General features: G+C 33.8%; 2 protein-coding genes across 4 annotated transcripts; one reads left to right on the top strand and one right to left on the bottom strand.

Moving 5' to 3' along the window:
• The first annotated feature begins 6735 nt into the window (after positions 1 to 6735).
• Positions 6736 to 37679, top strand: LOC124371458 (peroxisomal acyl-coenzyme A oxidase 3-like). 2 transcript variants are annotated; one of them, XM_046829788.1, is made up of 13 exons: positions 6736 to 6872; positions 14408 to 14554; positions 15539 to 15688; positions 16633 to 16807; positions 18020 to 18135; positions 26810 to 26973; positions 28194 to 28316; positions 31514 to 31634; positions 32344 to 32565; positions 33999 to 34153; positions 34910 to 35042; positions 35793 to 35947; positions 37364 to 37679. In XM_046829788.1, the coding sequence occupies exons 3-13, from the start codon at positions 15547 to 15549 to the stop codon at positions 37463 to 37465; spliced, it is 1608 nt and encodes a 535-aa protein (XP_046685744.1). In that variant the 5' UTR covers positions 6736 to 6872; positions 14408 to 14554; positions 15539 to 15546; the 3' UTR covers positions 37466 to 37679. The 2 variants fall into 2 exon arrangements, with proteins under 2 accessions (XP_046685744.1, XP_046685745.1); XM_046829789.1 differs by lacking the exons at positions 6736 to 6872; positions 14408 to 14554; positions 15539 to 15688; positions 16633 to 16807 and having other exon boundaries at positions 18024 to 18162.
• Positions 37680 to 37763: 84 nt separating this feature from the next.
• On the bottom strand, positions 37764 to 89308 carry LOC124371459 (G-protein coupled receptor 143-like). 2 transcript variants are annotated; one of them, XM_046829790.1, is made up of 8 exons: positions 89094 to 89308; positions 76743 to 76914; positions 72470 to 72581; positions 69967 to 70052; positions 66632 to 66810; positions 57820 to 57946; positions 56082 to 56282; positions 37764 to 40429 (listed from the first exon to the last, which is right to left on the bottom strand). In XM_046829790.1, exons 2-8 carry the CDS (start codon positions 76896 to 76898, stop codon positions 40271 to 40273), a joined length of 1020 nt encoding a protein of 339 aa, XP_046685746.1. In that variant the 5' UTR covers positions 76899 to 76914; positions 89094 to 89308; the 3' UTR covers positions 37764 to 40270. The 2 variants fall into 2 exon arrangements, with proteins under 2 accessions (XP_046685746.1, XP_046685747.1); XM_046829791.1 differs by lacking the exon at positions 89094 to 89308 and adding an exon at positions 88851 to 88955.
• Positions 89309 to 102417: the final 13109 nt, after the last annotated feature.

Genomic DNA, 102417 nt, shown 5'->3' with positions numbered 1-102417 from the left:
CAAAAAAGGGGTTATCAATTTAGCCATGTTACCTGTGGGAATTGATAAAAAAATAAATATTTTGTTATAAATTGTAATTGATGTTTTAAAAAAAAAATTTGTTAAGTCGATTAACCACAAAGTAAAAAAAGTGAAATATGTTACATACTTTTTACAAATGTGGGTATGTATATATATAAGAAAAAGAAATAAGAATAAGAATAAGAATCATTTATTCCATTGATTCTGTTTTATCAAGAAATAGGAACAAGTCATTTTAAAAATTACATTACATTGTTAAAGCTAAAAATTACATTAACACAAAAGTGTTTGTAAAAATGTTCATTCACATGAAATTATAAGTAAAGTAGCAATAAATAAAAGTAAATTAGAGTTTAGTTGTATAAAACTAAAACCTAACATTAATATGGAGCAAATTCATGAATTCCTCAATGCTGTAAAAAGGATTTTTCACTACGTACCTAGCCAATCATATAACTTCTTTTTTTAAATATTTTAAAAGGAAACAAGTCCTCTCTCGCATCATCATCAGGACAGCTTATTAAAAAAAATTTATAAAATTATAATTTAAACAGAGCTTTTAGTTTTAGCTAGTCCCTGTGAGGCAATAAAAATCAATCTTATTCCTTCCCCTAGTGTTGTATTGATGGATCTCCCTGTCTTGTATGAAAAAGATTCAAATTAGATTTTGTATACAAATAAAACTTGAAAAATATAAAGATTTACTATTGTGGGAATTTATGAAATTGTACAAAAAGAGGTTTGGCAGGTGTTCAAGTGGGTTGGCTCCTCCCAATAATGTACGGAACAGAGACAGTGCCGTTGTTGTTTTTGTCCTGTAGCAACAAGAATGGTCAATGACATTGTGAAGTAGAAGTGACCCTTCCCATCATCAAGTAGACCATATAGGATTACAATATGGGTTGCGAACTTGAAAAAGCCCACACATAATGGCCAATCTTAAATACTCTGTGACTAACAACAACTTATTGAGTTATCTCCAAAGTACACGTAATTTATCCCTCAATAGAGATTTATTGTATATTTTATTACATTGATCTAGTAAATCTATATACAGCAGTGAGTTGAACCAGTTTAATTACGAAAAAGAGTCTTAACATTAATTCCTAGGAGCTTGACCCGATACCAAATTGATTTCCTGTTTGAGGCTTATAAATGTTAAAATACAACATGTGCTTTTCTTTATTAACCATCCAAATTGCATGCTTAGCCTTATTTGCTGCATAACCATTACATAAGCCCTTTTCTTTCTCAGATTGTTGGGTAATTTGTGCCAAACAGTCTAAAATTATGATTTGACTAGAGTAGAAGTAAGGTTGGTTGTATCATCCAGGCTAGCGTATAATCACGTTGAGATGAGTATTGAGGTATTGTTAGGAAGATCATTAACATATAAACAATAAAGAAGAAAAGGGGCCCGAAGAATAGAAGCCCTGTGGAACACCAGTTTTCCACGGTTTTCATTTTGAGAGCATTTATTCCTGACACATACATATTGCAATCTATTGGAAAAGATATGACCTTAATAAGTCTTAAAGCACAATCACACTAACCAGCACCGTAAAATGCAGAGCTTATCAAGATAGAACATCAACAAGGACACTGGTCAAATTGCTTTACTGAGGTCACATAAAACTAATGAATGAGGAATCCTTTTATTTCAAAAGTCGCTCTAGGTATGATCAAATTATGTTTAATACAGCCGAAGTTGTTAGATCTTCCCTGGCGGAAGCCATATTGACTATTTGAGAAATTAAATTATGAGAACTTCAAAATAGCCATTCAGCTGGTTGTTACATAATTGATTCATATATCTCATCTAAAAATTTTTAGAAAAATATAGGGACAATTGAGATTGGACGATAGTTTTATGTACACAAATTTTTGTCCACCTTTCCTTAAACACTGGAGATAACTTTTGACAACCTTTAGTAAGAGGTGAAAAAAAAACCCTCATTCATGCAGTTATTTAAAATTATCCGCTAGGGGTTCACTTATAAATTCAATAGTACTTTTAATAATGAAAATTCGACAACCCAATAATGAAGTCCCATAGTTTTTTTTTGAATTTTGATGAGAATTTTGACGACAGCACTTTATAACAATCCTCCGGGCCTGTAACATGTTTAGCCAAACAAATGATATTTTATGATCAATCATAATCGTATCCTCAGCCAAGAAAGTAGATCAGGCCTATGGTACTGGGGGGAAAATTACCTTCACTAAGCTCTTTAATTGAGTTTATGAAACATACTGGTTTGAAATTCCTCAGGATCCAAATTTACATCTTGGACTGTGGTGTAGGTGGAGTGTTTCACATACTAAGTTCACCTTCCAAGCAGTCCCTGCAATATGGTTAGCGAGCTTTTACTAATATATCTGCTCAACTTGCAACTTTTTTTGCTAGTGTTAATTTCATCTCCTATACCTTTTTTTTATGTTTGAATATATACATTATAAGCTGGCCTGAGTTTGTCCTCTGACCCCCCTTAAATTCAAACTTTTGTAAATTGCGTGAATAATGCAAGGCATTTCATTTCTTTGGTTTTGGGCTATTTTTTGGTTTCCCCGGTGGTTATAACCACTTGACCAAGTTTAGTGGTTTATTAGACCGTGGATTTATTTGAAGGTTTTTACTAAGGGTGAGCAATAGTGCCATAAGTCAAACAACATCTTTTTTAAAAAAACTATTAAAAAGGTGTTTTTAAAATGTCCAATTTTATTTTGTTTAAATAATCATCTATCATGTTCCCCAATTTTCTTTCTTTAAATAATAAAATCAAACTGATCCAGACTTTCATCTACTGTGGCCTTCTAAGTAAAACCATTTACTAGCTTGCAACATGTGATTTTGAATTAGTTCTTGTAAGTGCTTTGTGGAACACATTTTAAAAAAAAGGGGTACATGGTCTGTCAAGGACAATGTTCACCAAGTGTAGTAGGTAAATAAGCTTTTTTATTAAAGAATTAACAATACAATATTGTCAATAGGCAGGAATTAAAACGTGGTAGGTTGATTATTTTGTAAATAAAAAGAGTTAAATGAATTCTGAGAATTGTTACTAAACTTTTAGAAAAATCCAAATTACCATTATCACTATTAATACCCGTTTATGTGTTTTCAATATTAAAATTCCCCAGCTTATGAGTACCCTACTGGTTATTAATTAGTAAACCTATTATGACAGCATGCTCAAAACAGTTAAAAAATTTGTTAATATCTCTTACTCCATTGTTGTTTGGAGATCTATAAATTGCTCCACAATCCAAAATATTTTCTTGTTAATTAAATTTTATACAACATATTTCAAAATCTAACTCAAAATTAAATTTAGATACATCAACAACAGAAAATTGTATTGTATTTTTAACATAAATACCAACTCCCACCATTTTTCCTAGTTTTTCTACAGACTACCGCTGGCTGGAGTAAAATTCTCTGGTACAAATAGATCTACTTGAATTTGTTTCAGCCAGTGTTCTGATATACAAATTAAGTTTATATTTTTTTCTTTACATATACTTTTCTAACTGCAATATTTTGTTTCTTAAACAACATACATTTACTTGCATTAGTCCTAAAAAAATTTGTTGAAACCTTTGTTACAATTTTCTGAGACACTCGTAACTTTTTCACTAGCTACATCAAACTGGGAGGAGCATATAGTAATTGTGGATTTTGTTTGCAGAGGGGAACAAACATTATGATTAATCAAAGCTGGTGGTGGAAGAGGGGGAAAATCTTCAAGAGATGTCAAAGAGGCCGACAGTGTTTGATTATGAATTAAAATATCAGCTGAGAGATCATCCGTTGCCGCAAACAGAACTTTTGGCTCACCCACAATGTCTGTTGTTTGGTCTAGACTTTGATGAGTAGTACTGCTGGCATTCTGACTTGCACTAATAGGATCTATAAATGTCTGTTCATCTGACGTTTTTTTAATATCAGTCTTTTTCAGATGTTCGGTTATTATATGTGCGAGATGGTGTTTTCCTGATAAATTAAAATGGAGTCCATGTTTTCGTATGATGATGGTCTCTGCATTGATCTCAAATCAATAAAAGAACCTGCATTTAAACCGTCCTGAAATAAGTTTAAGGTTATTGTTTAATTTCCTGATTGCATCGTTCAGAAATGGTTTATCAAACCTAAAAGGGATGCTTATTAAACTTAAATTTGTAATCTGTGTAACTTTACTGAAGATTTCATAATCCAAAACTATTGGGTTTGTTGGATGAATTACCAATGTCATCAATGTTGTTAGTTCCAGCCAAAAATATAGCCTGGTCATTGAAAGTGAAATCTTCTGTCAGTTCTAGGAGATTTTTTGCAACATAATTAAATGGTGCTCCAGAACTACTCACTACTGTTACCTTGTATTCACAACCAAGTTTTATTTTGTAAAATATGTCCCAAAAAATCTTCCATGACTGTCCGCCACCAACATTACTCTTTTCTCCATTTTATTTTGATTAACTTTTTGTGTCTTCATCACCTTGTTATTTTTAAGAATTTTACTTTTAGTTCTGTGTCGAGTTTTAGAAGGTCCAGTAAGTGATATTGAAATGGGGGCTTTTAAATTGTCGATAGAGTGGATATTTTCAACACACTCCAGAGGTTGGAAGCTATTATTAAGGGGAATTGAAAAAACTAGGTGGCAGAATTTTTTTTTTAGTTGTCTTTTTTCTGTGTTTTGGAAGATTCTTTAACTGATTGGGGAAGATGTCTTAAAATATTCCATAGATTTATGTTCACTTTTTTGCAATTTTATTATCTCTTCTTCTCTTTGGAGTATTAGTGATTGAAGATATGAATTTTCATTTAATAACCTTTTTATTTCAACATTAGCGTCAACTAAATCCTTATTTATTGTATTTATTACTAAATTAAGACTTTCTACTGATATCTGTTAGAGTTTTATTAATTTCATTATTTATTTTAAGGTCATCTTCTTCTAGGGATGCAATAGTACTAAAACCGTGTTGTCCATTTTGAATATTTGAGTTAGACGAGCAAAACTTCACAAATCCATTCTGATTTGTGTTCACTTATTTTATTGAGTTCATAATTATTCACACCAATACATTTTATGTGATGCCACAATGAACAGCTACCACGACAAAAGAATAGATGGAGACGTTTTTTGTAATGTTTTTCATACATATTCCACAGGGATGTTTTACTATTTTCCTTTTCATTGTATTGATAAAAAATAAAAACTCTCTAGTTGTGTATAAGTGGCAAATGACAAGTCTATAGGAATAATGTATTTAGTTAAACAAATATTAGTATGAATAAAGTCACAATAAATATAAAAATAATAACAATAATAAAAATTTTAAACAATAATAACAGTTTTAAAAATTTTAATATTATTTACTCATGAAACACACTTATTATTAGTCTGCTTATTTACAATTCAGGCAACAGAGAGCTTTGACAGTTGAGAGATAAGGATGATCTAGTTGTCCATAACTCACAGCAGTACAAAGGTCAAGATTCCTGCCAGCCAGGCCCTCCTTATCAATATCGCTGATAAAGATCCCCCTTATCTCTAAGCAATAATCTTGTTCTTATTGGAAAATTAAAATAGTTTTCTATGATAACTTCTCCACTGTTATTATTTTTGTTAAAAATGTCACCTGATACCAAACCAAGCCGACTTTCCTTCACAGATTGGTGTAAAAAACTTATATACTTTTCTTAAAAAAACCACATAAATTTTAACTAAAACACAGGAGCAAACTTTAAAGTGTAATCACTGTGGGTCTATCCCCCACTACTCTATACATACACTAATATACATACACTATATGTGTGTGTGTGTGTGTGTGTATGATATAGGTTGTCCTGAGTCAGAGATAGCGCAGGTTTCATATCCTGTCTGTGACCGTCCTTTTTAATCAGTACCATCGACCTTGTACTGTTATTCAACTCTTCCCTTTAATCTGTGTGATAAGATCCTCGCAACAGATGAGTGGCCTGTGAGGATGGGCAAAATAAAGGTTAAAAGGAGATCAGCTTCTTCTTTTTACAAGAAAAGTAAATATAATGTAATGTGTCATGTTATTTTACAATGTATATAACTGCTTTTATAGAAATGGTAAAGTGGATATTAACAGTATGATTTGCTTTTCAAGGTGAATAAATTCCAACATGGCACTGAATCTAACCAACAACTCGAACATGTTGAACTTCTACAGGGTCAAATCTTCTTTCTGCAGCGAGAAACTGAAAGAATTCATTGAAACTAAAGAAAGTTATAACATTTAAGGTAAATATACTATATTTATGCATTCTGGTAGTGATGGGATTGTTGACTAATTTTTACAATCGAATAGTGACTTGTTGACTACCTAAATATGCAATTAGACTAATCAACTAGTTTCTCATGTCTTGAACGTAAAATAATTTTCTAAGAAGTCTGCTGTCCACTAATACAATAAAACAACCAGTCATCAGTCGGTTATATACACCATAAACACTTCAGTCTCTTGTCCTTTATTGGAACTGTAAAAATATTAACTATTTGTGTATTTAATCGCATACGCACAAAGACACACTTGTGTGTTCTTGGTACACCATTGTATACATTTTTTAGAATAGGGGGTTTTTAGTTTCATGTCACTTTCGTCTCTTGGAAATATAAAATAAGAAAGAACGGTTAATAATATGTGTGTATTTTTTCAGGATAAACTATTTAAGATACTGGAAGAAGATCCTTTGTTTCCACAGAACCACAGAAACCGCCAGTCTGGACGAAGTGAGAAGATTAGCTCTTCTACGAGGAATGAGGATAATTGACTCTGGAATTCTCCAGGATCCTACATTAAAGAGTCATCCTCTCGTGGTAAACCCTTCTTATTTAATCCGTTATAAATCTAGTATTTTAAACTGGCAAATCTAGGATTTTTTCAAAGGGTTCTAACCGGGAAGTATGCTATACCTCCCAGGAGGCTGGAAGTATGCCCGTACCTCCCAGGAGACTGGAAGTGTGCCATATCTCCCGACAGGCTGAAAGTATGCCATACCTACCGGCAGGTTGGAAGTGTGCCATGCCTCCTGAGAGGCTTTAAGTATGCCGTACCATCCCAGCAGACTGGAAGTGTGCCATGCCTCCTGAGAGGCTTTAAGTATGCTGTACCTCCCAGCAGGCTGGAAGTATCCCATACCTCCCAGCAGGCTGGAAGTATCCCATACCTCCCAGCAGGCTGGAAGTATCCCATACCTCCCAGCAGGCTGGAAGTATCCCCATACCTCCCAGCAGGCTGGAAGTGTGCCATGCCTCCTGAGAGGCTTTAAGTATGCCGTACCTCCCAGCAGGCTGGAAGTATGATGTATGTCAGATTTGATGAGATGTTCAATTTTGATGAGGACCCCTCGTTGCTGCGCCTATTGATGTAGGTCAAATTTGATGCGAGTGTAAATTTGATGAGAGTCCCAGGTTATAACACCCAATTTGCTATGTGTCACTCCCACGTTGGTTACGATAATTTGCTGAAAGTCAGTTCTTTAGAATTATTCACTCACCATGTAGTTGTACGCGCCTTGTGTCACCAGTGGCACGTTGTTATACCATGTTGTTCATCATAGTATCGGTCGCCATCTTGCCCAATGCTAGCTGTATTTATCTCTCGTATTACTCAAAAATTATTAGATTTGAATGTCTCTGGTGTTATCACCAGAGACAATGTCTGTGTGTATGTCAGGGTTCCAAAATTATATTAAGTAATAATTACAAAATTTAACATCACTCCACACTTTTTGTAAACGGGATATTTAAAAAGAAAGTCAAAGCAAGTGACCACGAGATTAGTTTTATTAAATGTCACACTCTCAAACAATATTATAAACTCACTCACCTTGCAGTGCTTTGATAATTTTAAAAGTCTAAACAATATCCCCCATCCTTGATTAAATTTCAATATACTATACAACAAATCATTACTTTCCCAGGAGAACTAACACAACCTCCTTGCTTCGAGTCTGATGGTAGAAGAACGAATCTCCGTATAATACGACGGATACTGATTCAAAACAACACTCATCACTTCTCTCGTTCAAATCAGCGTCTTCACGAATAAATTTAAACTTAATTCTTTCTTATAAATTGTCGAAATTTATCACGTTTACTATAATAAATCAATTTAAGCATTTCTATTTTCTTTTTATTAATTTTTCAAAGCTTTTTTATTTAAATTTTTAGGCAACGTGTGCTTTATGACGTCATAAATTTACAAGTCATTCATACCACAATTGGCTCTTCTGCGTAATTCTATTTAATGTTTTTGTAAAAACACGAATTTTGGTTATGTTTACTTCATTTTAATTAATCAAATCTTTTCCCGTATAAAGTTCAATAAATGTCTTCGTTATTAAATAAATCTCAATTTCCGACAACATGTGATTCACTGATGTCACAGTCTGCCGATTCATTGACGTCACAGTCTGCCAATTCCCCGCGAATATTCAAATGTCGTAATTTGACCTGTTTACAAAGTATGCCCAGTACCTCCCAGCAGGCTGGAAGTGTGCCATGCCTCCTGAGAGGCTTTAACCCTTTTAGTGCCAACGTCCCTATATATGGATGTTTGAAAAACTACCGAGAAATGCCAACGTCCGTATATACGGACATTTGAATAACTACCGAAGAATGCAGACGTTCGTATATACGGACGTTCGGAGTAAAAGTCATATCGCAATCATTTTTTAACTTGTTATAAATTTGTTGGTATACAAACAATCAGAATGAACAAATCTACATAAAAAAAAATAATAATAGTAATATCGTAAGGTTAGTCAGGTATTTAGCTATGATAGAAATGGCCATCAGACAAAGTTGTGTCAGCTGATAGTTTCACGTCTAACCTCCGTGTTTGGTTGTTTGTGTTACTGCTTCCACAGTGTTTGTTTGTTGATAAATAGTTTTACTAACAATGTTTTACTAACATAAAAAGTAAACTTCAATAAAATGAAACGCCAATAAAATGAAACCACAATTTGTGTGCAAACGCTGTAAAAAAAGGATTGCATCCCTTATGTTTGCCCTCACCATATTTGTGTTACCGCCTAACTATAATACCTATGTACAAAAATGTATAAATTTTTTTTTATATTTTACAAAGTGTACATTATTATTTAAGTAGAAAGTAGTTTCAGACAGTTTTTTAATGGTTTCATAGTGGAAAATATTATAAGCTTTATAAAGAAGCTAAATAGTGTAAATAACACAAAAAAGTGAAAATGTAACTTTCTAAAAAAATTAACATGATTTTTTTTGTTTTTAAAATATATTAATCAAAACTTTTTATGTGTGTATTCAGTTTTAATTCCTCTTTCAAGTGATAGTATGTGTTATAGTGAAATAATTTTTTTAAAGTACTCTTTTTCATGTGAAACTGCAAAATATAAAAAACTGTAAGTAAAATGTCTACTTTTCTTAATTTTTTAAAGTTAATTACATTTAGAAATATAATTTGCTTTATAGTTTTTTATAAGGGAATTTATTTTACTGCAAAACAATGAAAAATTAGGAAAATATCTCAATATTTGTAATTTTTTAAAATTTTTTTAGTAAAACACTGCAAAACTGCTGAAATAGGCCTGGCATCCTTCAGTAGTATTATGTGAAAAATCACTGGCATTTCTCAGACCAACTTTTGATTTTTTGTCTGCCACTAAAAGGGTTAAGTATGCCGTACCTCCCAGCAGGCTGGAAGTACGCCATAACTCCTGAGAAGCTTTAATTATGCCATACCTCCCAGCAGGCTGGAAATGTGCCGTGCCTCCTGAGAGGCTTTAAGTATGCCATACCTCCCGGGCAGGCTGGAAGTATGCCCCAGAATTACCTCCCGGGCAGGCTGGAAGTATGCCATACCTCCCGGGCAGGCTGGAAGTATGCCATACCTCCTGAGAGGCTTTAAGTATGCCATACATCCCGGGCAGGCTGGAAGTATGCCATACCTCCTGAGAGGCTTTAAGTATGCCATACCTCCCGGCAGGCTGGAAGTATGCCATACCTCCCGGGCAGGTTGATAGTATGCCATACCTCCTGAGAGGCTTTAAGTATGCCATACATCCCGGGCAGGCTGGAAGTATGCCGTGCCTCCTGAGAGGCTTTAAGTATGCCATACCTCCCGGGCAGGCTGGAGGTATGCCATACCTCCTGAGAGGCTTTAAGTATGCCATACCTCCCGGCAGGCTGGAAGTATGCCATACCTCCTGAGTGGCTTTAAGTATGCCATACCTTCGGGGCAAGCTGGAAATATGCCATACCTCCTGAGAGGCTTTAAGTATGCCATACCTCCCATGAGGGCTTGAGCATAAATGTTTAAAAGATATAATTTTGGAACGTTGTTATGTCATTACAGGGAGAATTTTTAATTATTAGTTGTTTATGATAGTAAGACCAAATTAATACGTCACAGCTTAATTTATAAAACTTGATCCAATTGAGTGAATGTTTATTTTGGCAATGTAATAATCACAAATAAATACAGACATAAATGTTGTTCACTTGAATAACACATTTAGAACACACACATTAAGAAAAATAAAATTATAAAGACAATATTTAACTGAGCTAAACTTAGAAAAAGGATTTTGGACATGTAATGTACCATAAAATAAGGATATAGCCTGCACATGAATTCAGCCTATGCGCACCACCATCGATTGACCACCATGACTGAGTTAAAATTAAAACATTTGAATTTTCATCGTAAAAAAATATAAAATAAAAGACTATTTGGTATGAATTTAAATTAAAAATGCAAGTAAAATTACATAAAATTTAATAGAAAATTAATGAATAAAGTTAGAAAAAAGTCATCAAGCATACGATTACAAATTAAAATTAACATTTTACTAATATATATTCCACGTGCAATATGTAACCAAGACATCTTCTTTAATTTCAGGAATATTTCCTGATATTTTAAAAGTTGCCAAAGCGATTCCTCTCTTTAAAAAAGGTAATGTGACTGATCCAGCATGCTATAGGCCCAGTGTCATTGCTCCCAATTTTTTCTAAAATATTCGAAAAAATGGTTTATGATCAGCTTTTAAAACACCTAGAGTCTAATGAACTGTTGGACAAACAACAACATAGCTTTCGTCGTGGAAAATCAACAATAACGGCCGGTATAGAATTTATCCAGTCCATTATTGACTCAGTTGATAAAAGAGAAAAAGTAATTGGGATATTTTTAGATCTTACCAGAGCATTTGATAGTGTCAGTCATGTAAAGTTAATAAGGAAATTAAACACCTTCGGTATATGGAAAGGAGCAAACGTGGTTTGATTCCTATTTAACAAATAGAAAACAATATGTAGAAATAGAAGAAACCATTTTTCACAATAAAAATCATTATGTGAGTGGCTCATAGATCACAGCTGCAGACACTATGGCATGGTGTGCCCCAGGGTCTATCCTGGGTCCTCTATTGTTTTTATGTTATATAGGAGGTTTGCCAGGGGTGATGGAGGGGTTGGATGGTGGCATGTGTCTGTATGCTGATGATTCAAATGTTTTGTTTTCTGGTCAGAAGCTTGAGAATATTGAAATTTCATCATATATTGGTCTAACTAGGATTAAGGATTTTTTTGACAAAAATAATCTTTTATTTAAATTCAGATAAATCTAAATTATATTTCTTTTTCTACTACAAAGCAATCCAGATCAAAATTTAATCTGTGACATTTTTCTAGACAATGACAGACTTAAACAAGTAGACCACACAAAGTTTTTAGGACTTATAATAGATAAAAATTTAGCTTGGGATAAACATGTAGATCATGTTACTAAGATGTCTACTGGTCTATATGCATTGCGACAAATGGCAAAAATTAGTAATTTACATACACTTAAATTAATATATTTCTCTTTGATCCATTCACATTTAGCTTACGGAATAAGCATTTATGGAGCAACAACAATAAGTAATTTAGATAGGCTTTTGGTCCTACAAAAAAAATCTTTGAGAATAATGAAAAATTTAAGATATACAGATTCTGTTAAACATATTTTTCTGAACTTGGAATTCTGACAGTATATGGTTTATTACATATTTGAATCAATAATTTATGTAAAACAATTTTTTGATCCGATACTACAAACCAATAAACATACATATAATACCCGTTTTAATAGACATGTCGATCAACACAATCTTGAATTTTACAAAAAGAAAACATATTACAGAGGTGTTACATATCTACATAATTTACCAACAAAATTTATAATGGAAACAAATCTGTTAAAATTTAAAAAAGAAGTCAAAGATTATTTAACTAATTTGTCTCTATATTCTTTTGAGGAATATTTCAATACAAAAACCAATTAATTCATTTAAAGAAGAATTGAAGATAAATTGTTGAGATGTTACGATTGTATTTTTTTTACTTATATTTTAAAATTAATATTAGTATTTAGTTTCATTGTAGTGACGCTATTCTTTGTACCTTGTACATATTACAGAATAAAGTAGTTTGACTATGACTATTGACTATGACTATGACTATAGTATTCACTATAAACAATTGCATCACATGTACGTACTGGTTCACTTGAGTTTCACCTAATGTACAGAAAACGTAATTTTTTATTACCTGTTGTTTGTTGTTATGGTCCAATCTGGGATTGCATGTACACAATATGTATGATGCTGATAGTTAATTTTTTAAACTAATAATACACCTACAATTAAAATCTGAATATCTCTGACTGTGCTGGAAGGGATATTTGTATTTGACTGGGTTTTTGCAAATTGTAGAAAAATAATAACCAGTCAGAGCCAACTGTACAATGTCATCATCGTTGTTATTCTATTGATTTCTTGATTTGTGGACTCTATTTCTGAAATATATTATAATCATTAATCTAGTATTGGAAACACAGTAGAAAAAAGACGCTTCATGGATCTACGGATGAGCAGGGGTGTTCTGCAATCAACTTCTCCCAGCGTAACGTTCTCTCATATTGTGAGTCTGATGGGCACCTTAGGAAGGATCTTCACAGAGTCAGGAAGATCAGCTCTGCAGAGTTTGTAAGCAGGAGGAAACTGCTGCACACCTGCTCGTAGTCTGCCCTGTAATATCAATGAGGCGTTATTACACCTTTGGTACTTTGGACAAGGGTGAATATCCCCAGGAGGACCTGATCAGTTGTTTTTTAGAGCTGCTGAAACTGTAAACTGTAGGCCTCACAGTGTACTTCTAGGGTGCACAAAAGACCCTTGAGTGTTCCGTTACATGGCATTAAGCTACCTCTTAGAAGAAAACGTCTTACATGAAAACAAGTGTGTGTTAACACATTCGCTGCTGAAAAAAATTTGACCGGTCATGGTAAATGAAGGGAAATTTTTTTTAACTTACCCAAAATGAAGTCACAGCAGCCAAAAAGGTTGTACAAGGTTGTCCAGGTAACCCCACTGCCAGATTTTATGACGTCATAACTGTGACAACAATTGTTGTCAGCCGCACCTGGCACCGGTCCCTGCTGTCAGTACCGCAGGACTATGGGTCTATTACTCCCGATTGGCGCTGTCACTCGTGGGAGACATTGTCAATTGTTCAAATAGTGAAAAAAATTTGTTTTGTGAAAAAAATTGAAAACGATCCATAAACATGTGGAAAATAGTAAAAAATAGAACTTGAATCGAATTGTTCTGTTCACTCATAAAGTCTTCCACTAGTTAATTGTCATCGTCCATATTGCCTTAATACAATAATAAACACACATATAAAGTCACCTTACAACACACCATACACAACACACAATAAACAATACAGCACAGCCAGCAAACGAAAATTGCAAACCACGAACGGATTGCAAATAAACAACTTATGAAACAGGCACAACGTTCCACTGCAACTGCTAGGCTCACACTGAGGCAATGGTGGCCAAGTGAGTAGATGTCTGCTATCGTTGTCATCCGCATGGTGCACCAGTATTGCATGACAACAATTATCGTCACCCGTAGCTAATGTGTTAATGTGAGATTGGTCATATGATCCAATCCAGAATTATTCAAAAGTAATTAATTGCTAATGAATATACGTAACCGGGCCAAGCATAAAATACTGCGTTACAATCTATAATTTCAACAGTATCATTTTTTTATACTTTACTTTTTTATGTTGCTTTTTCATTGTTTTAATGGTACAACGGACTCTTCCTCCATTAAAATGGATTAATGAATGCATCACTATATGAAGAATTTTAATATAATTTTCATGTCAACTTTACCAGATTGGAATATCAAAGATGATCACATGGTTTTACCATATCATCGCTCTGCTATTGTCTTACAATATAGGTTATATTTGTTACTTGTAATTAGAAACTACTCGTTATTGAACTCAGTTTTATTTGTAATTTCCAGGTTTCAGGTCTGATTGTTGCATTAGTCCAGTACGATCCATCCGTCATGTTCAAGAGCACTTTTTCAGTTGGATTCTTCGGCCGCAGCATTAAAGGGTTGGGGACGTCAGACCACAGCAGCATGTTGGCTGATGCGCTGACTGGTAAAGTAAGTTGAATATATTACAACTTTTCCAATCATTCTTGAAGTGCAAGATCATTCCAAATCTAACACATAACTATAATCTAGGTAAACAAAGCGTTGACATCCATGAGTCAGGAAACTTTATAGTGATCTCTGACTTAGGCAGGTCGTCACAACCCTTTGGCAAAATTTTTTGTTTCAATTTTAACCTATATCACAGGTTTTTTGATATGTTGGTTATCTATTTGGGGAGGGATCAGATTGCAGATCTTGAACTTCAGTATTGGAGATGTATTCGTATCACAACAGTGATGGCAAGTATGCGGAAAAAATCTGTAACCTTTGGTTTTTTTATCAATGATCATGTTTACCATTTTGCCTTTAATATTTTACTAAAACAAATATTTGTCTTGTTTTTGTATTTATGTTTTGAAAAAAATTAAAATTATTGAATAATTTAAGTAAAAGTAAAAGACTGTCTTATAAAGCTTTTCTCTGGAGTATTACACTTGTGAATTTAAAATGAAATACTAACATCTCTGTATTGTATCGGTCTTTTTCTTGGATTGATTTAAAACCAATCTTAGACAGCTAAGTTCGTTTTTGTCTAGGCACAAAAACCCATAATCCATATTGCAGGTTCTTTGTTTGATATGTCTATTGGTTAATATATGAATTTATTAAATTAACATTATGTTTGAGTTAATTTCTGCTACACAATCACTAGTAAATTTAATTATGAACTAAACTCTTCTATTCCAACCATTTCAATTATTTTATGTTGTTTATTTTCAAATATGTATGACACAAAATCATCTCATGTCAGAGAATCTTACACATTATTCATTTTCAAGGTACGTGGTTGTAAGTATTCTAAATTTTAATAATAATCTTATGATAAGATATGAATTTACAGTTTGTAAATATTCATTAAAGTTGTTTATATGGTAGTTGATGTAAATTATCAAATTAATTAAATATAAAATAACGTTGGTGATTTTCTAACAGATCACCGGATGTTTTTGCACTCACGGAAATATCACATGGGAGTGACGCCAAAAATATGCGGACTACAGCAACTTTTGACAAAAACTCGCAGGAGTTTGTGCTGCACACGGAAGATTTTGAAGCTGCCAAATGCTGGGTGGGAAAATATGGGTAAGAGAAAGAGTTGATATCTTTTAATTACACAGTGTTTTTATTTAACCCAATAGCATGATATGACGAGTGTTAACCATTGTAAACAGTGGTACCATAACCATGCCCTTGGTAAAGATTTCACACCATAAAACTGTCATCGTACTGTTGTCTACTAGATAGCAGCACTGAACAGATTTATTAATAGCTAATAAAATTATTTATTTTGTCTCTTGGGTGTCCAAGGAGACTGTTTCACCCCTAAAAAAATTGTGTGATGAAAATAATGAATAGATGTGCTTTACTGTTATGTTGGTTGTGGCAGCAATATTATTTTGGTCTTTGACAGTGTAGATACAGGGGAGTACCATCAGCTTACGTAAGGATTGTGATTTAAGATTTGCATGTATGCTTGTTGAGAATTCATTGTAAATTGATTAATTAGAAGTCATTGTAACATAACTGGCTCCAGATGGATCCTTGTGGCATACCTTTTATTGTAGTTTGTAGTTCGGATTTTACAAATTTCCTTATACATGTGTTTAATTACTATTTTGTTTTTTTATGAACTGGAAGGCCAGATCAGTCCGGAGCTGAATATTAAAATCCCACAATATCATTATTTGTGAAATTTATCCTAAGGTCAGCGGTGTACTTAGTAACTATTCTGGGGGGACTGAGAGGAGTGAGATATTCTTTGTAACAAAGAAATTAATTATTAAAATTTTTATCTTACCACACAAAGTCAGGACTACATAGCCCTTTTTTACACTACCATGGGAAATAGGTGTGGAGGATATAACAGGCTAAGGAAAATATTGAAACATCTCAAAAATGATGTATCATAATACTCCCAGGCTATGCCTCTGGATCTGGTACTGTAACCTGTGACTCTGTGCCTTATGGTGATGGTTATGTTGCTTGTGTATTAATTACAACACGCTCCGTTGGACACTGTTGTGTAGGTCAGATGGCAACACATGCAACAGTGTTTGCGCAGTTGGTGACTCCTGACGGGCAGTGTCATGGGCTCCATCCATTCATCGCCCCACTCCGAGACCCCACCACCCACAAACCCTACCCTGGCGTTGTCATCGGAGATATGGGTGAGAAGATTGGACTCAATGGCATCGACAATGGGTTAGCATAATGCAGTTATTATATTAAGCTGCAGAAACATTGTTCTAACAAAACAGTCTCGTGGAACTTACGACCAGATTCTGGCAACGAATAAAGCTTCGGTAACCAAATAGAACCTGTCGACCAGTCTCATTGTTTCTTAAACTCTTGTTAATCACCTGGAATTGATTCAAACGAGTATTATTACTATTATATTGTATTTTTAACTAGAATAATTTGTTTCAAAAGCTGTTGTTGCTTGTTCCAACACTTCTGTGATATTAATAAGGAAAACAAAATATAACCTACCACAGAGAGAAGTGATTTTTGTTACACAGTATGTTAGAACAGTACATAATGAGTTTTGTTATAACAGAATGAAAGTGAGAGTATTATTTTCATGCAAAAACAATGCTTTTAAAGTGTGGTCCAATGGTTTTCCTGATACAAAAAGTTCGTTCCATCTACATAGTTCCTGGGAGTTCCTTAAGGATTTCAACTTGGCTTAAGACAAAAGCTTTTTACTCTGTTGACAAGTACACGAAGTGCAACATGTTTGATCTGTTACAAAATACATCTAGTCAATGTAACTAAATTAGCAGTATAAATTAGTTTTTATTTCAAATGTTTTTTCATGGCGAAGCCTATTGTAACTGAAAATGTTATTTAAATAGCCAATAAAGACCCTTGAATGTTGAATCTTCCATGTAAACATTCAGCAAGCTCAAAAGGTCTTAGAATTAATTTTATTCTCAGCATAAAACAAATTTTCCTGATGGGGCATGGGCCATTGTATCAATTAAAGTTCAGAACTAACTCTGATAATACAAAGCACTGTTTGCGTGAGGGTATAATAGTCTTTATCAAGTAAAGAATTAAACAATTTAACACGACAAACAAATGTATAAAACATAACATGAAAACAAAACTTATTTTCAGGAAAGTTTGTCTAAGCATTGGTTACAATTAATTATTGAAGGAACAATTATAGTTTTGTATTTTAATTAAGCAACAGTCTGTGGGTTTCTAAGTGTCAATCTCAGATATCAATAAATGCAGTATAAAATAATTTATGTACCAATTTTGCAATATTTTTGTTTATAATACATTTTCTGGTAGACTTATTAGTTTGCAGAGAGGAAGTCACCAAGCCAATTCACAACATTATAAATATAATTTTTGGATAAAATGTGGGTAGAAATATCAATCTTAGAGGCCATTGTACGTTTCTAGGTACTGCATGTTCAACCAGTATCGGATCCCAAAGACCTACCTCCTCAGTCGTATCGGCACAGTGACGGAAGATGGAGAATACATATCTCCAATTCAAAATCCTCGCAGGCGATTCGGTCTGTGACTTTGATTGATGATGCATGGTAATTTGGTCATGGTTCGTTATGATATTCCTAAAATGATTTATTATTTCCAAAGCATTATAAATTTTATTTGATTGTGAATCTAATCAATTTTAGGAGGCGATTGTTTTTTTTTTAAATCTTGTGTCAATAATAATATTCTACCTAAACATACGTAATAAATAAAAATAACCACCAAAACCTTGCCTTATTTTAAAATTATTCTAATTTTAAATAAATAGAATTATTTTTTGTTATTAACCCTTTAAGGACCAACCGTCTGATTTATCGCCGGCGGCGTACTATGCGAAAAGGACCAGCCGTCTGATTTATCGCCGGCGGACTTTTCATATTTTTTAAGAGATATTTTAATCTTCTATATGGAATAAATATACTATTTTTCTATTCCCTGTTTCTTACTATGATATCAAATTTTAAACGTCTTTGGAATCATCAGCTTGGTGAAAAAAAATATTTTACGGCCATGTTGCATCGTAATGTTGTCAGGCTACTTTGGGATGATACCGACCACACCCAGGCATGAATCGTTATTTGACATTTTGCTTCTACTGATTACTAGATTAGCGTAGAACAATATTTTGTCAATATAAAACAGGAATTGTCTTATTGCAAACCCCTCCCCATCCTCATACAGAGGTCAAAGTCGAGCGGGTCCTAGTAGATAACGTGATTGCAGAGTCTCGCCGCCCGTTCAGCTGGTGCGTCGCTTTGTTCTACTTCCGTGTTTTAATACCCCTACATTTCTACAAACACAAAAATTCAACAAAAACAAACATTACCAAACAAAAACTAAACTCTTTATTGAAAAAAACACACAAAACTTGTTTTTATGTACCGTGCAAAAAACTTAAATAATCATGTGATGCCGCGCGCGGCCTGCCGTAATCGGGATTCTCGAGAAAGATAAGATAACAGCGACAACAATACTGATCACAATACCTGGTAATGCTTGTTGATTGATGGAATGTTAGTTCTGTTACTCAACTACAAGAATAAGAATAAGAATATGTTTATTATTGTCGTTCAGGCTTACAAAAGCATTGACAAAGTTATTTATATTGAGCAGTATTGCCACGTCACTAACCTACTTAAATAAATAATATAAGGATATTTAAAGTTACAACAAATAAGTCAATAAATAAAAAACAGTTAAAAATGTATTACTTAATAAAATCTTAACAACTTAATCTCTATGAAAACTAGAGATCAAAATAACAATAGAAACAATATAAGTTATACATACATAAACAAAACATAAATTTTATTTATTAATAAAATTAGACAAACACTTATTATAAAACGTTAATAAATAATTAAGTACAGTTGCACAGTATAAAAAATAAATTCTTAGTTTAAAAAATTGATCACAGACAGTAAAAAAAATTCATTTAAATTTAAAGAATAAAAGGATTGTTTGAGTAACCACTTACAAAATTTGTGTTTAAATATCTTCACTGAATTTTCATTTATAAGGTGAATAACCTTATTGTACCACTATTAATAAGACAATACAAAATGACTAGATAAAGATTTGCTTAGTCTGTGATACTCAATTACTGCCTTATTCTTGTTACGAGTATTGTGATCATGAATTTCATTTGTAAATTTTGTAAATTTTAACAAGTCATATGATTCTTCAAAATGAAAGTAATCAAATCAAATATATATAAGTTTATGATTGTTTGCACTTCTAATTTAGTGAACAAAGGTCTACAGTGAGCTTTTGTATCTGATTTTGTTATTACTCTAATTGCTTTTTTTGAAGAATTAAAATTTCATCGATCCTAGAACAGTTGCCAAATAAAATTAAACCATATCGAAAAACTGATTGAAAATAGCATAATAAGCTGTTTTCAGATAGTGACTTGGTACACAACTTGTTAATTGTTTTAAAAGATATATAACTCTTGATAATTTTGAGGATATATAATCTATATGAGCCTGCCAACTTAACTTATTATCAATGTAGATTCCTAAAAATATTAGTTCTGGAAACCCTATCCTTGTCAATATATTGCTGTCCATATAGTTCTTAACGTAAATAACATCTTTTGAGTTTTATTTTCATTGAGCAAAACTTCCATTTGTTTTCTGAACCAAGAAGCAGCATCTGTTATAGTGGGCTTGAGATAGTAAATTAAGTTCATTCACATAATTGGCAGTATTTAGGAATGTAGTATCATCAGCATAATAAAAATGATTTTTGTGTTTAATGAGTTTGGCAAATCATTAATGCAAATTAAAAAATAAGAGTGGTCCCCAAACACAGATCCTTGAGGTACTCCCCCATTCAACAAAAACATCTTTGGATGTTTCACCATTAACTGAAACTGACTGCAAACGTTTCTTAAGATAAGTATTCAAAAAATTTTAGAGTGTAACCAGAAATACCATAATATTTCAACTTCAATAAAAGGTCATCATGATTTTACACAATCAAAAGCCTTACTCAAGTCACAAAAAGTAACCTGAGCAAAGGCTTTATTTTCAAATGTCAAAAGAATTTCTCTGGGGGGGGGGGTTTTTTTCTCTTACCAGCCTGTCTACAGCATCAATTGTCGATCTTCCCTTTCTAAATCCAAACTGAGAAAAATTGTAGGTAGTTATTATTTTTCAAAAAAGAAGCTAACCTGATCATATACTATCAGTTCAAACAGCTTGGCTAATATAGTGGATTAATGATACTGGACGATAACTCTCGGGTTCATCCCGCTCCCCTTTTTTAAAAATCGACATATTTTATGATTTTTTAAATTTGTTTGGAAAGACACCTTCCATTAAACACTGGTTGAAACTAAACGACAGAGGTTCAGCAATAGTGTGTATTATATTTTTTAATAAATTATTAGAGATGTTGTATATATCTTTACTATCTGTATTGTTAAGCCTTTTTGTTGCATGTATAACATCATCCGCTGAAATTAAATTTCCATTCAAAATATGTCTATGATCAATATTAACCTTATTTACTAATTCATTAACACTTATGCTTGATTTCCTTATGCTTTGTTTAACTTCCTTAACACAATTGATAAAATAATCATTAAAAGTATCTGGTGGTAATTTAATTTTGTGCAGTCTGGAGCTATTACTATTATTATTTATTATTTTCCATGCGGCCTTGCATTTATTATTACTTTTTTTCAATTGTATTTGCATTGTACTTAAAGCTTGGCTTCACAATTGCATATTTATATTGCTATTTTCAACACTGTCCAACTTGTGCTACAGAGTTATGTGTTCTCAGTTTACCTAAAAACAATAACTTTTCCTTCATTTTTGCAAGGTCAGTGGTATACCACTTGTTACTTACTTGTCTGGAAGAACTGGTTCCAGCTCGTTTTACAAGGACTATAAAAAATTGTAAGAACCTCAATATTACTTCTAATATCAATTTCAAAAATCTGGTTTGCATCTTTATATGTAAACTTGAGATAAAGACTATTCCAGATTCAAATGAGACAAGGCTGTCTATTAAATCTAACACAGCAGAGTATTAGGTAATACAAACTTAAGATAATCTGTTTGCATACAAGTTAAATTATTAAAACTTAAATCTATACAATTAATACAAAGTAACAAACCAACATGATCCGAGTATGGAAAATCAAAAAAGTTACAAAACTCTGATGTCTAGCACAGTTAATAAAAATATTATCCAGGCAATTCTTACCCCGTGTTGCAGCTGAATTTAGGCAATAAAAATTGTTTTGGTCTCAGTACATTAAGAAATTGTTTCACTGTTTTTGTACAGTTTTATTTTATATTAAATTTATTGTTTACGTCTCCACCGGCTACCACTGTATAATTGGGATATTGAGTTAAAAGTGACAGCATTTTTATCCAGGTTTATCAAGAAAAATATCTGCATCTCCTGATGGGGAATGGTATAAACAAACCACTATTCAATTTTAAATTGTACAATAAATTACTGCAGAAGCTTCAAAATGTACCTCCACACCAATGTTTCCTCAGATCAAGGGACCTTGCCTGAACATAATCTTTAACAAAAAATTACTGTCCCTCCTCTTAATTTCTCTTTCCTGCAGAAGGCACTAACACAGCGATAAACCTACTGGAAATGTTAAACTAATTTCTAATTGTTTTAGCCAATGCTACCCGATATACAAATAAAATCCTAATTTTTTTAAGTTAACCAGGAAACTTTCTAAAAGTGTTATCTTACCATCCAGACCCTGAATATTTAAAAATAAAAAACCTGTTTGGTGCAAACTGTAACTTTTTGTGATAACATCGTTTTATAACGTTCTAAGTTCATTAAAAATGTTAGTTCTGTTACTCAACTACATCGTTTTATAACGTTCTAAGTTCATTAAAAAAAGTTTAAGCGTTGGGGGCATATAACGGAATCTGACCCCATTAACAATATTGATAATCGTAAGTTTGTAATTTTGTAATTAAAGAGTTGTTTTTTTCGTTCTATCATGTTTGTTTCTATAAATGTATATTTTTGTGTTCTTCATACTGGTGTGTGGTCGGTATAATCCCAAAGTATTGAATAATATCCTTAGTAGCCTATAAGGTTTTGTATGTTAGGCTAATGCTGAAAAGTGTGTTTTTAACCAGTGTTACAGAAAAAATTTAATTAATTTACAAACTTTTTATTTTTTATTCCAGGGCTTTCAAATTTTGTACAGTTATAGAGAATTATATGTAGAAACTAATAAATACCATTTCCCACAGATAATTTATTCTTATTTTTGGTAGTTATTGAAGATCAAACTAAATTTTTTTAATTTTTTTTATTTGATAAACAGATAAATCAAATTGTTTTTTGCTATATAATGACTTATATTTATTTTTTCACAATGAACAATTTAATTATAGACATTTTTAAGCTACAAACAAATCTGTACAGTAATTAGTTCTGAAGATATGATTTTTCTCTCAAACGCTTGAAAAATCGCACATTTTTAATATGCACAGTTCTTGGAGCATGGCCAGAAAACGCAAAAATTTTCTTTGCACATGTCAAATTTTGGTCTGGTCCTAAAAGGGTTAAAGTTAATATGTTATTTAATTTTTTTATGATCTTAAGTGGTAGAGAGGACTTTAAGTTCGCCTTTAATGAAGTAATTTTAATTTCACTAAAGCCTTGCTTGCTCTTTCTACATACTCAACTTCTGATTTAGAGCAAATAGAAACTGTTACTTAAGTAAACATTTATAATAATGATAACTAAAATGATACTTCTCAGTGAGTTTGACAGATTTGCAACCCTTCTCAAAACAGAGGCATTGTGAGTGGTAATTCAAAATGTTAAAAAACGAGGTTTGAGTAACAGTTCACCATATCTACGTTATGTAGAAAACTCGGTTGCTCCGCCATGCTTAGAGATTGTGTCTATCACATTGTAATGCACTCAATTGTGCACCTGATGAGACAATGAGAATGCCTCTTCACCTAGATTGCACTAAATTATGTGTAAATTAAACATTCACATGAAATCAACCCTCTCCACCATAGCTACTTCACGTATAGTCTTAATAAAAGATGAAGATTAGTACAGATTATTGGACTCCATGTTGACCCTGTCCTATGTAGTGACATCATTAAAGATCTGTAATGAAATCTTATCTGATGGTAAGGGACTGTTTTATTGGTAACAGAAAGCGAATATTTATTTAAAAAAGCAATTTATTCCCAAATGATTGTTATTTTTAAAACTATTTTTCAACACAAGATCACTTAGTAAGCACTTATCATAATGTTGCTCAATCTTTAGTAATCCTTCATTATCACAAAATGGCAACATGGTTTTTATCTTGTTACTGTCATTGAACATCTTTGGTAGCAAGATCAGATTATGACTGCAAAAATGAAAGTTGACTAGTGCAAGGTCTGGACGTGAGGGTGAGCATTGTCATGAATCAAAACAATGCTAATTAGTGTTCTTAGGCATTCACTCTGTACAGTAGAGTCACGCTATTCCAAACCCCGCTATTCCGAACCCCGCTATTCCGGTCCCGCGACCCCGATATTCCAGAACCCCGATATTCCGAAAATCCGGCTGTTGTGAACAGAGTTCGGAAAAAGTACCGATAAAAAAAAATTTTTTTTAATAACAAAAATTATTAAATCTTATTTTTAACTTTAAAACTAAAAGAAAAGTAAAATTAGTAGAAGTAAGTAGAAATTTAAAAGACGCTAGTGAAAAAAACACATTTATTAATAAATATATATTAATAAATATTATTGATTAATATATTGCACAAGGACGTTTAATAAATAAAGACATAACGATGCTTAGAGACTAATCTTGATTTAAACACTAAATAAATTTACACACACTTAGAAAGTAAAGTCAGTTATTTTTTTTAAGAAGTGCAGTGAATCAACTTGAACATGCAATGTTTCGCCATCGCCGCATAATACATAACATCGTTTGGTGTTGATGAAGCGTGTTCGACGTAGCATAAAGCGAGGTCAAGGGCATTTGCCGCATCTGAGTGTGATTAAACTGCCCTTCCCCTCCGACTTTCACTTGTTCACAAGCCGATCAACACCGATATTTCAATATTATTCATGAAATTTGCCTATTCCGAATTCCCGCGAATCTGTACAGTGTTTCGTTCCCAATTAGTTCGGATTAGCGAGACTCTACTTACTTGATACAGTTTTGTAAACATCTCATAGTAGGCACTCGCCTTTACTGTCGTGGTTCACAGCAAAATATCCACTGGGAAAGCACCATATATGTTGCTAATCTCTGCTCACATAGTTTTACGATTTGTCAAAAATACTTACCTTTTTTCTTTGCTGGTGACATACATTGATGATGATAGAGCGATGTTTTGCTACTGGTCATAAACTACCTAAGTTTTTTGCACAGTCACTTACTGCCAAGGAAGTTATCATCGTCGTTATTAGAATTTGTCAGAAACTCAAGTTTACTCAATGTTTACTACGCTGGAGGTATTTTTGTGTTCTTTGGTAAAATTGTTGGTATCTAGTGAACACAAACTTTACAAAATCCCAATTGTTGATGAACAATTTAATGAAGAAGTCATATAAAGATCAGAAAATGAACAGTTTTTTTTAACGTTTTTCACCAACCTCACCGTTCTTCATTAGAAGCTTCTAGGAAAAAAGGTAATAAATGCTACCTCCTTAGAAGGCCACATGAAAATATTGGAAAAATTTCCTGAGGCTGAAATGCTAACCAAAGTATCAGATGCTATGGTTAAGAAATACTCCTTTGAAAAACCATATACGGTCTATCGGAAGTAGGGAGAAATGGATTAAAAGGGAGGCCTACCCTACAAAAGGAGTCCTGAAGTTTTTTCACTGATGGTTCACTCCTAGACTCTAGGGGCAGGATACGGAATACATGGACCTGGAGTTGACATGGCTGTGCCCGTAGGAAGACATGCCACGGTTTTTCAGGCGGAGGTCATGGCAATAGACTCATGTTCGAGAAGACTCACACAATTGAGGACAAAAGGATTATCATACCTAATACTTTCTGATAGTCAGGCTGCACTGAAGGCACTGGATACCTGTTCGATTGATTCGAAAGTGGTCTGGGAATGCAGGAATGCTCTAGCAGTGCTGGCAACAAATAACAGAGTAACACTCGGTTTTGGTATCGGGTCATGAAGGAATTCATGGGAATGCAAAAGCGGACATCCTCGCCAAAAAGGGAGCAGAATCCACATTGGTGGGGCCTGAGCCAGGTTGTGGGATAGCCTTCTCCAAACATTAAAGCTCTGGTCAAAGATTGGGAAAAGAGGACAAGACACAAGAATTGGAGTAGAGCCTCAGGTTTAAGACTATCCAAATTGTTTATCTCTCCTTACGCTAAAGGGTGGACAGCTCTCCTAGACCAGAATAAGGAGGATATAAGACTGATATTAGAAATTTTGACAGGACATGGCCCTCTGAGGAAGCACCTTATGAAGGTAGGCCTTAGTCAGAGCAGCGAATGTAGACTCTGTGGAGAAAAGGAGGAGTCAGCGGAGCACATTTGGTTGGATTGTCCTGCCATCGTAGAGACTTGGAAAAGATACTTGGGAGCATATCTCCTCAGCCCCAAGGACATTAGAGAACAGGAGCCCTTAAATCTGATTGGTTTTTGCAAAAGCCTCGGTCTTTGAGGGCACAAATTAAAGTAAGGGAGGCGCAAAGGTCCTTTATAGGACTAAGTGCGGGGACAAACTGTCCTCTTCCCTCAGGAAGGGAAAAAAAAAAGTTCTTCATTAATCAAAGAAGGACTCTCATTTGGACGCCAATTTTGTTAATCGTGATGAACATTTTAACATCCATCATTGAATTGCCACTCCAATCTTCTACCACTAAATAATCCATCACATTTTTCTGTATACCTCACAGACCTGTCGACGAATGTTTAATAAATTTACATTCATCAAACAAATCACAAATTGAAACAGGATTTTCAATGAACTTTCAAAATGGCACCAACTTCATAATAGTCAGATTTTTGTGATAGAACTCACTGTTTTTGATATACGTTCTCTACACGACATTCCGACATGGGCCAAAAATTTGAAATGTATCTTTCTTTTAGTACTTAAATTTACTATCCAAATTAACAAACTATTTATCATCATTATTATTTAATGTGTACAAAATGTTTGATAATGAGAGTGAATGTTGGATGACGCAGGAGCTGCGCTGGGTACGCTCATCGGTGGACGGATCGGGGTGTGTAACCTGGCAGTGGCATATCTCACCAACGCCATCAGCATCGCAGTCAGGTACTCGGCAGCTCGGAGACAGTTCGGGCCGGGTGAGGGCCCTGAGCTCTCCATCATCGAATATCAACTTCAGGTAGTGCTGCTTCTAGTTGTGATTCGGTGATTCAGTTTGAGTGTACTAAGGTTATGTTCCAAATATATTCTTTTATTGTTGGTATATTGTTTAATTTTGAGGTACTGAGTCAATTGTGTTATCCGGAAGAAGAACATTTCTGTGGATGCAATTTGTACTTCAGTACTCATATATAGTAAGGGAAGTAAAATATTATTTCACCAGGTTCCACTTTTTTACTTTCTCTCATTTACTTGTAATTGAATACAAAATAATTAGATGTTAATAAATCAAATTATGGCTCTCAGTATAATATCTGTTTTGAGACCCCTGACTCCAAAATGTGGGTTTTACAAAAAATGTCCATACTTATACGTATATATAATAATTATGTTTGTGTATTGTGTAAGCATCAGCTCTAATCAAATCATTGAACCGATTAAAACAAATAGTTAGTTAATATCCAGACATTTTAAAAAATTAAAATTATTTTCTAAAAATATATTTTTTGGTTAAAAATAAACATACAATGAAACTGTTTTATTATTTCATTAGAACATGTACTATTTATATTGCCCATTCCTATTTATTCTTCACAGAAAAGCTTAAACTGTATCTCTAAAAATATCAGTTAAAAGATTGAATTTTAATTTTGGGGAAAATGGAATAAAAAATGTGATACCGATCATAATAATAATATGATTTTGAAACACATTGCCACATAATATGGGCTATATTGAGAGAACCACTTTATTGTTAGCAGTTAAAAAATTAAGGTATTTAAAAACACCCCAAAATTATAAATTTTACCTAAAACATTATGTTCATGTAATCAAGATCAAAGTTATCTTTAAAAGATTCCAGTTGTTTTTATTAAATGTTCACCAATTATTTTATTTATTAAATATTAAATCACATCTTCAACAAAACGAACTTAGAAAAAGTTGTTATATTTTGGAAAAGATTTTGCCCAAAAAAGAAAATGAAACAATAGATAACATCCAAATCTAGAATTAACAGAAAACGTGTGTTTAAAAGATAGAATAAATGTTTGAACTAAAGAAGAAAAAGTTAGTGGAAACATTTTACACTTTTTGTCATTTAAGCAATGTGTTCAAAAACATATTCAAATTTTTAGTTTAACAACTTACCATGATAATATGGTTTCATAAAGAATATTACCACTAATGTTTCTTCATTTAACACTAAAAAGGAGTTTTACAATTTCACCGTGTTGGCAGCAATGGAGACTGTTTCCGCACCTCGCAGCCCTGTTTGCCTTCAAGGCTTTTACTCGAGCGGTCAACACGAGACAGTTTCACATCTCCCAAGCATTGGAAGATCCAGCAGAAATGCTCAGTAAGGTTAGAATAACCTATTTTTAGTTATAATATCATTTAATGTAAATCTAAAAATGATCTGGTTTCTAATTAGTACAAATCAAATTGTAATGGTAAAATTCATTTCTGAAACAGTGAAAGAAATGGATATAAATTCTGTAAACGATACTTATTCAAGATGTTTTATTGACATGTTTTTTATACATTAGACATGATCAATATATTCCTTCACTTGATAACAATAATGTAATTGATAAAAAAGAGAACCTAAATTTTGTAAATTACTTTTTTATGAAATTAAAAACATTTTAAATTTTTATCTAAATTAAATAAAATTAAAATACTACACATAAAAAAAAATGATAAAATCGAAACAAATATAATAAACAATTAAAGTTATTTACATTCAATATTTAACTGTGCTAATATCACAGGCTAAGTAGTCATGTATGGAATAAAGCCATTACGTTTTAACCATGTACATTTAACTAACTTAAATCTATTCAGATTGACATTTCAAGCTTCTTGAGGATGTTTATTAAATAGCCTTTTTTCATAAAAACATGGCTTCTTTTTCTTTTTTCCAATCTAAAAGTACTTGTTCCAATAAATTATTATTTCTTGTATGTAAAGTACGGATATGTAATCCACGTTTGAAATTATTTAAGTTTTCCCTAACACTGACTAAGCAACGAAAAATATACAAGCCGGGAAACGTCATAATTTGTGTAGCTCCTTAAAACTTGGTGAACAAGAAGCTCTGTCTGAACTGGCCTTTATTTCTCCATAGTGTAATTACATAAATCGGGTGAGAATTAAAAAAATTATAGTAGGCTGGGATTAGAATAGATTTATTAACAAAATATCTTAATTTTTCATTAAATAGGTAACTCTAGAGAGCTTATTACACAAACTAATGATTGGTATGTGAGACGCAACTTAATGTACAATCTGATGCTATCTACTCTGTTGTGGTCAAGTTGGTCGCCATGCGCTCTGCTGGGATGTTAAAAATGATGGACTGAAGTAGAATTTCAAATCACTTAAAGTCAAAGTGAGTTGTTGAGGAATTCTTGAAATTGTATTTAATTCAATTCTGAATTGTTTAAAAGTCAATTGAAATACTAATTTAGGACTCGAGTTCACTCAGGACAAATAAAAAAAATTGTCATTTGTTCAGTTAAAAATTTTAATCAGGTTTGTTTCAAAACTTTAAACAGTAAAAGAAAATTTCCTGTTATTCAAAATTTAGAATCATAATTAGAGTTTATGATAAGATACTAATTTGGTAATTCATGACTGACGAAATCCTGGATCCATCGCCACATGGTGATCAAGCTGGCCGTGACTGGCTGTAGGTCCCTTACTGCTCAAGTGCCTGCTGGTTATTCCATTATTTGCCCCACTCTCACACGATTCCGCTAACCAATCAGAAGCCAGCTCGGTAAACATTTTATTTAGTACGGTGTTATTAACCTAAAAAAAGGCCTAACCTTGACATCCAAAGTAAAAGTTTTATTCCAACTCCAAATTGTTCTATATAACCCTCTTATTGTTTGGTAAAAAGTTACACCATTTTGAGCGTCGGGTTTGGGGGGGGAGGGGGAGAAAAAGTAGGAAATTTAGTAGTTTTTTTAGTTTTTTGGAAATTGGTTGAAAACTAAGCTGTTTAGCACAAAGAGTGTTATATACAAAAATATTCTACATGAAATTTTAAACAAAAAAATGTCCTATTTCTGACATTCAGCAAGGCATTGGGGATGGGGAAAGATGTACTTCTGGTTACATACGCCTTCACAGGATGTGACAATGTGTCTGCTGTCTATAAGAAGGGAAAAATTGCACCTTATAGGAAAGTTCAAGCCAACAACGTTCTTCGTGAAAAAACTTCTGGTCTTCAACAACCCCAAAGCCGACCCCAGTGCAGTGTTCTGATGCAGGAAATTACTTCCTACTTGCAATGTTTAGAGCCAAGAACCACTGAAGATCTAGATTGTCTCCGCTACCCGTCCTACTTGAAAGCGATTGCAAAGCAGCCTATACATGCATTACTGAAGTTGGATGCACTACCCCCCACTTCAGGAGCGTCCAGACAGCATTCATTTAGGACCTACCACCAGGTACAACAGTGGCTGGATGAAGATAAGGATCCACTCGAGTGGGGTTGGAAGAAGATTGGCGACCACCTGACATCAATTACAACAGCACGTCCTGCAGCCCCCCAGGAATTACTGTCCCTTATAATGTGTACTTGCAAAGATGAATGCGTTCGTAATTGTGAATGCAGAAGGAGTGGTCTAAACTGCACTAGCATATGCAGCAATTGCTCAGGCCAAGCATGTGATAACATGGACAATAATAACATCTTAGACGACGAGCTAGAGGAGGAGGATAATGTGCTCCAAATTTTGAAATTTGAACATTCCAAATTTGAAAGATATTTATGCTTAAGAAGTGAATTTATGTTGCAATGTTCGTAGAAAGTTCAGGGTGGGTTTCTCCGTACCACAGGTTTGTATGGCCTAGGCCTGTGGAAGCCTCTTTTCCCTTAAAAAAGAGTGCCCCTTGATAAGGTGGTGAGGTTGTCGTCCCTTCAAGGGCTTATCACTAACATACCACCGGCCACTGAAATAGCATCATTCTTTTACGAAGCTTATTTTTTTTTAAAAAAAAATTATCAAAATTACAAAAAAGTTAACATTTACACTGTCTGTAACTCTGAACCGTACAATTTAGAGTGATTATGAAAAGGACCATTCTTATTTAAAATTTAACGTAGAACATTTTTGTATATAACAATGTTTAGGATAAAACCGCTTAGTTTTTGAAATATTTACGAAAAACTAAAAAAACTAGTGATTTTTCAAATTCCACCCCCTCACCCCCAAACCCGACGCTCAAAATGGTGTAACTTTTTACCATAGAATAAGGGGACTATGTAGAGCAATTTGGTGTTGGAGGAAAACTTTTACTTTGGATGTTAGGTTTAGGTCTAATTACACCGTACTAATTACCTTATTTGGCGACCTCTCTTTCTTGTCATTTACAATTTTCTAAAATACTGTTTACCCTTACGTTTCAAAATACCGAGTTTATTTCATTTCCACCAGTTCAGAAATTGATTATTATTCCTGATTTATCAAAATAAAACCTATATTCATATTACAATCTGTTACAAATCTAAATGTATAGGTACCTAGTAATTAGTGTTGTTGTGACAGGCAGACGAGCTGCTGGAGATGCATGCTGTGACGTCGGCAGCCAAGGCAGTCTGCAGCTGGACTGCAGCCCAGGCGATACAGGAGTGCAGGGAAGCCTGTGGAGGTCACGGATACCTTAAATGTGAGACAGCTCTAAATTCTCAATTTATCTTTGTTGTAGTTTAAAATGCTTTACGTTGAAGCTTTACATGCATTCAACACGTGTCATGGTCACCTGAGGAAGCATCTTCACAGAGTCTGCATCCTTTGGGAGGATCCGCTCTGTAGAATGTGTGATGAGCAGGAGGAAACTGCTGAACATCTGCTCTTTGATTGTCCTGCAATAGCAAGGGAGCGGTATGCCATCTTTGGTAGTTTGGACAAGGGTGGTGAATTTCTCCAGGAGGACCTGATAGGTTGTTTTCTGCGGTTTGTAGAACTGCTGAAATCATAGACTGGTAGGCCTTATGGTGTGCGCAAAAGGCCATTGGCTTAAGTGTATGGCAATAGGCCGCCCCATAGAAGAAGAGAAGAAGAACATTGACTGATGTGACTTATTAGAGGTATGAATGAGATATTCTCTGTGCATCCAGGAGGATACAGAGATAATGCTTGCTGAATCTGATAACATTAGCTGCCATAGATAAGGAGTAATCAGCAGATACTTTCCAGGCAGCCTTCATGTGTCAACTGTTTTTAGTCTGCGTCAGCCATTTTCAACATAATAATGGTTTCCACCTGGCTATGAGCCAATTCTTTTTGGGAGCCTATGTCCAATAATACTTTGCTATAATTTGCCATTAGACTAGTGGACAAATGTTTGGGTTTGAGCTAATAATGGTGTGTCTCAGGTGCCGGTTTGGGGGAGTTGAGGAACAATAACGACAGTAACTGCACGTACGAAGGGGAGAACAATGTGTTGCAGCAACAGGCCAGCAACTGGCTGCTGCAGTTGTGGCGGCGGAGGGACAACTCACGCTTTCCCTCTCCCCTCGGCTCTGTCTCCTTCCTCTACCAGACACAACCTGACAAGATGGCGGCTCGTACAGAGGCAGATCTATGTCACCCACCAGGTTGGTTGTTCTTTGTCATCTTTATCTATTATGTTTCCATGTTGATTCTCTATTTTCTTCTTTATTATTGTATATTTATTTTATATTGTCTACTGAAGTTCATTTTTGTGTTTTCTAGAGATTATTGTCGATCTTTTTTTTTGTTTTTTACTTCCAATTGCAGATGCAATCCTGCTCTTTTTCCATCGTCCTCTTTTCCTTTCCTTCTTTGGTTATTATCTCTATATGTAGGATACAGTGATTATCACTGAAGTGAAACAATATGAATGATAGTCCCCTGTTTGGTGGTGGCTACTTTAATCACAAATAGCTTGTTACATCTCTGGTATATTTTTATAGTCTGTTACCACTATTATAAATTGACACAGTCTGTATGTAGCACCAATCTTTTTTTCTCTAGACTCAGAAGACAATGTTCTGTTTGATTTCAACAGTACAAAAACAGTCGTCGGTAAAGTGAGGGGGTTTTGTGTATGGCTGTGCAAACATCTTCTGATTCAATAATAGTTTCATAAATAAATATAGTTAAATAGATTAAATACTCATCTCAATAAACATTTAAGAAGCAGCCAATCCTGGTTTGAAACTCATTGATACAAGAGGCTTAAGTAAGTTCAGTGGATTTGGCTTACTCATTGTTATCGTAGGGAGTACGCAATCAGTTGTATTTTTTTGAATCACTCGAATTTCAAAGATTCACAAGCAATATTATCCCAGGATTGATCATCAACGACGAATAATTTCAAAGAAAAACTAATTGCACTAGTTTCTCAAGTTCTTTATGTGACCTATATCCAGTTGGATGAAATTATTGGTTCTCTTTATGTATGAACGTTTAATTTAATAAATTGGACCCAAGAAAAATAGCAGGACTTATTACACAAAATTAATTTCATTAGTAAGAACATTTTCAATGGTTCAACATATGTAGGTTATCACTTTAAATTTTAAAGCAAGAAATACCGTTTATTTTATTATTATAAGACTAATTTTGTTTTAGTTACCTTTAATCGTGGACATTGCCAGTTGAGCATTGTCATTAAATAATTAAATTTTTGTCTATTAATTTGTTTAATTTAATTAAATTGTCATCTACCTCTCCTCTCTCCATATGCTGTCTTGATAACTACAGCACAATATTGTAAACTTAAACATTATTAATTAAAATAATACACTTTTTATTAATGATTTACATAACATTATATATTAAGACAATCAATTATTTCTTGGCATAATTCTAACTCCTTTCAACTCTGAATTTAAAGACAAGGCAAATGTTTATTATTTTGTAAAATTAATTAGTTTTAGAATCATGTTACCCTTTTTGGTCGTTCAAAACTCTCTTGAAGTTAACAATTGCTCATTTGTTTTGTCCAGCTGAAATGGTAAAAAATCTTCATGTAACCAATTTATGGATGATTTGAACTGTTCAGTGATTCTGCAAGCGTACCAGTGGCTGGTGTGCTGGCTAGTCCAGAAAACATCAGAAACTTACAACGCTCACGTAAAACTCGGCAAAGACTCCTTCACCGCACGCAACCATTCCCAGGTGTTCAACGCTCGGACCCTCTCCATCGTTTATATTGAGGTTGGTCAAACTCTGTAACATCCTGATCATACTGTGAATAATTAGAATGGTTAGGATTTTGCAAGTACAGTAAAACACTGGTTATCGGAGCATCGATCATCGGAAACGAATTGAGACGTAGTGAAAACAGTTCCAAAAAAAACATTCATTACAAAAAATAGGCAAACATAGTTCACAAACACATTTACACAAATAAGTACATGTATTGCCAAATCGGCTGAATGCAAAAACATCTAGAATTTCTCTGCATCACTCACAGGTTTGACGTACTTTGACAAAAGGTAAGAACCTATTTATAGTTGATTTGTTCAGTCGAGGGGCCAACATGTCCATGATCAAGTTTCATGAAAAAATGAAATTGTATCAAGTTTAAATTTGTGGTTATTATTTTGAAATTATCTTTAAAAACAAAAACTTGTATTTTCAACAGTCATTAAAGAATCAACATTTTGATTACGCAAATTAGGTTAGAAAATCAAATTAGAGCAATTTTAAATTTACTTGTCTCTTAAGATAAATCTGTGTAATTTCCAGACTTTACTGATTTAATAGACAATAAGCTAATTTAATACACAGTTTTGATTTAAAACAGTATAAACAGTATTTAAGATAAATATTTAATTTTCGATTCTCCTATGTTCACTTAGTTCTGAAAGTTAGGTGAATTACCATTTTAATAAATCACCTTTATGTGATTATTGTATCTGATAATATTACTTTACAACGGACTTTTCAATGCAACCTGTTTGCTTATAGCATTATATAATTCAGTGCTTCTGGGATCTTTGTTGTCAAGCCACCGACGGTAACATCAGAGCCGTTCTAACCAAACTGTGCGCTCTGTACGCACTCACCAGCATAGAGAAACATCTGGTCTACTTGTACCAAGGTAACGTTATTGTTTGCATTTTAATATTAAACTTATACTAACTTAGGTAACTTAGTCCTTCTAATGGGTCTGGTTCGATTAATCCACCGATTGTTGGCCCAACGACCCAAACATTAGTTTAGTTTTAAATAAGAGGGTCGTTGGCCCAACGATCAGTGGTGTAATCGGACTGATTTGTTTCATAAAGTAATACATAACTAAAAGGGGTCATTGGCCCAACGACCCCGTTTAAATATTATTGCTTAATATTATTAATTCATGGTCCAATTACACCACTGACCGTTGGCCCAATGAACCTATACCAGTAAATAAAAACTATAAGGTTCGTTGGACCAACAACCCTATATTTACAATTTACAGAAACTGAACAAAATAGGGTCGTTGGGCCCAACAACCCTCTGCAAAAATTAAATTTCTTCCAGGAGGGTCGTTGGGCCAACGATCAGTGGAGTAATCGAACCGTCCCCCTTCTAATACTCTAATAGTAGGCGTAAAAAGTCAATCTTATTTTTTCAAGGTTAAAACATGCTAACTTCACATTAGCGCACCATCACAGAATTCATTAAAATTGATGTCAATTGTTAGTTTTCGTTAGTTTACAAAGATTTGACAATGGTTATAAGTTGTTGTGGGTGCCTAAAAATGTTTGTATTAAATTTTAAATCTGATATATTTTTTGTTACAAGTTGTTATTTTATGGATGGCCAGACGGTTTGACAGTCGAAACCTTTAAACGACCTGTTTGAACAGGTGGCTACATTCAAGGTCCTGCCGAGAGTCAGCTGATACAGTCGGCCATCCTCAGCCTCTGTGATCAGCTCAGACTGGAGGCGGTGGCTCTCGTAGATTCTGTCGCTCCCCCAGACTTTGTGCTCAACTCTGCCCTTGGCCACTCTAACGGAGAGGTGAGTCATATTAATTGTCTGATGGATATTTTGGGTGTTTTATAATTTTAACCCTAATACTGGCAAACATTCATTTTCAACGAGTTCCATCACGTTGCTGTAACGGCTAACATTGAAAATCAACTTGTATGCAGACATGTTAACCATTAATGTTTTACACAAAATTCAAAAGCATATTTAATAAATAATCAATTGTTTAAATTATATAAATGATAACACAATATCCAGTATTGTCTGGGTGTATCCCGGTCTGCGCAAAGTGAATACACTTCCCTCATTGATCACAGCGAGTCCTGTTCTTGCAACCATCTCAAGAATGTATCTTCCTCTGGCATTTGTATGGGTCAAACCCCACTCCAAAACTTTGGCATTAAAGTCATCGGTGGTGACCACGATATTACCATCAAACGCTCTCCAAATTGTCAATCTTTGTCCAGAAGTCTACGATACTCTCGTTGGGAGTGAAGTCCACACACCTAACCCAAACAAATGCCTTCCAGTGCCAAGCCCTTCAGCAACATCCAACTTACCTCAGTCTATGCTCGGGTCTCTCCAAGAACCTGAGCGAATGTCTTCCCTTCTATAGGCTTGATCAGAAGTCCGTTAGCCACCCTTCTTCCTTTCTTATTGATGGTTGGCTGTGGAATTGGTGTCAATCCTGCTACTGCTACATCAGCCACAAAGAGCTTTTTGGCCTTCTGCCGATTTTTCCTGCTTTGTTGGATAGCCCAGATGTTTGGTAAATGCACGTGAGAGTCGGAGGGAGGTCGCCGTGGGAATATTTCAGGAGACGCTACTGCCTCCGCTTGGTCTCATCTGGCCTTTCCTTCTTCAAACCTTTGCTGTTCTTAACTGGGCCAATTGCTCCTCGGTTTGCAGCAGGTGTGGGTGTTCCCACCATCAAGGCCATTTGCAAAGGTGTCTGACTGAACGTGACTTGCATTTTAGGTGTGATCTGGCTGCTACATCAGCTGTTCTTTTTTCTTTCAAAAGTACTCTCTGTGATCCGCTCTTCAGTCATAGATCGCGAGCAATCAATGGCGTCATGCAGCATCAGAACACCATTCATCACTTCAGAAGGCGCATTATTTTTTTGTTTTGTAGGTAACCTGGCGCATCCACTCTATGATCTCCTGAACATACCTCGTACTAGGTGCTACTCTTCTTCCATTTATCACTGCTTTCTTTTTCTCCAATAATGTAAATAGCAACCTTTTTAAATTTTAGATCTTGTATGTGCAAGAAATTTAGGTTCAATTGAAAACCAATTTTTTTTGCTTGATGTCTTGTGTTAATAGCAATGTATCTAATCTATAAAACGATTGCTCAAAAATAGAGCTAGATTATAGGCTAGTTGTATGTATGTTATAAAAGTACGGTACACACTTTTATAATACTTTAATAAAACATTTCCAGGTGTACAAGAACTTGCAGCAAGCCTTTTTGCAGTCCCCGGGCAGCATGCAGAGGCCAGCCTGGTGGACTGAGTTGTCTGGGAGGTACAGATCTCGGTTATAAAATGAGGGAGGTTAACATATAAAATGAGGGAGATTAACGGGTACTAGATGAGGGAAATTGATAAACCAAAATATACAATACCAAAGCAAATATTGTAATCGTGTTATGTAAGTATTTTACAGACTTTAAATACATTTTTGTAAACATAATTTGTTTATTTGGGTAAAATGATGATTATTTTTTAATGTAATAAAGTATATGTTTTTTATAGTTACTTGTGCTATTTTCCTTATTAGTTTCATAGATTATACTGAAAACTGGAGTTGTGGGAGACCTTTCTGGAAATAAACGAAGCTTGTTTGTTGTAAAATACAATTTTATTGAGCTTTGAAAAATTCTAATATATAAAAATATGGGTGTAAAAGTTATTGGCTACCATGATTATATTAGATTAAACTACGTTTTTTGTAAACTACGCAAAAAATAAATGTACGTAACATGGTAAAGGTATTGTAGTAACAGATAAACATGTACTAAGTACTTGGCCAATTATTGTTTTATTTGATTTTTGGAATGAAAGAGAATATCTTTCCAACGCCTTTTAATTGCAAAAGAAGTAATTTTACTTTATACAATTGAACGACTAATGTTCTACATTTCATCTTTTAAGCTGGATAAATCAAAATACTACAAAAACCACACACATACAGTACGTAAAATAAATTTAAATATTGAAGTGCAATATTGTTTTCATAATTTTATTTTTAATTTTTAATCCCAGTCACCCTAAATTTCTCACTCATGTATCAATATTATTAAATAAAACAATATTTTTAAAATGCATTCTTGCACATTGTATTATACAGGAATAAAATGTATTAACATTTATTACAATTTACAGTTTGGTGAATAATCTGCACTTAAGTAAAATAGTTAGTAGAAAAGAACTGAAGCATTTTACAAGTACAGTGTAGAAAAATTAATTAAAAATCAAACCAAAAAGACGGAAACGATGAAACTGTTGAAAAATATACAGCCAGAGCTAAACCTGACCTGGAATGCATAGCCTTACAAACGACATGTATAACATATTTTTTTGGAAAGAATAATCCATTTTTAATATATTTGTCTTACAATCATATTCCTTTTTAATAAAAAATGGTATTCGTTTGGATACAAGGATGACATCGAAAGGATTAAATGGTTTTTGAACACCTGTTTAGCCATTAAATTGACAATTTTGATGTTGCAACATTTATTCATCAGCATGAATTTTATTCAATAAAGTGAATTTTATAACATTGTCTAAAAATATCTAGGCATTTACAAACTATTAAATTTTACTGTCTATAACATAATTAGAATAATTTTTATAAAGATAAATATTCTGTTCTATATTCCAAAAAAGTAATAAAAGTTTTTTAACTATGCGAATTTATTTATTTTTTAAATAACCAAAATAACTTAAAAATTATATGTTAGAATTAGAAAGGTTATTATATTGCAAAGTTAAATATAAATCTACATTTTAAATCATACTTTATATAATAACTTTGTATTATACTCAACAGAGGTTACATTAGAGCAACCTCAAATATTAAATCCACAAAAACACGATGCTCACAAAGTTATACACAACCATTACAGTAAAGTTTATATGTATTATAAAAAACATTATTTTAGTAATAAGTTTTAACAAGTTTATAAAATAAGAAAGGTACACATTTCTTTTACAACTAAAATAGACTAGTGTATAAACTAAAAGCTAACAATAAATTATTGTTCATTTTACTTTGAGTATAAAACAACCATTTAACATAAATAAAAATCTCATAGTACAATAACCAATGCATAAAAAATTATAAAAAAATATTCCAATCACAGTGATGGACCCCTTTTTATTAAGGCAAAAAAAAACTAAAAATATACAACAGAGTTGGATAAAATATATTTAGAAAGTGACGTGGAGGAAGAGATCTTTTAAAAACAATATAAATTTAGGTATTACATACTATATTTAATATTAAATATTACATTAAATACTAGCAATATTAATGTAGAAGATGTTTTCTGTAGTTCTGAATTAATAGTAATTTTTCATTGTCTGTGACTGACAAAATGTACTGCTACCGATTAATAGATAGATTTCCTTTTTTACCCCGATCTAATTGACTAAGATCATACCTGATTTGAGCTTCTCTGCTCTATATTCTTATCTATCCAACACTCTTGGAAATTTGCACCACTTTCAAATGAACATGATTGAATAAAATGTATCTGATTACCTAAAAATGATTTCACAAGTAGTATTAAAATCTGAATTGTTCTCAATAAACAAACAGACCTAATCCATTTTAACAGGATAAAAGATAATTCACGTTTTTCACCTCTTTTACAAAAGTGTTAGATAAGATAATAAAAACATTTTACCTTATAAAGCAACAAACAATTGGCGGAAATCACATCTTGGTTATAATTGATATTGACAAAATTGCAATTTTATACTGTTGGGTATTATGAACTGTTGTTTTGCTCTCTTCGGCTGGGCAACCCCTAGCAAAATACTAAATATAAAACTTTTACAAAGTATGGACAATTTAAAACTGACGCTACCTTGCAATTTTTATAAAGTAAGCCACTGTATTTCTCTGAAAGTAAATAAACTATTTTATGTTTAAGGAGAAAATCTCTCATTTTCGTATTGTATATGACCTCTGTGAGATACAATGGAATGTGTTTTTACAAATTAATAAAACAGTTTATGTAAAACTGCCGTTATATGGAACCAATTAGTGTCTCTGCACTCAATCAAGTTGGTAAGTTAAAAGCGAGAATACCACTACAGCGAATTAAAAGTGAGGAGTCTCACGAGACCAGAGAAGTGCCGTTGATGTCGCTTGCCACGAGCGGTGTCGTCTCGCTCGCCTCCTGGTTCGCCTTGCGGTGGAATGGAGAAACCAGCCGTTCACTGGACCGTCGGTAAACCAGACTGTTGAAAAAGGCTTGCAGGGGATTCACAACGGCCTGCAACAGTACCGTTACATTCTCAAGGACTTGTAAACAAAAATTTAATTCCTGTAAACATTTTTAAGAATAAGAATATCTTTATTCATAAAAGTGTTACATACATATTTAAAAAAAGTTAAAGTTAAACATACTTTTATGAATGTACTGTACAGGGCCTCTAAAGGCAAAGCCTGTGCAGAGATTCCTTCATGCTAAATTAAAATCGTGATAGCTCAGATAAAATGTTACCAATTAATTTTGATTGAAAAAGTCTCATTTATCAAAAGTCTGCATTACATATAAATCTATACTTATGTGCAACTCTGATGTGAATAAAACATTTTAACTAATAGAATGCAGAAGAACATTTATGTTTAGTTTACTTAATGGCCATAATTTCAATAGTTTTGAAAAAAGTGTATATTTTTTTAATCACACATTTCTTTTGGTATTGTATTAAACATTTTCGGTCCAAAAAAACTAAAGCCTTTTCTAAAAATGGTTAAATTGGGTTTTGGAACTGCTATTTTGTCTTTGTGCCTTAATTTATTTTTGAAGATTTTAATATTACAGGTAAATTACCACTAGTGACATAAACCATTTTTTTAAACAAATATGTTACTGGAAAAATTTTTACACTTATAAATAATGGGTGAGATGGCTTGTATTTACATTTTCCAACTCTTGTGGCACGAGTCTTTTTTTAAGTTGCCTAACTCGAATACATGCATTCAGTGAGAATGTTTATATTTTGGGAATGCTGATAGTTGAGCAGTCTAAGAAGTCAGACTTTGGATTTGAGTTAGAGATAGCGCAGGTTCAAATCCTAGCTGTGACTATTGCATTTTTATCAGTACCATCCATCTGGTATTGTATTGACTCTCCCCCTTATTCTCTGATAAGATTCTTAGACAGGCCAGTGGCCCATTAGGACGGACAGAATAAATAGCTAAGTACTGTGTGTAGGGCAGGGGATCCTATGACAATCCATAGGTTGAATTCTGTGGATTTCTGTAAAATTTCATGTGATGTTAGATGAAATTATTATACACAGGCTTTTAATAATCCAATTTTTCTTGCTGTAATAAACTATATGTTAAACTAGATGACCAACAGATGATGGAACCTTTCTATTGCATCCAGCTTGGAATCTATGCGAACAAGATCATGCACAACATACTTTCTCTTAATCCAACTGCCCTTAGTAACCATAAAGCACAGTTTTAGTTTTACGATTAAAAATAACTACTTAGATTTTGCTGAGGTTCAGGGAGACGTGGTTGATTTCAGCAAATCCTTCAGCAGAATCAATGGCTGAATGTTGAGCAAATATAGTTTGTCACTCTTCACCGATCGGTAGTGATCATATCGTCAGCAGAAAACTGGACATCACAGCGCAGTATAGATGTTATGGGACTGATAAAAAAGAAAAAACAAAGAGCCCAAACTGAAGCCTTGAAGCACTCCTGAGTTGGCAATGATATGCATGTTTACTAGATCGTAATCTTAATGTGTTTTTAAAAGGTAGCATTTGTGCTGCAAATAAGATAGGAGAAAAACAGGAAGGTTTCTCAAAAAGAGTTGACAGAGGAGTGTGTGAAACTATTTTGGAAATTAAGGTAGATAGTATTAATCTTACTCCGTCACAGAACCTGCTACTGTTAAAAAAATATTATCAATTGAAGCAACAAAACAGTGTCTATGGGACCAAAACAAACTGTAAGTAACAATTTTCTAGCCTCAAGTTGTTATTGGCTGAGCGGTTGGCCTCTTCTTTTTTTTCTAGGAACCAAATATGAGTTCTCCGTTAGTACGCATGATAACACTCAAACGAGTTGATCTATAGAGGGTTGAAATTCGGTGTGGAACTCCACTACCTTCATGTCATCATTGTAAATGGTGAACAGCTGTCCATTGTGAGTTTCAATTGCTGTCTGCCAAAGAAGTGACCCTTGGTGACGTTGGTTTTATGAGTCAACATTTCAACTACAGAGCGGCTGTAAAGGTTTTTTCCGCACACGGATTCCCGCGATTTCTACTGTCAACAGCAATTGGCGCTAACAACTTCTACAGTCGCATTCTGTTGCTACGCTGTAAACATTCACTTTGTGCAGTTTCTTCTTCTACAATGAAGAAATAGTGTAGTTTATTGTTCTCAAGTCAGTTTCCTTTTGTGTTGTGAAATAAATCCAGAACGTAACTTACGTAGTGACGACATAAGAAGGGGGTTGTACGAGAGGAGTGAAGGATTGTAATCAAACAAAACAAGAAAAGTTGGTTTTGTGATTTTTAGACTAAACCTCATCCGACAAATATTGGAAAACACATTACACTCCAAGAAAAGGTGTAACAGGTCAAATTACGACATTTGAATATTCGCGGGGAATTGGCAGACTATGACGTCAGTGAATCGGCAGACTGTGACGTCAGTGAATCGGCAGACTGTGACGTCAGTGAATCACATGTTGTCGGAATTGAGATTCATTTAATTAATAACGAAGAAATATATTAAACTTTATATACGGGAAAAAGATTTAATTAATTAAAATGAAGTAAACATAACCAAAATTCGTGTTTTACAAAAAAGTACTAAATAGAATTACGCAGAAAAGCCAATTGTGGGATAAATGACTTGTATATTGATGACGTCATAAAGCACATGTTGCTAAAAATTTAAATAAAAAGCTTTGAAAAAATAATAAAAAAGAAAATAGAAAGACTTAAATTGATTAATTATAGTGAACGTGATAAATTTCGACAATTATAAGAAAAAGAATCAAATTATATTTAATCGTAAAGAACGCTGATTTGAACGGGAGAGGGGATGAGTATTGTTTTGAATCGGTATGTGTAGTTTTATACGGAGATTCCTTCTTCTCTTTCCAGACTTGAAGCAAGGAGGTTGTGTGCATTCTCCTGGGATAGTAGTGATGAAATTAATAGGAAACTGTATTATGGTGTATTGAAATTTTTATGAAGGATGGGATATTATGTTAGATTCTTAAGTTATCAAAGCAAGGTGAGTGGAATTATATATGTATGGGACAGTGTAAAATGGAATAAATTAACGTCAAGGTCACTTGGTTTGACTTTTCTTTGAGTATCCCATTTATAAAGAAGTGTGATAGGAACTTTAATGGAGTGATATTAAATTTTTTAACCACTTACTCAAACCTATTTAAAAACCTGAGATAGATATAGACTTGTTGTTGGTGACAACACCACAGACATTCAAAATTTGATAGTAATTTGGTATTAACTTGGAATAGTATGAGTTAGCCAACACAAAGTAATTTACATAACCAATGAGAGGGAGCACATTTTGAATAGTGATTGGGAAAGGATTGGGACAGTAAACTGTTTATCTGGAAGGTGGCAGAGTTTCAAGCAGTACCAAGGGGACGCAGCTAGCTTTGGGCAGATTTTGAGCAAGATGGAGACCAACACCATCCGGAGCAAAATGGCACTGCAACGTGGGACTCGTAACAAAATGGTGCAACAACTACATGGGGCGTCAACAACACTAAAAAACCAATACGCAGCAAATTGACGCAGCCAACGTGGGGAAGATACGCAGCAAATTGGAGCACCAACTGGAGGGCTCCAACTTCCACAACTAATTTAAGTAGGTTAAGTGGTAGCCTATTTTAGACTAAGTAAAAATCACTGTTTTTTTTATATCATTGTATTTTCAGGTGTGTGTCTAGAAGAAGTATGATAAATTATTGTTAGTCTATAAGTTTGATAACTTTGAACACAGCCTAGTTATAATTTAAATTGGTAAAATTTTCCTGGTAGGCTAGTAAAACAAATATTAGGCCTAAATTAATAATAGAAATTTTTCAAATTAAACATAGGCTACAAAATGGAAGGCGAACAAAATAATGTAGGGCCCGCACCAATATTTAGACCAGTAGAAATAGATCTTTCATAGCTCAGGAGATACAGGGTTTTTAGGTTGGTCACCCCCTAATACAGTAGAACATGAGGTGTCGACAACAGATGACAGAAATTCATTAGAAAATGAGGTTAGCAGAGTCAGTAGTCCAGTAGGAGTTGATAGGGATGAAGGTCTTATTGCATTCATGAGGACTATGAAGAATAGTCTGAATGAAAAGATGGATACAAATAATGAGGAGTTAAAGAAAAATAATGAGGAATTAAGGAAGGGCTTGAATGAAAAGGTGGATAAAATAAAATAATGAGGAGTTTAAAGAAAAATAATGAGGAATTAAGGGATCTGAATTATAAAATAGATCAGAATAATGAGGAACTAAAAACGGAAATTCAAAGAAGTAATGAGCAGTTAAAAACGAGACATGGAACAGATGGAGAGGTGAGTTAAACAATAAAATAGTAGAGATTACGGAGGCTATGAGAGTAGAGATAAATAAAGACTTAAAGAACTTGGAGGAGAGGGTCAGACTTGAAATAAGCAAACAAGCTGAGAAAAACAAAGGTGAGAGGAGTAAAACTTAAAAGTCAGGTTAGAGGAGAGATTACTACGGAGATAAAGAAATTAAAAGATAAAAGAGAAGAAGATATGAGGGAAATTGAGAAAGGTTTGTACACATTGAGGATGATAAAAAAGAAAATAGATCAAAGATTAGAAAAGATAAATATAAGAGATTTAAAACAAGATTAGATGAATTAAATGGTAGGGTAGATAGGGACAGAGCTAACTTAGAACTTGACCAGGATACAGAAAATGGTAAGGCGAGTAAGGATGTAGAGAACAAGTCAATAACGGGCAGTAGTTTACAGGAAATAGAGGACATGGGAAATAGAGTAGAAAAAATCCCTGAATAAGAGATTGGATGAAACTTTAGGGAAATTTAGAAAACAAACAAACACAACTAGAGAATATGATGAGAAATCAAAGCATGGTAGGTATGAGAATAAGCCAACCAGCAAACACAGAAATATTCTTATTGGAATTTGATCCAATAAAAAATAATGTACATCCTATGGAATTTTTGGAAGCTTGTAAAAAAATATATAGAGAAGGATGGGACTTCCAGGTATTGATAGTTTTAAAATATATGAAAAATGAAGCAGGAAAGTGGGGACGACAGCACATAAATAATTGGAAAAACTTTGAACAGTTTTATAGGAGTTTTAAAGGGAAATATTGGTCCATAGGGGAACAGAAAAAATTTGAAAAAGAACTAATGGGTAACGGTACATATAGGGTTGGATTTGATAATCTAGTAACCTATGTATTGGAATTTTATATAATAAAAGCCAGTATTTAGAAACTAGAATTGACACCATGGAACATTCCTAGCATATATAAGCAAACATGTTCCTAGAACCATAAGTAGTGCAATTGCTGCAGCCCAAAATGTTGAAAGATCAGAAGATCTAGAAAACCTGTTGAATCAACTTAAATATACTGAATAGTGACACATATAGAAGTTATGACAGATCATTTGATATGAGAAATGAGACAACACTCAATAAAAAAATGTAAATCAATACAAGAATTTAGGACCTAGAGATACACCATATGGAGGGACGCAAGTTAGAGGGAATATTAGAGGAAATAATTTGACTAGAGTAGGCTCATACTACAATAGGGACACATATAATAGGGAGAGAGTAGAGTTTGAAAATGATAGGAGAAGACAAAGTAATAATAGGGGTAGAGATACAAATGATTATGGAAAGGAGAAAGAAAGTATGAAAACAACGAAACGAGGCATCAGAGAGATCAATATGAATATACAAGGGGAAGAGGAAGTATGAGAGGTAATAGATGACTAGAGGAAAACAGGATGGAAAACAAATGGGTAGGACAGGCTAGAATGAAGGAAACGATTGAGAAAAAGGAACCTAATTTTGAGGGATACCAATGATAGGAGATTCTCAACTTAGGAGATTTGGGAGAAAATAATGAATTTAAGAGGTGAATATAGAGAGAAAGGAGGAAAGAGAATTAACTTATGCATAGGAGGTCAGACAATTGAACAGTTGACCAGAGAGCTAAAACATGCAAATAATTTAGAAAATTTACAAATGATTTATTTAAGGGATAAAGAAGTAAAAAGCATTTGTAATGATTATGATAAACTAGTAGTGGTTTTACTGGAGAAAGCTGATAAAATAATCTTGGTAACAATTTTAGGTGACAATGACAGGTATCATTTAAATAAACTTGAGAGAATAAATGAACACATAAAAAGTAAAGAAAATAGTGAAAAAATTACAGTGTTAGATGTGGCAGATAAGTATTATAGATAACTATGATAGTACAGACTGTAATGTGAAATTATATGAAAAAGAAATATTTATAAAGGAAAATGGTGTGAAGATTTAATACATCTGAATAAAGAGGGTCTAACAATTCTAGCAAATGAGCTTAGAAATCTGATAAGATCAGATAAGAAAAAATCCGGACTAAGACTAGGGGTGAATACAGCTTTTATACCAGAGAATGACATGTTTGATGAATTGACCAATGAAGATAATTATAATAAAAATTCCATAAACCAGTAGCAGAAGCACTACCTGAGATACTTGGAAAAAATAAATAAAGAGGAGTATCACATGATAATAGATTCAGGAAGCCAGGCGACATAATGTCAGAAAAGTATTATAATGAGATAAAAGAAAGAAGTGTACTTGAGATTTTTAGAGCTGCCGGTAACAAATTTGAGTATAATAGGAGTAACAGGTATTAAAAGTAAAAAGATTTGATAAACAGGTCATGATAGAGGTGGAAATAGAGAATAAATTATTTCAAATAAATTTTCTAGTAGTTACAGCAGTGAACTTGGGAATAATACTAGGATGTGACTTCTTAAGAGAACACAATGCAAAAATTGACTTTGAACATGGTAGGATAAAGTTGGAGGTAGATGAAGAAGTATTAAATGTTGAATTTACTGAATCAAACTGTGAATCAGAGGATATAGTCAATGGTATAAAGTTAATTAGGTGCAATTACAATAAATACATTAGTAAGTGAAGATGAGCTGAAAAATTCTTGGAACAACATAGAATTTTTATGTAAAACACATACAGAAAATATGAAGGATAAAGTTAATGATGAGAAGGATAAACAGGTTTTAGAAATATTAGAACATTGTGAAGTAAAGGAAAATAAAGATTTAAATAAATTAAAAAAGTATACTGATAAAAAATCAAGATATTTTTTCAGATGAACCAGGTTGTATAAAGAAATTATGAGGCCAAATTAAATATAACAAATGAAAAGCCATTTGTAGGAAGATCCTATCCAATACCTTATTCAAAGAAGGAAGGTGTAAGAAAGGAAATAGAAAAATATGTTGAAAGGAGACATAATAGAGGAGTCTGATAGTTCATATTCTAACCCATTGGTGTGTGTAGTTAAAAAGGATCTGTCATTGAGAATATGTCTAGATTAGTAGGAATTTGAATCAACACATAATACCAGATAGGGAATCACCAATAAACATAGATGATGTATTAAAAAAGTTTATAGGAGTTAAATACATGACATCATTAGATTTTATCACAGGGATTTCTACAAACACAATTAAGTAAAGAGTCCAGAAAATATGTAGCGTTTGTCTTCGAAGGAAGGAATTTACAATATAAAAGACTACCGTATGGTTTGAATGTTAGTACTGCGTTGTTCATTAAAGGGTTAAACAAAGTATTAGGTCATGACTTGACAGAGTTTGTAACTACATATGTGGATGATATATTAATCACTTCAAAACACATATGAAGAACATTTAAAACATGTAGACCAGGTCTTAAGTAGATTAAAAGAAGGAGGAATAACAGTCAAATTAAAGAAATCACAATTTTTTAAGAAAAGAGATAAATTATTTAGGATACATTATTTCAGCTGAAGGAATTAAAATGGATAAAAATAAAATTGAACAGATAGTGAATTTCAAACGACCTACAAACATAAAAGAACTACAAATGTTTAATGGATTATGTTTGTATTATGCAAAGTATTCAAAGACATTATGGTTATTTAATAGGACAGTTAAATCATTTATTGAGTAATAAAATAGAATGGAAGTGGACAGAAAAAGAGGAAAAGGCATTTGGAACAAATTAAAACAGAATTTTTAAATGCAGTCATTTTAAAAACATCCAGATTTTAACAACCATTTTATTTAAATACAGATGCAAGTGGCCTTAACATTAGTGGAATATTATATCAGTTAGATGAAATCAATGAGGAACAGGTGATATCATTTTATAGCAAGGCAAATACACAAGCGCAAAAATTTTACACGATCACAGAAAAGGAAACTGTTAGCTGTAGTATTAACTTGCAAAAAATTTAGATCATATTTAATAGGACATCCCAGAGTGATAATGAGAACAGATCATAAAGCATTGACATTCTTAAAAAGTTGTAAATTAACAAATGGTAGATTGTTGAGATGGGCTTTAGCATTACAAGAGTTTAATCTTGAAATAGAATTTGTTAAAGGGAAAGAGAACATTCCAGCAGACATACTGTCAAGGACTACACAAAAGGATAGTCAGAATTCAGTAGAAAAATACAGTATCAAGGTTTTGTACAACAAAATTGATTTAGGTTTTAAAGATAGTGAGATAAAGGAAATATAAAGAATCTAGATAAAAAACAAGAACAGGATGAGTATTTGAGAGATATAAAAAATATCTTAAATAACAGCGAAGGAGTTCATTATGGAAAAATAAATAAAATATTTATGGAGTATAGAGGAATAATTTTTAAGAGAAAGGATGAAAATAGTGATGTATGGAAAGTATGTATTCCAGAAGGTATTAAAAAGGATTTAGTTAATTTTACACATTTAAAATATGGACATTTAGGAGGTCATAAAATATTCAATATACTTTGTATTGTATTGTATTTTCAAGAATATGGAAAGAAGTGTAAAAGAACAGTTTAAAAAAGTGTATATTGTGCCAAAAGAGTAAACATGGGAATGTAAGACAAGAAGGTAGACAAATGAATATAATATCTCAGAATGTACTAGACTTGGTGTCAATAGATTTGATAGGCCCATTACCAAAGGGAAGAGGAAATGTACAATACATATTAACAATAGTAGATGTTTTTTCAAAATTTGTGAAATTATATGCCATAAAGAAACCAAACAGTAGAAGTGTATTAACACGTTAGATGCCAAGCCTAAATATTCTGTTTTAGCGTTAGAGTGCCAAAATTATCCGTGGCTAAAACTAGGAACTATTCATGTTTTTTCTGTTAGTTGGTCACTTACCATTGTGATTTGATAATTTTTTTGTATATATAACGTTTTTACATCGTCGGTCATTCCTGGCCGACACGATCATTTACAGTTACATAGTACACTATAAAAATATGCCGTCGGTCGTACATGACACAATATTAGGTGTGGGATATTACGTTTTTTGTGGTTGGTAGTGCAGAATAGCTCACTGGATTGTACTGCAGCTGTAGTCAGCTGTGTATTACATCACTCTCGGACGACACCTCACTGTACTTTCGCGCCTTTTCCTCATCAACCTGCTATTGTTTTGAAGCTTTTAGCCTAGAAAGTGGAAGTGCGTTCGTAAAATGGGCGATCCTTTGCGACAATCGGAAATTGACAGAATAATTGACCTTCCCTCATCTCAAGGTGATTTATTTGCGGGATTAAGTGAAGATGAAAGTGTTGAGGACATGGACTATAGTGTGGTTGACGACACGGATTCAGACCCTGGACTTTCAACCAAGTGATGGCTCGGACGAAGCTGCTGAAAATGAGTTTATGGTTGCAAACGAAGACACAGACGCCGATGTTGATAATACCATAACGACAGTTAACAGTACTCCTGACGAAGGTGACAATTGGCATAGTTTTGAAGGTAAACAGCAGATCTTTGAGTTTAACTCTAGGCCTACATTCAAATTTATTACCACTAATTGATTCAAAACCGATCGACTTCTTTGAACAGTGTCTTAATGCCGATGTCATTGATCTGATGGTCACAGAAACAAATCGGAATGCTCACGATGTAATTTTCTAAATTACGATTGAGCCGTAAGAGTAGGCTTAAAGATTGGCGAGACACCAATCCAGAAGAAATGAAAAAAGTTTTATAGGCCTACTTTTGTACATGGGCCTAGTAACACTTCCCCGAATAAGTGATTATTGGTCCACAAATGCTTTGTACAGCTTCTCAGGTGCCTCAAAAGTAATGAGCCGAAATAGATTCCAATTAATTTTACGCTTTTGGCACTTCAATGATAACAACAATCTGCAAAGAGATGGGCGTATCGGCAAAATAAAACCCTTGCTTTCTATTATAAATGGTATGTTTTTTAACCTAAAAGAAGCCGAACAAGACCTTGTCATCGATGAGACAATGATACATGCCGTGGTAGGTTACTTTTCCGCCAGTACATACCTGGTAAAGCTCATAAGTACGGTATTAAAATATTTAAACTTTGTGACAAAACTGGCTATACTTATGGTATAAAAGTTTATATGGGGAAAGGTACCGTTGCTGCAACAGACAACTCAGTAGCTACCTCTGTAGTAATGGAGCTCATGGCAAACCATTTGAACAGTGGCCACAACCTATATGTTGACAATTATTATACCTCTGTTCAACTAGCAAACTCTTTGTTATCGAGACAAACTCATCTTTGTGGAACCTTAAGACGAAACCGAAAGGGCATTCCAAAAGACTTGACAAAAGAAAAAATCCAGAAAGGAGAAATGATTTGTTTAGAAAATGATGAAGGGGTCCTTATAACTAAGTGGCAGGATAAACGAGAAGGTTTTAATGTTGTCAACTGTTGCACAAACCGGAATATGTAGAAATTCCATCCAAAAACCCAGACAAGCCGTCTGTACTAAAGCCACTTGTTGTCACAGCCTACAATAAGGCTAAAGTAGGCATAGATCTTTCTGATCAGATGTCTTCATTACAGCACCGCTGTGAGAAAGACTATGAGATGGTACCAACAAAGTAGGTGAAGAACTCGTTCTTGGTACTTCTGTGGTTAACAGCTGGTTGGCATACAATACATTTTTGAAAAACAAAAAAACCTCCCAATGCTAAAAAGAAGCACTTAATTTCGATTACAAAATTCAAAGAACAGCTAGCTTGCTCCTTAATGTGTTTGCAGGAAACGCCACGCATTCCTGAAGTATCAAGGACTGGGCATCACTATCTAACATCATCTTGCTATGGTTGGAGAAGGTGCAAAAAAACACAGAGTTAGGAAAGTTTGCAAAATGTGTTATCAAAAACTGTCCGAACAGAGAGGCCGCAGTGTAGCCAAGAAATATGACAAAAGTCACTACATTTTGTAGCGTGTGTCCTGACAAACCATTTTTATGTGAAACATGTTTCAAGGACATTCACAAATGAAAAATTTACTATGTAGAAATGACATTAAAATTAGATCATTCATTTGTGGTAAGTTAACAAAAACCTTATGTCACAAAGTGTTAATTATATTTTGTAATTTAGGTATAAGGAAGCCAACTTTACAAGAAGCTATAAGAAAGCTTGTAGTAATGTTCTGAATTATGTATGAATATTTATTCCTGACAGTATAATTCTAAATAATACTGTACATTATGATATTCATGTAAGTAACCTTCTCGGTTACAGATTAATAATTAATTAACACTTTTTTTGTGTGGGTAATAATAAAACGTATATTTTATTACAGCATAAATACGTATATTATTTTACAAACAACATCTTTAAATCTTAAAAAACAAGAAAAGCACCATACAAATTGCTGATTTCCTTTAAATTTTATAATGCAACACAGGGTAATAGTATTTGCTATAATCACTACTATTTTTACAATAAAATAACAAAAATTATGTTACACCAAAATTACAAAAACATCTGTCGGTCATCTTTGGCCGACGAGATGCTAAAGAAATACTCCTATCTTTCGAGCCATATAACAGCACTTTATTGTAGCGTATCTGAACTGAAACAGTGTTCCTGTAAATAGCCAATGTCATTCTAAGGTCCACGTAATTTTGATAATTTCCGCTAGAGTGTAGTGCATTATACAGGACGGGCATAATGGTTGTCTGTTGCGTAGCAACGCTGTCGGTCAGGTATGGCGGCCGACAGTTATCTGTACAAACATCATAGGCGTCGGTCAACTCTGACCGACTTGGCATTTAAAGTGTTAAGTAAAGTAACTAAAGAGTTTATACCTCAAGTAGGAAAAAATGAAAAGCAATAGTCAGCGACAATGGTCCATGTTTTAATTCAAATTTGTGGAACACAATCTCTTAATAACTTAAATATCAAAGTTTATCACAGTACACCTTATCACCCACAAAGTTCAATAGTGGAAAGGACAAATAAAGAAGTAAATAAAATTTGTAGGATATATTGTCATAAAAAGACATACTCAATGGCCTGACATTCTGTTATTTGCTGAACATGTGTTAAACAATTCAGTACAGGACACCATTGAAGCGATACCATATGAAGTAATGTTTGGAAGAAGATCTGATAATTTTCTAAGTAAAATAATTAAGTTTCCAATTGAATGTAAATTTGATCATTTGAACAAAATTAGAATGGTAAGGGAAAACTTAATAAGTAAGGCAGAAAAAAGGAATAAAAGACATGATGAGAAATTAAATCCAATTAAGTATAGAATAGGTGACAAAGTATTAGTAAAAAACCATATTTTATCAAATGCATTAGATAAGAAGATTAAAAAATATTTCTTACTTTATGAAGGACCATATGTAATCGCAGGCATTAAAAGAGAAAATGCATATGCATTAACCAGACTAGACAATAATGAATTCTTTGGGATCCGTAATGTAAGGGAACTAAAGAGGTTCATAGAATAAAGAGTATGAAAACTCTTCAAGTGTGAATGAACATACTGATGCTGAATGAAAGCATTTTATTTTATAACTGACAATAATAGTCAGATTAGTATAAGGTTGTATAAATATTTAGCATAAGATGTGACAAGGATAATGTAATATAGTATATAGCGTGTGTAATATGTTTCCAGTAGGAGATGACAATATAAGGATATTACAATATTGTTTATCAGTAAGAATATGTTTAGGATTTTTTACAAGGTATTTGTGTATCATCATAACTTGTGAGTGTATAATCTAATAGTGTTAACTTGTATTGAACATTATGTTATGTGAAATGGACATTCATTTGAAATTTGTAGTTGATTTAAATATACATTGTAATTTGTGTAATAATTGCAAGCATTTTGCTTTGCTTTGATATTTTACTTTGTTTTAAATGAATGCTCTTACAAGTGTTAACAAAATTATGAAGAAATTTAAATAACAGTTTAATTGAACAAAAATTAAAAAATTTAATTACTTGGAGGAGAAATATAAATTGACAACAAATATGAGATGAATTTATATTTGGGGGTTGTGTAACAGGTCAAATTACGACATTTGAATATTCGCGGGGAATTGGGCAGACTGTGACGTCAGTGAATCGGCAGACTTTGACGTCAGTGAATCACATGTTGTCGGAATTGAGATTCATTTAATTAATAACGAAGAAATATATTAAACTTTATACGGGAAAAGAGATTTAATTAATTAAAATGAAGTAAACATAACCAAAATTCGTGTTTTACAAAAGTACTAAATAGAATTACGCAGAAAAGCCAATTGTGGGATAAATGACTTGTATATTGATGACGTCATAAAGCACATGTTGCTAAAAATTTTAAATAAAAAAGCTTTGAAAAAATAATAAAAAGAAAATAGAAAGACTGATAGTAATTTGGTATTAACTTGGAATAGTATGAGTTAGCCAACACGAAGCAATTTACATAACCAATGAGAGGGAGCACATTTGAATAGTGATTGGGAAAGGATTGGGACAGCAAACTGTTTATCTGGAAGGTGGCAGAGTTTCCAAGCAGTACCAAGGGGACGCAGCTAGCTTTGGGCAGATTTTGAGCAAGATGGAGACCAACACCATCCGGAGCAAAATGGCACTGCAACGTGGGACTCGTAACAAAATGGTGCACAACTACATGGGGCGTCAAACAACACTAAAAAACCAATACGCAGCAAATTGACGCAGCCAACGTGGGGAAGATACGCAGCAAAGGAAAGGCTGGTAGCCGCGGCGCCGAGGGTCGTGCCGCTGCCAGCCGCTACCAGAGACCAACATCCGCTCCGCCTGACCGTCAGACACTTCCCCCGCCCACTGCCGACGCCAGAAGGTCAGACATGGAAGACACAAAAGAGATGCTACGTCTGTTCTCATTCCTCAAGCAGAGAAAAGAAGAGGAAGGATACGACGTTTTAAATGTAAAGAGTGTGGTGTGCCACTGTGTATACATCCATGTTTCGAGCACTTTCACACAAAAAACAAATTTTAGCCTTTGTGTTTTCTCAACAAAAGTAAATGTAAGCTTTTTATAGTAATAATATCTGATTTTCATTAAAAAATAAAACAAAATTTTTCTTACTATTTTTGGAGTGTATTATGTTTCACATCCCTTACTCCTATGAACAAATGATGTAGTGACGTTCCAGAACGTCATTACTCATTAAAGGGTTAAAGGATGCTAGTGCAAAAGATGCATTTATGTTTCTTATTTTTTATGAAACTCTTCCGAATATGGGTGACGGTTAAAAAAAAGACGTACTAATTCATTTGAAAATTTTGGTTGCTCCATTAAAATTTGTCCATGCACACAACAGTCATCAAAAGAATTTCTATTCATGCGATTAGAATTCTGTTCCTCAGGTAAATGCAATGCACCGCAATGGATACACAGCATTTAAAATGGTCCTACGGTGTAATATTGCACAGTTGCAGTAACGGCACATTTATATATCGGCAAATAATTATTAAGTTCTAAAGCTCTACGACGGCTTCCGTATCAACATCTTTGTTCTTCTAATCGGTATTCTCATTGCTCATCATTTTCGGTAGCTACATGTTGTGCTGCACACTGCCGAAAATCCTGTAGACATTGAAACATCTAAATCATGACAACTTTCTGCCCCTATAATGTTAGTTAAGGTTTGCAGGCATTTGACTTTAGCAGTACATGTGGGATGAAGTATATGAAATATATAAATAGATTTAATTTTAAAAGGAGTAAAATTCATCAACTTATATTACAATCAAAATTTCCTTTCGGTTTGAATCTTCGTTAATTTACACAAACATTTTTATTTTTACTCTTTGGCATTTCTGATGAAACATCAGATGTGATGTTTAGTTTACTACTCTTGTTATGATACGTCAGATGTCATTTACTATAGAATGTAAACAAAGAAATAATAAAAAAATAAATAAATATAGACTTTGTAGCAGTTTTTCATTGGTTGAAAACACGGATAAAACAATGTTTTCTAAAAATAAAACCTAGCTAGATTGATTTATCGCTCCCAAAACTCCCCGCAAACTAAATTTCATGAAAATCGTTGCAGCCGTTTCCTAGATTTAGATTATATATATATATATTGTTTAAAAAGATATTAGATGTAAGGAGCTAGTATCTCATATATGGTTTCTATAAAAAATATTTTATTGAAATATCAGTCCATTGGAAGCTGCTGCTCTTCAGGCCACGATGTTCGCTTGGGTCGAAAGCGAAACCTCCCACGCTGACCTGGAGTCTGGTATGCGTTTGTTTCAGATTACTTACATTCAGTGTTAGATCATTTTTAATAGATAAGGTAAGATGGTACGTTACCATAATGTAGAGCAGGACATAGACAGTCTGTGCTGGTAGGTTGAACCACTCGAACCACAGGAACAGACTGTTGATGAGGTTGGGCAGCCAACAGATGTAGAATGCCAGCAATATCAGTCCAAACTTGACCTTGACTGCATCAATGATAGCCCTCTCCTTACGAGTGTACTGGGCCAAACTCTGGGTTATTAAGTCTGTCACCTACGTCAGAAAAACTCACTTTACTAACCATCTAGTGAACGGTAACATTTCAGAATAATAAGCCAGTTTTCGGGGTCCACCTAACAAATTTAAAAAATACATATGCTACATGATAAATAAAATAGGTTCTATAATTTTATTGGCTGTATTGTAACGTGTTTGAATCCTTCTGCTACAAAAAAGCTCTAGTAAATAATTGGGAAAAGGGAATTAGATCCAAAACCTGGAGAAAAGTTTCAGGACTTACGCAATTGAAAACGTTTATCTCTCCTTACGCAAAAGTATCATCAGTACTCCTAGATCAAAGAAAGGAGGATATACGACTAGTATTAGGGATCTTGAAGGACACGGCCCTCTCAGGAAACATCTGATGAAGGTGAGTCTAAGCTAGACTGATGAATGCAGACTCTGTGAGAATCAGAAGAATCAGCGGAACACATATGACTGCCATATGCAAAATTAGAAAAAAATCCTAGGAGCTTATTTCCTCAGCTCCAAGGATATCAGGGGCCAAAATCATAAGTGAGGAAGGTGGAAAGGTCCTATAAGGACTAAGAGACACCTGTGACGAAAAATAAGTGTTTGTGTCAAATGCACTGTCATGATACTTCAAATGTATAGAATGTGTACAAGTTTGTAATAATTAATTGAAAGTTTAATATTATATGTACTTTTATAAAAAATAGTGTTTTTGAAGTAATTAAAACTACTCACAATGATGAGTCAGTCAGCACACATGCAACCTTTAGATTACTGTAAAAGCTGATAAAATAACCCAACATATATATATATACTATTGAACATGAATTCTTACTCATAAAAAAATTCTTGCATCAGGGGGTTACACTGATGCAAATTAAATCTCTATAACTTAACCGTTGTCGTACAATGACAGCAGAAAGTTAACCCATGGCTATATCGTCTATCAGTTCACAATGGGTCATAAGCATAACCCAAAACACACTTGAACCGGACAACTCAGAAGATTGAAAAGTGTAAAGTGGAAGTGAGTGAGGTGAAATTTATGAACAGCATAACAGGTGGTAATAAAGAAAGATATAATACTCAATGTAATAAAAAATAAAACTACCAAGAAAACGATACATTAAAATGATCCTGCTTACAAATAAGGAGGATACAACAACAGGTCTGGTGAGAAAGTGTGTTGTGATGAGGGACAATTTGTAGAGGAAAGAGAACTAATAGAAAGAAACAAACCCCGTCCGAGAAGGCAAGAAATACCAATCAGAATTTGTACCATATAATAACGATAGTGACAAAAGTTATAATGCAATTTTTTTATTTAATATTTTCTATTTAAAAAAAAGCAAAGTAAAAAACAGTAACATGAAAAAAATAAAACAAATTCGACGTATTAAAAATATGTGTTACTTTTTTCGCAAAACTTTACAAAAAACTTTTTTTTTCAACTGTAAAGTTATATATTCATACAAAAATGTCAGGTGGATCCAACAAGTATTACACTTTTCAAGAAAGGTAACACACGAGTTATTGCATATTGAAGTAAAGTACTCACCGATCGTAGAGAACACAGGTACAGTATGGGGTTGGCCACCATGACCGTCACCATGGGCAAGTATGTGAGTAGATAGTTAGGCAGGATCCTCAGGAAAGCACTCTCGTCAGGGCCTAGGTTGTGGCAGCTACAAGCAAATTAAAAATGTTAATTAGATTAACACAATCACTACCTACCTAACTTTAAAGCAGTAGTGTAAAGTGTCACCAAACATCCTGGCGTTTCCAAACAACACTGATAAGTCAGGTTCAGCTTAACATTTATTTCATCTTGGGATCACAATTCTGAAAATGATTTCTTGGCAACTTACAGCAGTAATAAGCATAATTTACATCAACCTGTGCATAATGTTGGAACTATTTCATGAAGTTTACTGTGAACAGAACAAACAACACTGACCCAGGTTTAGAAATAGGTTTAGAAAACCAAGCAAAACCGAGGATATCAAGCAACTCCTAAGGAGGGATGTAATATGAGAGTCAAGCTTACAATTTTGTTTTTAAATGAACAAAAACGCATATTCAGTAATTTTGCCTACATTTTATTATAAGAATAATAAGTTAAAATTTTACTTTGTAATCAATTATTGTTTGTTTTCTGCATTTTATGAATGTATAACATTTGCAATATATCGAGTAGATTAGGGTTTTGTTTTTAATGTTTAATAGACTCTTTGATAACTGTCCAAATAGTTTAGGGCATTCCTATGCCAAAATCAACATTCGTGAGCTTATCCAAATGACTGTTAGACCTATTTTCAGACTGTCCTTTCATTAGTGGAGATATCGCATGATCTTGTCTGTCTGTCTGCTGTCCAGGAGCGTCCCTTGGACACCCGAATAGTTAGTGTCAATTACCCAGACAGCTGGTATAGTCGGAGGTGATATGGTACGGTAACGGTCATTCCAAAGTCTCCCACTTTGTTTTCTCTCGGTAAAGTAGTGCCGTCTTGTGTTTAGTTGCCCTCTTTCTTGTACTCGTTAGAAGTGTTTGTATCGTGTACCATCAGAGATAACAAGTCAAAACCCATTGTTCTCGTGACGGCTCCTCTCCAAACTTGTTCTTACCCCGATGCCAGGGATGATTCTCAGTGAAAATAAGTGACCTGTTCTTCCATGAATCCACTGCAGCCCTGAAAGCCCTGGAGGAGTCGAAAGTTCTTCCCCCTTGGATGAAGCGAGGCAAGAACCAAGATCAACATCGGTGAGTTGGCATCTATCCTCAAATGCACACTTTATACCTTATACCTCACCCGTCCTTCCAACTCCAGATGTTCTTAATTTTTAATTTTATTTAACTCCAGATGTTCTTAATTTTTATTTTTTTATTAATTTTTTTTTAGTTATCTCTCCATGTAACATTTTGGCCTCTGAACCGTATTCTCTGTGCATCTCTGTGTGAACTTAATATTTTGGTCCTCCGAGTCAGGATCTCTAGTCTTTTAATTTTATTTGTAGCTCTTTCCATCACTTAACAATGAGGTTGAGTGGTAGAGAGGGCTTGTCAGGCCTAACTCTACCTCTTCTTTTGAGTGCCGCAGCATTGGTATTTCAGACACGGTACAAACCTTGTGAATTGCTATGAATAACCAGTGATGAGAATTAAGAAAGAATGACTGCATTGATAGTTTCATATGTAAAAAGTATGGTGGAATACTCCCAAGAGAAACAGTAATTGAAGGGGATAAAGAGGAATAGGAAAAAGAGTGGAGAGCTGGCGGAGAGTGCAGGAATAGTGAAGATTAGAGGCCGATTTTGGTGCCTTGCAGACTGAGTGATGGTGAAAACAATGAAGTCGATGATGATAAAAATACAATATTTTTGAAGTGACTACTTCTTTTGGTGGGCTATGGATGTATGTTTTGCACGGGGAAAAAACTTTCGTTTCGCGTCACAGAACATCACGCATGCTTTATGCTTTCCAATTGATTTACTGAAACGTAAACAAACCGTTATATAAACATCTGATCTGTACTAACAAAAGTTGATGTTAAAGAAAAATCCGTTAGGAGAGATTAAAAGGAAATATAATCCACAATAACATACAACATTATGTATGATAAGGAAAAACGCTTCTCTAATCTAATAGTGTTTTACAATGATTTGTTTTCTAGTAGTTCAATCAGTTTATTCATATTATTATTGACGTAAATGTTGTCTGAAATATCGTATCGTCTGGATCCATCCCTACTTCTGCAGACTTTCCTTGGTTATGTAATTTTTCAGGTTAGGTTACTTAAGCTTCAATTTAAAAACCAAAACTTTATGAAATCAATTCATACTCTGCTATTAGTAGCTATGTTGACTTTAACACGCTAAAAAACTTCCAACGCCAAACAATGGTTGCAAAGAGACTAAAATATATGGTAAAATACTGGTTTGAATAAATCTACCAAGTCATCTACAAGGAATCTGTCAAACAATACTGTATGCAGATGACACTGTCATTACAACCGCAGGAAAAAATAAAGAGCAAACGTTAATCAACACAGACGTGATCAACACCATTACCGCTACTAAAGAATACTGTGTTCCTAATCACTTGGTTCTTAACAAAGAAAAAACTGTCCAAGTAGTCTTTAAAACAAAATGCAAGGATGTAGATATAGGAATAATTGGTATTGACCTTAAAACTAACACAAAGTACCTTGGCATTGTAATTGACTCCAATTTATCTTGGAAGCAACATGTAGACCAGCTGTGCAGGAAACTCTGTTCGGGAACCTATCTTCTGTGTAGACTCAATCAAATATGTACTCCAGAGGTAACAAGAACTGCCTACTTCGCCTTTTTTGATTCGCACATAAGATATGACGTAGCATCATGGGGTGGAACAACTTCTGCAAATTTAGAAAGAGTCCTCATACAACAAAAATGTGCTGTTAGATGTCTTGCAAGTCTTGGATGAAGAGAAAGCTGCTGAACAGCATTTACTGAACTTAAAATTCTAACGGTGGTGGCACTGTATATGCAAGAAGTTATCCTGCACACAGTCTTTACTCGTCTACAACCAAGACATCAAGATATACACCACCATAACACGAGACATGCCTCCAACTTTGTCCTACAACCTCATCACTTAAGTCTGTTCAGCAAAAAACCAACATATGCTGGAGTGAAGTTGTTCAACCTGCTGCCAGGAGAACGGAAGAACACACCTGACACACAAGACTATTCAAAATGGCTGACTGACTACAGTCTCTAGTGAAGTGTCTCCCAAGAAAGTAGTGTTTTTAAAGTGGTAATACCCCAACAAATTATTATTACTTGCACATAAATCTTTACCTTGGAACACTTGTAAGTAATCAACATTATATTATCATCAAGAAACAACTTTAAAAAAAAAATTACAGAAGCAACTGACACTGCCAATCTTGTAGTCAGTAATTCACTTTCAATAACAAAATAACTTCTTCTTATAGCAACTTCATTGTAATAAACTACATTTAATTTTATCCTTAACAAGATCGCAGTAGTAATAATAAAACAAAAGGTTGACTGTGAACGTCGCAGAAATTGCCAACACATAAGCGACTAAACACGTCACTGTTATCTTAATACCATCAAGACAACCTCACAGGCCGCTACACCATATGTGACAAGGCTGCTGACCCAGATTACCGTGTCAGCAGTGCTACACCATATGTAACAAGGCCGCTGACCCCAGATACCGGCATCAGCAGTGCTTATGCTACGACAACACCTTTTAGCTGACTGCAGTACAACTAACACTGTACTGCTTCTATCTGGCTGACAAGGAGTTGATTACCCATAAATCAAAACACATTTATTTTCAACCTCTGACTAATTCTGACCACTAGAAGTCTGCCAAATCTAGTATAAAAAACAGCTTCCTTTATTGATTTGACATATTTTTACCCTGACCACTAGAAGTCTGCCAAATCTAGAATAAAAAAACAGTAGAACTCATGTACTGCAGTATTATAAACAACAATAATTATCAAGAGCTTGCAATCCTATAATTAAAATTCACAGTGAAATCTTGGCTATAATTTACCATTTATTAATTTATAGTAGTAATAACTTCTTTTCCCCCTAATATAAACTGGACTATCCTTTTTATATAATGGCACCAACAAACTTTCCCTGCGGTGAGTGTGGTAATTGGAGTCAAATACGCTGGTATAAAGTGCACAGGCCACTGCCTACTGTGGTACCATGCTGCATGTGTCAATATACCTGAGAGAAAACTTACAAAAATGACCAAGTCAGATGTTAAATTATGGACTTGTACTAAATGCACAACAGTTAAGACTCTTGATAACCCCTCTGTAGAGGAAGATGCTCCTTCACCAAAGAAAACCAGTCAGATACCAGAGCTTGAGGAGGTGAAATCAAAATTAAAAGAACAACGAAACGCAAGAACGTGACCTGGAAACGTCATTGACTTTAGCTGCAGAGGCTGGAAATGCTCTGTTGCTGGAAAATTACCAACTTAAGCAAGACTACCAGAACATACAATCCCATAACTCTATCCTAAAAGCAAACCTGGCTAGTATGGAAGCTAAAGTGGAAGATCTGCTAGCTAATGATAAAATCGAGGCTCTCCAGGTAAAACTGCAGGACACTCTTCTACAACTGGAAAAAAGTAAACTGTAACAAGTAGAACTACAAAACATCTTTGAAGAACACGATCAAACTCAAGCCACCTATTTTACCAGTACTCAGAAAAGATAAGCATTTGGAGAAATCCCTTTTAAAACTGAACGATGAAAAACATCATCTACAAGAAATAGCTAATGAGACCCCAACACCAAAATGCTATGACACTTCGGAAACTCAAACATTCGATGGATATCTTACTACTACTTTGACCACACCACTCCTCTTGGAAGTAGCACAGCTAAGAAAGAGGCAAGAAGAAATGGAGCACACAGTAAGGGAACTAGCTGATAAGCTCAAAAACAATCCCAACCCGGAACAGCATAAGAATTAAAATGGTCCCTTGCCCTGTCTGCAGTAAAACAAATAAAGACAAGCAAAAACCAAAGAGCCAATCTCATACTAGCATTAAAAAACCTAAAAATTTGTTTTAATGTTTCCCAACAGGTAGCAAAAAGTAAACCAAGACCATTGACAGAGGGATCTCTACCACTTGACAACTGGATTGACTGGGGGAATCAGTGAAACCCCGAAAGAAAAACTGTCTACAACAACGCTGACAGAGGAATCCAGCCATCCGACACTGACAGAGGAATCCAGCCATCCGACACTGACAGAGGATTCCAGCCATCCGACAACTTCTCAGGCAATTGGATTAACTGGGGAATCAGCCAAACCCCCGACAGAAAAACTGATTGAAACACCGCCAGAGAAAACTAGCCCCATTACTGGTTCTTATTTAAAAGTGAAGAGGTGCCCACCAGTGACATCCCAAAAGCTAGGAGAAAATGAAACTTATGAACAGTTTTTCGTTAGAAAATATCTACAGCCATCAAACCAAACATCCCTCTCTTTTTTTAGACAACACTCACACCAAGAAGAAAATAAACCAGACCAGGCACAATCCCCGAATTTTTCTGAACTCCAACCTACTAAAAAAACAGTACAAAACGATTTCATAATTTACCATCAAAATGTAAGAGGACTATCTAAGAAAGTAGATAGGCTTAACCACATTTTAAATACTGATACCCCAACCATTTTTAATAATAACTGAACATGGATTAAATACTAACAACATGTTACTAACAAAATTTGATGGTTATTCATTGGTTACAAAAGTTTTGTCAGGAAGATCACAAATTAGGTGGAGTGGCCATTTACATCAAAGATAACAGCAAACATTGAGGCAGAAGAGATTAACATATCAGAACACTGTCTAGAACTTGTATGTGAAGCTGCATTAGCAAAATTTATTATTAAATCACACACAATATATGTGCTTGGAATCTACCGACCACCAGGAGGGCAAGCAAGATTGGCAATGAACACCATCTCTTCTGTTCTCTCATCCATTCAAGCTGAAAATAAATCCCTAGTCTTAATGGGTGATGTTAACTTTGACAGACTTACTGAAAATACTGACAACACACTGTTTGAAGAGGATTTACTGACTGACTTACGGAATCCGACGTCTTCCACTGCCGGCAACTCGAATAACTCACAACTCAAGATCATCCATTGACTGTATATGTACAAACCTATCAGAGGATAAAGTAAGCTTTTCAATTACTGAAACAGGAATATCTGACCATTTAGGACAATCATGTAGCTTCCATCTAGGATTAAAACGTACTCATGAAAATAGAAGCTCATTCAAAAGAATCTACAGTAGGAGAAACCTTGAAAACTTGAAAGCTACACTTGCATTAGAAAAACTGGGATTCCGTTCACAATGCCCTTGATGCAGAAGAAGCCTTCAAATCATTTCAAACCATAATGGCTAGAACACTGGATCATGCTTGCCCAAAGAAAAGAACTAGAACAAAACGTAAATCTAAGCTTAAGATCTACTATGATGAAGAAGTTATGATGATGAAAGATGACTTCCTTAGAGCACACTATAAGTATGAAATGACGAGGAATGAAAGCGACAGGATAACATGATTTCAAAAAAGAAAGCGTATGACATTAAACTTAGAACCCTTAAACGCAACAGTGCCGCTGAACATATAGCTCAATCAAACAACAAGTCCAAAGCTCTTTGGGAGATTATCAATTCAGAAAAACAAAACAAACTATCATGCAGTTCTTTATCGAGTTTAGAAATAGATGGCAAGATAGAAAAACAATCCATATCTTATAGCCGAACATCTAAACCTCTACTTCTCACAGATTGCAGACACAACACACTTGAAAAATCCTGTAACGAGATTCAAAACAATAACATACTCCCCCTAACTGGAAATGCCTTCACCCTTATATCAAGGTGAACCACTAAATCTAACTCCTACTGAAATCCAGTGAAGTACTAAGAGTTATTCAGTCACTGAAATTCAAACTCTCTTGTGGTGTTGATGAAATTCCATCGAAAGTAGTAAAACACTGTGCAACACATTTAGCAGCCCCACTTGTAAGCATAATAAATAAATCATTTAATCTTGGCCAATTTCCATCTGGTTTGAAACTCTCCAAAATTTTACCCTAAACACAAAAAAGGCTCCACAACCAAAGCAGAAAACTATCGCCCAATTTCACTGATCTCCACCTTTTCAAAGATCATAGAGAAGATTGCACTTTCAAGAATGCTGGTCCACCTTGAACACTATGACCTAATAACAAAAAGTCAGCAACGGCTTCCTCAGAGGAAAATCTACAATCAGTGCCATCACAAGCCTTACTGAATACGTCATCGACCAACTTGAAGACAATAATTATGTATCAGCAGTCCTATTAGACTACAGTAAGGCTTTTGACTGCTTGGGGCATGAGCTGATTCTTAAGAAACTGTCCGCACTAGGAATTCAAGGCAGAGCAAATGACTGGGTGGCTAGCTATCTTGAGGGACGCAAGCATATTGTTGAAGTAAAGAAAACTGCAAATGGACAAAGCTGTACTTACAGATCCAAAACAGCTCCAGTGAATAGAGGAGTCCCACAGGCTCAGTATTGGGTCCATTTTTTGTTTGTAACTTTTTACTAATGATTTTTCACATTATATCAACACTGACAATGTAAAAACTATTATGTATGCAGATGATACAACCCTTCTTATAAAAAATGACTCCCACACTGGGCCTGCATGCAGACATTGTCACATCAACAAACAAAACTCTGCAGTACTGCCTGAAAAATGACCTGGCAATTAACCCCAACAAAGACCACCCAAATTAAATTTTAGCAGAAGACAAGATCAAGTGCCTAACGTCCAAAACATCGCAATAGAAAAACAATCAAAACTATTAGGCATAGTGATTGATGGTGATCTTACCTGGACTGATCATATTAACAGTTTGACCAAAAAGCTGGATCTGGAATCTACGCAGTAAGAAGAAGAATTAAGTGGATAGGAGGACTGCAAGCGGCAAAGACAACTTACCATGCTGTTTTTTGAATCCCATATAAGGTATTGTATATCAGTATGGGGAGGAACATCTGCCCATAATCTTAGCAAGATCTTATTCCTCCAAAAAAAGGCAATAAGGACACTGCAGATCTGGGACCACTTGAAAGCTGCAGAGAAGCTTTTAAGACTTTAAAAACTCATGACTGTCATAGCACTGTACATCTACTCTGTAGTTGTCCAGACAGTTGAAATGGAGTTACCAAGAGCTAAGGATACTCACTCCCACAACACCCGGGAGAGCAACTGACTACCTTCCTTCCTGGACACCATACTACACGGTACAGCAGGAAACCATCCTACATGGGAAGAAAAATCTTCAACACCCTACCCTCCTCAACCTGAAAAAATCTTGGAGGGAATGAGATGAAGAAAAGCCTTCAAGACTTGGCTCATGGAAAGACCCTTTTACACCATGACAGAATTTTTTTGACCTCTGTAAACAGTACATTGTAAAGCAAGAGACCTGGATTTTAATTCATTGTAAATTTTTGACGCCATTACAACTTCTTTATGCTGATGTAAATAAAGAATTTTTTGACTATTGACTATTGACTATTGACCTGCACAACAACTAAAGAAGCGACTGACTGACTGGCTGATAAAGAGACCCTTTTACTCAATGGATGAGTACACGAAAAAGACAATATTTTTAATAATTAACCATTATTGTAACCATATGACAAATTACTACTGTCCAAGATTATATAAATAAAGAACTTGTCTATTGTCTATGAACCACTAAGTTATTTATTTGAAACACAAAACAAATGGCTATAAATACTTACTCAGCATTGGGCAGGTACAGGATGGCCAACCCGACAGCTGTAAGGACTGAAGGTATCAGCCAGCAGAACATGTGGTACAGCAGAGGGTGTCCTGGCCTCTCACGCAATGCCAGGAACATGTCCACCGCGTAGCACAGAGTCCACATCCATGTCACACAGTAGAAATACTGGATCCAGGCCTGGGTAACACCACTGTACGCATTAGTTGTCTTTCGCTACTAAACACTAATTGGAGACAGTTTGTACAATTTAAATAACCCTAGTACAGTGATTATGTACCCATGTCTACATATACACTTAACCCTTCACACGCCACTAATAAATCCATTAACTTTCTTATAACGCTAAGACAAGTAAAAAACTTTTTTTTCTTTAAGTTCAAAGCTAATTTATACCATAGCTAAATTATAAAAGTTAAAAGCAAAAAAGTATAAAACAGCACTATTTACAAAACTTTTTATTTCAAATAAATTTGAATTAAATTAAACACACCTCGTCGCACTATAAAACAAGATAAATATTTCAAACTAATCACAACACTACCACACGATGAAGAATAATAACGAGATACGTAGTAGACCCGCACTCATGACAACTGAGAAAGCAGTAATACACGCTATGGATGTTTGGTTATGGCTCTGAAGGAAACGCAGAACTGACGAGCAGGTGGTTGGAGTTCGACAAAGGGCGCTCCCCTCCCCCTGCCGCAGAGTGAAGGTCATTTATAAATTCTTCCTTGGCAACCTTTGGCACGTAGCGTGTACCGGGCATTTTGAAGGTCTTTTGAACTAAAAAACTCTCCAAGAGACATAATCTATAATATCGGATATATCTGTATTTGGCGTTTTGTTCAAAGTCTACCATTCTAATTACCCCCGTGGGAAGGGTTAAAGGACATTGAGCTGGCCACTATATCTGGCTGCTAGAATTTCCCCATGTATATCACCACAGTAACCCAAGGATTTATTTTCAACATAAAGTACTATATACTTTTCATGTTATAATTTAACACATTCACTACAGCTTTCAACTGAGTACGCAGTATGGCGTCTGCCAAAGTCAACATGATAATCGTGACTTATAGTTTACATGATGGATTACAACTACAACTTTAAACTCGTGATTCTTGACCTGATATCTTCCAGGCTTTGCTTTATCCAATAACTTTATTATACTTTAAATCTGATTTCTTACATTCTTTACCTTCTTGGATCATAGAGGGTATTGTAATTTTGTGTTTACATATTTTTAATACTTAACCCTTTGCACGCCAAGTAATTACGTATATGTTTTGCCCTAGCGCCAAATTACTAAATATTTTAATTTTTTTTAAACTGTAAAGCCATTTTTTTTTTATTTGTTTAAGTAATTGATTTAAAGAATAAAAAACCATGAAATGCTTTTATGGGCATTTTTTAAAACGAAATATAGATATTTTTCTATTTTAAGTACCAGTAGATATGAAATGAATGAAAACGTTATTTTGATAAAACTGTATAATTTTTACAAACGTATGCCGGTACATGAACTAGATATGATGTGTGATAAGTAAATAAATACACATTTTGGAAAACAGTAAAAAGATATCTTACAAACTGTTTTCTGTATTTTTTTTACGAATAATCGTCCAAAGTATGAAACGCCTCAAAACAAACTTCTGGGTGTAACGCTGGATTGTCTGTACATGTCTTGCACGAGTATACAGTTTCTTTTCTCAAGCCCTTTTAACTAACCTTTTAATATAAACTAATAAAACTGTAAAAACATAAACTGTCAGTGAGCAGGAACACTAGAGATAGAACTTCACGAAATGGCGGCGCTTCATGAAATGGCGGCGAGTATAATCGCTTTGGGCGTTTCGAGAAGTACGGGAAACAAACATGAATAGAAAGAAACAGCTGTTACCGATTGATACTCCTCAAACGTTCAGTTGGCACGTTGGCTAATGGGAATAGGCAGCAAAAGTGACTTTCTCTGCCATCTAGCGGCAAATTCGACAACTATTAAACTATCTAATGTTGTAAAATGTAGTTCGCGGTATAACTCGCTATGGGCGCTGTACGGACTTTTATGCATGCGAAGTAACTCGCTTATGGCATGCAAAGAGTTAAAATCCAGTGGTTATACCCCCTCTTGGATTTAATTGAAAAATTAATCAGGTACTCTTATCTCCAAAAACAAACAATGATGTGATATCGCTGGTTACATGTTTTAGACACAACACTCCATCATCAGACAACAGTATAAAATTGAATTTGCCAAATAGTTTTGTTATTGTGATTTAAATCGCACAACACACTATACATAAAACACAAAACAAACAACACAGTTACCTATTTCACAGAGGCACATTAAATTTATTTAGACATTTCATTACCAAGTAAAAACCTTTTGAGTACATTTTTCAGAACCCATTAAAATTGTTTTAATATGTACTTGTTGACTGTTATGAATTTCCTTTCATGAGATATATTAATTCAAATAATATAAAATGTTTTTGGAAATGAAATATTTCCGCAAGACAGATATCTCATGTTTTAACTGTTTTATTTTCCCAAAAAACATTTTCATTTGTGTTTTTTTTTTCTCTTTAAGACAAGAAGCTTATAAATTGCACTTGGTCCTTTAAGGACCTTAGCGCTGCTTCCGGAGTGACAGGATATTCACGATGGGTAAATTTAGGGGGTAGGGGCCGCCTCCTATCAAGATCCATGAGGAAGAATTAAAGAATTAAAGTCATGTCTCCCCGGAAGAAGGGGAGGCTAGCTCTGAACCAGCCTCTCCAGTCAAAGCAGTCAGGGGGTGGTACACCCTTATGTCTAGGCTGGCAAGAACCTTTGACTCTTAAGGAACCCCACCAACTCCAACAGTCATCTCCTGCAGTAGACTTGACCTATCGAATGACCCTTGAACCCCAGAATCTTGACATTTGACGTTAGTGATGTGCCGCTCCTGGATATCTATAACGTTGCCCAGATTTAAATAACACATTGGTTTTTGCTGTACCCAGCTGTAGATTCAACTGGAAGGTTAAACCAGCCAGAAGTGATCCCTGCTGGGTGAAACTTTTTCACTCTTGTACGGATTATATTACAACTATCATTACCTTGAAATAGTCATATCTGATTTCACCCGATTTAAGAAAGGAAACGTAAAATATATAGTTGCATTACTGCACGTAATTACGTTTCTTGCTACAGATGGCCATGATTCCAAAAACGTATGCTAAGTTATAAACTACAAATATTTTTCACATTATTTTCCACCACGCTGATAGTTTGCTAATTGACAGCTAGAATAATGGTTGTTACTGGGGTATGGCTTATGGTACTTACAGCGAAAATTGCACAGTACGTGATGGAGGTGTCTTCTAATGGGTAGAGGAAGTTATTCAATTTTAAAAGAGACCGCAGAAACACACCTGCAATCAAGAAACAGGTATCATAATAACTGGTACAATATTTTTGTATGAAGGCTAACCTGTGGCTAACTGATCTAACAGCTTTTCGTTGTAGGAAAAAAACAAACTAATAGACCACCAAATTGTGCATCATTTTCTAGTATCTGTTATCAGTTTCACAGAGTGGGCGAAGCAAATGAAGTACCAATTCCATAAAGTTATCATTTCCTCGGCCCCAGTTATCACAACAGAGAACTGGAACGATAAAATCATAAATGAAGACAGTTTAACAGGCCTAAGGCTGAAAGAACTACCAATATTTAATAGTGGATCTTGGTTCAATACTAATGCACTTGTACCATGTTAGAACTTTAAAATAGATACACTGTTTTTAGCAAAGCAAACCTTTTTTTAACCTAAAAAATACAAGATCTGTCCAATAAATATGCAAACTTTAGCCGTAAATACTTTATTTTATGAATTTTTGTCTTATCAATTTTGTTCTCTTCATTTGTTGCTATGAATCTCTCCCATATTCAATTCCATTCCTCAAAGGGATCTCTGAAAAACCTTTAGAGTTAGGCTTTTTAGTTTTCTCATTATCTTTTGTTTTAACACTTTTTCTTGGGGGCTCAATGTTCCTTTTCACTCCTTAGTTTGTGATTTTAGATCAAGGTTATGTTTGTAAAAATCATTATTCATTTTCAGTGATTACTATATTTAGTAATCCACCATCATTTTCAAATGAAGTTTTCCATCACCAATACACTCAACCGTCCTCAATATTTGATCCGACATCAAGGACATGGCCACTACTTTTCCACATAGTTTTTTTTTTACCCAAATATGATTGTGTGTAACAATGATTAACCTACATTAAGTTCACCAGTGATCCTTCAAAAAATTTTTCAGCACATTTTCGACTACACACGATCACTGTTTTCATTGACGTAGCGGTTTATTGGTTGTCCAGCCTTGCATTATTCTTGGCATCTTACTGGCATTTAAAAAATGCTCAATCAACATAGAAATTGATGTTTTCTTTAGAGCATTATCATTTTAAACAGCTCTCAGTATATTGGTAATTTCTTGACAGATTTATCCAAGGTTCAGTGTAACAAGTTTTGAGCTCATTGATTTAGTCAATCTATTTCAACAGATGGTAAAAACTAAACTGTCACAATCTATGCAGGTCGACATTCAGATGAGTCCGGAACTGGTGTAGGCAACATGCGCTCTAGTGGGTGAGGATATAACATCACCGAATTGGATCAGTTTGTAAAGGACAGTTCTTATATTTATTGGACAGACTTTGTATTGTTATTGTTGATTTTCTTTTAAACGAAAAACTGGAAAATCGATATATGTAGCTACAATAATACTACAAAGAAAATGTTGAAAACAGATTTTTCATTCGTAAAATAATAAATTGTTCCTAAATGCTCTACCTCAATCCTCTTATAGATAGTATTTATATAAAAAAAAACTAAAAGTACACAATATGATTGTAAATACTCAACCTCAATCCTTTAATTGATGGTATTTATATAAAAATCTAAAAGTATACAATATAACGATATAATGAGGCAAAAGGATAATTTTAGAATGTTTATAAAACTATGAGTGAATGTAAAAATTGTGCATAAAAGTTACAGACTTTTACCACAACAAATAAATTAAAAATAAAATTTAATGTAAAATAAAATTAATGTTACACAACCCAAAAAGTATTACTTTTGAAAAATAACTAAAACAGTTGTAGTGACCATTTGATTATACATCCTAGATTGGCAAAGAAATCGATCAATAATTATATTTGTAAACATCTATACTATTAAATTAAATTTTAACAAAGAAACATTCAGTATTGTACATAGTTACCATACTGAACAACTGTCATACTTAATCAACATTGTGAAGGAAACAGGATTTTTCAGGACATTTGCCATCGTTCAGTGATACAAAAATTCAGTAACACTTTAGTTTTCTGTAGTTCAGTTTTTATAGTTAGTGAAATTGACACCCAACATGGTGGTTGTGATTCCTGACTTACGCGTCTCACAACACTGGTACGATTTGTTTATTTCAACCTAGTTTGTAATTTTGTGTTAGGTTAGTTATCTACCTGAAGAAGAGATCAGATTTCAGATATCGAAACGTATTTTTTGTGTTACTAATTTTTTGTATCACTGAACGATGGCAAATGTCCGGAAAAATCCTGTTTCCTTCACAATCCTTCCATCGTCAAAAACAAACTTCAAATAAAGAGTAATCATTATAATGTTGTGAGTGGAAATAAAAAGATATATGAATAGATGAAAAGATTAAGCAAGATAAAAAATATAAGTCTATGTAGACTTGAATCAGTGGTATTTCATTTATTTATGTGACTACATTTTTGTAAGTAAGCTATGATAATTTTATAGCCTAGAACTGACCTAACGTGGCGAGAAGATCAGCGAAAGCAAGCCATTGGATGATGTGACGGCCTCTAGAGGAAGTCATGGTGTACCAACGGTGGGCGAGGGGTGTCTCTGTTCGGGGTAGCATCTACAGTAAACACCAAAGCCAAACTGTAGTACTGTATACTAAGCACTTCCGGTAGACAACAGCCTAATCATCCTCACCTAACCTACTTTCCAAATAGGTTACTTTCATCACTTGTGTAATTTAAATGTATAAATAATAAATTATTTAATGATTTAGTTCATAGCTTACAGAATACTAAAATGATTTTTTTAAATTAATTTCCAGGCTACACAGGACAGTAATAGATACTTAACAAATTGGTTGTTGAATGAAATATTTTAATTATGAGAAAATTTATTTCAAATCTCTAAAAAAAAACTCAGTTTTTACAAAAAGAAAGCCACTTATATGGGTGCTAAAGTTTTATATAATTATATCAAAATATACAGAGCAAAATCAATGAAAAGAACTTCCAGTATTTTCAAAAGAAATATTTGTTGCAGCATTCCTGGTGTAACTGGAAGAGTTTTTTTTTCCCAAAATCTTAATAAAATATTTATATTTGAGATGCTCAGCAGACAAAAAAACAGACTTAAGCAATAACTCAGAAATAGTACTAAATGTTAATAAAACATTTGCTCCAAGAGTCTTCAATAACTCAGAAATGTTATTTTTTTTAGAAATTAGACTCAGTAATCTGTAATTTTGGTTAAATACATAATTTATATACTTTTAAATGTGTTGACATGTTTATATAACACTATTCCTGTATTTATGTAAAAATTGAATAAAGAAATTTGATTTTGATTCTGATGATAGTATCTCTATTCTTCCCCTACATCACTTTTCAACTGACTCAATTCTCTAAACCAATCGGAGTTGATATTACTATGTTTAGAATTGTTTTTCACTTTGGCAATGACAGTCAATTCTCCACGGTCACATATTGTACAAAACTGTAATGGATAATATTATCTGAAATATTTAACTTTGATCTGTTTCATGTGCTTAAACTGAATATTAAATTGAATGTTTTTTTAAAATTGAATATTAGTTTAAAACGTTTAGTAAATCTTTATTATTTATTATTACTTGTCTAGAGAATCTGTTATTACAATTTTATTAAAAAGACAAATTGTTAGAGCTCAAAATGTTCCTTTATTCATTTAGTAATTGTGGATGGATGTCCTTTTCCTTATTATTTTGCTATCTTTTGACCCCAAAATCAATATAGCTCTTACTTGGATTAAGATGAACTTATATATTAAATTTCAAATCTCTCGGATATTTCTACCAAAAGTTATTGCACAAACAGACAATAACACGATTTTAATTACAAATAAGTCAGTTTTATGATTATCAAAGCCACCCCTTTTTATTTCCATACTTCCTCCCAATTTATTTTTTCCCTGTTAGACTGCATTAATCGCCAAAAAAATTGAACTTTGATTCTATGTAATTTATATGTGAAGTCATTCAATTAAATAACTTATTAATAATATTACTGAACATAGGAATAATCATAAAGATGTTAGGTAAATTTTAGAAGGAAACTACATTCAAAACACAAATTATCAATTGATGTTAAACATCTCGAAATCAGTAAATTAAGTAACGGACTTAATAGCCCAGTTACTGATACGGTATCGTTATTTAACCGCCAGTAATTAATGTTCTAATATAGTAGCAGCTTTATTAATAAGTGTGATAACTTATCAGTAAATGGTGTTTACCTAGACCCTGGCCACTAAGTTCTTGAAGAAGCATTACGAGGACAAATTGGCAATAATGTTCTATCAATTTCAGTATGTTTATTTTCACTGTCATCACATATATTTTTGAAGGCACATATACACAAATGATTAATCACATTGTGGTAACACTTTTTTTTATAATTACATTCAGACTTTGTACAAATACAGTTCAACATGTAATTTTTATCTGGTGAATTTGTTACATGATTGTTTTCATATTATCAAACAGTTCAAGTCCCTTTGAAACATTTTTGAAACAATAAAAAAGAAGAAAAATAGAGAATATATTATACTGTCAAAGGAAGCTACTTATTGGGACAAATATTTTAGGATGTCCCTTAAAGAGGAGACATACCTAACTAAAAATGTTAAAGTAAAGTAGGAACAACCTTTTTGTAATACAGTTTGCTCGGTTGGTACAAACTGTAACTCTTTATCGTTATCTTTGTTGTCTATACATCAAAACATTTTAGTTTTAGACAATTTTATTCATTCAATAATATTTTAATAATTTGATCTACTTCTATTTAATTTTTTCTGTACAACGCATCACTAACACAAAGGACCATACTTTAATTAAAGCTTTACTTATAATATCAGTCAAAGCCATGCATACATAAACCCACTACCACCACTCCACTCCCAGGGCCATTTATATCGGAGGTGATATTTAGCCGCACCAACAAAGCTCCTCCATCTTGAACGGTCCTCTGCATCTTCCTCTGAAGCGCCCATCTTCTCCATATCAGCCTTCACCTGGTTCCACCATCTCACTTTTGGTCTCCCCCGGGGGAGACATACATAAACCCAAAGTCTTAAAATTATTTTATTTAACACCAATTTCTTCTTCACCAATATAAGAAAGAAAATATGTCAGCCTTTCAGGACTGAAAGAAATACTTTTTATCTGGGCAAACAATTAAAACATACAATATTACTTCAAAATTAAATTGAACTGATAAAAAAAACACAAAATCCTAATACTTTGGAGTGAAAAAGGTGCCTAATGATTTAGGAAGTGAAGAAGAGAACAATACCAGTTAAAATATCTTTCAGTACCTTTATACATTACATTTTTATTTATTCTTTTAAATAACAAAAAATACAAATAATTTTATTTATGAATGCAAAAACCCTATTTGGGTTCGTCTGTATTTTTCACTTGATACTAATTACTAATTATATTCTTAACATTTAAAATTCCTATTACAATTGCCCTCATTTAACAATGGAAATGTCTGTAATATTCCATTAAATTTTAATTTATATTGATTGTACAAATGGATACCCTAAGAATGTATACATAACCTTTAACATGTCAAACAATAGCATGACAAATATTATCAACAATAATTTAAACCATGTACAATTATATTTTCTTGAACAAAATTTAATGACTTTTGTAGGTGCTGATTGATTAATAGTTAACACTTTAAAAAGCTATGTCCTGTCACCTAATACCTCTAAGATAAGTACCAGGTATTAGCAAATAGTGACTACAGCTGGCCCAGGTAGTTTTACACCCACACACTCGCAAACCCCAAACACAAGTACAGGGGATTAGGACCAACCGCATTCCCACCCTATTAGTACACCTCCCCAATAAACTCCAGATTTCTTAAATTTGTTATTTTATTCTAAAGTGATAAGTGTATAGGGATTATCAACATTATATTGACAAAAATGAAACCAAACAATGTATAATATACGTTGTCACAGAATGTTGCTTAGTCTTGACTCTTAGATGTTCACATTACGTAGCTGTGGTAGGAAGGGTTGATTCAATCTGAATGTTGAATTTAGCTCCAGTTCACCTTCCTTTCATTGTAGCGTCTGGTATCTGACACTGTCTCAGATTTGACTCCTCGAATCTGGAGTCATGTTCGTCCTGAAGAGATCCAAAAAAAGTCGACGACGAAGAAGCTCAAAACGAACTTTTACATTTTACATCGTTTCGATATCAGAGATAAATAGGTGAAGTGGCAGTCTCACTGCCTTATCAAACCTGTGCATCTGATGAGACAATGAGAATGGAGTCTTAAATTAACCATAGTTAACTGCAGTCTCATTGTCTCATCAGATGCACAGGTTTGATGAGACAACGCGACTGCCACTTCACCTATTTATAGGTGTCTTTGATGTGGAAACGATGTAAAGGTTCGTTTAGAGCTTCGCCGCCGCCAACTTTCTTTGGATCTCTTCAGATGAACATGAGTCCAGATTCCAGGAGTCAAGTCTGAAACAGTGTCAGATACCAGACGTTGCAATAAAAGAAAAGTGAACTGGAGCTAAATTCAACATTCAAATCTAAGATGTTGCTGAATAACTTGGGTAGGGAAACGGCAGGTGCTGGACTGACCTTAACCGTCTGTGCTCGTGAGAGTGAGACAACTACTTTGCCTTTTAGCCACGGTACCTATTTGCTAATACTATAGGGTACTCTAGGAATCTCTGAGTAACTGTTAAAGTGCAAATGTGGATTGCTCACCTGATATCCTGCACCCAAAATACCGATGAAAGATGACACAAGACAGACATAGTTGTAGGTCTTGGAGTTGATCTCTGTCAGCACCCATACTGCCGGTGGAACACTCCCCTCACCAGGCGGGTAGCAACAAAACGTTTGAAGAGCTGGGTCTGACATTTTCACTTTTTAGATTCTGCAAACACCATCATTAAATTATTTCAACAATATGTTTAAATCTTCTGCTGATTAAAGTTTAAAACTATCTATTTAAATACCGTAATCTACTATATTATTAAAAGAATTTCTTACGTCAGTATATTTTAACTGTTTGTTGACTTTTTCACAGAAGTACATGCCCTGGTATAACATGAAAGTTATAATTAAAGTGTTTTTTAAAAGTCATACCTTGCTATTTTAATAGTTTAGGTTTTACGAGTTTTAAATATACTAAATTTGAACTATTAAAAAAAAATGGAAAAGTGCTGAAAACTGACAAATGTGACATATTTTTAGAAAGAGTACTCTCTTGTATACTCAGATAAAAATTTAGACAATTTTAACGAGGTAAGAGTAAAAAAACCTGTGAAACTAATAAAACGTTGACATTTTGGACCACACTGTATCGAGAAGCGAAATAAATTAATTAACTTTTTTTTTTCTAAGCAATCAGTGAACCTTTAAAATAAGGTACGGGTCAACCTACCTTTAAATTTAAACATTATCCCCTCAAATTTTTCAAAAAGTGCCATTTTGGGATATTTTTGGGCATTAAAAATTATTTTTACAAATTTTTTGGGATCAAAATATAGGGGTTGACTGTGTTAGCCATGCAAGAATGAACCTCGCTATATCACTGACAATACCTGACCTTGGCCTTGGTAATAGGTCATTTCCCACTGATAACGTGGATCTCAATGAAATTGTTTGTACAATTAAGACCATAGGAGAGCTAATCAATTGAAACTACAAACCTTCATTGACGGACACTTATTATCTCTGTTTTTTGTGCTATATGTATGAAAATGAACTGGTGTATATTTTTGTGGTGGTCCGCCCTATTTAACTCTTTTAGGAAATTATATTTGGTTAACCAATTCTAACAAAAACAGTATTAAAAAATGGTAGGATTGATCTTTAAAAAGTCTAAAGTTCTAAGTCACAAGTCCTAAAAAATTATATTAGGGTAGCATAGATGATCTGACTCAAGATGGAAGCTAATTTTTAGTTAAATCAATTAACCATAGACCAGAGTACAATCAATATGATATTAGTGTAATAGAGTTTAAAGATAACCATAATAACTAATTTAAAATAATTCTTCCAGCTCAGTTAGAAGAAGTAGGTAGATTTTGTGACAACTGAAATATTATTAATTTATTTTCATACAATTTACATGTACTCAATGTCTTAAAAATAATTTGAGCATTGCAGACCAGTTTTAGTTTTTTTCTCTACATTCATAAATAAAGGAGGTGTGAATGTTTCAAAAATTTAAACCACCTCTGCCAGTGCCTTCTCAATTGTGCATATTAATTGATGCAGGGCTGAGTCGCATGATCTTCCTGGAGTATAAGCATGCTGATATAGAAGTAGAGGGTGTTCCGAGAGAGATACCCCCCAAACAAACCTAGCAATATAAATGATGTAGGGAGCGCACTCACACGTGCACCCCAAAATAATCTGTGTCTTTATGCAGACGACTCAAATCTTAAAGTAGCAGCCAATACTGTTGAACAGGTTGAGATAATAAGTTTCATTAAATTAGAAAATATTGGAACTTTCTTTAAGCAGCACAACTTAATGTTAAATGCTCAAAAAACTAACTTTGTAAGATTTAAAACACACAACAACAATATATGGCCAATATATTTTTGACACGATTCTAATTGCAAAAAATAATCAAATAAGTAATGAATTAAATCTTGAACCTCATCCATACAACACCAGAAATAAAAAATACATTGTAACAACTCATCACAATTTAAAGTATTATGAGAAAAAGCCATCATATATGGGGCAAATTTTTTTAAACATCTACCCACTAGTATAAAAAATGTAACTAATCTGAGAATATTCAAAAACACAGTTAAATGTTTTTTGATAAACAAGGCATTGTATTCTCTGGAGGAGTACTTTTCCACCTCCTCGTAGATTTAGATGTACTTGTATTAGTAGTTTTAAGATGTACAGACTGTGTGTCTTTGGACACTATTCAATTGTATACTTAGTGTATATATCTGATGAATAAAGATTTTTTTGATTTGATTTGAATCATCTTCTCTATAGTTTTGAGAAGAAAGGGGAACAAACATATCAGCCTAAAAGACTTAGGTCGATCCAAGCTAGACTTCCCCTGCTTTGATGTAAACACTACCCTGGATACCCTCCAGGACAGAGGAATGTACCTGAGGACCACAGAGGCCCTGAACAGTCTGCACAGCAGGGGAAGAACATCTAACCCCTGCTGCAAGCAAACCGTTAACACTCCATCTCCCCCAGGAGCTTTATAGGGACTAAACTAGTTAATCGCCCACTCAATCCTTCTGAAATGTATTACACTACACGCCAAACTCTACTGTGAGTGAGTGGCACGCCCTGCAGGTTTCCCTCAATAGCTGAGTGGTCATCATAACTTTCTGCGGTTCAGTTATATATGTACCTTGATTGTCAAATTGCGACTTGTAAAGTTAGTCTTCCCAACTGTATGGGGTTTTAGCTTTAGTTTTCCTAAGACGCATCTGGAATGAAGACTCAACAGCTCTGGTGTTCAATGCGGTAAAGGAAGTAGTAACTACTTTATTTGCTTTAAGTTCAGATGCCTTCCTTTGAAAAGTTCAAGAGATTTTTCTTTTAAATGTTCATGTTTGGTGTTGAAATGTCGCAGTAAGAGAGATGGTTTCAATTAGTGGTTAGATAACGTTTCAAGACAAATTACACATTGTGGTAAAGGTTCAGTACCGGTACCTAACATTTCCAGTGAAAGTAAAACCAAACTTTTTAAAGTTTTCATCATATTTTCGTTTTGCATATATGTTGTTTTTTTTTTTTTTCACTGAAACAATTACGTAGAGATGGAGGAAGAGCTTGTTTTCTTCTCATCAGAGACTATGATAGGGTTAGGCTTCCTTTATCAGGTGACAATGTTCTTTGCTTTATAAACTACTACTTTCTTTACTTAAGGAGTGTTTTAACTATTTATTTATTTCTGTCCAATAACTAATAATATACATTTTATAATTAACAAAAAATCACTGTTCAGCCATTCTTTTGTTGCGGACGTGACAGTTACACACCTTCTCATTAGAATAAAAATTAAAGTTTTTTTTTTTTTCTATAAATATTTAATACCAAGCAGATAGACAAATGTGTATACAATTTTCATCCTGAATATAAAAATACATAACATTATTTGTTTTAATGCCATATCTAATAGAGTTGGTGTTACGGACGTGACGTGAAAAGCACCTAGGTTCTGACATAGTATGACAACTGTTTAAAAGTCTGTTAATTATTTGAGAAATATGCAATTTAAAATTATCTGTGATAGTCTTAAGAAAATTTCCTACTGGGAAACATTAATGTCTAATCAGAAAAACATTGGAAATAAAAAATAAAAAAATGTAAACATTGTTACGGACGTGACTGGGGTTTGTTACGGACGTGACAATAAAGTAAAATTTCTCATTAAAAACCATTTATTTGAAACAATGCACACTTTAACATATATTATATGTAATAATATAAATTAATAATAATATAATCATGTAATATATGTGTGTGAGGGCTAAAATCGCCATGGGCGAGAGAAAAATCACCGTGAGTGGTGGAAAAACTTTACCTGATCTAAAACCTGAATAATGTAAAAAAAATTACAAGAAGAATATTACTGACTAGTCAGTAACAATAAAATAATAATAATAAATAAAATAATGACTAAATTGTCTTAGTGACAGAGCTTGACAAAAGTCCAAGTCCTAACTTTTACAGAGCAACATCATTTTTAAACTGGTAAAGAATTCTACCTCCTTGGTAATTATATCAGGTTTAGGCAAAATGCCAACGATCTGGTCAAAGATATAAAGCTTATGTCATTTTCATTAGGCTTAAACGTAGAATTTGGCCTCCATAAGGTTCATAAACATAACTTCAATTTCACGATCAGGCTGTACTTCTCCTTGAGTTACTGCCACAAAATTCAAAGTCTTTTTTACCGTGGTAAATGAGACGACAAGGTACACATCCAGCTTCAATTCATCAAATGTGTTATGGAGCAGGTTTTCGTTGTATTTTCTTCTTCTTCTTTAGAGCTGTCCTCAGAGTCAGTATACACATCCTTAAACCTATAGAAGCGGTCATGATCTTTTGTTAGAGTCATTGAACTAGAAGGGTTGTCTTCTTCTTCACTTGAAGGTTCATCACTTAAAGATTCTTCTACAATTGGAACTTTTAACATCAAATCAACCGATGTCTTACCAATGAGCATGTAGTTATCGTCATTACCCCTGAAAGTGATGCATAGATTGTATTTTAGGTATCTCAATCAGGTTGTCCCATCTTTTAGTGAGGAGTGTTGCAACTGAATCTACTTCAGCCTGTGGGACAAATAAAATGACAGTCTCTTTGCACTTTACTTTGGCTGTCTCATAAAAATCATAAGGCGTGCTCACAAACATTGCCTCCCTTGAACTTCCCTCCAGACAGTTCTCTTGACAGAACCTCCCACTCCATCAACTGCCCCTTTGCCGTGCCCCGAAGCAAAAAAATTCCACTCCAACGTAACTCCAAAATCTTTCTCAGCGTAGCAGACAATTGCGACATTATACCGGCTCTTAAATTGGCCTGCACAGTTGTCTGAAAAAACAATCCAAACTTATTTACTTGTGGAACTACTTCCTTATAAATTTAACTATAATTGCCTTCATAAAAGCAAACACTGAGTTTTTGCTGTGTTTCAAGTCATCACTTATGACAGCAAAACTGTATACTTTGTCATTGTGCCAAATACAACAGGTAAATATTGTAGTTTGGTTATGAGCCCAGTGAGCGCTTTGAATTTCATCCTGTTGGATGATCGAATAATTTTCTGCAAAGTCTACTTGCATTACAGCACTTTTGGGGTTCTTGGTCAAAGATTTTTTACACTTCTCAAAGTATTGTGCCTGTACTCTTTTAATATATGTGTGCGTCTTAAATGCAGCTAGTTGACTGTTTAATGTTAAAACCATCCTCTTCAACGTTGTAGTGTTTTCTACCAACTTAGGTCTATTATTTACTGTTTTCCACTCCTTCCACTTGAGCCTTTTATTCATATCAACATCAGAACTCAGCAGAGTCTCTAATTTTTGAATACAGTTCTCGCATTCATTTGTCATACAGGTCACTGATTCTGTATCACAACAAACTGACCCTAAAGCTCATTATGAGTTTTTGGGAATGCAGGATGAAATTTAGATATTGGTTCAATCAAGAACGAGAAGTTGGCGTGTTTAATGCAAACACATACTGTATGGGGCATCTCACTTAAGGGCAGGATGTGTTTAGGCCGCAAGCTATAAAACTTAGATTTTGAAATCTTCTCGTCTGGATGCGAACTTTTTTAAAAACTGTTCATAAGCCTCTCTAATTCCCATAACCATATGGCGAATTTGGATCAGGCCCCGTTTCCCAGTAAGAGGGTCCTTTACAGATTTGACATCCCTTTTTCCTGGAGCCTGACGGCTAATCTCATCATTGTTAAAAAATTCAATCACGCTCTGTTTGCACTCTTCTGATAGTTGTCTTGATCCAGATTTTCTTGTTTTAAAAATATTTTTAACTATCTCAGGACCAAGGTTTTCATACATTAAACGCTTAAAAAACTGCACGTTTTTTTTGACGGACTCTTAGGCAACAAAGCTTTTACCTTCTTCACAGCCTTTCCTAGGGTTCTTGGACTTTTGTAAGAGCCAAGATCAGACCCAGAGACTTCAACATTAACATTTTTCTTTCTCAACCTGCAACGACGCTGTCTTTCCCTATCTTTTTCCCTTTTTAGAGTAAAAGTTTATTATCACCATGTAAATCTTCTTTTTCCTTAGCTCTGACGGCTCTCTTACGCAACTTATCTTTCTCAAGATGCTCTTGCCACTTAGTTGGATTTTCCTTCTTCTTCGCTCTGCATTTGGCAACACGATCTCTACTCGACATTTTCTGGAAAAAATAAAACAGGTTATATTAGTTTTAAATAACCACTCCAAAAACTATAAGTTTAAGACTATAACATAAACTAGAAATGTAACCTCTTTGTAATCAGTAGGCCTAAGCGGTGATCACATCTGCCCACTTCATCCAGTTGCGGTGTGGGTATTTCCAGTAACTCAGTAACTGGCGAATAGGAATGCCCAATGAAGACCAAGTGAAGGTTTAACCTTTACTGTTGTTTAGAATCCATTAAAATTACAAATACTGTAGGCTATCTAAGGGTTTGATATCACCCACTCACCCACAACCTTAATTATATTGGCATATTTTACTCAAACGAAGGGATCTTTTCCGTTATGTGTCAGCAATTTCTAAAAATTATTTCTATGTCTTTGTAATAAAACAAATACCACATACCTTTATTCTGGAGGCCAGTAGGCGACAATATCACTAATAATTTGTTCAAATAAGTCTTTATCACGATTTCGGCGACGCCACAAAAATTCACACAAATATGAGTCAATCATAGAGCGCTGCGTACCGCACTGAACTTTATTCCGATGTTTTGCAAGCCGCCAGTTACTTTCAACCGTTTGTGTGTGAGCACCTGTCTCCGGATCAACAAAATTGTATTTATGAGTAACAGTAAAAATGTTCATAACCGTGTTTGTACAATTGTTTATATGATTTCCATTCGTCTGAAATGATTGTCGTTCCACTTCGAATGTAGTTTTTAATTATTGGAATTAATTGTGTGCTGATCTATTTTCGACGGCAACCAAGAAACATTCTTTAGTTTCTCTACAGATTCCACCGAAAACCCACTGTTCTGGAATAACACGACCGACGTTATTTTTCCGGCGAGCAAATAAACTTTCGTCAATTTCAACCGTCAGGCCAGGTCCGCCAATTACAATAGGGTTTTGTACCAAGTGACTCGCGGTCCACTTCACGCATGTAATTGTTCCAGTCCACCGCAGTTCCATGAGTTATACCAAGTTCTTTTTCGCAGAATTTTGTCGACGTCAATTCTTGTGACCAACAATATATGAAAAACAGAACTGTTCGAAAAGGTAACTTTGAGCCGGTGGAAAATATGTGTCTTGACGCAATTGTTTGTACTCGCGGCACGTTGTTTTATTACAAACCCAACGGAATCGATTTTGTAAATATAATTTCATTTCATGTCCGTTCGCACATTTACGTGGATTGTGTAACAATCCTTTTTTTCTGGAAAAAACGACACAGCGTCTTCTTCAATTTTTACAACTTTCAAACCAACTGGATAAAATTCATTACACAGCATTAAACACACTAAGACGACTAAACAGGACAACAATACACGCACAGGCAAGAGCAGGAACTGACTGCACCGCTACCGTGGCTCCGTTATCGCGCCGCCTCGTTATCTTGTCCAGACCGGGCAAAGTCCAACCGGTTATAACTACTGTCGGCAGTTTGTATTATCTAAAAATACCTATTCTTCCATTACAAAGTGAATTCCACTCAGTTTTGCCTCATAGACAATAAATAGAAATTGCTGACACATAACGGAAAAGATCCAAACGAAGTTTAATGTTTAGCACACATTTTTTTAAGGTTGGAAACACAAGGCACCATGTAAGCCTAGGCTACTGAAATCACTGCAAGGTACAAAAACAAACTTCAAGTAGGCCTATAGGTTTTAAAAGCACACACAAGCTGTTAAACACTGCCTTTTCCATATTCAGACAAAGATAGTATCGTGTTTAACAGTACGAGATGTCACGTCTGTAACACTTATTTTTTGTCGAAAATATTTTTATTCATTCACATAAAGACTACCAATTAATTAAAAAAGGTACACTCCTAACTTTTATAAATTTCATGTTGATTAACCAACTATTACAATTGGTATTTAAACTTTTAGTAGTTTTTTGTTACGGACGTGACATCAAGAATTGATTTTTGTATTAGTTAAAAAAACCAGCAAAAACTTACCAAATCAAAATGAAAATTTCCCCAGTTGAAGAGAAAACTTCAATCTTCTTGAACATAACCTCAATTTGTTTGGAGGGAAACTATTAACAATGTATCAGCTGTCCAAAAAAAACATATGTTTGGTTACATCTAGCCAGTAAGAAAGCTACAACTTCAAAGCTAAAGAAAATGACAAAATAATTTTTTTTTAATGCAAAAATATTATCAGTTCTACTTTTATTAGATGTTTTGAAAGGCTTTTATTAACGGTTATATTAGGAAATTCAGTAATTAATTTTTATACCCTTAGGTGTATGTTTGAAAAGAATGGCTGCGTTTGTACTTAAAAGCTAAACACACTACCAACAACAGGGTGCCAGTGATGTTATTATTTGTAGGTTAAGGTTAACAAAATAGTGGTGACAGTGACAGACTGAGCGCAACTGCGCGATCCGTGCGCAGTGTTGTCACTTAAGTTTTTAATGTTTCTTTTAACAATAAAATTTCCCTTTTTCACCACACTCAAAAATAGTGTGTCAGAGCTTGTACAACCAGCCATGACTTAGTGTACCTAACCTTAAAAATGGTACGCGTACCACAGTTTGGGAACCACTATTAGGCAGTTTGAGGTATTGACACTAACAGAAATATATGTTTAAAGTCATAAAGTTAGTACCTATGTGATATGCCTGCCTTATATACTGAGTTTATCTCCATACACGATTTTCATACAAGAAACAATACAAAGTTTCAGTATCCCCACCATAATCTCTTCTTATTTGAAAAAGCCCATCATATATGCCTTTAAAATGTTTTAAACAAAATACCTCCCATGTCACTTGTCTTAAAAAAACAAATGTTATAGGCTGTAAAGGATAAGTTGTTGAATGTGTGACCCTCACACTGCAGAATCACCACTCATGCGTCAGGAGAGCTTACTCAAGAGCAGGTTAGATACAGCTGGGTGTGGGAGAAACACAAACTCCTTAAATCCACTCTAACCATTTATACAGATTGGCCTTGAACTTTATTCACTGTTACAGAGAAACAGAGTTTGACTGATAACTATAGTTTTCTAAATTAAAACTGATAATCTGAAGGCATCACAGGAATATAGGGTACTGCTTCACCAGTTCTACAGCAAGTAAATAAAGTAAAGTATAAATAAAGTAAATATGGTAGCCCTTATGTTATTTCAGTGCAAACTTTTAACTAGCAGTCTTGTGCCGAGGGCGCTTGCATTCCGGCTCATCACAGTCCTGTACCTTACTGCCACTGCCATCCGCTCTAAACACTGCTTGCCTATATCAGAAGGCAGTGGCGTGAAGTCAGTAGTCGTCCGTGTGTACCATCTTACAGCTGTAAAGCATCGTGTAGCGAAGTAGCTGTTTAACACGGGTGTGGCAATCTAGTTAACGTCTTTAGATCTTAAACGAGCTAGCAAAGATTTTCCGGGTTTTCGCATCCTCCAACTTCTGTAAAACTATATTACAGAACTCATCAGTTACTAGGATACTGTTACTTGGTGTACTCTCAACTAGCCTATAACATTGGGTCACAGATAGCATGACTTTGAAACATTAACTTAATCAGTGCAAGTTCCTCAGAGCAATACAGGCAGTGTTTGTCTAAAATTACAAACCAGCAACGGTCATATTTCAATGGCTGAATTGAATTATTTTATTATAATACAACAAAATTCGTTACATACTACTATTGAATCACCTTCTTTGTCTGTATTCAAGAAATGTTGATTTTTTTATCACAGCTTGGATCGGGCAGGTCTGATGGCTACCAATAATGGTGGCAGTATAACAAGCGGCCGTCCCCACAATTGAAACATCAGTATTCATGTTTATCTAAACTGTCAAAACCAAAATATCAGCCTGAATTATGTTATAGGTATTTGAAATAACAGTATTTGTTTTATTTTGTACTTTTTCCACTAGAAGTGCAGTCTGCACCGTGGTTGTCCGAATGGATCTTTGGCCTATTCTTTAGTTAAAAATTCTTCTACAGAATAATAAGGCCTCGTTGTAAGGTGTTCTCTTAGCACTGACTTAAAATTTTCGATGTTTTACATATTCATTACTTCTTAAGGAACCTTGTTATAGATTTTTGTACAGGTATGTCTTGGTCCATTTTGAGCCTGACTAAACTTTCCTATAGGTAAATAGATTTTCTCCTTTTGTCTAGTAGGATACCTATGTACTTCTTCATTTTTTATAAATGTCTCAGGATTTCCTTTTACCAACAACACATATTCCAAAATAAATAAAGCTGGCAGTATAATTCAGCTGATTTTATATCTAAAGGAGGGTCATTTCATTTCAAATCAACCTATAAAAAATAATTTTGATCCTTAACTTCTCAGATTTTGATGATTTTTTTTGTATGGAAGTTGTAGGCTACTAAGACTAAGTTATAGTTAAAATGCAAACATTTTACATTTTTCTTCCTTCGGGTTTTTTAGTTACAGGCTTTTAAAAGCCCACAGAAAGACAGAATTGGTCATGTCTCAGTATGTTCTAAACAACGTAATTAAAAAAACTAAAAGCTAAAGCGCTCAAATTTGTGCCATTTTTTCCATGCTGTTGGCATTCATTTGAAATGCTCTTTAATTTGATATATCACATGACTCAGGAGTAATATTTTAATGACAAATAAAAACTAACTTATTTAGGCTATGTGTATTTGTAAAATGTAACAAACAAAACAGTGTAACATTTAATTACTTTTTACTATTTTTAAGAATAAATGTGTCGGACAGGATCTAACACAAATCACTTTAACATTTTACTTGCAACAATCACTCAAAATAACATACAAATGATTTTACTGTTTGAATTAATTTGAATCAATATTGTTATTCAATACATTAAGAAGAGTCGGTAATAATTAATTGTAAATAATTATAATGTTTTTGCATTCGATAGCTTCCTAATCGATAATTTAGTAGGTATGCTGTGTTTCGATTGTGTTGGTGGCCGCTTACTATACTGCAGCCCTGGCTAATAATGCTTCCCCTTATCATCACTGTAATAGATGTCTAATAGTCAAATAACTATTTTAAGTTATGCCCAGTTTAATTATTATGTTTTATATCACAATCCACAATTCACATTGATTTTTTTACATAACACAGTAAAAGTATAATGCCCTTTATTATTATGTTGGGTAGGGTACGATAAGCGGACCCGGTTTATGTTATTGAAACGATATTATTATTGGCAAACGATATTACTTAATCATAACCACCGATATAACCAATTTACTTTTATATCAATTGATAGTCTAGGATTCGAGATGCGAATATTAGGTATCGATGATTATATCCTTCGATATAAAAAACCGGGTCCGCTTATCGTACCCTACCCATTATGTTTTGAACTATATTACTTAACTAAAAAATAAAATTAATCAATTACATAACATTGGTAATACTTATAGTAGGGTAACTTAACTTAAATCTACTTACAGTCTGCTTGCCAATGTACACTCATTTCTAAATTATGTTTACTATTAAGAAAACTATTAATAGTCAAAATTGTTCTTTGCTTAAGTTAATACTTATTATTTTAATGTATTTTTATTAGTTTACCAAAAATTAAAATATATTCATGTTTTAGAAATATAAATATATTTAAACTGATTAATTAAATATTAAACTGAATAGTAACTTTGTAGTCTAGCTGTTATAAATTTCAATGGGCCCTAGCTTATTTCTGTGTGGTCTCTTAAATCTATTTAAATGTTGAAAAAACAAAACCTTTTTATGTAACAAGTGAGAACTGCTTAGTTGGATTAGTACTGATCCCTTCCAATTTTCTCCTTTGAGTTAGGTAGGTCAAGAATGGCATAACTATTTAAATACAAAACTATAATTGCCAATGTTGAATTTAATTACATAATCAAGTTTGTACTGTCACATACATTTTGTTATAGCCTAAAATTATTGCATGTTGAACTTTATATTACATTCTGACTTACCTTACAATTTGTAAAATATCATATAATCATCTCAAATACTGAAAGTCAATTAAACTGAAAAAAGATCGAGTTAAAACTTGAATTTAATTACAGTATGTAAATAACTTGGCAAACTTTAGGAATACTTATCATGCATGAATTAACATGGTGTGGAAACCTGAATATCCAGTATCTAAACCTACTACATACAATGATTTATAAATTAAACTAATATAGAGGAAATATATTCGTCAAAATACTTACATTTTAGGTTAACTTTTATCACTAATGCTCTACAACTTTTTATTACAGAACAACATTGCACTGGGAAACAAAAACTATAATAACTATTTAAGTTTACATTTTTTAAATTTAAATAGATAAAGGCCAAGTTTCTTTATTGCTCATTTTGACGACGTCCGGAGGTTTTGTTATATAACACTTCACAGACAATCAGACAAACAAAATCTTGCAATTTGAATTTGCTTTATTGTTCTGTTCTGGTAGATTGGTGGGGATTGAATGTGTTTACATTGATCAGCTGTTAATTATAATCAATGAACTGAGCCAGTAGATTAACCAAAATTTCAGATTTAGGACACTTAAGTAAAAACCTTGTATTCTTAATTTTTAGGATTATTTTTTACATTAATCTTAAAAATATTTGTTATCAGATTTATTTCAAATTTGATATTTTTATACACATTATTGTTTTCCTAGGGTATGGTACGCTAAGCGGACCCGGTTTTTTATATCGAATAATGTAATCATCGATACCTAATATTCGCATCTCAAATCCTAGACTATCAATCGATATAAAAGTATATAGTCCTCAATAACAATCATGTTTTAAATTAAAATATGAATTTAATATTTATAGTGATCAAACAAATTATTATAACCAAAATTATGAAAACTGAAGACGACCATATTTGTTCCTCTCACAGTAACAGTTGTTTCTTTCCCACAAATTTCACGTAATGGGGTTTTTTTGGTACGAGTCCAACATGTTGAAGTCACAAAAACATGTCTTATTATCTTTCAAAGCAATGTCGTTCAGTTTTCTAAAATTGACTGTCATTTTTAATAATCAAATGTTACGGTATATATATAAACCGGGTCCGCTTATCGCACCCTATCCTTTTCCTATGTCGGAATAAAACCATAAATGTATTTCCAGCCTAATACAATTTGGTAAATTTAGGCCATCTAGGCTCAATATTATCAATTACAAATCTAATGAACTCAAGTCGAGGACAGTGATGTACGGAAGTCATTACCGTGTTTGTTCTGCAAAGGGTCATCTTTAGGATAAAATGTATGCAAATAATCATGCTCAGTTATTTTCAAAAACATCAACTAATTCGTAATGAAGGATGTCCTGCGGAACATGTTGTCGTCAGGGTTGAATAATGTGGAGTGTAGTCCACTTAAAACGTGTCAAGTAATCTATTGATATACACATTATTCATAGAACATGGAACATTAAAATAATAATTTGAAGTTCACTCCATTAGACTTTCAGTAACTCAAGACGAATCAGAATTCTCTTGCCAGTGTTAAAATGAACTGCTCCAGTATCAGTTTTAAGTACTGCAAGAACATTATGTCAGATTTTACTACACAATATGTTTCAATGTAATATTTACCAGATCCTTCATTTTTATATGTGTTTCTTGTTACATAGAGGTTTTACAGATGCTCTTAATACTTAATTTCTAAATATTTGCGGTTCATTTGTATGTTTTGTGTTACATTATTTTGAAAACGTGTAGGAAGAAATGTCTTGTTTGTAATTTTTTATTGTTAGTTTCACGTTTGGGTTTGGCCTTTTCTGTCGGTGATTTCGTTAATATGTTGCTATATATTTTTTAAAATGTATATTCCAGTCATAGTAGTATAATATTTCAGTATGTACGTACTCTCATCAAATTTCCAAAGCAGCATTCACAAAATTATTTGGTCCTTCTTGATGGATTTGAGTTATTCTATGAACTTACGTATAAAGCATATGCACGTTGTTTTATAATATATACTAGACAGTACATATTAACTGTTGTGTCAAGTTTGAAAGGACGATATCATAAGTTTTCCAGTAATCTGTCTTACTGTAAGTGAGTCGAAGGTTTTGAACAACGTTGGTGGCTGTTGTACATTTTTTTGCGTAGTTTTGAAATCAATCCTAGATGATTGGCCACGTTCAATGTTGTTTCCAAAACTCAATAATAACATTAAAACACAATAAAGAAACATGAAGTTATTGCCAATGGCATAAACTGTGCCACTTACGTGTTAACGTGTGGCCTGGATGAGAAAGGGTGGTTCGTGCGCATGTGCCGACCATGCTTCTTGTTACATGCTCAGAATAGACCAACGATAGGAAACGAACCTTATCAAAAGCCCTATTGGCCATCAGTACAGCCGGCTCTCATGATAAGTCTAAATATTTCTTGCAAACGCCAATGCATTTTTATTTCTATATTATGGAGAAAACAGGGCAACAATCAAAATCAATTGAATTACTTAGTGTTAAGTTACTTTATGTAACCACATTGTAAATATATTATAGATTTTCGTAATAGAAAGAGCTTTGTGTTTATAGGTCGACAGCGGCAGAAGCCCTACTGTGCTTGCCGTCTCATCTTATTAGAATACTTATCGCTCAGTATAGATCAGCAGTGAGGTATAGGGTATTAACAATATTCATTATATCTAACCAGTATTAAATGTAAAACAAATGGAGTTGAAAAAACACATTTTTCATCTTTGGGCAAAAATAACTTTGTTATTTCAACAAGAAACAGATCAAAGTTTTTAATAGAACATGGAGAAGGTTTTATTCTGAACAAAAATGTGTAAATAAATAGAAAACAAATAGATGTTTTTAAATGAGTTTTTATTCATAATAGCACAACACGCCTTTTTCCATTTGACTGGCAATAGCTTTGTTAATCACACACACACACACACACACACACACACACACACACACACACACACACACACACACACACACACACACACACACACACACACACCTGTTTGCTTTCTGTGTACTTTATTTACACATTTTACATATATATGTACTTTTGTTGTAAACATTACACATATACAGGGTGTTTACTAAAGGTGTTCCAATATTGTGGTATTTTGTTCCAGACGTGAAAATGAGCAAAAAACTTCATATGGAGGTATGTCCTAAATTTTAGTTTTCCGTCTATCTGTCTGTATGTGATTTTACCAAAAAAGTTATATCTTTTATACCAATAAAGATAAAGTTATGAAACTTTGCAGTTGTGTTGAACTTTTTTATGCCCATTTGAGAAAAAAACATGAACAAGTTATCTTTACCCGTTTCAAAATGGCAGCCAATCATAAATTTTGATGTTAAATTCCGCAAAATCGATACCCTGTATGAAAATTTTACAAGAATAATAATAAAGATTTTTGACTTGTTTTTCAGAGTGCCTAAATTTTAAAATTGTACAGACTCTTCTGGTAAAGTATCTTGCAAATTCCAATTAATTAAATTTTAATTAATCCCTTGTATTAAATAAGGATGTATTATAAAAAAAAACAAAATGATTTAGTTGTTTAATGTAGAGATTTTCAAAACGGCCTTGGAGCATACATCGTGGCTGACCTTTTGTGATCGACAGTAATTTTGCTGCAAAACAGTTATACTTCAACATTTCTTTTAACGTGTTTAATGCACATGTTAGGGAGGGATCCCTCTCTCTTCCACAAGACTGCGTGTCACAAGGGGTGCTTAAGGAAGGGATTCATCTCATCTCACCTTTGTTGTTTTTATTTGATGGTGAGCTCAGTGTATCACGAGCACTCTTGTCTACTGGACTGAATTTTCATCACTCCTCAAGATGTACTGTTTTTACATTGTGTAATATTGAATTCCTTTGAGTATCCACCCTAGCCTGAGACCAGTATATGCCCAAGACACCCTCAATGCAATGTTATTGCTTTGAATGAACAATTGAATGATTTGTTTATTTGATCATTAAGCACATACAACAGGCAACAGGCCACGTCATATTCAATTAAAGATCTAAAGCGAAAACTTAATACTATCCATGTTACTATCATAAAATTCTCTTAAATCATAGAAAGGATTTTAAATCAACCAAAAAGTGCCCTTTTAAACCTATTATAGTTTACTTTGTGAACCTGAAGAGGTAAATTATTAAATAAATTTAATCCAAAATGTTCATGGCTGGGTTAGAATGTCTACTATAATTGAACCGTTTATTTCAGAAACCCGTCAACAGACATTTTTAACAAAAGCCATTTTATTACAGATTCTCATTTCCATTCTGTAAACACACATTTTAGTGCAGAAACACGTCAAGCGATATGCCCCTTACTGTGTTTGATTTCAAAATTAATATTGCGTTTAGTGCAGAAACCCGTCAAGCGTGGTCACTTGACAGGTTTCTGCAGTAAATTTCATTTTCATGGTGTGGCAGCACTGGGACACGTCACTCCTCTCACCCTCTGTTATTGTTTACTTCTACAAAACAGTGGCATTCAGTCTTCAGTGGTTGTTCAACTTGATGTTTTGTTAGAGTTAATGTTTTGTTTTATTAGTTTTTAAAAGATTTTGTGAGTTTTATTTCGTACTGTGTTTTGTAGGCTATTAATAGGTCTTATTAAATAGTGGGACTTTAAAAATGCAAAGTGAAAGTTCTGATGATGAACCTGTGGTTAAAAGGAAACGTGGGTGTTTGTCAATGAAGACAAGTATAAACGTAATGTTATACGGAAAGCAAGAACAAAAGGCGATTGTTACACAAATTACAAAGGTAACGTTGTACCAGACAAATCTATTCCTGTAGAACTTATTTGCAAATGCCCACGAAAGTGTATTTCTTTTATTGATGCTGAAATAAAAAGTCAGGTTTTGGGAATGTTTTTTATTCTCTGAGTACTAAAAATGAACAAGACGTGTACTTACAAACACTAATAGAAGCTAAGGAAGTAAAGCGTAGAGTAAAAAAACAAACTAATCCAAATTGTTCCAATGCTGATTTAGAAGGAACTCCAGACTCACACACTAAAAATAAATCTTTTGTATATAATATCAAAATCAATGGTATTATAACACCAGTTTGTAAAAATATTTTTTTACAAATACACGGAGTTTCTCGTGATCGAGTAGCAAGGCTAACTAACCTGTTAGTTAAAAAAGAAATACCAATCGATTTGAGAGCAAAAATCGTAGTGGAAACGCAATCGATGGCAAATTGTGTGTTGCTATCCATGAACACATTTCTCTATTTGAGGTCAGGGAAACTCACTATGGAACCAAGAAAAAGCAATATTTGGATGCAACGTTAAATGTGTCTAAAAATGTAATGAAATGTTTCAGACCACTCATCCAGATCTTAAGGATTCAGTTAAATATAGTTTTTTATTACAAATATTTTAAAGAAAACTTTAACTTGTCATTTTGGGCGGCCACAGGTCGATGTCTGTAGCCAGTGTGAAAAACTACAAAGCAAAACTTCGAGATCAAGAGCTGAGCGACAATGTCAAGCGCAGCGTGATTGCAGAACAAATTGTTCATAAGCGCAGGGCAAAAAGTTTTTTCTTAAAACAACAGGAAATGTCGCAAAAATAAGGACGATGATACAGTTGTCATTTGCATAGATTACATGCAGAACCTTCCTCTCCCTCATTTACCCAGTTCAAGAGGTTTTCTATATGCGACAGCTGTGGGTTAATGTTTTCTGCGTTCACGACATGAAAACAAATAGAGCAAAAATGTATATGTACCATGAGAGGGGAGGCTAATAAGTCGCCTGATGAGGTGTGTTCAATGTTACTACACTACCTTCAAATGGAAGTATTTCCACTTGGAAAGAAAAATATTGTCCTTTTTAGCGATGGCCCCTCAGGTCAAAATAAAAACCACTGTGTGGTGCGGTTTTTAAATGAACCTGTGTGATCAGGGACTGGTTGAGACGATTTCACACTATTTTCCTGTGAGAGGCCACTCATTTTTAGCCTGTGATCGGGACTTTGGTAAACATAAAACGGGTTGTGCGTAGAGCTGACCGAGTATACACGCCCGCCAATATGCTGAGATGATCCTTAAAGCAAGCAAAACTGGCCGTTTTGATGTTATCCAAGTAAGAAGTGACATGATCTTTTCTTTTAGCAGTTGGTGGCCAAAACATTACAAAAAGACTGTTAGCTCTGACGAAACAAGTGGAAGAGGTGTTCCAAGAAATGAAAAAATACCTTTTAAGGGTGTCTACATACAAAGAATTCAACTACAACAAGGCGGAACGAGGAAAGGTTGTGGTCAAGGAGTTCATTGATGGCTTTACCTCCTCAACATTTACCTTCAAGAAGTACAACACTGTTCCCGAACTCCCCAACGGAGCAAGCATATCCATTTGGAAAGGTACCCATTAACATAAAAAAAATCAATGACATTGTTAAACTGAGAAAGTACACATCTGGGTACGAAGCCTTTTACAACAGTATCGTACAGTGGCCTACATCAGAAGCTGAATGCAACGTAGATAGAGAGTATGACGATTAGATTAAAATACATGTACTTTACACTAAGTAAATAAATGTAGTTGATTGAATGTGATTTATCTTCTTTCTATTACCATTCTGACCTAAAAACCCCTTTTTTAAAATAAAAAACAAAACTTTATTGCAGAAACCCGTCAAGTGAAAAAATTTTATAATTTTTTTAAAAATGTTATTACAAAATTTAAAACTTTACTAAAAACTGTATTTGTTTTAGAAAGGTATGAAGTATTATTTAAAAAAATGTGAAGCATATATCTATGATATTAGGCGAGATAAAAAGTTTTTCTTCGTTTACCGAAAATCCCTAAAAACTGCACTTGACGGGTTTCTGAAATAAACGGTTCAATTAATGTGAACTAAGTGAGAATTTTTAGTATTTTAACAATAAATATTGCTATTTAGATTAAATTTCCTAAAATTACTTGTAACATGCAACAAACAAATAAATATGAATTGGTTTACAACAGTAAGCATTTTTAATTTTATGAACAAGGACTTACAATGGCCATTAAATGCTGAGAACAATGTATGATTTTTATCACTTTTTTGTAGCAATAGAATTTTTTTTATTACAGGAGGATTGTCCCAAAAAATTAGTCCCTTAGTCTAAGTACTATACAATAAGGCATAATAAGCATTTCTTAAGAAATTGGCAGAGACACAATTTATCAAATGTCTAATTAAATAAACTATATAAGTTGACTTATACAAAGGTGGTCTATATCAGGATCATGTTAGCTTCCTATCCAAAATGATACCCAATGCTTGACATTTTTTATAGAATAATCCATATATGTTTTAAGAGTAAAGCTAATAGTCTGTTCAGAGTTAATTAAAAACTTATTAACGCTGTACCAATTTTTTGCTTTGTCAAGAATAAGAGCAGGTTCAAATTAACTATGGAACTGTCAGCTGAATAAAAAGTCACATTGTCAGCAAACATAACAGTATTTTGAAGGTAAATTAACATTTAAATCATTTATCAAGACAAGAAACAGAAATGGACCAAGGACTGATCCCTGTGGAACACTATAAAAAACTTCTGTATCGTTAGAAAAAACCGCATTGACAAAAACCATTTGAAATTATTTAAAAATAAGCCAACAAAATCAATTTTGCAGCCTATTATCCCTATAAAACTTGAGTTTATTTACAGATCCTTCCTCAAACTAGCAATGATGACCGACACAAGCGTCTTGATTGCATCTCCCGTGTACATCCCAGGCTTAAAACTAAACTGAATGAGAAGATAAATCCATGAACTCACCAACTGAGTAAAAAGCGCAAGACGCCAGGTAGTGTTTTAATTGGGTTTAAGTTTTTTTGGATTTGTTTCTAAATTTAGTGTTTCAGGGAAACTGTTAATGAAATTGATCCCAGCTTGAGAAGGGAGGCATTAAAAAGCAGCTGTTTTATGCTTTCAGGTTAACCCTTTATTTAGGTGTATTATTAGAAATTTACCAGAATCAGTTTCTTCCAGAACAATGTTATCCACCATTACTGTTGGAGTTTTATTAGTACTCAACCCATGTATACAGAAGTTGATGTAATTTGTGTTTTCATGATTAGTTTTGAGATTATTTACAGGGATATTTTGAATGCAGGAATTGAGATCAATAAAGGTTTGAATTTTCAAAGTCAAGATTCAACCTGGAAACAGAGAGTTGTATCATCTGCGTATTGGATAATATTCCCTTATGAGGCTGACGCATAGACGTTATTCACATATATCAAAAACAGGACAGGACCCAAGGTAGATCCTTGTGAGACTCCTTGATATATTCTAATACTAGATACTGCATTCTGGACCTGAAAAAAATTGACTTCTGCTGCTCAAGTATGAGTGTAGCTACTGGTGCATTATCCCCCATACACCACAGCCTTCCAGCTTGTATAGCAATATACCATGATTAACAGTATCAAATGTTTTTGAGAGATCAAGAAAGACACTGAGTGCTCTTTGATAAGCCTCAAAGCCTTCCACAATAAAATCTGCATGTTATGTGATTGCTCCAAAAGTTGATTTTCCTGGTCTGAAACCAAATTGCTGATCAGACAAAATTTTATGTTTGCTGAGAAAATTAAGAAGTCAGTCCAGGAAGTTTTTTAAAACTTTTGCTAAAAACAGGTAAAACTGAAATTGGTTGGTAGTTATCAGCTATCTTTGGATTGCTTTCACTTAAGTGGAAAAAAATATGTTTATCCAATACAGAAAACAATTGAGAAAAGCATTTAACATTTTAGCAGAGTCACTTTTGGACAGAATACTAGACCAGTCAACACTCTTGACACTGAATGAAGTTATATATACTACATACAGTAAAGAGCCTAATATCCATGTGCCTGGTTACCACAGCCTTATCCTTCACTAGCAGGCTAGATTCCATGAAGAGCCTTATTACGTTTCCTAAAATAATCTGAGGGCCACAAGTACATATATTTTGTTTTTTTCTAAGATACACATATATCAGTAAAAACCTAGTGTACAAGTAAACTAAATATGTTTTGAAATACTACACTTATTTAACATAATTGGAAATAAAAGAATACTTATTTTACATTACATTTTATTTCAAATTCATATAACTATTTGTATCATATATACAAATGGGCGAATTTAGGGCCTCTTACAATTAACCCTAATATAATAGTATAGTACTTAAGTCAAATAAAACTACCACATTTAAAATAAAACAAAATTATATAATAAAGGTATATTTAAGAATTTAGTACACATACATTCATACAATAAATTCATACACACATTCACTAGCACCCTATCCGTCCTCCAAAACCTACCCCCAACTAACCCATCGCTAATTTAGCTTTCAGTAAGGCTGCAAAACCGGTTTCGACTCCCTACTGACTTAATATGGTTAGGAAGGGAATTCCAAGCTCGACAAGCAGTAATGACAAATGATTTGTTGTAAGTTGGTGTTCGATGGCGGGGAATAAGAAGAATTGATGAGGCCATTCTTGTCTCTCTTGCGCTTGTTTCAGAGATCAATTTGAATTTGTCAGCCAGATATATAGGCTCTCCAGAGTTAAGACTAGAATACACCAAATTAAGAATTTTTAATAATCTTGTATCGGCCAATTTTAGAATGGAATTTTGAATATAGATATTATATGGTTGTCACATCTTAGATCAAATACAAACGTAAACAGTAATTTTTTCATCGCTGCAATTTGTTAGCCAGATCCACAGTCATATCATTGATTATAGAGTTACAATATGAAAAATGAGGAAAAATCAGTGTTTTTACCAGTAAAAGTTTCACAAGTTCTGGCAAGAAGTGCTGCATCCTCTTGAGTGAGTGTACTGAAGCAAACACCTTTTTACAGATGCCCACAACAGCATCACACCATCCAAGAGTTGTGTTCATAGTTAGACCCAAAGTTTTCACTTTGCCACAGTACGGAAGAGAAACGTTGTTTACAGTAATTTTGGGCATATTATTTGTGTCTATATAGTTCTTTAGTCGTGAGTGAGAGATGATATTTATAGTTAGTAAGTACTTGACAGCTACATATAAATGTAATAATATAATATTATGCATTATATTATATGTGTAGGTATGTCAAGGTTAATAAAAAGTTTCACTGTAGCTTTTTCATATTCTTATATTGTTGACATAGATTGTCTGAATCTATCACATTCTTGGAGTATTACGTCGATATTAGGAGGCTGTGGAGTGACGGCGAATATTAACAGTTTCAACATTGTCATTTGTGAGTTTGGATATGTGCTTATTTTATTATAAACTTTAATTTACTAAAGGTAGATTCAAAGATGTAGGTAGGAAAAATTCATTTCCATATATAACTTACTATACAACTCCTAATTTATTTGCTTTATTCTTGTACTGGAATAACTTTGGTTTCCTTAATATAAAAGGAAGAGCAAATTTCGAATTTATAATAGGTACTTGCCTTCCATTAATAATCCAGAAATTTTGTGCAGTCCTAAAATGACATGTTTCATAAGATATTCCTTCATCTTCAGACCTTACACAGAGACGGATGGCTTTTTCAATGCATAAAAGTATAAATAAAATTAAAAAAACAGAACTTACATAAACTTTGCAATTTTCATGCAAAAATATAGATTTTTACTTACGTAATGAATAAAACACAAAAAAACTTACCCTGTGCTAGCTAGATCACAGCTGTTTTTGCCGTTAGTGTACTATATAAAAACCAGAAAATACAAGTGTTGTTATTATTTTTAAGGAAAAGTAAACTTATTCATCTGTCATTTACCGCAATCCGTGTGTAAATAACGTAATATTTAGCGCTAGAAAAAAAAATCCGCAACAACAAAATATCGTTCCATAGCATTTTTTGGCACGATTATCAAAAACGACATATCGTTGCATAGCAGCCAAAGTGTTAAATAAACACAATCATGTGTGAATAAATATGAAGGTCAAGTCAATAAAATAATGGCCTATAGTAAAATTTTGAGGTTATTGAGAGAAAGATAGCAAACTACTAAGAACTGTATAATAACTCTGGGAATAAAAACAATAATACATTACTAACTTGTAGTAGTCTTTATTTGCATATTATAAACATATAAAACATTTTACAAACAATAGTGTATAATATCACAAAAATATATATTTTTTACAAATCTAAAATATCTACATGTGCACATATTTATGCTGAATCTTCTTCTAAGAAGGAAATATAATTATATACTATAAAATATATAACAAATATAATTAGATAACAATTAGAGTAATTAAGTAACAACTTTATCAACATAATAATGTATGTTAAAAAACATTAATACATTAAACAATTTGTATTGAATATTGTGTATTATATCATAATAAAAGCCTGAGGATCAACGGCTTAAAGGTGACTTCCGAACCACCACCAATGGTCGGGCAGGCGGGCTGCTTGCAAGGACAGGATCGCTCAGCGGTCACCCATCCAAGCAGCAGCCACACTCAGCGTTGCTGCTTGGTCTTGCTTGATCTGGTTATCTTGCAATAATCGTTATATACCCGCTACACTGCGCCATTGGCCAGTGAACCAAATGTCATTTGTAAATGAAAGTTTAGAAATACTTAAATTCACTACAGATGTAGTTGGAATAAACAAGTTGTGTAGTCATCATAACGTAGTTTTGTAAACAATACAGTTGAGGTGCTGCCGAGCTTGTCCACCAAATCCATAAACCCACAATTACAGTGCTGTGAACCCCTCCGAGCCACGCACCACTACGCAGCGCAGTTTCATTATTGTCTGAAACATAAAATTGAGTAAAAAACTCCAATCCACCAAAACCTTATATTGATAATTTGTATCACTAGTTTAATTAATAGATCATTAATGTAACTGCTTACTATATATTATTCTCCATTATATTATAGATGATTACAAAATTACTTTTGTTAATATACTTCATGTAACTGGTTCATGACTTCCATTTCTAATCAAGTAATATGTTCAAGACTAATGCAAAACTTTGTAAAAAATATGAAAATCAGCTATAATTCTAATATTAAAACATACAATTTATTTTATAAATAATTCCTTCACGTTGTAAACTAAAAAATAAATAACATTTTTACTTAAAACAATTTTCAGTAACTGATATCATTTCTCTTCCTTTCTTTTTTTTCAAATAGTGGAATGAAAAATTTACAGTTCAATACTTATATTTAGGAATAAACCTGAGAAAACATTGACTTTTTTACTTTCAACCAATAGACGACATATATATATATATATATATACCTAAAATGATTTTTTTCATCCAAATTTCCAAATTTTATGAAATTCACACTAACAATTTGGTTTAAATTTACTACTCACTGGCATTTAACAATAATTATTAATTAATAATTATAATAAACCCAGTGAGTAGTAAATAATCACCAAATTGTTTTCTTGGCTAGTTTTTGAAATGTATATATATATAAATTATATAAATTTATTTTAAAATATATATATATTTATTTTAAAATATATATATATTTTTTTTAAGTAAATAAATAATCAAGGAATATTCACATGTTACACTCATTAATTTAACCAAAAGGAATACCCCAAAATGGACAGTTCAAAGAATAAAAAACTCTTCTGCACCATTAGAATTATTTTCTTGATACTATGAGAATGAGAGCTTAAGTTTACTGGATACAAGATCAAATAATTACCGCAAAATCAAAAGGCACGCCTCTGCTCTTGGAAGCACTGGCTTCGAATTCCCTGGCTACATCCTTGTATTCTGTGTTGTCCTCCACATTAATAATCTCACATTCAGATGCAGCATAGTGGCAGGAGATGGCTTTACGGAATCTCTGAAACAGATAAGAAAATTAGTTTAAAAACGACCCGCTGATTAAAACTTTTACATCAAATTGCACCAAGCATTTACGGGACGTATTTGGAACGTAAGTACTGTTTCATTGTGCCGCCGCTGCAGCACTGTTGTCGGCGTTCCATTTGGGCGTGTAAGTCTTCCTTGCTCACAGGCTCTCAACTAACGCCATTTAGGTTGCTCTACGTTGTGTTTTTTTATTGTTGTGAACATTAAAAATGTTTGAGGCAATTATTGACCCCACCGACTGTGAGATTCGTTCTGTAATTTGACTTTTGAACACAAAAAATGTCAAACCAGCTGAAATTTCTTATCAAATTAATAAAAACTTTTACGATGAAGACGCAATAAGTGATGGAATGGTGAGAAAGTGGGTTCAATGAAGGTCGAACAAATGTCCACAACAAGGCTCGGAGAGGTCATCCTTCTGATATCAACGATCATCTGGTAAGGAGAGTTTATGAAAAAATCCATGAAGACAAATGATTCACAATGACGATGCTTTCCATTGAATTTCCACAAATTTCACAAACTGTTTTGTACAAGATTGTTACAAAGTGCCTAGGTTATCACAAGCTGTGTTCCTTATGGGTTCCAAAAATGCTCATCAATGGTCATAAAAGTGACTTGGCAGTGCTTTTGATATTTCTCACATGGTACACTGAAGAGAGAGAGGCCTTTTTAGAC

This window comes from Homalodisca vitripennis, unplaced genomic scaffold (assembly GCF_021130785.1).
Source record: "Homalodisca vitripennis isolate AUS2020 unplaced genomic scaffold, UT_GWSS_2.1 ScUCBcl_1401;HRSCAF=4979, whole genome shotgun sequence".
Taxonomy (NCBI): domain Eukaryota; kingdom Metazoa; phylum Arthropoda; class Insecta; order Hemiptera; family Cicadellidae; genus Homalodisca; species Homalodisca vitripennis.
Note: the sequence above shows the minus strand (reverse complement) of the source record. Positions and strands in the feature narration are given on the sequence as shown.

What these genes read in the sequence shown, in the direction of transcription:
- LOC124371458 (XM_046829788.1), top strand. Translation starts at nt 15,547, where the DNA reads ATGTTTTTGCACTCACGGAAATATCACATGGGAGTGACGCCAAAAATA. An exon ending in TCATCGAATATCAACTTCAG is followed by an intron (nt 26,974 to 28,193) that starts GTAGTGCTGCTT and finishes CCGTGTTGGCAG; the next exon opens with CAATGGAGACTGTTTCCGCA. An exon ending in TTGGCCACTCTAACGGAGAG is followed by an intron (nt 35,948 to 37,363) that starts GTGAGTCATATT and finishes AAACATTTCCAG; the next exon opens with GTGTACAAGAACTTGCAGCA.
- LOC124371459 (XM_046829790.1), bottom strand. Translation starts at nt 76,898, where the DNA reads ATGTCAGACCCAGCTCTTCAAACGTTTTGTTGCTACCCGCCTGGTGAG. An exon ending in CGTACTGTGCAATTTTCGCT is followed by an intron (nt 66,811 to 69,966) that starts GTAAGTACCATA and finishes GGTGTTACCCAG; the next exon opens with GCCTGGATCCAGTATTTCTA. An exon ending in ACCTGTGTTCTCTACGATCG is followed by an intron (nt 56,283 to 57,819) that starts GTGAGTACTTTA and finishes TTTCTGACGTAG; the next exon opens with GTGACAGACTTAATAACCCA.